General features: G+C 38.4%; 3 protein-coding genes and 10 non-coding genes across 15 annotated transcripts; 11 read left to right on the top strand and 2 right to left on the bottom strand.

The window, feature by feature from the left end:
- Window positions 1-3,059: 3,059 nt before the first annotated feature.
- Window positions 3,060-3,131, top strand: trnaq-cug. The gene has a single exon. It is a non-coding gene; the product is annotated as a tRNA-Gln (tRNA).
- Window positions 3,132-5,009: 1,878 nt separating this feature from the next.
- trnaq-cug lies at window positions 5,010-5,081 on the top strand. The gene has a single exon. It is a non-coding gene; the product is annotated as a tRNA-Gln (tRNA).
- A 793-nt stretch (window positions 5,082-5,874) lies between these two features.
- On the top strand, window positions 5,875-5,946 carry trnaq-uug. The gene has a single exon. It is a non-coding gene; the product is annotated as a tRNA-Gln (tRNA).
- Window positions 5,947-6,457: 511 nt separating this feature from the next.
- trnaq-cug lies at window positions 6,458-6,529 on the top strand. The gene has a single exon. It is a non-coding gene; the product is annotated as a tRNA-Gln (tRNA).
- A 793-nt stretch (window positions 6,530-7,322) lies between these two features.
- Window positions 7,323-7,394, top strand: trnaq-uug. The gene has a single exon. It is a non-coding gene; the product is annotated as a tRNA-Gln (tRNA).
- A 511-nt stretch (window positions 7,395-7,905) lies between these two features.
- Window positions 7,906-7,977, top strand: trnaq-cug. The gene has a single exon. It is a non-coding gene; the product is annotated as a tRNA-Gln (tRNA).
- Window positions 7,978-8,767: 790 nt separating this feature from the next.
- On the top strand, window positions 8,768-8,839 carry trnaq-uug. The gene has a single exon. It is a non-coding gene; the product is annotated as a tRNA-Gln (tRNA).
- Window positions 8,840-9,349: 510 nt separating this feature from the next.
- trnaq-cug lies at window positions 9,350-9,421 on the top strand. The gene has a single exon. It is a non-coding gene; the product is annotated as a tRNA-Gln (tRNA).
- Window positions 9,422-10,211: 790 nt separating this feature from the next.
- trnaq-uug lies at window positions 10,212-10,283 on the top strand. Its single transcript has one exon. It is a non-coding gene; the product is annotated as a tRNA-Gln (tRNA).
- A 790-nt stretch (window positions 10,284-11,073) lies between these two features.
- Window positions 11,074-11,145, top strand: trnaq-uug. The gene has a single exon. It is a non-coding gene; the product is annotated as a tRNA-Gln (tRNA).
- Window positions 11,146-28,791: 17,646 nt separating this feature from the next.
- On the bottom strand, window positions 28,792-34,139 carry clrn2 (clarin 2). Its single transcript, XM_036583506.1, is given in 4 exon segments — window positions 28,792-29,166; window positions 29,779-29,958; window positions 33,839-33,965; window positions 33,967-34,139. Coding segments are annotated over 4 exon segments (702 nt in total). The 5' UTR covers window positions 34,093-34,139; the 3' UTR covers window positions 28,792-28,897.
- A 14,805-nt stretch (window positions 34,140-48,944) lies between these two features.
- Window positions 48,945-86,315, top strand: kitb (KIT proto-oncogene, receptor tyrosine kinase b). The gene is made up of 21 exons (XM_036583055.1): window positions 48,945-49,034; window positions 60,540-60,809; window positions 62,464-62,748; window positions 64,293-64,432; window positions 65,434-65,602; window positions 66,675-66,861; window positions 67,671-67,786; window positions 69,331-69,445; window positions 70,404-70,588; window positions 72,414-72,520; window positions 73,998-74,124; window positions 74,904-75,008; window positions 75,149-75,259; window positions 76,759-76,897; window positions 78,637-78,698; window positions 78,788-78,888; window positions 79,626-79,748; window positions 81,154-81,265; window positions 81,649-81,748; window positions 82,122-82,227; window positions 85,274-86,315. Exons 1-21 carry the CDS (start codon window positions 48,977-48,979, stop codon window positions 85,442-85,444), a joined length of 2,889 nt encoding a protein of 962 aa, XP_036438948.1. The 5' UTR covers window positions 48,945-48,976; the 3' UTR covers window positions 85,445-86,315.
- A 1,175-nt stretch (window positions 86,316-87,490) lies between these two features.
- clockb (clock circadian regulator b) lies at window positions 87,491-117,438 on the bottom strand. 3 transcript variants are annotated; one of them, XM_036583044.1, is made up of 22 exons: window positions 117,367-117,438; window positions 114,994-115,109; window positions 114,592-114,691; window positions 112,765-112,824; window positions 110,791-110,939; window positions 108,180-108,271; window positions 108,001-108,090; window positions 107,289-107,406; window positions 106,527-106,640; window positions 106,183-106,301; window positions 104,595-104,677; window positions 104,238-104,344; window positions 103,760-103,907; window positions 98,123-98,198; window positions 97,799-97,949; window positions 96,520-96,614; window positions 96,335-96,433; window positions 95,392-95,538; window positions 94,717-94,926; window positions 92,888-92,997; window positions 92,517-92,778; window positions 87,491-91,579 (listed from the first exon to the last, which is right to left on the bottom strand). In XM_036583044.1, exons 3-22 carry the CDS (start codon window positions 114,606-114,608, stop codon window positions 91,364-91,366), a joined length of 2,463 nt encoding a protein of 820 aa, XP_036438937.1. In that variant the 5' UTR covers window positions 114,609-114,691; window positions 114,994-115,109; window positions 117,367-117,438; the 3' UTR covers window positions 87,491-91,363. The 3 variants fall into 3 exon arrangements, with proteins under 3 accessions (XP_036438937.1, XP_036438936.1, XP_036438938.1); XM_036583043.1 differs by lacking the exon at window positions 117,367-117,438 and adding an exon at window positions 116,823-117,194; XM_036583045.1 differs by lacking the exon at window positions 117,367-117,438 and adding an exon at window positions 116,823-117,193 and having other exon boundaries at window positions 107,319-107,406.
- Window positions 117,439-117,645: the final 207 nt, after the last annotated feature.

Genomic DNA, 117,645 nt, shown 5'->3' with positions numbered 1-117,645 from the left:
TGTCACAACAGTGTGTTTAACTCATGTCAACATTGCTCAGCAGGGTTGTGACAGTGCCACATGGTCACTATCAGCGGAATCAAGAAAGGCCGTGAATTTGTATGTGGCTATGGCTCCTCCTCTCTCCTTCAGTGTGAAGGTCACTGTTGCGTCTGGAACCCATGAAGCCCATGAAGCTCTGTTGAAATCTCATCCACCAGAGATGCAGGTGCTGTTTCAAACCTGGCCCTCAGTGTGTTCTTCAAAATTAGGAAGGACCACCATAACCCTACTTTGAAAACACCTCCTGTTCTGGCCCAGCCTGATCTATCTCGGCCCTTCCAGGTACATACTGATGCCAGTAATGTAGGGCTAGGAGCAATTCTGACCCAGGAGACTGCAGAGGGGGAGACAGTGATTGCATATGCCTCCAGAGCGCTCCGTGGGGCAGAACAGAACTACTCTACATCGGAGAAGGAGTGCCTAGCAGTGGTTTGGGCCATAGAGAAATGGCGCCATTACCTGGAGGGAGACAAGTTCATGGTTTTCACGGACCATAGTGCTCTGGCCTGGGCATTCAATTGTCCAAAGACCAGCTCCAGGCTTACCCGCTGGACTCTGAGGCTGCAACAATTTAACTTTGATGTTTACTATCGTAAAGGCTGCATGAACGTCGTGCCAGATGCGCTCTCGCGGGCAGTGGAGCCTGACCAATCACCAGTGATGGCCCCTTATGTGTCTACACCCCCAACTGCCTACACCTCTGATTTGCCCACTTCTCTGGCTGAGGTCGCACATGCTCAAAAACAAGATCAAGAAGTCAGAGAGATGCGGGCCAAAGAGGCCGACATCAGCAAGCAGACAGAGCGCATTGGTTGGGAGATACTTCAAGATGTCCTTTACAGGACAATTCCCATTAAAGGAGCAGGCTGGAAGTATCAACTGGTAATGCCCAAGGAGATGACCACCGCTTTTCTCCACTATTTTCATGACAATCCACTAGGGGGTCACTTGGGCAGACTTAAGACTCTGTTGCGGATTTTAGAGGTGGCCTGGTGGCCCACAGCCCGAAAAGATGTGTGGCAACATGTGAGACTGTGTGCGATTTGCCAGCAGTACAAGCCGGACAACAAGAAACCTGCTGGGTTTTTACAGACAACTGAAGTGGAAGAAGCTGGATATATGCTGGGACTGGATTTTATGGGGCCCTTTCCTCGAAGCAAGAAGGGAAACAGTTATCTGCTAGTTGTGGTAGACTATTACACCAAGTGGATAGAGTTATTCCCTCTACGGGACAGTAAAACCCCACGTCTTTGTCAGTTGCTGCGGGATGAGATCTTCACCAGATGGGGTGTGCCAAAATACCTTGTCTCAGATCGGGGCCCCCAGTTCACCAGCCAGCTCCTCACTGATGTATGCAAGAAATGGGGAGTAATACAGAAGATGACCACCAGCTACCATCCTCAGGCCAACTTCACAGAGCGGGTTAACCGCACTCTAAAAACTATGATGGCCTCCTTTGTGGGTAATCGCCATGAAGACTGGGATAAGTGGTTGTCAGAGTTCCGGTTTGCGATCAACAGCACCCAGCATGAAACAACAGGGCGAACTCCGGCTGAATTGGCCCTGGGAAGGCAACTGAAAGGCCCATTAGAAAGGCTAATTCATCAAACACCAGCACCTCATCCTCAACAGCAATCATATACTCTACTTGAACAACAACACCAGATGGCACAGGAGGTAAGGCAGAAAGTGGGAGTGGCCAGACAAAGACAAGCCAGATATTATAATGCCCACAGGAGACCAGCGCAATTTCTTGTGGGAGATCTGGTCTGGGTTAGGGCACACCCACAGTCCAAAGCCTCTGATAGGTTTTCATCCAAATTAGCACCAAAGTGGACAGGTCCAGCTAAGGTGATGAAAATTCTAGGTCCTGTTAATTATAGGCTACAATGGCAGAATAACCCTGACAGAGTAGACACAGTGCATGTGGGAAATCTCAAGCCTTATTTTGGAGTTGAGTCCCTCGTACCTCCGGCTGGGGGGGGGGATCTGTGACAGTGCCACATGAGAAGTCTTAAAATGGTTTAAATTAAAATCCTTGCAAGGTTAAACCTTCTTTGTGTGTGGTTACCGTATTAAATGAATGGAGTTTTTTTTATTCTGTATTAGCCATGTATTATACAGGGGCCCTAACTGAAACTGAACTAAGAGTTGCGTAGGCCCTTTAAGAGCTCTGCTGGAAAAGGGGGGTGGAGTCACTGAGACAGGTGACTGGAACCAGGAAGAGGAAGGAGAGAAAAAAGTTTGGCCATGTGGAAGTGAGGGTGGTGATGTGTTTGGGGTGAGAGGAGCAGTACAACCCAAAGCCTACCACTCAACCTGGGAACTGTGAGCTCGGCCGAGGATCCATCTAAAAGGGCAAGACAAGCGCATGGAGGAACTAGAAGGTGGATTTCCTCTAACTGTCTTGGATGTAACTGGATGTCAGGCCTGCTCCACCGGTGAGGTCTATCCTGGATTTTTTCTTTTTTCGTTCACTGCAATGCATTGCTAAGGACTTGTGGGATTTTGGATTTTTTGTGACTTTGAGTTTTGGACTTTCAGAGTTGATGGACACTGGGCACTTATTGTGTGTATATAGGGGTTGTATATGTGTATGTGTTTGTTCCACTGATTTTTCCAATATAACTTCAACGGGTTTTTGTCTCTCCTGTTTGGGCTTATTTGCAATCTCCTCTACTCTTATACTTGGGGTGTATAGTCCTTGGACTTCAGTAACTGTTTTCTTGGTTGAGATTTACAAGGGGATTGTTACAGGGTCATCGTTGGACTTTTTGCAAAGTCCCACCCATTAAATCTGTGTCTGAAGTGTGAGACTTTGTAAAAAAGCAATTGTCCAAGTTTAGCATCAAAGATTTGTATGAATAACCAGTTCTTCAAATCGATAAAAAGAATTGAGCGTTGGATGATGGCGTAAGTATCAGAAAATGGCAAAAATCACAATCTGTCCAAAATCAAGTGCAAGCACGTTGAACAGTCTGGCGTCGGAAGAGCGACCCCTGTGGCCAGCTTGCCGGGGTTCCATGGTGTAACGGTTAGCACTCTGGACTCTGAATCCAGCGATCCGAGTTCAACTCTCGGTGGGACCTTCTTATCTTTGTTGGGGAGATGCATTCATGGGAAACTGTCTGGCCGTTTCTGACTCGCAGAGCCCCACGATAGAGTCAAAAATCGGTCGGCAGACCTTGTGGGCTTGCACTTGATTGTAGATAAAGTCTGCAAAAGTACATTTTGTGACCAAACGCAAATGCTTTTGCCGTTGACAAGCGTTTTGTAGCCTATAGTAGCTTACAGGGGTTGGTCACTGCAATGGAGTCAATAGTAACAGCGTAAACGTGGAGCTGAGCAGACAGCTATTAACCTAAATCCAAGAACATGACAAGCTAAGAAAAAAAAAGACTTTTCGTGCCAATCACTAAAGGCTTAATTCTCCTGATAGTTCTGACCTTTGCAGTCATGCACGTTCAACAACATGATGCAATGGAAGTCCCTGTCAATCATATGTGACTGATAATAGAATGTATTTATGCCTGGAAGATTGATGTCACAATAGTGTGTTTACCTCATGTCGACATTTCTCAGCAAGGTCATCGTTGGATTGATTTAAAAAAAAGCCTGCTTGTCAGTGTATTGAGTGCCATAACGCATTACTCGTTTGTGTTGCAAAGTTCAGCAAAGTTCATGGAACCCAGTCAGCTCACTTGGACAGGCACAAAGAAGCATCTTTTGGACGCGTTGCGTTTTGAGAGACTACGCCTTGACTGCTCAGCCTTGGTCAATGAATTCCAGTGTAGTTTGAAGTTCTGCCTTGTAATGTGGCTTTTTGTTTTTAAAAGAAGGCAGCCTGGATCAGCGCTACAGTTCACCCGTACTGCAGCTTGTGGCCCCATGGTGTAATCGTCATCACTCTGGACTTTGAATCCAGCGATCCGAGTTCAAGTCTCGGCGGGACCTGTTCTGTGTTGTTCATAAATGTCGACTTCATGCAGTGTTTTGGGATTTACGAGGCGCAGAGGTCCTCAGTGAAGTATGAAAATCATAGACCAAACCAGAGCTTCTAGCAGATACCCTAAGGCCAGCCTTCTAAGCCATTGTGGAGAAAAAAAGCAGCCTTTTGACTCGTTCTGCTTGAACGTGCGTGTCATGAACCTCACAGAGATGGTCTCATTAAAGAATCACTCAAAGCAATGGTGACTATATTGACAAAGCAAAAGACAAGTTGAATAGCAAAGTGGTTTATGCAAACAGTCTAAATTGGAATTAAATTCATATAATCCTGACTTTGAAACCAAGAAAACTTAATCCGACCAGACACAGAAATGATGCAATAATAGCCACAATCGCTGTCATGTGATTGAGAGTTCAATCACCTTATGACTCGTCGTAAGACGTCACAGAAGCTTGTGTTATGTTACGTAAGGGTTAGCACTCTAGATTCTGAATCCAGTGATCTGAGTTTGAATCTGCAGCTGAGCAGACAGCTTTTAAGCTAAATGGAAGAACATAAAAAGCTAAGAAAAATGAACTTTTGGGGTCAATGACTGAAGCCTTAATTGACTCTTAATTCAGCCTTAATGGATTCTGAATCCAGCGATCCGAGTTCAAATCTGGTTGGCATCTTCTCGTCTTTCTCGGAGAGAAAGTGTTCATGAAGGGAGCAATGATGTCACAACAGTGTGTTTAACTCATGTCGACATTGCTCAGCAGGGTCATCGTTGGACTTTTTGCAAAGTCCCACCCATTAAATCTGTGTCTGAAGTGTGAGACTTTGTAAAAAAGCAATTGTCCAAGTTTAGCATCAAAGATTTGTATGAATAACCAGTTCTTCAAATCGATAAAAAGATTTGAGCGTTGGATGATGGCATAAGTATCAGAAAATGGCAAAAATCACAATCTGTCCAAAATCAAGTGCAAGCACGTTGAACAGTCTGGCGTCGGAAGAGCGACCCCTGTGGCCAGCTTGCCGGGGTTCCATGGTGTAACGGTTAGCACTCTGGACTCTGAATCCAGCGATCCGAGTTCAAATCTCGGTGGGACCTTCTTATCTTTGTTGGAGAGATGCATTCATGGGAAACTGTCTGGCCGTTTCTGACTCGCAGAGCCCCACGATAGAGTCAAAAATCGGTCGGCAGACCTTGTGGGCTTGCACTTGATTGTAGATAAAGTCTGCAAAAGTACATTTTGTGACCAAACGCAAATGCTTTTGCCGTTGACAAGCGTTTTGTAGCCTATAGTAGCTTACAGGGGTTGGTCACTGCAATGGAGTCAATAGTAACAGCGTAAACGTGGAGCTGAGCAGACAGCTATTAACCTAAATCCAAGAACATGACAAGCTAAGAAAAAAAAAGACTTTTCGTGCCAATCACTAAAGGCTTAATTCTCCTGATAGTTCTGACCTTTGCAGTCATGCACGTTCAACAACATGATGCAATGGAAGTCCCTGTCAATCATATGTGACTGATAATAGAATGTATTTATGCCTGGAAGATTGATGTCACAATAGTGTGTTTACCTCATGTCGACATTTCTCAGCAAGGTCATCGTTGGATTGATTTAAAAAAAAGCCTGCTTGTCAGTGTATTGAGTGCCATAACGCATTACTCGTTTGTGTTGCAAAGTTCAGCAAAGTTCATGGAACCCAGTCAGCTCACTTGGACAGGCACAAAGAAGCATCTTTTGGACGCATTGCGTTTTGAGAGACTACGCCTTGACTGCTCAGCCTTGGTCAATGAATTCCAGTGTAGTTTGAAGTTCTGCCTTGTAATGTGGCTTTTTGTTTTTAAAAGAAGGCAGCCTGGATCAGCGCTACAGTTCACCCGTCCTGCAGCTTGTGGCCCCATGGTGTAATGGTCAGCACTCTGGACTTTGAATCCAGCGATCCGAGTTCAAGTATCGGTGGGACCTGTACTGTGTTGTTCATAAATGTCGACTTCATGCAGTGATTTGGGATTGGAAGAACATCAAAAGCTAAAGAAAATGCGCTTTTGGGGTCAATGACTGAAGCCTTAATTGACTCTTAATTCAGCCTTAATGGATTCTGAATCCAGCGATTCGAGTTCAAATCTCGTTGGTGTCTTTCTCGGAGAGAAAGCGTTCATGAAGGGAGCAATGATGTCACAACAGTGTGTTTAACTCATGTCGACATTGCTCACCAGGGTCATCGTTGGACTTTTTGCAAAGTCCCACCCATTAAATCTGTGTCTGAAGTGTGAGACTTTGTAAAAAAGCAATTGTCCAAGTTTAGCATCAAAGATTTTTGTGAATAACCAGTTCTTCAAATCGCTAAAAAGAATTGAGCGTTGGATGATGGCATAAGTATCAGAAAATGGCAAAAATTACAATCTGCCCAAAACCAAGTACAAGCACATTGTACAGTCTGGCGTCGGAAGAGCGACCCCTGTGGCCAGCTTTCCGGGGTTCCATGGTGTAATGGTTAGCACTCTGGACTCTGAATCCAGCGATCCGAGTTCAAATCTCGGTGGGACCTTCTTGTCTTTGTTGGAGAGATGCATTCATGGGAAACTGTCTGGCCGTTTCTGACTCGCAGAGCCCCACGATAGAGTCAAAAATCGGTCGGCAGAATTTGTGGGCTTGCACTTGATTGTAGATAAAGTCTGCAAAAGTACATTTTGTGACCAAACGCAAATACTTTTGCCGTTGACAAGCGTTTTGTAGCCTATAGTAGCTTACAGGGGTTAGTCACTGCAATGGAGTCAATAGTAACAGCGTAAACGTGGAGTTGAGCAGACAGCTATTAACCTAAATCCAAGAACATGACAAGCTAAGAAAAAAAAAGACTTTTCGTGCCAATCACTAAAGGCTTAATTCTCCTGATAGTTCTGACCTTTGCAGTCATGCACGTTCAACAACATGATGCAATGGAAGTCCCTGTCAATCATATGTGACTGATAATAGAATGTATTTATGCCTGGAAGATTGATGTCACAATAGTGTGTTTACCTCATGTCGACATTTCTCAGCAAGGTCATCGTTGGATTGATTTAAAAAAAAGCCTGCTTGTCAGTGTATTGAGTGCCATAACGCATTACTCGTTTGTGTTGCAAAGTTCAGCAAAGTTCATGGAACCCAGTCAGCTCACTTGGACAGGCACAAAGAAGCATCTTTTGGACGCATTGCGTTTTGAGAGACTACGCCTTGACTGCTCAGCCTTGGTCAATGAATTCCAGTGTAGTTTGAAGTTCTGCCTTGTAATGTGGCTTTTTGTTTTTAAAAGAAGGCAGCCTGGATCAGCGCTACAGTTCACCCGTCCTGCAGCTTGTGGCCCCATGGTGTAATGGTCAGCACTCTGGACTTTGAATCCAGCGATCCGAGTTCAAGTATCGGTGGGACCTGTACTGTGTTGTTCATAAATGTCGACTTCATGCAGTGATTTGGGATTGGAAGAACATCAAAAGCTAAAGAAAATGCGCTTTTGGGGTCAATGACTGAAGCCTTAATTGACTCTTAATTCAGCCTTAATGGATTCTGAATCCAGCGATTCGAGTTCAAATCTCGTTGGTGTCTTTCTCGGAGAGAAAGCGTTCATGAAGGGAGCAATGATGTCACAACAGTGTGTTTAACTCATGTCGACATTGCTCACCAGGGTCATCGTTGGACTTTTTGCAAAGTCCCACCCATTAAATCTGTGTCTGAAGTGTGAGACTTTGTAAAAAAGCAATTGTCCAAGTTTAGCATCAAAGATTTTTGTGAATAACCAGTTCTTCAAATCGCTAAAAAGAATTGAGCGTTGGATGATGGCATAAGTATCAGAAAATGGCAAAAATCACAATCTGCCCAAAACCAAGTACAAGCACATTGTACAGTCTGGCGTCGGAAGAGCGACCCCTGTGGCCAGCTTTCCGGGGTTCCATGGTGTAATGGTTAGCACTCTGGACTCTGAATCCAGCGATCCGAGTTCAAATCTCGGTGGGACCTTCTTGTCTTTGTTGGAGAGATGCATTCATGGGAAACTGTCTGGCCGTTTCTGACTCGCAGAGCCCCACGATAGAGTCAAAAATCGGTCGGCAGAATTTGTGGGCTTGCACTTGATTGTAGATAAAGTCTGCAAAAGTACATTTTGTGACCAAACGCAAATACTTTTGCCATTGACAAGCGTTTTGTAGCCTATAGTAGCTTACAGGGGTTGGTCACTGCAATGGAGTCAATAGTAACAGCGTAAACGTGGAGTTGAGCAGACAGCTATTAACCTGAATCCAAGAACATGACAAGCTAAGAAAAAAAAAGACTTTCCGTGCCAATCACTAAAGGCTTAATTCTCCTGATAGTTCTGACCTTTGCAGTCATGCACGTTCAACAACATGATGCAATGGAAGTCCCTGTCAATCATATGTGACTGATAATAGAATGTATTTATGCCTGGAAGATTGATGTCACAATAGTGTGTTTACCTCATGTCGACATTTCTCAGCAAGGTCATCGTTGGATTGATGAAAAAAGCCTGCTTGTCAGTGTATTGAGTGCCATAACGCATTACTCGTTTGTGTTGGAAAGTTCAGCAAAGTTCATGGAACCCAGTCAGCTCACTTGGACAGGCACAAAGAAGCATCTTTTGGACGCATTGCGTTTTGAGAGACTACGCCTTGACTGCTCAGCCTTGGTCAATGAATTCCAGTGTAGTTTGAAGTTCTGCCTTGTAATGTGGCTTTTTGTTTTTAAAAGAAGGCAGCCTGGATCAGCGCTACAGTTCACCCATACTGCAACTTGTGGCCCCATGGTGTAATGGTCAGCACTCTGGACTTTGAATCCAGCGATCCGAGTTCAAGTCTCGGTGGGACCTGTACTGTGTTGTTCATAAATGTCGACTTCATGCAGTGATTTGGGATTGGAAGAACATCAAAAGCTAAAGAAAATGCACTTTTGGGGTCAATGACTGAAGCCTTAATTGACTCTTAATTCAGCCTTAATGGATTCTGAATCCAGCGATCCGAGTTCAAATCTCGTTGTGTCTTTCTCGGAGAGAAAGCGTTCATGAAGGGAGCAATGATGTCACAAGAGTGTGTTTAACTCATGTCGACATTGCTCAGCAGGGTCATCGTTGGACTTTTTGCAAAGTCCCACCCATTAAATCTGTGTCTGAAGTGTGAGACTTTGTAAAAAAGCAATTGTCCAAGTTTAGCATCAAAGATTTTTGTGAATAACCAGTTCTTCAAATCGCTAAAAAGAATTGAGCGTTGGATGATGGCATAAGTATCAGAAAATGGCAAAAATTACAATCTGCCCAAAACCAAGTACAAGCACATTGAACAGTCTGGCGTCGGAAGAGCGACCCCTGTGGCCAGCTTTCTGGGGCTCCATGGTGTAATGGTTAGCACTCTGGACTCTGAATCCAGCGATCCGAGTTCAAATCTCGGTGGGACCTTCTTATCTTTGTTGGAGAGATGCATTCATGGGAAACTGTCTGGCCGTTTCTGACTCGCAGAGCCCCACGATAGAGTCAAAAATCGGTCGGCAGAATTTGTGGGCTTGCACTTGATTGTAGATAAAGTCTGCAAAAGTACATTTTGTGACCAAACGCAAATACTTTTGCCATTGACAAGCGTTTTGTAGCCTATAGTAGCTTACAGGGGTTGGTCACTGCAATGGAGTCAATAGTAACAGCGTAAACGTGGAGTTGAGCAGACAGCTATTAACCTGAATCCAAGAACATGACAAGCTAAGAAAAAAAAAGACTTTCCGTGCCAATCACTAAAGGCTTAATTCTCCTGATAGTTCTGACCTTTGCAGTCATGCACGTTCAACAACATGATGCAATGGAAGTCCCTGTCAATCATATGTGACTGATAATAGAATGTATTTATGCCTGGAAGATTGATGTCACAATAGTGTGTTTACCTCATGTCGACATTTCTCAGCAAGGTCATCGTTGGATTGATGAAAAAAGCCTGCTTGTCAGTGTATTGAGTGCCATAACGCATTACTCGTTTGTGTTGCAAAGTTCAGCAAAGTTCATGGAACCCAGTCAGCTCACTTGGACAGGCACAAAGAAGCATCTTTTGGACGCATTGCGTTTTGAGAGACTACGCCTTGACTGCTCAGCCTTGGTCAATGAATTCCAGTGTAGTTTGAAGTTCTGCCTTGTAATGTGGCTTTTTGTTTTTAAAAGAAGGCAGCCTGGATCAGCGCTACAGTTCACCCATACTGCAGCTTGTGGCCCCATGGTGTAATGGTCATCACTCTGGACTTTGAATCCAGTGATCCGAGTTCAAATCTCGGTGGGACCTTCTTATCTTTGTTGGAGAGATGCATTCATGGGAAACTGTCTGGCCGTTTCTGACTCGCAGAGCCCCACGATAGAGTCAAAAATCGGTCGGCAGAGTTTGTGGGCTTGCACTTGATTGTAGATAAAGTCTGCAAAAGTACATTTTGTGACCAAACGCAAATACTTTTGCCGTTGACAAGCGTTTTGTAGCCTATAGTAGCTTACAGGGGTTAGTCACTGCAATGGAGTCAATAGTAACAGCGTAAACGTGGAGTTGAGCAGACAGCTATTAACCTAAATCCAAGAACATGACAAGCTAAGAAAAAAAAAGACTTTTCGTGCCAATCACTAAAGGCTTAATTCTCCTGATAGTTCTGACCTTTGCAGTCATGCACGTTCAACAACATGATGCAATGGAAGTCCCTGTCAATCATATGCGACTGATAATAGAATGTATTTATGCCTGGAAGATTGATGTCACAATAGTGTGTTTACCTCATGTCGACATTTCTCAGCAAGGTCATCGTTGGATTGATGAAAAAAGCCTGCTTGTCAGTGTATTGAGTGCCATAACGCATTACTCGTTTGTGTTGCAAAGTTCAGCAAAGTTCATGGAACCCAGTCAGCTCACTTGGACAGGCACAAAGAAGCATCTTTTGGACGCATTGCGTTTTGAGAGACTACGCCTTGACTGCTCAGCCTTGGTCAATGAATTCCAGTGTAGTTTGAAGTTCTGCCTTGTAATGTGGCTTTTTGTTTTTAAAAGAAGGCAGCCTGGATCAGCGCTACAGTTCACCCATACTGCAGCTTGTGGCCCCATGGTGTAATGGTCATCACTCTGGACTTTGAATCCAGTGATCCGAGTTCAAATCTCGGTGGGACCTTCTTATCTTTGTTGGAGAGATGCATTCATGGGAAACTGTCTGGCCGTTTCTGACTCGCAGAGCCCCACGATAGAGTCAAAAATCGGTCGGCAGAATTTGTGGGCTTGCACTTGATTGTAGATAAAGTCTGCAAAAGTACATTTTGTGACCAAACGCAAATACTTTTGCCGTTGACAAGCGTTTTGTAGCCTATAGTAGCTTACAGGGGTTAGTCACTGCAATGGAGTCAATAGTAACAGCGTAAACGTGGAGTTGAGCAGACAGCTATTAACCTAAATCCAAGAACATGACAAGCTAAGAAAAAAAAAGACTTTTCGTGCCAATCACTAAAGGCTTAATTCTCCTGATAGTTCTGACATTTGTAGTCATGCACGTTCAACACCTTGAACTACAAATAATCTTACAAATAAATAATCTTGATATTGCTGCAGTTTCAGAAACTTGGTTTACTAAACACCATCCGCAAGGCCTTCACCAAATTGGTGGATATATGCAATACTCAAGAATGCCCATCGATAGACGTGGCAGAGGAGTCTCTGTTTATATCAAGGAGAGTATACCTTCTTGCCAGTTTACTGACATAAAAGTTCCAGTAGACTTTAAGAAACAACTGATTTCATTAGATCTGAGTATCCAAATATTGTCATTGTTTTACTAGGGGACTTTAATAGACTTGACATCAATTCACTGTGTAAAGGAAATGATCTATCCCAAGTGGTTAAGGAAAGCACAAGGGGAGATGCAATACTAGATCTCATAATTACTGACTTGGCCTCATATTACAAACCACCCCGGGTCCTACCGCTAGTGGGGTCGAGTGACCATAATTCAGTACTATGGACATCTAAAAAAATTGACAAGATGGACAAATGTATCAAGATCAAATAACACCAGATGAGACCTAGAAATATGGTTCAATTTGGAAGGTGGATTATGTGACCACACATTGAAAGAGATTTATGAGGCCCATGACACAGTGTCCAAAGCTAGTGCCTTCTATCGAAATAAAGTCTAGAGAGCCATCGGTAACGCAAAAAAGGGGTTTTACTCCACACAGGTTTCCTACGTTAAGAATGAAAACTCAAAACATTAATATAATGAGATTCGGTCTATGGCAGGGATGAAGAAAATAACCGTAAAGATTCACATTCCGGCATGTAAATCAGACAACAATAAAGCCATTGCTGACTTTATTAATCAGTCCTTCTCTCATATCAGCCAGTCGCAGCCTTCATTAGAAGTGTCAGCTTTACCTGCTTTTCTACCTTCTCCAAAAAGTTTTCCCTTGGTCTATCCATGGGAGGTGTGTGACAAATTGAAAGTAGTTAAAACTAAGAAAGCTCCTGGTCCTGATGGAATACCTCAGAGAGTGTTAAGGGACTTTTCATATGAACTCAGTGATCCTTTATGTGATATTGTGGGATTGTGTCTTCATTGTGTCTTGATGGATTGTGCCTTCACAGTGGAAAGAAGCAAACATTATTCTGATTCCTAAACCTTAACCCTCAACAGCAAATCAACTGCGACCAATATCACTAACTCCTCAGCTCAGTAAAATAAGAGTTTGTTGCAACCTGGGTTAAAAAAGATATAACCCCAAATCTTGAGCGCTACTCATGCATTAGTCAGTATCCTTCACACCTTATATAAAGCCTCTGATATTCCATCGACTACTAGGACTTTTATCAGTACTGACTTTTCAAAAGCTTTTAATAAAGTGGAGTTAGGAGTCAGGCCTGCTTTAATGCCTTGGCTCTGTAGCTTTATGTCTGCTCGTCGGCAAAGAGTTGCTACTCTGATTGGCAAGAGCTTACTGGGGGAGTGGCACGAGGTACATTACTGAGGCCTCTTATCTTCCTAGCCCTTGTAAAGTGCCATCAATTTTGAAAATCGCTGGAAGTTTGTGGACGATTCAAACCTTATCCAGATGTGTAGAGGTCACAATGTAAGACTTCCTTTCTTGAGAAGATTAAGAAAAACCTGATGGAAAAGACTGATTAAAACATTGGCTGACTAGAGAGCTTGGAGCCTTCCTAAAAATGTAATATAGGGGAGCAGACTATGGACTGTATGCATTGGACTCTCTGATGGGGTGAACTTCTGACCTCACAGAAGAGAGTTGTACCAGATGACAGTTTAAGTTATACCTGAGGTTAACTTTTGTACGTATATGGAGAGCTGTGCAAGAAGGCCCTGTAAGGAGGGAACAGCCTTGTAAGAGTCAGACCAGAGTGGGTTTTAAAAAAAAAGACATCATATGAGTTTGATTTGAAATGTTACCAAAAAGGTGTAACGTTTGGATATGATGGGGACAAAAATGATATGAAATTGTGTAAAAGGGGTGGGGAGAGTACCTCATCACCCCAGATGGGAATAAAAAGGGATGTTTTGAGATGACATTCACATTGTGATTGACCGGGAACCATCTTGCCATTTGATGCACAATAAAGCGAAGGCCTTTTCCTTCCTTCCACAAGAATTCATTTTCATTGATATTCTTTGATTCTTTTAATTCTTATTGAAGACTTTAGATTATAGATCATTATTAGGACAATAGTATAGACAATATTAGAGTTATATTAGACTTATAAATGTCCAGACCCTGGGCAAAAGAGATAGCTTTGGCTGTGACAAACAAGAGTGGCAATCTCTGACCTAACTTTGATATACACAGGTTATATTCACCCCATACTAGAGTACACCTGCCAAGCATGGCATGGAAACCTGACACAGTATCCGTCAAACCAGATTGAGACTTTTGAGAAACGTGCATGCCAAATTATCATCGGCAGGTCTTCAAGCTCTCGCATTACCAACCCTTAAAGAGAGAAGAGACACATTGTGTAGACGGTTTGCCTTTAATATCCACAATTCCTCTTTCAGAGAGTGGCTACCACCTTCAAGAGGCCAGATATCAGACTGGAAAACCAGAGACAGTTATAAACTACAGATTCCAAAAATGAGAACTAATAGGTTCCGAAAGTCACCAATTACCTTTTTAACAAGAATATTAAATGAAGATTTATAGAATGGTTTGCATCTCTATGAGGAATATATTGTTGTATTTATCTATTTTTTTCCTTTCTTTTATAAATGTATAAGTAGGCATTGTAAATACTCAGTTTTGCTTTCTGTAAAACTGCAAAATGAGTGTGAAATAAATAAATAAAAAGAGTGTTGTCTGCTATAGTAGCTTACAGATGTTGTTCACTGCAATAGAGACAATAGAGTGATTCCCCTTTAGCCCTCTACTCACTTATGGCTGCTCTACTGGTCTTACGGAGAGCATAGCTGGCTTTTTTATACTCATCTGTGTTTCCTGATTTAAAAGCAGCGGTACACGCATTCAGAGCTGCACGAACAGTTGAGCCATGGCTTCTGATTGGGTTAAACGTGGACTGTTTTTGTGGGCACAACATCCTCTATGGACTTTCTGATGAATCTGGTAACAGAGTCTGCATATTCGTCAATGTTGTTGTTTGACGCTCCAGGAACATCTCTCTGATGGTGGGCGGTACCCTTTTCAGCTTCTGCCTATAGGTGGGCAGGAGCAGAATGGAGAAGTGATCCAATTTGCCAAATAGAGCAACTTCCCTCTTTGGGGTTCCCAAACAATGAATCTGCGTTAAGGAATTCAAAGTCTGGTTTTTAGTGAGTCATCATCGATGTGATTTCCAAAAGTGTTTGTCCGTTGTAAACGAAGATGCTGGCAACATTTAGTGTAAAAGTAGTTACAAATAAACACACAATTAACAAAATCTAAAATGACTGAAGGGAGCTCGCAACATGGCAGCCATACTCTGCGCCTTCATGGCAATGTTAATGTTGTGTATAATGTTGTTGATGTGTCTTCACATGAACAATGCAATATGTTTCAGTTAATTAATTAATTTTTTCCTTTGCATTTTTGTTATGCAAACGAGTTGGGACCTGTATGCTTACAAACACTAGCTTGAGAGACAACAGTGTGTTTATGTCAACATTGCTCAGCAGGGTCATTGTTGGACTGACTCATTGCATGACATCACAGTAGCTAGGCCTTCACGCCAACATTATACAGCATGGAGAGCTTCGGACTGAAGATGGAAAAGCTATTTCTTGTGGCTCCATTGTATAGTGGTTAGAATTTTTGTCTCCAAAACCACCGATCCGAGTTCAAATCTCAGTGAGACCTTCTCAAATATCATGGAGGGTCGCAAACAAGTAGTCCAGATTTCTTGCCATGCCCCGACTCTGTAGGCTAGCATTTTCTTCTAAGTAAATACTGTGAAAATGCATTGTGTGTCTGCTCACTGAGTATGAATGAACCGAGCATAATTTCAACTGCTGTTTTGTAGTCCCACTTTTTGTTTAAAATCAGCATGAGTCAGGTGACATAGCGTTAAAATGATGACATAAAGACACCCGCCCTTTCAGTGGTTCAGCTTACACCAAACTGGTCATGTTTGGTGTAAGTGTAATGTTCAGCAATATCGACTTTGAAACCAGCGATCAGAGTTGGAACCTTCCCAGCTTAATTTGACAATCATGCACACGTGTCATACCAGCGTGACTGCACTCATAGATTATACTGCAATATATGAGACAAAGACACAGAGGTCCCCAATACACTACAAATACAATCAAGATAGCTCTTTCCATTTGCATGTCATCCATTGCGTTTGCCTTTTTCTGGTTCAGTTTGCATATTAACAGCTGTGTAGAGATACCTTCACTATTGTCTCATTATAGTGTCTGTCATCAAATATTGTCTGTATTTTCATAGCAAAAGTAATGTAAAATAGAAAAGTAGTAGCCAAATCATCTAAAACTGAACAGGATGAAATGATCCTTCCACTGTGAGAGAACAATTCAATACTATGTGTTTAAAAACATGTGCAAATCAAACAAAAACAACGGATTGGCTAGCCCAGAGGCCAGATTTTACTATCATTGAATGTCCAGGGCTTACTTGGATCATGAGAAGGAGAAAATGAACCCAATTTCCGAAACTGAACCTTGCAGTGTGGAAAAAATATCTGATTCTTAGCAGGCTTATTACAAAAACTCAGCAAGCAAAGAATGGAATCTGTAATAAAGGCAAAGCATGGACACACTAAATATTTGTATATTAGATTTAGTTGTTGAGGCTTCTGTGTAGTTTTTGCAAGTTCAGCCCATGCCCTATATGGTCTGAAATGAGAAGAGGTACATGTGAGAAAAGGCTGTATGGCTTAAACAGGGGAGAAAACTCTGAGGGTTGGAGTTGGTATTGAGTTTTGATCAGCTTCTGCTCTGAGCTAGGAGGACAGACCCCCCTTTGATGAACAGATATAGTGCGTGCAGACCATGTCTTCAACATATGGGTAAAGCATAAGGAGAAACTGTATGAACAAAGGAGGAGAGGGAACTCCTGGTCAAATCACACTTTTTTTTTATTTTGTAAGTGAAAATAAGTTAACACATCTACTACAGAAAACACACATTTTAATGAAAAAAATAATAAAATGTGGCCTGGTACAAAACTTATGGCACATTTTGTTTTTTTTCCCCCAATATGTTAAATTCACTATCTAAAATATGGTAAACAGAAATTGGGCACTATAATTTGGAGAAAGATTACATGAATAAACTCATTTTTTGTATAGAATCTTAACCTAATTTCACAGTAACAAAACATGCAGTCTGATTGGGAGTGTTTACATTTTTGCAATCAAATCAGAATCAGAATCAGAATCAAGCTTTATTGGCCAGGTATGCTTACACATACAAGGAATTTGGTTTTGGTTACAGAAGCTCACAGTGCACAGTATCAGACAGACATTTACATAGTAGTGAATAAAATAAAATAAATATAAAATAAAATAAAATAAAATAATGTATTTGCTATAGCCTATAGGACAACAAGTATTATGTTCACACACACACACTTTATCTAAACCACTTTTCCTTCTGGGTCACGGGGGGTGCTGGAGGTTATCCCAGCATTGACTGGGAGGAAGACAGGAAACCCCCTGGACAGGTTGCCAGTCCCTCGCAGGGCAGACACACATACAATCACACACACATTCACACATAGGGAAAACCAGAGCACCCAGAGGAAACCCATGCAGACACAGAGAGAAAATGCAAACTCGACACAGAAAGGACAAGCATTATGTAGATTTACAAAAATATTTAATCACATTTGGCTGAAAGAATAACAGTCATGACCTGAACTGGCATAATATTTTTAAATGTAAGCTTCCAGGCATGTGCACAGATAGACCCCAGTTGGGGTTTGATCACCTGCCCTTTGCCCTGTACAACTGCTCTATTGCTTGGCATGTGTAATAGTTGTTACTTTATATGGCCATTCTTCAAGATCCTTTTTTTAGCAGGGCTGTATGCTTCTGAAACACACTTTGCAAATGCTTACTTATGCTGTTACAAAACTGTTACACTCCAGAACCAAACATGAAAATAACTGCATATAAATTTGGTAAGTCACAATGTTATCTTGACCTCAGAGACCTCAAAATAAATTAATTCCATCAAAAAGATCAACTCTAGTGTTCTTACAACAGGAATGCTTTGTCAACCAGAGCACACTCACCTTAGAAACACTAACATCTGTTAGCATTAAGTTTGATCCACTATTTTACATAAATATATGAAGTAGTGCTCTGCAGTTTAAGCACACATTGTAACTGGTATTCTTTGGCTGATCATGTAAACAACACTGTGAAAGTGGAATACAGCAAAAGTTGATTTGAAAAGTTTCAAAGTTTGAATTGATATAAAATACTGATACTGTTAATCTAAACAAAATGTGCTTTCCATCGTTTCACTGAATATATGTATTTAAGTTGAATTAAGCCAATTAAATTGCCTGTTACCAGGTGACTTTTTTTTTAGGGTGAACTGACAAAACATTTTTGCAGTGAATGAAAACAGCTCAGAAACATCAACGTCAGAAAAGCATAACAGAACTGGCAGGTACATGTTTACTGTAAATGAACAAATGATATTACAGAAATTGAAAAATTCAGTACTTTAGCAAAGATACCTCACCTGATCTGCATCATAATGTCCTCCCTTACATATGTCCATTGTGAAAAAATTCATTCCTGAAGTGATTCCTTTTTGTGAATGGTCAACACCTGGGTAGGACGTCAGCTCAGATGAGAATCAGTTGTGACTGGCTTATTTACATACGCTCAATCACCAGTTTGCATGTTGTCTTCCCCTCTGGATAGATTCCACTTGGACTGTCCCTGGCTCCACCCACTCACACACCTAGTAAGTAAGTAAGTAAGTAAGTACACTTTATTTATAGCACATTTTAAACCAAAGTGCTTTACAATAAAACACAAAATAGATTCTTATCTTCTGAACACCACTACCATACATTCACACAACAGTGTACAGACCTCAGACTACGTTCACTGGCTGCTGAATGCTAATCAATTAAAATGTGTTTTAAGCTTGGTCACAGATTGAGCATGCCTAATGTCACTTGGGAGGCCATTCCAAAGTCTTGGTGCAGTGACAGGAGAAGCACCATCCCCTTTTTTGTTTAAGACGAGACTGTGGAACAGTTAAAAGTGATTGGACGCAGACCTTAAAGCTCTTGAGGACGCATGCATACAAAGCATGTCCGCAACATATGTAGGTGCCTGACCATTCAAAGCTTTAAAAACCATCAATGCCATTTAATATTGGACGCTGTAGTGCACTGGGAGCCAGTGTAAGGATGCAAAGGCAAGAATGACTTTTTCCAGATCTGAAGCAATAAGAAATTTATTTTAATCTGAAGATTGTCCTAAGCTGGAACAAACTGGATAAAAACAGGAAAACCTTGACCACTGCATTTATTTACTTACCAAATCTTATCACCTGCAGGTGATGTAGGACTCATTAACACCCTTTTGTCCACCTATGTTTGGTTTAGTTGTTTGCAAAGTGTCTGTGTTTACCCTAAATTCTGAGCTGTTTGTCCTTTGTTTGTGCCTGTGTTTTGACCCTCATTTTTGTCTTTCTGGTTTTTGACTATGAATATGACTCTGATGTTGTCTGACTTTTGTGATTGGACTGCTCCAAATAAAGCCATTTTGCACCTGCAGCTGACCTACATGCCTCTGTCATTGCGTTTGTCAGTATAACCATTATAATTTTTAATTTAATTGTTGTCCTACTGTAGTATTTGTGATTTAGCAAATTGATATGCAGTTTATTTTTATGTTAGGTGTTGGAGTTAAGTGTAACCATTTTGTAACAGCATTTGCCAGTACTTGCCTTTTGAGCTACAATTATACAGTTTTGTTAAAAGCTGAGACAGTTAAAAGAGAGCCAAACAGTTTTTGAAATTGTGCACACTGAACGCATTCTGCATTCAAGCATGCAAAAAGCCGTTCATTGTCTAGTCGAAACAAAGTGTTGACGTGTTAACTGTGTGAAGAGTTTTAAAAAAAGAGAACTCAGTATTGAAAATCCTAGTTAGCAATTGTAAGAAACTGTAGGCAAATCTATAATCAAAATCAGAAAACAAAGCAAAGGTCAAACTCAGAAAAACACTACAAGGACACAGCTAACACTGTAATCAGTCTTGAGAACAAGAATCTGGTGTGTATAAGTGTAAGGATGCAGAGCCAAGAGGAAAAGTCCATTTGGAGTTTGGTGAGGAGACACCATGACAGTGTACTTGGATCTCACATAAAACACAGAAGTTCATTTAATAGCTGTGCAAAGCATAAAGAAATCACACAACAAAGGTTCATAGAAAATACTCATAGTCATATCGACTTTCAGCATCCATATAAACCACTTATGCACAACTGTTAACTTGGCAATCAGTTATCATCACTTGTTGATTGTAAGCGTGGATAAAGGAGACTGCAGACAAGTATCAGATTCAGACATATGAAATAAGTAAGACTGTCCTTTAAAGTTGTACCATAATCCTGTGTTTCAAGGCAATGTACTGCAAACCCAGATCCACAACTACAAAAAAAATAAATAAAAAAATAAATACTTCACCTGAGATATTTAGAAACATTTTTTTCTGTTTTTTCGCTTTTTCCACACTGATGAAAATGGTGAGAATAACAAACAGTGAAGACAAACAGGAGTCTTCAGAGTTGTGTACTTGATGGCAGACAGATATGCAATAGATAAGTCCAATGTTGTATAAAGACTACATACAATTTCAGATTTACTGACTGATAGATTTAGGTTTGACCTCATTTCACCTTCTGTAATGGACAAGCTATGACTGATGACATGGTCTGTAATTGTTGCTCAAACTTTACTGGAAATTTGAATTTAGTATGGTAAGTATGACAAGGCCTTCTTTTTAAGACCCCCTGCTCCAGTAATTCTACTGACAAATACTCTGGGGATTGGCATCATCTTCTGGTTGCCTTTCATGATTATGAAAAAAAGCAAGCAGGAAAATAGTTTATTTCTGAATGTTTTGGGTGAAATCATTCTTGGTTGGGTGGGGTTGTGCAGCACATTGCACTAAAATGTTGCTCTGGTAAAACTACCCAGGAGAATAGAATAGATTCACTCTGTGATATTCTTCAATTTTGGCAGATTCTAAATCTGTTTAGAGCAAAGTATTAGCAGATAGTAAAGCACAGACATACAGACAGCACCAGTGAATATTCATAGTCTTCATAGTCTTGAAAGCTATATTTTGTGGTGTTGTTTTTTTTTTTTTTCGTGGTTGTTGTTGTTTGGTTGTTTTGAGTGATTGAAACAATTTATTCACCTCATTGTAAGTTTTAGTCAGGTCAGCATCAAGTTATCAGCCACCAGGCACAAATGTTTGGTGGACCCTTTTTTCTGGTGATCAGTGAATTTTTTACCATGTCACTGCAGGCTACACATGGCCTATGCAGCCCCATACTGGCAGTACACTAACATGGTGCTGGTCACCATGTTACATGTTATTTTTTTCCAATCAAGACTAAACTATGGCAAGATTATGCCTACATGAATAAGAACCGACAACCAACCCAACAACCAATGCAACACTTCCCTACAAACTATGAGCCCAGTTTACACAAGCACATTCATCCCAATCTTAAACCAATTTTTACATCCACAGTGGATGTGGAAAATGGTTGTTTTTTTTTTTCATTTAATGTTATGTCTTATAGAGTTTGCAGGTCACTGACGACAAGCACAATGCTACTTTTTTCTTTAACTTAGGAGGCTGATGTTTGAAATGGGCACCCTCTACATAGGGTATCAGGTCTCACTTTTACAGATCCCCGACATATTTTCAAATTTCTGGTGCTTCAAATTCAATGTACATTTACAGGAATTAACTTGCTGGGCCAAAGTAAAGGCAGACAGTGGAATGTCTTTAGTGGCTGGAGGAGGAATTAAAGCAGACGTTCGGGAAAGATGAAGAGCACGCCGGGATTACGATCGGCCATAACCAGAGACGTTATAAAGGGGGAGACAGGTGGTGTGGCGTTGCCAAGATGGCCGGCGAGTGAACACTTTCCTTGGGCTTGGGAATGTATGTCACGTTGTGCTGCATTATGGGATCGTTCTGCCATATTGACATCATTCCATCTTTGTGTACATGCTGCAAATACTCAGCTACACAACAGGAGCTTAAGGGGATTTCTGTTTTATTGTGGTTTGGTGTTTTGTGAGGGTTGGACTATTTCGCAAAGAAAATATGTTCATTCGGCCAGCAAGTTTTGTTCAGTATCATGCGTTAACTTTTTGAAAATATGACTGGATAGACAAATATATGAGAATATGACTGAATGGACAAAAGTGTTAAAGCAACTGAGAAAAACTATAATTGAAAGTGTTTATTTAGGTTTTTAGGTTATTTAGCACCCTGCATAGACCAGCACAAATTCAATGCTTATTTAGACTGGTTTATATTGGTTTATGTTGGCCTGGTACTGGTTAAGCTGGTCATCCAGCAGAGGGAAAGAAGGGACCCCATGACCCCACAATCATTTTTGGACTTTAATTTTTGCATATAGTATTTGTGACTTAGGAAAATTGATATCCATGGTTTAAAAAATGCAGGAGTGTGTATTTGATAACTTATTTTTACTTTTGATTTGGCCAGGGGCACACAAACTTTTGCATTTGGCTGTACAAATGTACAATGTGCCATACAAACCTTGTAAAATAATACACAGAATGAAATCACCCAAGACATACTGTTAATACAAAAACGTTTTGGAGCTTGGAGGTAAGATATAAATAATATGCGATTTTTTTGCAGAATTTCATATTAATGTTTCTGTAACAATTAAGGATGTTATTGGTTGTATTTTTGTTCCTAGCCAAATATTTCATTTATATTATATATAATTATTATTATATTAATTACAGTTATGTTCTTAGCCCTCAAACAACCCTCAACACCAATCTAATGCTTGTACCAAGACGACATTGAAAATCTGTTTTGTTTTTTCATTTAAACCTAGAAATAAACAAAAAGTTTTAGAATTTTGAAAAATGTACAACAAAGAGGACAATTAAAGTGAAGAAATATTCAACATTTTGCACTATTTCTATGTTACTATTTAAATTGAAGAAATTCTGTGAAATTGACCACATCAAGGCTTTTGTATTAAAAAGCTCAGGTTTTTTTTTTTAAAAAATGTATTCCTTCCATAGAAACACGTGTTGACGACTCACAGGAGTTTTTTTGAACAAGCTTATGGACACGCTGTCATTAAAGCCAAAGGGGGACGAAGATTCATGTAAACATCCAAATATTCTACTTTTCACTCAAATTGTTATGCAGATAATATCGTTTGTAATGAAAAACCTTGTATTAAATAAAAGATAGTAATTCAAAATAGAAGCGTTTTTTTAAAAGTGGTCTCACACTGAACATATATAATTAGGCGTATTATGATATGCCTAATCTTGCTATCTTGGTATCTTGTCATAGTGGTCATAAGATCTTGGTTCATATTACACCACACTGCCTTCCAAAGTTGTCCCACATGTATTTTAGCAGTCCCGTCGCTAAAATAAGTTTGTCAAATATAATTTTCTAACAATATGTAATGTTCTTCATTGGTCAACCAACAATATTTAACACACTCTGATTGATTTCTCTTTGATAGTTCCTGATATATAAAAACATTAAAAATATTATTCATTCAAGAATCAATGCACAGATAGGATTTATGTACTTTATGGACATAAAGTTTATTCAGCATTAATTGCTAGCAGTCTATACTTCAGTTGCTCACATGTCTTGTAATAAAAGGCTGAACAGAAGAGTGGAATGTACTGAGATTATAAATGTGCTCAACAGCAACAAACAGAGAAGAAACTGAGTTGTCTTCTCAGTGTGTTCTTTACCGTAACTTATAATTATGCATGACAAACAATTATATTTATTCAATCTCTGGTACTGTCTGGTATTCTGACAATCAATCAATCAATCAATCATAAAATAACATCAAACATAACTGTTAACTGCTATAACTGGTGAACGGGACGTTTTTTATGTCTTATTTGTTTTTTTTTCCCAATGTGTGGAATTCAGCAAATAAACAGTACTTGTTCATTAAAATATGTGTTCTCTGTAGAGGGTGTGTTAACAACAGAACATGACATTTGACCAGGGGCCTTTTACATATGACCATAAATAAATAAATAAATAAATGGATCCAGTTTTTTGTGCTGTGTTCGCATTTACTTGTAAAAATAAAGCAGTAAAACCATCTAATGCAAGTGCTCTTCACCAGACAGTTAACAGTGTCACAGTTTTCAAATGGGAAACTGACAAATGACTAATCGAAATGCACGAAATACACTCAGGCTCTTCCTTTTGTGTTTTGCCCATGTCTCTGCATGTGAACGTCCCGGATTTAAAGTCAACAAATAAAAACATGTTTTCTTTCAGTACGAGGAGAAGGGGTAGGTGTTAAGACTTTACATGTGTAGTTCTAGGATGAATCCATGGACATCCAGTTTGCTACAAAGGCCTAAATTTTTGCTTCTTGTGAGTTTGTCCAATTGGGATCCCTTGTGAAAGTATACTTTTCAAAAGTATATTGAGTATTAAAAGCATATACATTTACTGTTTGCGCTTTAAACATACTTTAATACATACTACACTGTAAAATGATTTGATGTTTCAACGTAAAAAAGGAAGTAACCTGATTGCCTTGAATTTTTGAGTTCACTGAACTTACTGATAGTAAGTTATGGTCAGTTAAATTTAATATTTAAAACTTCAAATTGCATTTAAATTATATTTCAATATTACAAAATACACAAATACATTAACAAAAATGTGTTTAAGCATACTTTATATAACATAGTTAGGTATATGCTTAAATATATTTTTAAGAACAACAGGCACAACCTAAAAATTACTTAAATTACTTAAGTAACATTGAAATGCATGTTCTATGCCTACAAGTGTTATTTTGGTCTGTGTAAAGAACTGGAGAACGGACTGCCGGCTGTGCAGCGAGTGAGCAGAGCTCATTACTCTGACGTCGCAACGAGCTGCTTGTTAAGGAACTATAATTTGGCAGAAGAAATTGCTAACATTAAAACATATTAAACACCACGTTCACGGCACAATGTATTTATTTCTTACTTGATTTATTTAACTGTTGTATAAAAGCAATAACACGAGAGAGAGTGTGTTATCGCGAATAACATCACATTCTATTGCTTAAGTATGTTAAGGAATACATTTATTCATCAAGACATTAAAGTACATCCCCATTTCCAAAAAAGTTGGGACGCTGTGCAAAATGTAAATAAAAACAAAATGCAATGACGTGCAAATCATTAAAATCTTATAGTACAAAGACAACATATCAGAAAGTTTATTGTTTTTTGAAAAATATTGGCTCATTCTGAATTTGATGCCCAAAAAAATCTCTGTATGCAAAGGACAAGACTGAAATCCAATAATGGCTGGTCATGATCTTCAGGTCCTCAGACAGCACTGCATTAAAAACAGACATGATTCTGTAGTGGAAATCACTGTATGGGGTCAGAAACACTTCTGAAAACCACTGTCTGTGAAAACAGTTCATCACTGCATCCACAAATGCAAGTTAAAACTCTAAAACGCAAAGAAGAAACCATATATAAACAGGATCCAGAAATGCTTTCACCTTCTCTGGGCCTGAGCTCATTTAAAATGGACTGCGGGGAAGTGGAGAAGTGTCCTGTGGTCTGACAAATCAATATTTGAAATTATTTCTTGTTATTTTTAATGCTGAACGACATATACATGTCTTGGCAACATATGCTGCCATACAGACAACGTCTTTTTCAGGGAAGGCCTTGCTTATTTCAGCAAGACAATGTCAAACCACATTCTGCATGTATTAAAACAGCATGGCTCCGTATTAAAAGAGTCTGAGTGCTAAACTGACCTTCCTGCAGTCCAGACCTGTCACCACAGAAAAGGTCTAGCGCATTATGAAATACAACAAAGGAGACCCCGAAATATTGAGCAGCTGAAATTCTATGTTAAGCAAGAACTGGAAAACATTTCACTTTCAAAATTACAGCAATTTGTCTCCTCCGTTCCCAAACACTTACAGAGTGTTGTTAAAAGAAGAGGTGATGAAACACAGTGGTAAACATGCCTGTGTTGTTGGCATCAAATTCAATTTTTCTGTTGTTTTTCTACTATTTCCAATGAAATATATGGTTTAAATGATTTGCACATCATTGCAGTTTGTTTTTTATTTACATTTTGCACAGCATCCCAACATTTTTTGGAAATGGGGTCCTATATTTCAGGTGTATTTACATAAAATATATGAACTATGAATCTCTGCATATTTCAAGTATACTATTGATATATGTAAGCATGCTCCTTTTTCACAATGGACAACTCTAGTCTATGGACAACTACATCAATTTAGCATTTATCTATAAAAATTTTAAAATGAATGATGCACTGTATCTGGGCCTGAGAGGGAAATTAGTCTCACTTGCCAGAGCAAAGAGTCAATTGTATCATTTAAAACAATCTAACCACTGATCACAGAGCTTGAAGAAGTGAGACATCAGGACAGAGTTTTTTTGTGTTATATCCCTTGTCTTTCAATGTATCTGTCCATTTACTATCTTACATTTAAATGCCTAACCCTGCATTCACACTGGCAGCAACTTTTCACCGCACTCTATCACCTGTGGGCGTTTCTCAATTCGAGCTGACCTTTAGTTGTCATGGTTTCACTGACGTCAGGCAAATGCCATCACAGGACACCATACTTGACTGGCTAGTGGCTACATAGTAAACAGGGATGGGGGAGTAGCTGATAGCTGTAGCTGCTACGGTTTTATGAAATGTAGCTAACAGCTGTAGCGCCTAAAATTTTTGTGTAGCTATAGCGATAATTTTCGCTACAGGCTTCAGGCAATTCACGCAAAATCTGAACTACAGAATGCGGTCGTTAACTGGGCAGGAGGCAACTGTGCAATCCTGACCGAGCCGCGGACAGTTCGAGCAAACGGTCACGCGCTGGTCACCCCTTGCTAGTAGGCTTAGCTCAGGGGTCGGCAACCGAAATGTTACAAAGAGCCATTTTGTCCTTTCAACAAAAATGAAGCCACCTGGGAGCAGCAACATTTATGTCCGTTTTACCATCTTGGCTGTAAATATGTCTCAGTATGTGCCACTATAGGCTAAAAATGTATCATAAACAAAAACGCAAACTTGCTTTGCTCTGCTTTAACATTTAGCTCAGCTGTAGCCGCTTTTCTCGCATCTCGCTTTTCCTCGAGGTTCTTGTAAAATGTCTCTCAGAGTTCGACTGTTTACGAGGCTGAAGTCGCTTCTCATTCTCCTGCGTTCGAATTGTCCCGTTCCACCTTAAATGGTGCCCGAGGCGCAAGATTGTACTGCTGCATCATTTAAGGTGGAGCGGGACAATTAGAACGAGAAGCAGGAGAATGAGAAGAAGACTATAGCTTCGCGAGTTGTTGCAGATTAAACGTATCAGGAAACCACCTGAGTGATTATAAATACAAATAAGTCCATTCATCTCCAAATTATCGATGTCTGTCTTAAATCTTTCTCTTTGCGTTTTCGTTATCTGCAGCAGTGGAGAGATTATTCAGGCATGATTCTCACGCCAAACAGAGCCAGGGATACTGATGAGAATTTTGAGGCTAAAGTGTTGCTGAAGTTTACAAAGGACTCTGAATGTTATGTCTGAATTCTTTTAATTGGAGCAGTTATATTTCAACAGTTGACAGTGCTTTGCACAAAATTGTTTGGTTTGTATTCAGTTATTTTTGTTGATTTTTGTTAGGAAAACGTGGAATGATTGATTTTGCCTTTACTTAGTCTAATTTTTTGTTGGATATGTTGGATATATTGGTTGTGTAAGTTTGATTGTCACTTAAACTTATTTTTTGGTGATCTTTTTCTATATTAGCTTTTCAATTGTATGTTTCTTTCTGGCACATGATTAAACGCAGTGTCTTGTTTACACTTTCAGTTGGGCTTGTTTGGTGTGTCAGGTGGAGATTCACAAACATTCTCACAATCGCGCTTTGAAAGTAGCTAAAAAGTAGTGCACTACTTTTAAAAAAGTAGCTAAAAAGTAGCCACTACTTTTTCTGCAAAAGTAGCTAAATTGTAGCTAGCTACAAATTTTGGGAAAGTAGCTACAAAGTAGCTAAGTACTAATTTTTCAGTAGCTATCCCAACCCTGATAGTAAATACAAAATCAATTTGGCCACAAATCAGATACCTTCCCTCCCACTTAATACCATAAATCAGATATGTTCCCACTGAAAAGAAAAATCCTGGAGGGAAACAGCTTGTTTATAAATGTAATCCCTGCATAGTGCATCACTGTATGTGTAGTCAGTGTCAGAGGTGGGTAATAACTAGATACATTTACTCAAGAGCATGTACTTGAGAAAAATATTGATGGCTTTGTACTCCCTTGAGTATTTTTAAATCATAAAACTTTTACTTCTACTCACATATATTAGTGAGTAAAGAACGTTTTAGTCAGTTACATTTTAGCTGTTCATATTTAGTTATTGATTTCTTTCTTGTGTTTAATTTCATAATGTTTTGTTGGTCATAACATCTCTACTGCTTTAAGATTGGTCATATCTCAGATTTTGGACAGAGGGTAACACAAACTTCAGGTCTTTGAGATCACTGCCACTGGTCTACTGGTCTAAGCTGGTTTATGCTGGTCCAGAGCTGGTCCAGTGCTGCTTTAGCCGGTCACACAGCATTGTCCTGCTAGCTGACCAGCATCCAAAACACAACTTTTCCGCGTTTTGATGGTGATCAGCATAGCAGCTTCCATTGCTGCTGACCAGCATCCCAGCATCCAAAACACACCATATGATGTTTTTGGTGATGACCAGCTATGATGCTATTTTTTTCTAGCAGGGTACAGTGACAGCACCGTCACTGTTCCTCTCTAGTAGGAACAGATATCTAGAAACCAAAAAAGCATGGTGGTGGAGATAAAGCATGTACCACCCTGCTCCATTCCCACTGGTAATCACCACATTGCTTCAGTCCTAATCTGCGTAAACTTTGCTCAAACTTTGTCGTGCCAATGACACTGTCCATTTTGAGTCACCAACATTCACACTGCCTCCTGTTGCCAGAAAATGAGTGACGTCGGGCCATGCTGTGTTGTGGACATTGCAAACTCGGGTTCCTATCACCCTCATGGCTTTATCTTGAAGAGTGCACCATTTTGAGGCAACAAATGGGGAAAACGTAAGACTGCACATGACTGATTCTTCTTAAGTCAGTCTGCCAGTTTTCTTAATACAGAAGATCGTCTCCTGTGATGGTAGGTTCCTCTGGTTTTTTGGTCTGTATTTTGGGCAGATGAATTCTGCTTGAAGCCACCACCAAAATGTTGGCTCCATGTGTTACTGCGCTGGCAACACACAGCCAGAATGAGAATCCTAGGTTCTCTTCTAGAACCACAAGGTGGAACAGGTTCTCGCGAAAGTTTGCAACACGTTCCGTCAAACGATGGCACCGAACTGCTGCGATGAAACAGGCAAACCCAAGTGAACTGAAGAGAGCTGAGAGAGAGAGAGACTTATCAATACTTGTCCAAACTGTGAACAATAACAAAACCAGCTTTGTCAGTTTTTTGCCCCTTGCCTCTAGAAAAAAAACACACTGCCCCAGACATGTCAGCTGTACATTTGTGAGTGACTGGTGTAAAAATTATGTTGTGGAAATATTCAACCCAATTTGCCACATTCTGCCTGATTTTTGGTATACATATATTTGCAATATCTAATATTTTGTTCAATCTCAATGAGGCAAAGTTTTCTCCTCAGAAAACGTATTTTTTCAGATTGGCCATTGTTTTATCATTATCAACACTACATATTACAAAACTTAAAGGGTAGGTGTAGGTGTAGGTTCACTGCTAGTTTTGGACAGTACATAAAATGGCTATATTTGTGTTGTAGACACTGTAAGCCCTGGTTCCTATCACCAGCACTGTCGGCATGTTTCTCCACAATGAAACATTTCACATCAAAGTACTCTGAATGACTTTGATTACCAATCTCAACCAATTAGTTGTGCAGAAATGTTGAAAAATTCTTTGAAAAATAATCACTTTGTGTACTGCATTGTGTACTATACTGTGCACTGTATTGTTCTATGTCACACTGACCTACCTGCTATAAAGTTCCAGAGGTAGAGACCTAGAGGTCCTTTGATGGACTGGTAGGGCACCTTTCTGGCATTGTAAATGCAGAATGCCAGACTCAACAGTGCAAAGCCAATAGCGATGAAATGGAAAAAGATTATGATCATATGAAGACCACCATTGACCTTCCTTATCAGTCTTGGGAAAACTGGTGAGAGAGGAGAATGTACAACAGATATTAGTTCAATATTTTTCTTGGTAGCTTTGTATGAAAAATGTATATTGAAAAGAATCAGCAGCTGAACTGGAGTAAAACTGCACTACTTGAGAAAGACCTATTACTAAAATGGAAATTCACTGATTTGTCAATTTTTCCCCCATAATTTAATAGTTAAGATGTAAGCAAAGTCATTCAAAGTGGTTTTATGTGAAATGTTATATTATAAAGCAGATTTTCTTTACAGTAGCGGTGATCAGCAGTCATGATGTCTACATTACAAATGTAGCCATTTTATTTACTATCCAAAATGGCCAGTGAACCTACATGTGTTTTCTCAGTGTTTATACGCAATGTTGATAATGGTAAAAGAGTGGTACATCTAAAAAAATAAGTCTTCTATTCTGTCTTTCAACTCCTGCTGTATGTGCCTGTTTACACTACAATCTTATAGTAAAATATCGTAAAACAATGTTTCAGGCATCAGGCAGTAAAATTCATAACTATTTCATGTGATAAGGAGCTTATAGAGGCATTAAAGTAGGGCTGCCAAAAGTGTGGCCCATGGGCTGAAGATGGACATTTGATTGGGACTGCTAGAAAGTTAACCCCACCCCTTCTCCTGGTTTTACTTCCTCGTAGGAATTTGCTTTATGTTTGCCATAAGAGACCACTAGTTGTACAACAATTTTAGATCCTATTAGAAAACCATTAAAGGCATCTACAGTCAGTCACAATTCATCTAACCCAGACAGCAGGGTGACACTGATCCGTTATTGATTTCCCATCAGAATCATCATCAAAGTGTCAATGAAAGTCAGCAGCTCCAAACACTGGCCACAATGAAGCTGAATATGCATTAATTTATAGCTGACCATGAGATGAATGTCATCATCTCATGGCATTGGCAGTAACGGCGTTAAACGACATTTATTTATAATAGACTGCAAGATCATATGACGGACATGTCCATGTGAACTCGTGAGTTCCGCACCCCAACTCCTCTTCACAGCTCACTGCTGGCTCTATAAGAGGAAAGACATTTTAGTTAAAATATTTTTTATGTTAAATTTATATATATTTTTTAATTTTATGTTTTTTAATTCACTTAATAATCCTATCATCGGATATCAGCAGTTGTCTGATTATATAAGTGTTCATGCAAAACAGCATATTCCGATTTCCGATTTCTTAGATCAGATTAAGGCCTAGAAATCTGAGTAAGAAATCCAATAAAGAGAGCTGGATTTGAGCTCAGTAATAAGGTTTTCAGTGCATGTATACACTCTGATTTCTTTCATTTTTCTCAGTCTGCGCATGTGCAAAAACAGACAGCTGTGCAAAAACAGCGAGCAGTGTTTAACACAGCATTTCTGATTATTGCCTGACCCATGCAGACCTGGAGTTTTACCATTATCTGATTACCCATGTAAACACATTGAGTGAATTAATCAGATTTTCTGCATTTTTCAGATTATCAAATGCATAAAACGGAATGTTTTTAAGTGTTTCCTGATTTAATTGTTATGTTATGGTGGTAAAATCCGCGGATATAGAGAGCTAAAGAAAATGAACTAATTAACTGTCATTTATTGAACTGAGAAATGTGACTGTCAACTTTTGAAATAATGCAGAGAGAAAACATACATTTTCTTGCTTCCTGTACAGCAACTGGTTAAAAACACAACTTAATTTCATTCTATTATTTGTTTAGAGAACTGAAGGAAAAATGAGATCTCCTGAAGTAGACAGTCACCTGGTGTTTGTAGATTACAATTTGAGCATGTGACTTTGAGTAATCTGAGTGATTTTGCACTATTGTAAAGTAATTTTAAAGCCTGTTCTTGTCATCTCAGTGTTCAATTAATCTGAATAAAGAAACTAATGGAGAGTTGTGTTGTCTGTTTTAGGTCTGTTGACTTTCTATGGTCCTTGCTGTAGATAAAACAGGATGACATTGATCATTTAAAGGTTGTAGGTTGTGTCAGTGATGTTTTAATATCAATTCAGTAATTAATCACACCTAAAAAGATAGTTCTTAGAGGTTGTATTTAGAGCCATGAGTTCTTTATATAACTATGTCATGCTTAAATGGTTCTTCGCAAGGTAAAAGAGTTCTTCAGATTGATTGAGAATGTGTTATAGTTCTATATAGAACCTTTTTTTTAAAAAAAAAAAAACATTTTAAGAATCCTGTACCCTGTGATATCAACCTATCAGCAACACACAGAATACAATTATTGTGCACCACCAGGAACCAACAGACACTTTTAAAGGTTCTATGCTTTTTTTCAGCAGAGCCAACATTCTCCATCACTCTGAAGAACATTCCACTATGCAAAGAAACATTTAAGCATGAAATGATTCTATATAGAACTCATGGTTCAAAATAGAAGCATTGTCTTTACTAAAGAACTACTGAAGAACTATCTTTTTAAGTGTGTAATGAAGAATCAACGTTAGATTAGAACATTAATTTAATGTTTATTTAACATTGATTCGATAATCCTTTACACTGTAATGATAATTTTAAAACTCCCAAGAGACAACACAAACATTTAATAGATTCAATGTTTTTTCAACAGGAAACTGAAGTAAAGGGGAATTCCACCAATTTTTCAAAATTTCGGAATAATTCAGTTTTCAGGTTTGACATGAAAAGGTTCAACTAGGGAAACTTACAGACTCTGATTTCATTTCAGTGGTGATGATAGGAACCAGGGGTCACAATGTCTACAACACATATAGCCATTTTAACCACCAGGCAACCTTCATGTCCCTTCTGAGCTTTTATATGTAATGTTGATGATGGTAAAATAGTGATAAATCTGAAAAAAGAAGTTTTCTTTGGGGACTGTTCTGACACACAACACGCTGCATCATGAATCCTCTGTCATGAATGAAACACAAACCTATCACAAGACAGTGTCTCAGACATCAGGCAGCTTATATCTAACCATTTTACATAATAACTTTCTGTGAGGGAGTGTTTAGAGGTGGACGTCTGGGTCCTATCATGACCACTGTGAACAATTCTGTAAGTTTCTCTAGAATGGAGCATTTTACATCAAACCACTCTGAATCACTTTGTTTACTTCTCAACCATTTCATTATGTAGAATTTTTGAAAAATCGGTGAGGGTCCCCTTTAAGGAAAAAAGGCCTTTTCAATAGGAACTCCACTGCTTTTATTTTTATTTATTTATGTATAATTAAACGGTTAATTTGTAAACAGAGTCATTCAGAGTGGTTTGGGGTGAAATGCTACATTCTAGAGAAACTTACAGAGTCAGAATTGTTCACAGTTTTGATGTTGGCAACCAGACATCCACCTCTAAAAGCTCCTTCACAGAAAGTTATTACATGAAAAGGCTATGACGAATATGCAGCCTGATGTCTGAGACATTGTCTTATGGTAGTTGTGTGATAATGTTTTGGCCTAAACATATTTTAAACAGTTTATTTTAATCTATTCATGGTGGAAGGATACATGCAGGGCATTATAAGGGCAAATTAGTCCCCATAGAAAAATATTATTCTGTTTCAGATTTTCCACTGTTTTCTCATCAGCAATATTACATAGAAATAAACAGAAGACTCGTGTAGGTTCACTGGTGGATTTGGATAATAAGCAAAATGGCTATATTTCTGTTGTGGACACGGTGACTCCTGGTTCCTATCACCACCACTGTAAAGAAATCAGCCAGCAAGTTTCTCTACAAGGAACCACTTCGCATTAAACCCCTCTAAATAACGTTCTTTACATTCAAGGAGTTAATTATCAGTTAAGAATTAATTTTCGGAAGTTGTGAAAATTTGGTGGAATTCGCCTTTAAGTAGAAAGTAGCGTGAACGCTTTAGGTAAAGCTCACTGTATATTTTATAACGGCGGCTCCCGAGACCGCATTTCCGGGTCTTCCCGCCCTGAAAGAGCCCGTAGTAAACATCTCCGGTGAACTGCGAGAGCTCCGGGCTGGACGCGTTGACGAGGTCTACTCCCGGTCTGACACAGGATCGTCCCGGTTATCCAGCGCTCGGTGGAGAGCGCCACGACCAGCAGCGCCACCGAGCCGAGGCTGAGGACGGAGCCCACAGAGAAAACGATCCGCTTCCACACAGTCGGCATGTCACCATTCCCATTCCGCCCGGACAGGCTCCCACCGCTAACGGCTAAAAAAACTGACTATATCTCACTGGAATGGCTCTAGTGATCCACAGGTACTGTCGGAGAGCCTATCTCCGCGGTTAAACGCACCGTAAGGAAGATAAACACGACAGTGAAGGAGAGCTCTGAGGTAAAGACCAAGAAACCCAAGCTAAGGCGGTCAAACAGATCTCCGTTACCGCGAAAAGTAACCTAATACCGGGCTTCGGCTCCACGCCAGAGCTTTAAATGATCTCTCTCTCTCTCTCTCTCTCTCTCTCTCTCTCCCTCTCTCCCTTTCTCTCTCTCTCTCTCTCTCTCTCCCTTTCTCTCTCTCTGTCTCTGTCTCTCTCTCTCTCTCTCTCTCTCTCTCTCTCTCTCTCTCATACAGAAAGCCATTAAAGCCCACAACATTTGATGTATAGGACACACACACACATCATCCAAACCGCTCATCCTTCTGGGTCGCAGCGGGACGCCGGAGCCCACCCCAGCTGCCACCGGGCGGAAGGCATGTATAAGACACATATTTTTAAAAACCTTTTCAACCGTTCCTTTTGTTTCATAATCCTTTTATCTTAATCCAGTATTATTTTTTCATTTGTTTTTATTAGATACTTATTAACCTCTGTAATATTGTAATTCGTAATTCTTAGTATCAATTTAAAAATGTATTAAATGTTTAGTAACTAAACTAACATTCTATTTTCTATATTTTTTATATTATTTGACATTTTTTTTCAGTTAACGTGTTTTCTTTGTAACCTTTACCTGGTTATATGTTTGGGTTCTTTTCCCTCTGATTTCCTGGGCCTTTGTGTGTCAGTATGTAAAGTACTTTAACAACACTTCTTGTATACACTTCAGTAACTTCCTGTAGGAAAGGTGCTATATAAATAAGGATTTGATCGATTAACTGATTGACACACATCCATGTGCAAAAGTTTAGACGCCCTGTCAAATGACGTTTGATTGATTTTCTAAGTGAAAGAAACACGTCCTCTACAGAGAACACACCTCTACACAATTACTGTTTATTTGCTGAGTTAAACATACTGGGAAAAACTAGAACTTAGCCTGTGCAAAGGTTTCAGTTCATTTTTAATCTTATGTTTTATTGTTCTCTCAACATGCTAAACTCATCAAATGAACAAGGATGTAGAGAAATGTTTTCTCTGTAGAGGACAGCTTAACGTGTAACTTATTTTCACTTGGAAATTCAACCAACTTTTGCATATGAATGTATGTAAATGCATCACAATTGCAAACGTTTTAATAATTGACATTTTATTTGTGCACAAACTAAGGTTCACAGGTACAATTGCCTGTAGACATACATGTTCATAGCACATATCAATAGACATGTTAGAATAAAGGAAAAAAAAGAAAATAAAAGGGGGAAAAAGGGCAAGTTGTAACCTGGGGCAACAAAAAATTAACAGAGGGAGTCTGAGAAGCTGACCACAAAAGCAAAATACATTTCTTGACCAAAGACTAATATAAATATACAAACTAATATAAAAAACAAATGCTTTGTTTTATAATCAGGTACAGATTCGATGTCAAGCGTTTAAAAGAAACAAGTTCAAGTCCAAGGATACAAGAGGGAGGATTTTCTCAAGTTCATGGTGTATCCCCTTCCAGTAAAAATTGTATCGTCACATAACCAAGCAATTGCAAACCTCTTAATCAACAACACCAATACATGAGGGTAGGTTTTCTTATTAGCTATCCTATAAGCTGGAAGCAGTAACTATTCATCAAGTCAGCTGAAAAGCCCGAAGCGCGTCCTCCAACACTTTTAAATGTCAATATTCAATCCTCATTGACTCCGTCAGGTCACTGCTTAATGAAATGAACAGAGTGGGTAAAGGTCAAGCAGGACAGATGTACTATGCATTAAGACAAGAACTACAAAACAATTCACTGTAATGTGTTGGAGATTGGCCCGCCTGCAAAACGGCCATGTGCTTCCGCAGTCTCTCTCTGCGTTGGCTTGTGCTTGATTACAGAGTGCTTGCCTTGGCTTTCAAACAAGAACCGTGCCATGGAGCTAAAATAACAAAGAGAAACTATCAGTATGTTTTCGTTGGACCTCATAATTCAGAAGATCCAACAAGGTTCAGAGGAAAACCATACACAGGACAAAATGTGTATGAACCACACTACTGAATTTGTATCACTTTGTATCAACTTTGTATCAATTTGTATCAACGCAATTAAATATTCAGACCATAGATATTTACAAGGATTATGTTACAATCTATTTAAATCCAGGGCATTAATTGAGATAGTAAAAATCATCATTTATAGTGTACTTGTAGGTACTGTCTAATTCCCTAATCATAATGATAATAATAAAATAATACCTAACATTTTTTTGCATTTTCAATGTTGTTTTTAAAAACATCATTTTGATTTCTTTTAAAAGGAGTGAGTTTTCGAAAATTTGATGTATCAAAATTTAATTTCAAATAATTTTATTCAAAAAATGCTGTCCCATGTTTTTATGTCACCACTGAAACAGAGTTGTAGTCTGTAGGCGGGTATTTTAGCCACGCCCCTGCATTTTAGATCAGGAAGTGTAGATCATGTATTCCTGTCCCTCATGACCACATGGTGCGCAGTTAGATTTAATTTTTTTAAGTAAATGTGTCCCAGATCTGAAAATCAGTGTGGAACTTTAAGAGTGGTCAGTACTGAAACACATAATTTTTGCAATTAAATAAACTGGCTTGTGTTTTAATGAAAAATATGATTTTATGTGAGTACAACTATTCAAAGCTGTGTTTGCTCATCATGTACTGGCCAGCGTTTTTGAGTCATGTTCAAAATTAGCTAAAATTGTCACTAACGAACATTAGGTAAAAGTTTTGGTACTGTTATGATTTTATTGTTAGTGACAAAATTAAATGTTCAGTCATTTATCATAATTAATGACAGGGTCATTCAAATCTAAAGTATTTTAGTTTAAAAGCCAAATGTGTTTTTTTAACCCTGACATTGAAGCAGTTCTATAGAATGATCCATAGCAAGAGATCAAAACTGGATCAGGCTTAATAGAGCTGATACTGATCAATTCATAAATGCCGGGATGAACTCTGATACAGATGTGGACAATATTTTGTCTTTGAGGAGTGGTAAACTTCGAATTAAAATATTATTTTCCACTGTCAGGTTTTCTGAGCACAACACTTGGTCTCTTGGGCCCCGCCCCCCAGCCTACTCCCAGGGGTTAGGCCACAAAAACATTCCTCTTTTCTCCATCTTGTGTGACTTATTTCTAAAAATATATGAGAACATCTTTTTCACTTTAAATTTTTTTATACACTGTAGTGATGGTGAACTTTCAATTAGTATATTTAATCTTGTAGAACACCGTAAGACATTCAGTGCACTTATTTTATAAAATGACTCTAATATCGATAGTGTCTTCAGTTCACTTCAATTCCAATTTTGTCGCGCAGCTTCATGATTTTTCTGCACTAACACACCTGATTCAGATCAAGAAAGACTTGATTAGCTAATGATAGCACTCACACTCAGAGAAAAAGAAAACTGTGCAGTGAAGGTGGGATTCCAGGACTGGAGCTGCAAATGGCCTGCATACCAATTCTGGTGAAGTAACAATTTTGAACACAAGAGGGAGACATCTTATCACATACAAGGGAATGGAATGAAGAAGGCTGTTTGCCGTAAGTATCCCATTTGCATCGTGAAAGTAAGTTGGGGAAATCATAATCTGAATTATGTTGGCCTGCAGTCCTTGAAAGTTTAACATATTGTATCATCACTGTCAGAACTAAACTTAATATCTGCAAACCTTTACAGGAGAAGGGAAAACATTCTTAACTTGTAATGGAAGTTAATGTAACAATTTTTTCCCAAGTAATTTTGGACCATTTCTGTTGTCATGAATTCAGAAGATAACTGGACTTTTTTAAATTATGCAGAATGCCAAAAATGGAGATGCTGGAGATGCAGATTTTTGCACAACAGCAATGATACATCTTTTCACTTGTCCATGCTCAATAACACCAGTGCTTTCATGTCATTCAGTATTTCTTCTCTTACGTACTATACTGCGCTAAAGTCTTAGAAAACTGTATGTAAAGCTATTATTCAGGGCAGTCAGTGTTTGTTTATTTAGAATAAATGAGCAAACAATACATTATAATTTGATGTCTGTCAGTTTGTTAACCTTAAGAGAGCTCATTATTATATACAGTCATATTACATGGTCACTACAAACTGAAACAGGATGACTGGGTCATTGAAAACTCAGGGTATGCACACAGAGCTAGGCCAAAAAGAGTCTCTGAAGCAGGTAGCCTAACAGCTAAGCCTTACATAAGTATCATCTGTTTATACTACAAAGCATTTGCATATGCAATTCTTATTAATCATTTTTGTGTTCTAATAATGACATGTAAAAGCATTAGATATCATGAGGATATGGTAAAAATGGTACTTTGTTTACCTTGCAACTTTTATGTGGTGCTAGTAGACATGGCATATGATTAGGAATAGGTATTGTTATCAGTTATACAGGGGGAAAAAAAAGAGGGCTCAGCTTAAAAACCCGCACCAGCAACAAACAAAACCCCTGTCAGCTAAAAAGACAACTCTGTCTGTCCACCATTGATATATCTATAGAAAACAAAGTTGACGTGCCAAAAACTCCATATGGGTTGAGAAACAAAGTATACAAGAAATCGGCATTTAAGTACAAGATTGGAGATTTTATGTGAATTGCGTAAATTGTATGAAAGTGAGGGGTCCGTTTATAATGAGAATTTTTCTCCATAACAGACTGTGTCCATCAACAGACGTCTTGTTTATAAATGGAAGGATTGAAAAGACCGCGACCATAGCTGGACTAAGCGGTTAACGACGATGATGATGATGAATTTGAAAAGATTTTATATAAAAAGGAAAGTGAGGGAAAAAACAATGGTTTTAGTAAATGGTTAGGGTAGCCTTCCAAATTTAACAGCTGACAATCAAATTTCCTGATAATCAAATTTCTAATTATAGAACAAAACTGGCAAAACTGATTGATTTAAAAGGCAGCTGTGGGTTGGTTCAATAGTTTCAATGTCTGTGGTCCTGGGAGACTGTCGGTGAGGAAGATGCCATGTTCATACAAACTGATAAACAGGCAAAAACAACACAAATAACACTACCCTCTGGTTATTTCACTAGCATACCCATGTTTGTTGTTGAGATAAATTTTTCACCCAACACCACTCACATGGTTTCCAGGTTATGAACTTATAAAAAATAAGATATAATTAAAATGAGATCAGGTATTGTTTTTGGTGTTTTGTGGAAAACTAGCCATTATCTTAGGTCTAAAACCAGTGTGATGATGGTGTTTTGCTAAAACAAGTGATCAGGACAGATTTCCGAGACAGTGTGCACCAGACCCAGCACGTTGTATACACTCATCTCATCGATCACCAAACAGTTTTGTGGCATTGCTACAATGTGTACATAAATCTAGGAACAGCAACTACTAGATATGACAAAAGTACAAAGTACAAAGAAAAGATTTCCAATGTTTTTACTGACCAACTTAATTTTTGCAAACATACACAGATTTAGAATTTGATGCCTGCAACACACTCAAAAAAGTTGGGAGGCATGTTTATTACTGTGTTACATAACCTTTCCTTTTAATTACAGTTTTTAATTGTTTGGGAACTGAGGATACCAGTTTTTGCAGTTTTGCGAGTAAAATTTTTGCCCATTCTTGCTTGATACAAGACTTCAGCTGTTAACAGTCCGTGGTTGTCGTTATCTGATTCTTCTCTTCATGATGTGTTATACATTCTTAATACATGACAGATCATGACTGCAGGCAGGCCATTCAAGCTCACACTTACTCTATACCTACAAAGTTACGCTGTTGTAGCAAGTGCAGAATGAGGCCTGGCATTGTCTTGCTGAACTAAACATGGACTTTCCAGGAAAAGACGTCATCTTGATGGCAGCATGTCTCTCTAAAACCCCAATGTACACCTCAACATCAATGATACCTTCAGACATACCCATGCCTTGGGTGCTGACGCAGCCCCATACCATGACAGATGTTGGCTTTTGCAACTTTCGCTGATAAAGGTCTCAATGGTCCCTTTTGTCTTTGATACAGAGAACTCAACATCCTTTTATCCCCCAGAACAAGCTGAAACACTGACTCATCTGACCACAGCACACATTTCCACTGTCTTCCATGGTCAGAGGAAAACATAAAGATGTGCAGAGCATGGCCTAAGCACAAAAATACCATACATGCCACATAAATGTTATGGATTAGCGATTCAAATTTTAAATGAAATCAAGTCTTATAATGTTGTTTGCTTTACTAATTAGAATAACATTATCAAACAACATCAGTGCACTAAAAAACAGCTTACCGTCACAATATACACACAATACAATACATAATTTGCTCTCTGTGGTTTTAGAGTCTCGCGATATTGATTGTGAAGTGGAATCTTATTGACAGAATGGTAGCAGTGCCCACTAAGCTAACTGTGAATGTCGAATGGTTAGACTTTGTGGTTTGGCAGTGGTTTATGGGTTTAATGCATGCTGGAATGTATTGTAATGCTTTTAATGCAGTTATGAGTTGAGTTACAAGACTTTCTTTTTTGTGATCCAATCATAATGTAAAGAGGCCAAATCTATCATCAGGTGTGGAAAATACTTTGTTAATACTTTTTGTTAATATTCCAAAATATAAATTTGGAAGATTTGTACTGAAGTACTATTGAAAGTAAATACTAGTACTGGTAATATGACTGGTTAGGGTGGGATGGTCAGTCAGGCTGTTTGAACTAAAGTCAACATTTTCTTAGGTAAACTGAGTTTCATTTCACCAATATGGACCATTCTATCAAATTAGTTCAACCTGTAGTCTCACAGTAAAGAAAAAGACAAGTATTTAGACTTGCTTATATATTTACAAAGATGCTGTTATGAACTATTAAAACTCAAAACATTAATAGAGGCAGTAATAAGCTAAATATATACAAAATTATTATTTATAGGGTACTTTCTATTGGTAGGTGGCTATTCCAAACTCTGACCTCTGGATTTAAACTTGAAAATAATACTTACATTTTGTTTTTATTTTGTTGTTGTTATTGTTGTGTTTTGGTTGTTATGGTGGTCATTGATTTTTTTAAAATTGAAGTTGAAAAACTTGGATTTATCATTTTTAAATAAATACCTTTATTCAAAAAATGATGTCCTACATTTTCATGTCATTACCAAAACAAGTGTTTTAGTCTATAGGCAAAGCCTTATTTTAGCCACACCCCTGAATTTTAGAGCAGGAAGTGAGACTGCATCCCTGTCCCTCATGGCCACATGGTGAGCAGTTAGATCAGTCATTGAGCGCACTTTAATTTTTTTGTTTATTTTACCCTTCCATAGGGCATTTGCTATCTGTCTAACTACATATCTATTTATTTATCTTTCTATTATCTTCTTCTTCACTGCACTACACATTTGTTGTTGTTTTAGAGAATATTTATAGTTATTCCAAATATTCATTAAGACATTAAGGCAAGCAGACACACACTATGTAAACCTGTAAACCTGGAAAAGCTGGAAAAACCAAAGCTCTGACACGGTTTATTTTACACGTTTCCCTTCCTAGCATTTCCACTTTGACATCACTTTGTGCATGATGAGGTTTAGTTTTCTAAAACTATTACTTCCTAGTATCACAACTGAAGAACTTTCCTGAGGCAAATCTTAAAAATACAGTTATAAGGTATACAGCTAGGATTCCGTAACTTTCCTCTTGTCCAGTGCAGGTCAAACAAGTTCACAACATCTGTGGAAAGAACAAGTCAAGATGGACCACAAAACCAAAGCTCTCTCAATCAGAAGATATATAAACACTTAAAAACCACTATAGAGCACACCCTGCTACACCCTGATTATCTTATTATGTGATGTAGGGACTAATGGTCATTAGGTTTGGGTAGACTGGGGTCTTTCGCACAGTCAGCAATAACCCAATGGGCAAACTTCATTAGGTTACCATCATCCTCCATTAGACTGACTTTCACCAATGGTCTCTCTACTTGAGTATGGCTTCAGGGTTTTGACTCTGAGTTGAAAGGAAGGGCAATGTTGAGACAGACAGAGCTACAACGCCATCTGATTGGATGAAAGTAACTCTGTGTGATGTTTACAGTCTTCATGATTTTTGTTATGAATTTGGAAATTATGATTGGTTGAAATGTCCATCTGTGCACTCATCAGTGAATCAATCTTCCCCTTTTAATATTAATCTGAAATGGATTTCAGAATAATTGCCCAGAAAAAAGACTTTCAATTATGAAACAGATAATGAACTAATTAAGCACCAAAATGTAAAAACATAATGAGTTATTCCAACAAAATAAATAAATTACTGTTTATTAATTTAAGCTTGGTAGCATTGTGTGATAGTGGGAGACTTACCTAGGGTGGGAATTGGCCATGATAAATTTCTCCTCACCACATCTTGCCACATCTTTGAGGTTTTAGCTGTTCACATATGGGTGGCCCACTGTAGACCACAGATTGTCAATAACGTTTAAGACTTTAAGGAAAGATAGTTTTTCTTCACAGTTAGCTGTTTCCTTTAAAGCTATTTTAAAGTTCTTTGTCATGTTAAAAGATCCATTCAGCCAAGAAGAAGCCAACTGGCAGCAAAGTAGCCACAGAGGATCAAATTGCCATCCTATATTAGAGTTGGTACAGTAATTTTTCCTCATTAGAAAATGTATCTGTAGCCGTTTTTCAGTTGACACCTGTTGATACCACATTTGGCCTTGTTTTTGGCTCACTGAATATAAAAATTAACCAAGGCATTTTCCTCTGAAGTGAAACAGTGTGTGCACTGTACTTTTGCTACCCACATATTGTCCCTACTTTCTACTTAAAGTTGATGGAAAGGTTTAGATGGCACAGCTAACTCTGACAACTGATATTATTTTGTGTACATACAGCTCATGTATCCTTGTAACAGTGAAGGTTCTTGAGGGGAACTATGGCATTCGACTTTGCTATTGCTTTTGTTATTCTGCTGCTCATTGATTCATCCATAAGTCTCCCCATATTAATGTTTTAGTGTTGTCTGCTTTACTAAAAACAATAAAATAAAACTCTGGCATTAGTAGATTCTATAACGATATGCTGTTGCTTCAAGGAAACATCCACATTTTTAGACAACAGTCCACAACTCCTCTGGTTTGTGAGTAAGGGTGTAGTTTGGGGTATAATGGGGTTTGAGGATGCACTTTGAGGTTGGGGATTGTCCCCATCCCTACACATTAAATGTCTAATAATGTCTTTAATATAGAATTAAATGTTTCTGCTCCTTCAATCTCAACATGTTTTTATTGTGTGTAAAGACCAATGTATGCATGAATTGCTTGTGATGTTACATTTTAAAGTTGCTGCTCTGACAGAAGATGCTAACATTTTTTGGAATCCATTATGTTAGTTCTTTGATCTTCCTTATTCTGAACTATGAGTATATAAGTATATCAGTTGTTAGATATATTTGTAGGAATCTCAAGGAGAGCCTTTAATTTTGGCACCTAATTAGACAAAATGACAAATATGTCCCTAATGTTCATGTTTTTTTTATTATGATTTATATTTAGAAGACTTGAACACTCACACACATAAACACAAACACACAGACACACATACACACGATGGTGCCACACGCATGCAGAAATGCACACACTGAACAGACAAGTGTGACAGATGAAAGTGACAGATAACCAACAGGCCTGTTTGTTGCTGTTATGATAGCATAGATAGCAGCACTTATTTGGCTATCATAACAACCTAGAGTAAAGAACAATGGGCTATCTCATAGCTCTATACGTTGGAACATCTTACTGGTTCATAAACTGTAAACATTTTATAGCCTGTGTAGGTGTGCACATGTCTGTTATCAGTACAAGCACAATTACTAGGTTTAATAGCTTTCCAAACTTATGGCTAGTGTAGAGTGGAGCACAATCTAGCATATTTTGTTTCTCACTAAATAGTTGTAAAAGTATTTGAGCTTAATCATTTCAGTTTACACAAACAATTTGTATATCTCTACAAAACAGAATGTAAACTTTGTTTCAAGCACTTTTCACATTTCAGCCGAAAGTGGCCTGAGTGCAGTGTCACAACTAACCCCATAGACAGAGTTAATTGTAATAGATTGACTGGTAGGTCAATGCAAACACAATTATCCAATACAATACCACAACATAACCAGATTAAATTAACCACATTTCTTGTGATGTTGCATTTTAAATTGCTGCTCTGACAGAAGGTGCTTGCATTTTTGGAATCTGTTATTCGATTTGTGAAGATCAAAAATCGCTTGCCACGTGTCTGATGTTAGTTCTTCCCCATTCTGAACCGCAATGGGCATTATAAATACTCCAGTTGTTTGATGCATTTTTAAGAATCTCAAGGGGTGGCATTCATTTTGGCACTTACTGATGCTGTTATGTTACAACAGCATCGCCTGCAACTACAGGTAATGCCACGAAAATGGACAAAATGATATATTTCATGTCATTATATTTAGCAGATATTAACAAACATGCACACAATACAATTGCAACACCAAGAAAGACATGAGATATCAAAGTGATATTTATTTGGCAGATTGCTTGTGTTACATAGCACACATGATTGTGCAGAATACACAACAGTTTTTATTTGGTGTATCCACAACAGGCCAAAAGAATTGCTGCTACACAGTCGAGAATGGAGAGGAAGAGACATTGGAATGGCATGCTATGCAGGCTCTATACGTGCCTAAGTTCATGTGTGAAAGCCACTGGTGGTCATTGTCATGTTAAAATATGGCACCAGGTGACCCCTGTAGATAAGGTACCACCATATGCCCCAACACCACTGTCATGTATCAATTGCTGGTCAAAAAATCAGTAATGAGTACGAGGGGCAAATGCGAACGGAACCCAATGGTACCTCAAACCACAGTGCCTAGCGTGGACCTATATGGCTCTGCAAAATGCATGCCTCCATGAGCCTTTTGCCCAGTGCCTCCATATATGGATTCATCCATCATGTTGCAGTAAACTGAAGTGGGACACAGCCAGAAATACAATAAGATGCGACTCATTGATCACATTCTTGGCAAATGGCCAATCCAGTTTCTACCATTCCTGCAATTCTCCCTTCTTCAGAGTCTGAAAGCTGGATGTATGGCTGTTGTCTTCTTCACTGGTGCATGCTTGGTTCCTAAAAGAACTCTGACTACAAGCAAACACTTAATGACATGCTTTGAATCTGCTCTTTGCAGTGGCCTTCTGTACCAAGTCTAGGGAGCATAACTCACACATAATTTGCATGTGGGCTGCTCTTGCAATCGTTTTCACATGCCATCATGACCTACCTTTTCGCAAGTTTTGGATACACATGTTGTGTATTTCCCAGTGTAGCAAGTTAAATGACCAGCAGTGTATATTCATTAAAATAAACATTGCAAATTTGTTTTTGACTACAAAGTGGAAGAGCTAATTGCAGAACAATACAATTTAAATAGATTTTATTTGCAAGATGTCTGTGGCACGCTTTTTTGATATATTTGTGGGAATATGAAAAGGTGACCTAAAGCACCTTTTACCTTCATCTTTTTAATTGCATAAAAGTCCATGTTACATTTACAGTAACACTTTACTTGAAAACTACCTACATAGGCACTACCAACACTGTACATGTAACTGGCCATCCACGTGATGCAAAAGAATTCAGGACTCATCAGACCAGGCAACCTTCTTACGTTGGTGCTAGGACCAGTTCTAACACTTGTGTGCCCATTATAGGCACTGTCAATAGTGGACAGGCATTAGCGTGACTCGTCTGTGGCTAAGCAGCCCCATACACAGCAGCGTGAGACGCACTGTGTGTTGTGACACATTCTTTCCATACCATCAACAAACATTTCTGTGATTTGCACCACAGTAGGCCTCCTGTCTGTTCGACCAGATGGGATAGACTTTCGCCACCTTTGCGCATTGATGAACTGGCACTCCATGAGTACCTGCTTCTACTAGGTTTAGAAATGGTATGTTTTATGTAAAAATAGAAACATCCAAATATTATAATGTTCAAATATTCAAAGATTCAAGTAAACTTTTTACTCTGTTTCTAAATCCTGATATTTATTAACCCATGCTAATAATTCCAGAGTCTATCTATCATGTGCTCTCTCTCTCTCTTTTACACACACAGGTTCAGTAGAGAGATGAATGTGAGACAATATGGGTGTTTTAAAAGGAGAGTGTGTTCCCTGGGGAGGGCAATGATCATATGCCTATAAAGAGTGCAGTGACTCACTCTACTGTGCTGTGAGAGTCAAGCAGTGAGTCAGCATCTTCCATCTTCACCTTTCTTTTACACACACACTCACAAAGATGTAAGCATATACTCTGCGGGTGATGAGTAAGCACTGATCACCGCTAAAAACCTGCCTTCAGCATAAATAATTGATGAAACGCAAGATAACCTATGCTCACATACATAAAACCACATAGGAGCTTATAATTTCATGCTAACGGAACTATAGTGAAAATCCTGAAGCATTAGAATACACCATGCCATGTTGTTGAATATACCTAATATCTTACTCCAGTTACAAAAATGATAGTTCTGGTTCTAAATGTGCCTGACCATATAGCAAAATACTGTTAATGCTGTTTTGTGTAACCATTGCTACTCGTGTAAACATGTTTATTCACATCCTACAGTAATCTCTAGAGTGAGATTTTCCAGTTTAAATAGTAGGAAACCCATTCGATGATATATTATTAAGGTGAGAAGAACTTTTGAAAAACTACAACTGCCTTAGGGTGGATTTTTGGGGGTGGGGTGTTTGAAGTTTTTTTTTTTCCTGTTAGCTGATGAAAGCAGATAGAAGAATCTAACATTACCGTTCGGAAGCTAAATCTTATTACAACAGTATACCTGGCAAATGTTTTGGTTGTATTTATTATCTTAAAGATCAGCAGCTGGGCAAGCAGCCAGGATTGGTTGACACCACAACAATGGTTGTATGGCGTATTTCTGTAATGCATGCTGGGTATTGTAGTGAGAAAACATTGATGACAAAAGCACAAAAACAAATGTAAAATTGTGAATTCTGTCAAACCGTTGAAGCTGAGGAAAATATGGGTGCACTACAGCTGGACTACGGTGCTAGAAAAACCAGCATGGTTTAGGTGGTCACCAACAGAACCCGGTTATGTTGTTTTTTGGGTGCTGGTATACTGGTGAACTAGCATGACCATGCTGGGTGACCAACTAAACCTGCACCTGACCAGCATAAACCGGTTTAGCCCAGAATGCCCCTTTAAGGGGCTTTGCGTTGTGCATAAAAACATCCCTTAACTGTGGTTAAATCATTGTAACTTACAGCCTCTTGTTGCTTATAGCTTTATTGAACACTGTTTATTCTGAATCAGACTGCCAACCTAATTTAAATGACAGCATTAGGAAATACATCTACATCCACATTCTCACACAGTCCTCCTCAGATGATATTGATGCAGCAAACAATCACGTCACCACTGATGAGCTGAGACCTTTTGATCGTGTGTGTGTGTGTGAGAGAGAGAGAACGGATGATTTGTTAAATGACCTCTGTCAGTGTCTTTACACAGACGTCCACTCAACTGCAAAAAGGCTCCATGATTCCGTCCAAAATCGGCCACTTAACCTAATGAATATCGAGAATTGCGACGGCTCAGCTTTGACTGAAATTGACCGTCCATTTCCGGTAAGAGGGAATGGTGAACTGGCTCCAGTCCACACACTGTCCAAAACAAACACTCGAAACGGCGAGCTGGCCCTTTAAGAAATCCTAGACACACACACAGCAGCATATTTGTATTCCTATATTTGTGAGGACTCCTGTATTACTGAAGCTAATACTGAGATAATACTCTGTTACGATGTTATGTTTCTAATTGTTCTATTTTGAGTTTCTTATTATTTTATTTGCCTTTTTCTTTTTTCAGGTTACAGTTCTTCAGCACTGGCCAACATTTGTTTTTAAAGGGCAGTTCCATCATTTTTTCCAAATTTCATAATTATACATAATGGTTAAGATTTTTACAAAGTAGCAAATGCGTTCAGAATGGTTTGATGTGAAATGCATCATTCTAGTGAAACTTGCCAGACTCAGAATTGTTCACAGTGGTGGTGATGGGAACCAGACGTCTGAAAGCCTCAGAAAGTTATTGCATAAAATAGTTATTAATACCATGCCTGACGACCGAGAGACTGTTTTACGATAGTTTACAATACAATTTTGGCCTAAAACGTATTAAAATCCATTAATGGCGGAGGGATACATGTAGAGCATTGTGAGTAGTAGTCCCCTTTCTCCCATATTCACCACTACTTTGCTCATTTTACCAACTACCACCACTGTAAATAAATCTTGATGTAAACGCACTCTGACTCACTTTAACCTCAGCGATTAAATTATTCAGACCTTTTGAAATTAAACTTTGAATTTCCCCTTCAAGTTGGCTTGACTAACAGTATCTGCATTTATGTAGCTTTTTCAGTCGTGCTTCCTAAAGGGAACGTCACTCATTTTCATGTTTTGATATTCGGTTCTCACAACGAACTGAAAACACGACCACACACACACACACACACACACACCACACACACACACATATACACACACACACACACACACACACACATAGGCACACGCCTGCGCCCGCACACGCACACACACGAGGACGCGGAGCGCGCGGACTGAGGCGCACACAGTCACCCTGTTGCCGTGCGCGGCGCGGGAAAGATGGGGCGCGCGTGGATGCTGTTCACGGCGGTTACGTTGTTGTTCACTTCACAAACAGGTAAGACTCGGCCCTGTTTTAAAAGCCTTCACCTCTTTCTCTGGTTCTGTTTTCGCTTTTCCGTAAGTGCGGGCTGTGAGACGCGCTGGTGAAGATGTGCATGTGTTTCATTGTGAGAGCGGGATTAGCGGGATGAACAGCCCGGTTATGTTTCTGCAGACAGATGGAACCGCGACGGTTATCATTTCTTTTCTTCCCCAAGCTGTTCACACCACGATGTGCCAAATCCTGAAAGGGGAATTCCACCGATTTTTAAAAAAGTCGTAAATCGTTGAGACGCTAACAAAGTGGTTCAGAGTGGTTTGTTGTGAAATGATTCATATGTAGAGAAACTTATTTTGATTTCTACACAGTATTGGCGATAGGAACCATTTTATACTTAGCCATTTTATGTGATGTCCAAAATGTCCAGTCTATGTTGATAATGGTAAAATAGCAGTAAATCTGTGTTCTTTGGGGACTATTTTGTCTTGCATGTTATCTCAAAACTATCTCAAGCATCATACATGCAATGTATTTGTCAAAATTTCATGGAACAACTTTCTATCAGGTAGTGTTCAGGGGCATTACATTATGTGGACGTCTGGTTCCTATCATCACCACTGCGAACAATTCTGACTCGGTAATGTTTCTCAGGAAAGGTGCACTTCACATCAAACTGCTCCGAATGACGTTCTTTACATCTTAACCATGTCACTGTGCAGAAATTTTGAAAAATCGGTGGAGTTCCTCTTTAAGCGTGTGGACACTGATGAGTTCCGTGCGTTTCGTTCCGTCGGTCAATAATTGATATGTTTGTAATTAGAGCCGTGACAGAGGCTAAGGAACACAGACGGCTTCCCTCACAGTAGCTCTGCCTCTCACAGATAGCATACTCTCCTGCCGTTAGCATGTGGTGTCCGACGCACCTCCACCTAACAGAAAATCGACAAACACTAAGTTCATTTGCATAACCGCAGTCTAGGATCACTGCGGGCGGACTGAATGACTGATTGATGATGCAGCTACAGGTGGTTGCTAGGGTTACGGGGGCTCGCCGTTGGCGCTTTAACTACAATCCTTATGAAAATAGCCTTATGTAAACGTGTTTATTTACTGGGGCAAGGATGGGAATGCCAGTTCTAGGACTTCTCCGAGGCTCCGAAGCTGTTTCGTCTGTCTTTGTACTCTTTCTGCGCGAGGTTTTGTTTTCGCGTCCACATGACAAATCATAGCGCTCAGTGACGTCACGGCCCAGGCTTTGCTGGCCCGGTCACAAGAAAGAGGTTTCGGCGGAAGGCCTGCAACGGTTACGCAAATGAGAGACCCAGTTCTGAAGGGGCTTCTAAAATTTTACGAGATCCACACGAGCCAGATTATGCTTGCTGGGAAATCTGTTGCAGGAGCCTTCCCAAAACTCAGTGTTTCAGTCAACGTCTGCACAGACGTTTGGCTGGTGCAGATGAACTGATTGGATATATGAAACCAACAGAAACCATGAAGTGTTTCTGTTGGTTGCTAATGGTTTTGTAATGTGTTCTGGCCTTTTAATGGGTTGATTTCACAATGTAAAGGATCCTAATGGTTTACCAGGTGCATTTGATCTTTTCCTAATTGGATCTAAAGGTGTTCTACAGGAAACTAGTGGTCTCGATTGGGCCTTTCCTATAGAAAAGCGATCAGGTTTTAATTCTAATTGGTTCTTATGGTCCTTTTTCAGCAGGGCTACCAAGCTTCCTGCAGCTTGAAAGAGGAATCCCATTTTCAACATTACTGCGCAATACAACCACTGACATGTAAACCAAGTCATTCGAAGTGGTTTAATGTTTGATGGGTTAATTTCAGAGGAACTTACAGACCTGTATTCCTCTACAGTGGTGGTGGACGGCACCAGAAGATCTGAAAAAAACAGCGTACCCACACGCTTCTCAGGTTTATTCCGCCGCTGCTGCGACAAAACGTTGTATCTCCATTTTCACCATTTTGCATAATTTTAAAACCATGTTCAGATGTATTGTGTACAGATTTTGTGACCAGCCCAACAGAAATGGTTCAGAATTACTTGAGAAAAAAGTCTGGCTGCATAAACTTCCATTAAAAGTTAAGAATGTTTGTTACTTCTCCTGTGAAGTTAGCAATTTGGAGATATGAGGTTTTGTTCCGACAAGGATAATATGTGATGTTCATAATGGTAACATAGTGTTAAAGCTGAGAAAATAAGCTTTCTTTGGGTTTATTTTAGCTTACAACACCCTGCGTATATCTCACCAATATGAATGCAGGGATGTGTGGCGTGGGGGAGCTGAGGGTGCTGCAGCACCCCCAGATTTCAGGATTGCAACTGCTAAAAACAATAATAATAGTACAGAAATTTGAACCTGGTGCAGCAAAGGCTCATGTTTTTATAAACTGTTGTATCTCCTGCTCAGTATGCCTTCCCGTGTTAAATCTCAGCGTGTGACTGTGGACGTGACACAGTCAGTTACCGTGCCACATATCGACAGTCTGATTGGTCGCTGCTCAGTTCATTTTCATAAAGATCAACCACGGCGAGAAAGCAGAGTGGGGAAGTGCCTCAGCAGTCTGATGGGTCAGACATATGTATATCGCTGCTGTCGGAACAAAACCTTGAATCTCCAAAATGGTAACTTTACAGGAAAAGGAAAAAACATACATTACTTTTAATGTAAGTCAATGGAACCAGACTTTTTTCCAAGTCTGTTTGTCCATTCACCATGAAATTTACACACCATGTAAAGGGCAACAATTGCAATTTATGTCAAAACTGAAAAACAACAAAAATAGGTTAGATACAAGGTTTTGTTCCAACAGCAGCGATATATTACCATCTCTTACCTCATTACAGTACCTCATTACATATGACATTCTTTTTGATGTAAATTATCAAAAATTCACATTAAATAATTTTGCATGGTATCATTCACATCACGTATATGCTGTTTAGAGTTTCAGCACCCCCAACTCTAAACGCCTTCCCCAAAAAATCTTAAATCTCTCGTAAAATAATGTTTCATTCATCACGCAACATATTCAAAACTATTTCATGCAATAACTTGGTAATTGAGTTTTTGAGGCATTAAAAACTTCAGACATCTGATTCCTATCATCACAACTGTGAGCTGTAAACAGTTCTGACTGTTTCTCTAGGCCGAAGCATTTTATAACCACCCACTCTGATTGACTATGTTCACTTCCTAACATTTCAGTTATGCAGAGATTTTGAAAAATCTGTGAAATTCCCCTTTACATACAGCACCCAAGCTGTGGATGATTATGCTGGTAAGGTGCAGCACTTAGAGGTTGCTGGGGGGTGGTAAAGAGTCCTGTTTTAGCCTACACTCTATCAGAACATAAACTCACACCCTAAAACACTAAAAATATGTCCACTATGATGCTCTTTGAGAGTGTCAAAGTGGATTGTTTCTAGTTAGCTGTTTTAACATGGACTGCTTTCTACCAGAAGTTCGGAACCACACAGTGAAAGAGCCTGGGGCTGATTATTTAAACAAGTGCTAATATTAGGCAAATTATCCCTCTTTGTTCTATTTCATGCGCCAAGGAATATTTTTGCCTCACCTTTATATAAACATTCCCTTTGCGCGGTCATTCTATTGTATTATTAATTAAAAAAAATTGCACTTAATTATAAGCTACACAAACAGAACATCACCTGCTAACTAACTACACATATGCATACTTTGAATACACCTTAGAAAGATTATAATGTTGATTTTCAGCATGTCTAAGAATGCTTGGGAACATGCAGTTGGACCAGAGAAACTCTATATGATATCTGCTTTCCAGAGGAGAATGAAAAATGGACAAGGTTGCTCAAAAAGAAAGGTGCCAATGTGCCAGTTTGGCAATATTGGGTGACACCTTGTTAACACTGTGAACAGTGTTACATTATGTCTATGCAGACTATAGTTATCATAAAGAATATTTTGTGGTATTGGACGCTAGCCCAGTTAATAATGTTATTATAATAATTATATTATGAGGCTCTTTAAAGCTCACATGTGATACTTTATAACTGAAGTTGGATCACAATGATATCGTTTATCACAATAATTCTGCATCTGCTCATCCTTGGTTTAAATTTACATTACTGTCCAAGCTTACAGTGAAGACAGAAGTGTGATACCAGGTGTTCCCACTTTGTGTCATCTGTTGCATATACAGTTGCATGCAAAAGTTTGTATGCCCCAGGTCAAATTACGTGTTGTTGATTTTGTAAGTGAAAATAAGTTAACACATCCTCAATAGAGAACAAACTTAAATATGAACTTTTTCAGCACATTTTGGTGTACGTTGCTTATTATTGGTAATAATGATTAAAAATCTAAAATAAATAAACAATTTATAAAATTAACAAAAGAAAAATTGTGCATTAAAATGTGAAGTGTGTTCACTGTACATGATGTGTACTTACCAACAAATTTGAGCAGGGTGCCTAAACTTTTGCATACGACTGTATATGTAGCCATAGCCTAGCTCCGGCAGATTAAATTTGACATTTAGAACAAATAAAATGTTCTCATTCATAAGGAAAGATTACTGGCCTATTTTACCATGTATTGTACCTTTGGTACAATACTTACATACATGTTTGGTTGCACATGCAACTCATCAACAAATTATGCCCTCTCTGTTGGTTAACGGAGGCAAAATTTGATCTGTTTGGAATGAACATCTTGGCAAATATTGCAACTGCAGTTGTAAGAGTACATGAGGAGGGTTAGTTACTTACTTGAGAAAGATTGGCAGAAACATTTTCCAAAAGAAATGCAAAAAGCTGCGAGAGGCCATCCATTACAGTGATTTATCAATGGTTACGGTGCAACTTGTCCATTTTGATAGGCTGTGACCTAGAACAAACATGCAAAAACATCACAGTTAAGATTTGGAGTGTGTGGGATTGTATCCTATCTTCTTGGGACAGGCCGCTGTTGATGTTTTCGCGATGTTAATGTTCTGAAACATCATATTAGAATGTCATCAATACATTGAACTGTGGGATATATACTAAGCCCAATATTGCGCTGATGCAGTATACAGGAAAGGGTGGATTTGGTGTATATTTGTGTGGTCTTGCACATTGCCCTTTTGCATGTTTTAGAAATGGGCCACACTTGGACACTTAGACTAAGAAGTAGATGAACACACACACAAGTTCACATAATTGTGAACTTTGGAGCAGAAACTTTGACTAGATCTCGATTTTATTTCACATTATCATAGATTCAGTGTGGAAACAGCGATGTCCTGACAGTGTGGTAGCCTACTGTGCAAAAAAGCTTTCATCCAAAAACCTGTAGCTTTAGCCTTGAACTACCCAGAGCAAGTCTGACTACTTGAGATATATAACACACATTCTGTGGGCCAAAATATGACTCAGCTGTTATGTAAATGCAAAGGTTTACTTGAGTAATTAACAAATTTCCTTGTAAAATTCCAACCCCCAAATTCAATTTTTGCTAGCTAGGTGAGCATGCCTTATCCTTGGTAGCTATTCAGTTTAGACCATATGCTTTGTAGCTATAATAGCGATCAAATGAGAACTTGAGAGTTCACCAAAAGTTTGAACCTAGTTACAGAGTCCAAAGTGTCAATCTACAGTGAAGAATGAGAGAGTCCAAAAATCTAAGCAGGGCTATACAATTAACTATACTGTGTACAACTAATTAAGCCTCCAAATGGTGAGTAATGATTCCTATGTATAATTGCATTTGCTGTTGGATAAGGTTGTTTCTGTTGCCAAGCTGAGACTGTTATCTTGAGTGCGATAATACAGCACTCTTGTGCTCTTCAGGAATTTTATATTAGGCTGATTTCTGTTACAAGAGCCTTTCCAAAACCCAATATTTCAGTTAACATCCAGGCAGATGTTTTGCTGCACCTGATAAAATGATTGACGTATTATAAGACAGTAACCTAGTCCTGAAGATCTGCCTTGCTGCGGATTGAAGTTCCTACCACAATCTGCCACTCTTGCTCCAGTCTGATTGGCTGGAGCAGATGTGTTAGTGTTAGGGAAGACAGCATGTTAGATGTAGGTTGGAAGTAAACTCTGCGAAAAAGTAGATCTGCAGGAGAAGGGTTGGTGAACTCTGCTGTAGAATGCCCCACAATTCCAACCTGGGTTTACTCATCACCCAGCCTTAGACAGTCACACTGGTGCTGGTTGGGTGACTTCAAATGCAAGTACATTTTTGGTTGTTGTGTTCTGCTGTGGTCCTAAAGCTGCTGGATCATAGCTCGTGAGATTTGGAGCACTTCTGAATGGAGATCCAATCATTTAGAGATATGTAGTCCTCTACATGACCCTATCATTTTAGTTTACATTCGAATAGATGTTTTGCGAGTGCATAATTGGCCTTAACCAGATCCAAGTATAGCATCTAAACTTGGGCAGTTATCTGAGTGCTATTGGGATAACTTCCTAAAAGCTAGACTGCAGCCAAGAAAGTTGGGACTGTCTTATGGAGGCTCTTCTTTTGTATTACATAATGCAAAATGGAATGATCTACCAAGACCACTTGGTCACATCATCAGAAAGGAGTTGCCACACAACATTTAATGGAGAAAATAAAGTTGAAGTGAATGATAATCAAGCAAAACATTGACTTGAATGATGTAAGATGTGGCAACAAAACACTGTCTGTAATTAAATGCTGTCATGCAAGCAAAAACTGTTAATGAAAGCAGGGGCACACCTTGCTTTCAGTTTACACCCACTTAAACAAATACAACCAAATAAATAGCATATTGTATATGTTACTACATACTAAACTGGTCTTTTAAACAATGTGTAGTAGTTGGATTCATCTGCTGGCCTTTCTCTTGAACATTTATCATGTCATCGTCCTCGAAAATAGTCAGAATGTAAATGCAGTTCTCAACTGTATTTGAAGGATCCTTCTGATTGCAAGAGCCTTGGATGATGTAGTGGTATAGACACGGAGCCCAGCTAAACTGGTATTATACAGAACTGATGACAGTGAAGATTTGGAGGAAAGATGTTGATTCATTCTGAAAATGCATTCTGAAAATTATAGCAGCATAAAAAGTCTGTATTTTAGTCTCACTGTAAACCTCTGGGCAACAACAAATAGCATATCCGATACTTCCACACACATGCTTAATATGGTTCCTTCATTTCCATAGCAAAATAGAAACGTCCAGCAGCAGTGAACAGAAAGATGCGCTAATGGATGCATAGCATAAGGTTGTTGTTTCTTCTGCTGCCAGGACAAATTTGATGGTGTGCAACAATATAGCACTTTTGTGTTTCTGGTGGATTTTACATGGGTTATATGAGAGATATTAGGCTGATACATTTCTTATACAAAAGCCTTTCCAATAGGATTTCACTTAATATCCAGGCAGACATTTTGCTGGAGCTGATGAAATGAGTGAATGTATCTTGAGACAGCAGAGGTGCCATGTAGGAAACAGCAGTACTTAATGGGAAAGGACCTTAGGAACCAGGCTTTTTAACCGTTACGTACAAGGTCTTTGTACCACAGCACTCACTTGGGATCAAACCTTCAATTGCTCGATTACTTAGCAGGAGCTCTCACCCCAGAGCTACCTCCATTAGACAGAGGAAAATGCTGAGTAATGCCTTTTCTGACTTTTCCTGAGGCTGGTTCAAGCCAAACATTAGGAGCCAGCATTTTTAAAGTCACAGTTTATCATGTAACATTTCAAAGACCTATAACCTTCCACCCTCACCCTATGTCTGAGTGAAAGTGCTCAGCTAACTCAGATGCCTAGATGCATAATAAGATAATAAGTATGGTAACAATATGGAAATTACATTATGATTCCATTTCAGGTTGTCTTCAGTGTCTTACTGTATCCATCTTACAGTGCCCAGAAATGGATGATCTTGCAGGTTCTGCTTGTTCTGTTTTGTTGCGGTCATGAAGATGTTAGGTTCATGGTGAGGATGGAGTAAGCTGGTGAATAGATATGTTAGTGCCAGTACTACTAAACTACTAAACATAGTCATAGATCTGTCTACATCTGGCATAGTAGTTGGAATTTGGCAACTAGGGCTCCTACCAAATTTCAATGCTTTAGACAAATGATATATAATTCAATACCAAATTTTAATATCTATGTAGACAGTCTAATCAGCATCAGTGAGCCACTGGGCATGCTTATTCCAAATTCCAGACTGCTGTTTGGCTGTCTAGAATTACATTCAGTATACATATTAACCCCTGAAAATCCCAGGCTTATTATACACTAAGGCTTATTATTCAGTAACAACAGGGACTTAAGAGCAAACTGGCTGAGCTATTCATAGGTTAGGAAGTGTGTGATGAAACTAGCTACTTAAGGGGTTAATAGCACCAGCGCTTCTTGATTAGTTTGTAAGCCGCTGCATTCAGTAAATATACTTCCAGCTCTTCACTCTCAAGCCCCACCCCCTTGTTTATTGGGGCAGACCCAGATAATTGAAACAGACAAATATTTGTTCATTAATGTGGAATTAATTTCTCTGTTTCTATTCAGAAACTTGTAAATAAAAGTATATAAATAATTAAAAATAGACTAAACTATAATACATTTCATCAGCAAAGGCCCTTAGATTGAACAGTTACTGTTAATTGGGGATGCACAATGGTATCAAAATCATATATAGCTATCTGCAGACAACATCAACATCAGACCGTTGTTCAATTTGATATTTGATATTCAAGATTCAATATTTCAAATTGACAGAAAAAACAGAAAAAAACTTCAGTCTGAAGGACAGAACTGAAGCGCTACACACAGTAAGTAATGTGCTTAAAATAAAGGGGAAGAACAACTTGGAACAGTTGGCAGTGTGTCTGTTTGTAAGTAGTTTGTGAGTTTGCTAGATAGTGAGATAGTTAAGCCAGCTGGAGTATTAGTAAGTTTCAGAAGAATGTGATCTTTAACTTACTGGAATTTTGGTTAGATTAGCTGTTAACTCTTGCTAGTTTTGCCTTTGTTCCTTTAAATGCTGCATTTACTGCATGTACCTTGGTTTTCTATAATGAATGAATTCTGCCTCCAGGCTTTGGTCATGACTAGAAGACAAGGTAATAGTGTAAATTCACGATCATACACATAATGCAAATTGTAGTAAAATAATAATGACTGATAATAATGATAATAATAAGAATGTTGTAGTATAATGATTGTAGTAAAACTGAAAGGTAAAACCACACATGTGAGGCTGAAAACTAAAGGTTGTAGTTGTTTACTGTAAGATTGGCACTGCAACATTAATACGTTGTTTTCATGCTTGTTTTTCCTCTGGCTGAAATTTTGCATCTTAACGCTCGAGTCATGAGTCACTGAAGTGCAAGTTAAATTGAAGTTGCAGGGCAGTTAAGTATGAGTTCATTTCAAGTCGTGAGTCAGTGCTGGTTAACTAAATTGGGTATCTGAGTCAAGTACGGTGTTAGTTAGCTGCGAGTCTGAGGAGAGTAGCAAGTCATTTAAGCGTGAGTCCCAGTCGAAAAGCGAGTCAGTTAAATGCGAGTCCAAGTTGCGAGTCAGTTAACTATGAATCTATGTCAAGTCACGAGTCAGTTAAGTATAGGTTTGAGTCAAGTCATGAGTCATTTAAGTGTGAGTTTGAACCAAGCAGGCTGTTAGATAAGGTAAGTCAGTTGAGCGCAAGTCAAGAAGTGAGTCAGTTAAATGCAAGTCACGAATTGCTTTGCAGTTTACAGAAGGGGTTATGGTTTTGATGGACAGACACTCTAGCAAAGCCGTTGTGAACTTAAACTGAAAAACCATTGATTAAACTGAAGCATATGTCTTCACTTGGACGACCAAAAAGCATTTCACATATTGTTTTTAAGGGTGATGTTAAGAATGAGTACTTGTTTAGAAATACCAATGAGTATCTGAAGCCTCTAAAATGCTGTTTGAGTCACACTGCTGTATGTAAATGTTCATAGAGTTTAAATTCAGTTATATGCCTATATCTGCGTGATTGCTCTGATAAGATTGTTGGTGCTCCTGCTGTCAAGATGCAACAACACAGCACGGCATTTTATATGAGTGATATTAGGCTGATTAAATTTCTGTTAAAAGAGACTTTCCTAAGCCCAGTATTTCAGTTAATTTTCAGCCGGATGTTCTGCTGGACCTGACTGATCGAATGTGTCCTGAGACAGCATAACTGTACCACTTAGGAAACTGTGGTACTTACTGGAAAGGACCTTTAGGAACCAGGCTTTTTAAGCATCCTGTGCAAGGTCTGTGACCCACAGTACACACTTGGGATCAAACATACAATTGTTTGACCACTAAGCAGCAACACTAACCACAGAGAGTGGAATAATGCTGAGTGGCCAATGCTCTGAAAGAAATAAATTGCCCTAGTACATACAAGGAAGTTATATTTGCAAGTGGGAAACTCTGGATTCTAGACAATATATGAGTTTATCAGATGTGATGTGCAGTACTGTGCAAACGTCTTAGGCACCTGAGAAGATTATAGTTCAAAAGCTATTTAACTGGATTGTAAATGTTTTGTTGTAACTGGATTGTACGTGTATTTGTTCAGAACACCAATATTAGAATAAAACCAAAAATTGTTAATATAATATGTTGTGATTTTGCAGGGTGTTCGTTTAACCATTTCCAAACGTCTCCTTTAGGACGTCCAGTATTGTAGTTGCCATCCAATACCTGATTTGGCTGATCAAAGAAGATATCTGGAACCAAACTAGTGTTCTTCTAATCTTCTCTGTCGTTGAAAAATGCTAAACGTGGTGGCAGATATGAGAAGTATTTGCCTGAGGTGCTTCTATGTGATCTGTGTGCTTTTTAAAATAGCAAAGATAAAGCAAGATACATATACTCTACACCTCATGCTTTCTTTTTCCATGTGGTGGGCGCATCTTTCAACAAGAACCTGAGCATTGTGAAGTTTGATTTACTTGCTAACCATTTATTTTGTACAGTACTGGTCAAAAGTCAGAGACCACCCATTGTTAATGTAATTGCCAGTAAGAATATACTTATTTAGTGATTTTGAGGTCTGGGCTCTAGGCTGGTCAGTCCATTGTTCTGAGGATACTAGCAGCTTCTTTGTTTGATTTGCGAATTGCCTTCTTCTTGTAGCTGTAACTTGTCTTCTCACAATGGAAGGATGAAACACCTGTGGATTTTTTCAGATCTGAAGCAAGACTGGAGCTTGATTTTCTCCCCTCTCTCAAAGAAGAAAGCGTAAAGTACTGTTTATGTGATGATGACAGTATTGGTGGTCTACCAGGTCTTGGACTGTTGTTAGCAGTCTCATTTTCTGTATATCTTTTAAGAATTTTTGAATCCCACTTTTGGAAACTCCTGTTTTTTCACTTGTTTCCTTTGACTTTTCCCTTCCTTATGCAAGTGGATTATCTTACATCTTATTGACCCAGAACAAAATTGTAACTTATGGCCGTTTTGAAAGTGAAGAAAGCAAACAAACCTAGCATAAACTGAATGATGCATTTTCTGTTCCAGGCTTGTCCAAACCAATCATCACTCCTGATAGTCCTCACCTGGTAATTCTGAAGGGTGGGCAACTAGAGCTGCGCTGTCAAGACGATGTGGAAACGGGTGCAGGTATAGTGCGATGGCAGCGGGAGAAGGTCAAGAGGATTGAGGGAGACAGAGAGGAAGATGGGGCCGTCATCATCAGCCTTGTCTCCACCCAGCCACAGCACATGGGCCGCTACACTTGTGAAAACACTCAAACAGGAGAGAAGAGTTCCATTTACGTTTATGTGAAAGGTGTGTGTATATTTGCATAACGTTCTCTTAAAGACATCGATATGTGTGGGAGAATGTGTACATTTGTTTCTTACTGTTCTCTTTCCCACACTCCTGGCTCCTGGAACAAGATTAAATTCTGAATAGGCCCCTAAAGCTAGAATGAAGGGATAACTGTTGACTAAAGGTTTAAACATCACCTCAGAGTAGACTTTTGTTTTTCTTGGCGGCTGTGTTTGATTTAGCTCTGTTACTGTTTAAAGTGATTCAAAAAGGAGATATGCAAATATTGTGGCTATGAATTGCTTTTCATATTTGACCTGTAACTGTCTATGTATTTCTAGTGTTTGGTACAATCTGTGACTGATTTGCTGCCTTTGCCACATATATGCTGAGATTTAAAGGGCCCGTACCATGGAAAACTTCAGTTTTCTGAACTCATCATTTGTGGAAAAGAAGAGTTTAATGTGGTATGTAAACAGTGTAAAGCTCAGTGGCTGACAAATGGCTGTTTGTCAGCCCAGTGGCTGACAAACAATCCAGACCATTATCCCCTCTTCCACCAAAATTTACTGTTGACAATATGCATTCCAGTAGGTAGCGTTCTCTTAGCATCCGCCAATCCCAGATTTGTGAGTGATGCAGGAGAGGATAGATGATTTTTAGGTGTTTGACCTGAACTCAGTAATTAGAAGGGGAGTCTTCATACTTTTTGTCATATATGTAAACCCAGCTATAAAAACAGATGTCATGAAAATTAACACACATATATTTTAGGATATATAAATTACATAAATTGCATCAGTTTATTACATAAAACCATGCAAACACTATATGTGGACCTTAGGGGGAAAAAAACTAAAAGACAAGAAAAATGGAGAATACCTGTTTTGGGACCATGGGCCAGATTCATACAACGCACCACCAGATTTACTGTAAGGTTAAAAGCAATTAACTCATTTTGTCGATAATAAACAAGGATTAATTTCCTGTTTTACCATTTACATGCCATCATGCACTACTGCCCTTTTCTCTCATTTGCATATGCCGTTAGTGATTCATAAGAAAACACAGCCCTGCCAAAAAATAACTCCCAAACTAGTCTGACGTTACATTTGCAGATAAGAAGCTGATGTGGTGCCAGTTGTCAGTTTTAAAACATGCTTGTTTTGTGATGCTTTTCATGGCTTTTACTACAGCTTCTTTCAGTTTTTGTTTGTTTTTGGGTGTTTCCCCTGTCAGTTTCTCTCTGAAGTTCTTCTTGATTAGATTGGATGCATTTCTCTGTAAATTGTTAGACAGAATGTTTCTGTAGACTTCCGAATTCATTCTGCTTTTACCATCATGAGTAACGTCATCAATAAAGATTAGTGAGCATGTTCCAGAAGCAGCCATGCAAGCCCAAGCCATAATATTACCTCCACCATGCTTGTAAGTTTTGGATCTTGAGCAAATTCTTTCTTTTTCTAAACATTGGCCTTTCCATCTCTTTGGTAGAGGTTAATCTTTGTCTAATCAGTCCATAAAACTCTTCCAGAACTTTTGTAGCTAATCTCTATATTTCTTTGCAAATTCCAATATGGACTTGTTTTAGGTTTCTCTTCTCAGCTCTCACAATGTTTCTGTCATCAACTGCTGTTGTTCGTTCTGCTGTCCCTCTTTCCCTCACCATCAGATCTGGAGAATGTGTTTGTTCGCTCCATGGTGAACGGTCTGCTGGTGAGAGAGGGGAAGGACTGCACTCTGCCGTGTCTGGTGACGGATCCGGTCGTGACTGATCTCTCACTAGTCACTTGCTCCGATGCCCCCCTGCCAGCTGACCTCTCCTACAGCACCAATCCTCAAAAAGGCATCACCATTCACAATGTGTCCAAGGCTTTCGAGGGATGTTATGTTTGCACTGGTGTCATGGGCGGTGTCACCATGATGTCGAACCAGTACGACGTGGACGTGCGCCTAGGTTTGTGAATAGAGGAGAGCAAGAAAGTTAGACTCTGAGACTGTGTTCTAAATGGTCCTCTAATCACTATCCCTGCAGTGGAAAATCAGTAGTAGGGATGGTCCTATTGATACTGGAATATTGATACTTCCAATCCTGATGTTTCCAGTGTAGGAATAGGGATCAAAATACCAACACAAAGTGTTTTTTTACCCAGTCAGTTTAATATCATCACTGTTGTAATAAAACCTTGTATCTCCCAAAGTACTGGAGTTACAGAAGAAGGAAAGTTCTTTACCTTAAATGTACGTTAATGTGAGAAGATTGTATTCCAAGTTATTTTGGGCCAATATTATTGCATTTGTCATTAAGTCATCACACAGTGTAAAGGACAACTGATATTTAAAAAAAATGGTACTAGGCTCTGATGTGACAGCACCAATATATTTACAAAATATCAGTGTACATGTTATCTTAAAAGTAATATTTTTTGTAATAGATTCATTTTTATTTGAAGAAATTTGCAAATTTAGCGGTGCGTTCTAAAGTCACAGGTATATGTTGGGTTCAGGCAAGCTAGTTCTTCAGCTCAGGCTATAGATGTCAAAACTTGGTCAAACGCCTACAATAATGCTAAATTCTGCTAGCTATTTTTCTGGTTTGTTAGCACCAAACTAGCAGTGATTTACATGAACATTTTTGAGCATTCTAGGTTAAACATGATCGTTTGAAGTTTGTAAAAGACATTCTGTGTTTTATTTGAAGCTTGCGAGAGGCATATTAACATATTTGCCCTTATAGCACTTTTATAGTGATTCCTTTAGATCCCTGACATAGAGCTACTGCTGTTGTCCATTTCTAACAGCTGACCGAAACATACTGGTCAGGCTACCACTTCAGTGATGCATCTAGGACTTCTAGGAGATCTAGAGCTATCTCTTTATTTCTTGAGACTGGCCCCATCCATTGGAAATAAATACATGATTGGTTGACTCCACTGTCAGTTCCTAAGTATGTTAGTGGTTAGTGGTTCCTGAAGGCCTAACGAATGGAAGAGTTAGCTTGACTTTATCTACTTAAATATCTCAGAGGGGAAAAATGATTGTATAATTTTCTGTTGGCCTTTTCACTCTTTGGTTTCCAATTAAAACCTAACAATGAATTAAGAGCATTACTAAATCACTTGCAGAGTTCAAATACAACAAGTATGATAGATACATTAAACAAAAAAGAACTAAAAATTATACTGGTACAGACCTCTAGTGTACATTGCCTATCGCAGTGCATTGTAGATATTTAAGAGTTTGTTTTCGGACACCATTACAAAATGGCAGGCTCCAGAAATAGTGCACTAAATAGTGAATAATAGTAGTTCTGGACACAGCCAGAGAGATGAAGACTGTCAGACATTCTTTCAGTCCTTTAATGCTTCAGGGACATCACATTAGTCACTTAATTCAGTGAGGTATATTGGAGTGTTGGAGTAGTATATTAAATTACATAAACTATCTCTGTCAATTATTAATTAGATTTGCTGTATTGGTTGTGGCTGTGTATGTGTGTAGTTCCAGACTCAGTACCAGTGATCACTCTGTCCATGCCAGAGAATGTGATACTGATCCAGGATCAGGAGCTTCAGGTCATCTGCAGCACCACTAACATTAACCATGACTTCCATGTGACCTGGAACTTACCTCTAGAAGGGGTGAGACACACACTCATGTGACACATAAAACAAATGGTCGGTTTTTGAGCACAGTACCACTGTTGTCTGGGTATTCTTGGTCAGTGGACTATTCTCAATGTAGCCATGATATTGAAGTGCTGTACTGAGAATGGTCCACCACAATTGATGGACTGGGTAGTATTGAAGGTGTTAAAATGCCCAATGACTACAGATACAAGGTAGATGTGCATAATAAAATGGCCACTCCAATTCCAAATTCAAAAGTATCCAGACACATGTTTGTCCAATGTTTCTTCCCAAAATCAAAAATAGTAATCAAGAGTTTGCTGCAATAACAGTCTCTACTCTTCTGGGAAGACTTTCCACTAGATGATGCAACATTGCTGTGAGGATTTGATTGCATTCAGCCACAAGAGCATTAGTGAGGTCAAGTATTGATGTTGGATGATGAATTCTGGATCACAAACACCACTCCAACTCATGCCAAAGCTTTGCATTAAGCGCTATCACTACAGAGAGTGCAGTGCCATTCCTCGCAGCTTCACACCCCTCTAGTCGACATTCAGCATTGCACATGTTGATTTTAGGCCTGTGTGCAAAAAATAACATAATCTATCAAAGATGAAAAACTCTTGATTTTTATTCTGTTTGTGTCACATTTTGAGCAGCAAAGAAATGCAGAGGAATATATTTCATGCTTCAGTCATTCAATGATAAATCAAATCAATAATAAGCTCTTAATGTTCTGAATTCTGTTCTGAATGTGTGCAAACGCTCACTCAGAAACTGACACAGCGCATACAGCAATACAAGGCAGTGTAAGGCTTCTTTTATACATTGAAAGAAAACTCAGTAGTACACACAAACCACTATGCCCAGTGTGGATATGCATGTGACCTGAATATTGTTGGGGCAGATTTTAATAAATTAAAGTCTGGATAGGGTATCTGGATACTTTTGGACATATACAATGGCTTACCTGACTTGTCATTGTAACCTCCTGATGTTTGATGATTCAGAAGGCGATGGAGTCACACAACTCTCACATCTTGCCTGGTTCCCGTGGCTACAAGCGCACAGCAATACTGTGGATTAGCAGCGTGAAGACAACTGACTCAGGAATCTATATCTGCAAGGCCCGAAATGAGAGAGGTGTCTCTACAGCTACTGTTAACCTGAATGTGTATGGTAAGGGACAGGACTTCATGCATATCATATAGTGCTTTCTCCTACCACTCATACTAGCAGCAAAAAAAGTGCAAAAGTCAAATTTGCATAGTTTTGCACAATAGCCAAGACCAGTCTCCACCAGAGTTACCATAGAGCAGGTGTGCACAACTCCAGTCCTAGAGGGTTCTTGTCCAGCACAGTTTGGTGATTACCCTTCTCAAAGACACCTGAAACTCATCTCACAATTGTGGCTGTGTTTGAGTAGGTGAACTACAAAACTGTGCTGGACAGCGGCCCTCCAGGACTGCAGTTATACTGCCATAAAGTTGTCATAGAGTTGACTAAACCCAGAATCAAGTAAAGGTATTGATACTGTAAAAAAAATAGTAGACGTACAAATTCATCAGGTTCGAAAAACTAGTACTGAGTAACCCATATAACTTCTTAATGCAGGAATTCTGGTCAAAGCTGGTTTGTGCTGGTTTATGCTTGTTTAGTGCTGATCTGGTGCTGGTTTAGCCAGTTACCCAACATGGTCATGCTAGTTGACCAGCATACCAGCATACAAAACACAACATATCACTGTTGTCGGAAGAAAACCTCCTATCTCCAAAATGGTAACTTTACAGGAAAAGGAAAAAAACCTACTTTACTATTAATGTAAATCAATGGAACCAGACTTTTTTCCAAGTCATTTTGGGCTGTTTTTTTGGTCCAGACATCATGAAATTTACATACAATGTAAAAGTCAACAGGCATAGCAGCATCCAAAACACAGCATATGCTGGTATTGCTGGTGATCAGCATATTAACTTCTTTGCTGTTGACCAGGACACCAGCTTTTAGGCCACAACATATGCTGGTTTTGCTGGTGATCAGGCATGGTGGTTTTTGTCATACTGTTACATAAAATAGTAATGCTTGCAAATGAAACTTTGCTACATACATTTGTCCATTTTTATGGATAATAGTATATCTCACACTGTCAACAACAATATAAAACTTTGGCCAAACCATTGCTGTGACTTTGTATGTATGTCCTTTCCAAGCCTTTTATTCAGCTGAATGTCGAAATGTGTGTGTGTTACAGAGCGCGGCTTCATTAATGTAACAGAAGAGGAGGATAGGGCTCTGGAGGTGAGAGAAGGCGAGAGTCTTACACTGCGAGTGGAAATGACCTCCTACCCCAAACCCAGTGCTGCCTACTGGACCTATAACAACCAGCTGCTCAAAAACACATCAGAGCATGTCATCACACTACACAACAATGAATACAGGTATTACAGACAGACAGACAGTCACTCTTTCTCTCTCTTAATATTTTCATTTTTTGATTATACCATGTACCTTATGTCTGTCTTACTGAAGTTATAAGGAGTGTTTCAACCTCGACAGCATTTTAAATGAGGCAACAATACAGGAATAAGAATGAAGGTCATTCACACATATTAAAGGCACTTTACAAAAACAGTAGGAACAGTAACAACACCATTTTATTTCATAACTACATTAGTTTTATTTCAAGGGATAAAGAGATAATGGAAAATGGCCATGTAAAAAATTAATTATGACAGTTTTGGGTGTCAAACAAATGTCATAAATGGAAAAATAGAGTACAAAAAAATGTAGAAATGGGGCCCTTTAAATAAAACAGTAAAACTGGTAAATGAAACAGTGTGTGGCACAATGTGTCATAAAATACATTGTGCCACACAAGAAACTAGAAAAGCATTAAAAATTGAATGAAAAAGAAATAAAATGCTACACAATTAGCAAAATGAAATATTTATATCAAAAATAATATTTGCAATATGTAAGGAACAGCTAATAAAAGGCTACATTTAAAATGTTTCCCGCTGCTTTTTAAAGCTAGTAATGATACATGACTAATGAATATTGGATAAAGGAAGTCAATGGAAAAAGAGTTCAAAATCATCGGTACATAATAACAAAAGGCAGCTTTACCAGTCTTATTGCACTTTGTGCTTAGAACAAAGTCCTGTTGCAGCACGGTGTTGTCGATTTCTGTATAGGACTTCACTGAATGTTTTCTGAATGTTCTTTAACATTGTCTGAATGTTTGTAGGTACATCAGTGAGCTGAAACTGGTTCGCGTTCATGGCTCAGAGGGTGGCTTCTACAGTTTCTCAGCCAATCACGATTATGCATCTGTCAATCAATCGTTTATCGTCCATGTCATTTGTAAGTTGTCTTTTTCTCTCCTTCCCTTCACTTTCTTCCTTCTCCGTCGTCTTTTTGGTGCTCGTAAAATCGGGAGGGCCTGAGGTAAAAAAACTTTTGCACAATTTTAGGTGCAAATGAGTTGCATTTATGCATGTTCTGTACAAAACAGCACAAAGTGCTTTTCTACCTCATATATGGACCATTCTACTGAATTAGTTCAAACTGCAGTCCCAGTAAGAAAAACAAAACAATTTAGTAATCAGACCTTAGATATTTACAAGGATTATGTTAGGATCTCTTTAATTGCTGTGCATTTGATGATGTTATAATGTTAAGGCATTAATTGAGACAGTAATAAGCTAAATATATACAAAATCATAATTGAAAGGGTAAAGATTTAAAATTTATCATGAATTTAATTTTAAAAGTACAAAAAACTTTATTCCAAAAATGCTGTTTCACATTTTCATGTCACAACTGAAACACAACAAGTTTAAGTCTATAGGCGGAGCCTTATTTTAGCCACACCCCTGCATCTAACTGCATCCCTGTCCCTCATGGCCACATGGTGAGCAGTTAGATCCCATTGTTTTGAAGGAAATGTGTCCCAAAGCTTGAAACATCAATAATTGTCACTATCGAAACATATATTTTCTGTAATTAAGTCATTTTTTGTGTTTTAATGAAAAATATCATGATTAGCAAGCACAACTGTTCAAAGCTGTATTTGCTAGTCATGTTCTGGCTAGCATTTTTAACTTCTGCTGAAAATAAGCTAACATTGTCCCTACTGAAACAGTCACTACAGAGAGATTTGGTTTTTCATTTGTGTTAAGATGTTTTGGTTGTGACAAAATCATCTATTTTAATAAAATGAGCATGATTAAGATATAGAAATACTCAAAAGAAAAGGATTTTAGTCTGTAGAATGTGTTGGTGGGAAAGAATTTTGTTCATTAATACTATTTTGCTGCATTTTTTTAAGGCCTGCAGTTAGTAGGCGGTCCTATATGCAGTTTGCATGATTAACTACAGCCTTAATAAACCGAACGCTAATTTCAGACGCATTTTAGGCACATATTGCAGCCGCATCTTTTCTGTGCATACTCATTGTTGAATGCACTCTTACAGTGTTTATTTGTGTCCAGCACTGGACTGAAAGCATTGACAAGCGTAAAATGCTGGTGTTAAGTTGATGCTGAGGGTGTTAACCCTTAAAAGTTGTTGAGTCATTATTGTTGTTTTGCTGTGCTACTTAGATTACATACTCGTGTTACATTCCCCATGTTTCAGTGTGAACAAGGGGTTCTTCCTGTAAAACAAGCAGAACAGTAACTTTTTTGTCACATGCAAACCATAATGAAATATCTCTTCTTCTGTTTATAAATGCAAATGTGGTATTTTTTGAAGTTTAGGATTTCACTTCCAAAAGAACTCCCCTGCTTGCTTGAGCTGTGAGTGGGAAATAACTAGCATAAAATTAAAAAATGCCTTTTCTATCACAGGCAGTAGCGTCAACTACTATAAATACTCTCTCTACCTTTTTTTTCTCCCTCCCTCAGGTAAGCCTATGATTGTTTCTCAGGAGGGTCCCATTGATGGACAGGTGAGGTGTGTCGCATCAGGATATCCTGTCCCAAAAATCTCCTGGTATTACTGCGAACCTCCACACACACGGTATGAAGATCAATGCAAATTGTGAACTCGCTTTTTATCATTTGAAGAGTGTTGCTACAGTTCTCAGAGCGATGCTGAGAAACTCGTTCATGCATTTGTTACAAGCAGAGCTGATTACTTTAAAGCTCTTTTTACAGGAGAAGACAAAATGCAGCAGAACAGATCCTAACAAAAGCAAAAAAGAGAGTTAATATCACCTCTGTTCTGAAAGAACTACACTAGCTGCATTTTATTTTTTTAGAGTAGATTTTAAATCTCTAAATGGCCTTGCAGAACCTGCGCTCCTCACAGAACGTCTCTCTGTTTACATTCCAGCATGTCATCTTAGATCTGCAGATACTGGCCTTCTGCAAATACCCTCCGTAAAATACTGAAAACATGGAGAGACTCTTTGTATTATTATGTTTCTAAACTGTGTAACTCAGACTAAGACTTTTAAGACACATTTCATTAAATTTATATCTCTTTTTTACTTGATCTATATCATTACTTTATATTTAAATCAATACCTTTATTTATTTATTTATTTATTTATTTATTTATGTTTTCTCATACTGCTGTTCCCCAACAGCAACTGAAATAGACAAAAAGCAAACTCAGTTTTAATTTCTTCTGCCACTTGTTTAGCACTTTGACCTAGCACTGTATGAAAAGTGCTATTGTTATAGTATTATTAATATTATTGCTGATTTTTATTAGTAGTGGTAGTAGTGGTATGAAATAATCATCAGAAACATTACAAACCTGCAGTTATTCCAAAACTCACAATTTTGCTTCAACCTGATTTTACATATAAATCTTTTTAATAAAAGCGTTTATTTCAAGATCTGAAGCAAATGTGATGCTTCAACTGCATCAGTTTACCGTTCACATCTGAGTTGTTGAGTTGTTGACAAAATGACGATCAGGGTGAGATAATGATGAGAGTTAATGGTGAAGTCCTGATCTCCTCTCTCAGATGCTCCCAGCTGCTGAACGCCACACAAGAACACGATGATGCTGCCATAGTAACAGTGTCGGGGTCAGAGTTCGGCCGGACTGAGGTGGAGAGCCGCCTCAACATCAGCAAAGGAAAAAACCACACCCTGGAGTGTGTAGCAACAACACAGGGGGAACAGGCGTACACACTGTTCTCCATCAGTGGTGAGAGAGACACACACACATGCTAACACACAGTAACACAAACACACACTCTATTACACACTCTAACACACATACACTAATACACACACTAACACACACAGAATAATACACACACTATCACACATACACTAATACACACACTAATGCACACACTAACACACACTAATATACATACACTAATACATACACACTAACACATACACAAAAATACACACACAGTAATAAACACTATCATACACACACCTATACACACATTAACATATGTACACTAATACACACACACTAACATACACACAATAATATGCACACTAACACACATACACTAATACACACACTAACACACATACACTAATACACACACTAACACACATACACTAATACACACTAACACACACACTAATAAACACACTAACACACACTAATACACACACTAACATACATACACTAATACACACACTAACATACAATAATACACACTAAAACACACACAATAATACACACACTAACACATACACTAATACACACACTAACACACACACTAATACACACACAAACACACACATACTAATACACACACTAATGAACACACTAACACACATACACCAATACACACTCTAACAAACACTAACACACACACACACACACACACATTAATACACAGTAACACACATACACTAATACACACACTAACACACACACTAATACACACACTAATACACACCCATTAATACACACACTAACACACATACACTAATACACACATAGGCACACAGAAATACACACACTAATACATGCACACTACTTAATTATCTGTTTACAAAAATAAACTATTTAAGAAGGAACAGGAGAAAAAAAAACAAGGCTGCCATCCAGACAGCTACTTACAATTGTTGTTTAGTGTTGTTTACAGACTCTATATGATTGATGACCTAAATGATCTAAATGTGTCCTTTTTATGATAAATGCAGTCATTATCTGGAATGCACTCAGAAAAGCATATTATGATGTAATTTCTCACAATAATGATGACACATTGGCATATTGCCCACCCCTAAGTCACATTGTGAAACAAGCAGTTCTGTGTCTTGCTATCAGCTGTATAAGCAGCTGCTTAGAGCCCCCGAGCCATAGAGAAAAGTGTGTCAAATGCCCAGCAAGTATGTCATTCTTGTTAATTTTTTTAACATTTGTGTCAGTCATGACATAAAAATGTCTTATGAAGACATCGCTGATGACTTTGCTTCCTAAAAAAGATGTGCACACTTAAGCAGATGTTGTTACTGATTTTGTTTGTATTTATTTTGCATTTATTTTATTATTATATATTTCAATAATATAGACATGTTAGGTGTTTAAAGGTTCTGTTTCCTTTGTGTATATTTAATTATTTTTTATGACACCTTATCATTCATTCTAAGTTTATTCTAACTTCTGTCCTAATCAAAACAGCATTAATTGTTGTTTAGTCTTGCATCCAAAATAGGATAATTGGGTTGGGTAAGTAAGATGTTGCTTAGGGCCCCCAAATGTTCAGAAACGGTTACAGAAACAAATAAACATGAACTTATTTGCTTCCAGACAGGCACTCAAATCACTTTAATCCTTCTACCCACAGACACACACACGCATATCTATCATCCACAAACGGATTTAGAGGGATTATTTTGTGCAGCGTGAGCACAGCAGGACTTGATACTGATGCTAAGCCATTCTAAACAGGTTTAAAACACAGATGTCCACAAACATGGACCTTCTCTATAACGATTAGTATCATAACATATACATTTTACTGTCTTTAGTTATGTGTTTGTGTGTGTTCATGCAGAGCGGACAGTTCCTCATAAACTTTTCACCCCTCTACTGACTGGAGTCGTATCAGCTTCTGTATTGCTCACTCTGTTTCTGATTGTGCTCCTCTACAAGTACATGCAGGTAAATGTTATATAATAACACAAAGTTTATATAAACTGTATGTGTATAGTCTTATATATAGTCACAGTATTAGGCATAACAAAATTGTATTTACACTCACTGTCAATGTTATCAGGTTGACTTACTGATAAAATGGACAGTTGCACATAATTACTATATATAAAAATCAATATAATATTTTTTTTTCCAGTAATTTTGGATCATTTCTATTGGTTCATTCAAAATGAAATTTTAACATAATGCAAAGAGTAACTGGAGTCAAATTGGGCAAAAAATCTGAACGTTTCAGCTTTACTATAAAAAATCAAGGGAAAGGAAAATACTACAAAGACAACATATCAAATGTTGAAACTTTTTTTTTAGCATTACACAACTTTACCAGCCTTTTGTTGCCCCCATCCCAATTTTTTTTAAATGTGTTGTTGGCATCAAATTCAAAATGGGAAAATATTTTTCAAAAAAAGGCTTTAAATGATTTGCACATAATTGCATTTTGTTTTTATTTACATTTCACACACCCAACTTTTTTGGAAATGGGGCTGTATCTCAATTAATAGCTTGGGTAAATAGATCATAACATAATCCTTGTAGACATACAGGTCTACAGTTTAAAAATAATAAGCCTGCAAGATTTAAGTCACTCAACCAATTTGTTGTTTCTAAAAAGCAAGCATCAGCAGATTAGGACAAAAAAACATCTCAGGGAGTTTTGTCTTGGCTTGCTCATTGGGGGTGTGGACCCAGATTTTTCTAAGGCTTAGTGACAATGACTCTCTCTTTTGCACAGCACACTCTCTTTCTTTCTCTCTCTCTCTCTCTCTCACGCATGAGTTTGAGGAATAGGTGACTGTGCCCCTGTGTCACATTATATTTTTAGGGTCAGGGCTGTTAAAAAATATTTAGGGCTATAGCCTGGAAGCCCAGGCCAAGCAGTGCCCCTAATGGTTATCCTAAGGCCTTCAGTTCAGATACTGAAGGGCTAACCAATCAGAGAGCTAGCTCTACCTAGATACAATGGGAAAAAACAGCCATGACTGGATAACTTTGCATCAGGTATTTCCAACCAAAACTTAACAATGACATAAAAGTATCGCTACAATTCCTGCAGAGTTTACTTACAGCAATTAAATTATAGATTTCTAAGAATGGGAACATGTGTTTTTTAGTTTTTAGAAATCATTAATTCTCTGAAGGCCTAGAAGGCCATGAGGGTTCCCTCTCTTCAAATTTTCCAACACTCTAATATGAAATAATGTTTTGCACTGGAACTGCAAAAAGTGACACTTATCAAAGGGGAAACATGACCTTGTAGAATTTCAACATTTTTATGAATGTCTGATGTTTATTATCAGTCAGAACCTGTAAAAGCAGTAATTAACGTCAAAGTAAAATTCTTGACGTGTTTTAGTAGGTGTGGTACTCTGCCATGAGTTGCCTCATTTGTTTTTCTTCCTATCTGCCTCCAATTTAACTTTAGAAACCTAAATACGAGATCCACTGGAAGGTGATTGACAGCATCCATGGCAACAGCTACACATATATCGACCCCACCCAGCTGCCTTATGATCCCAAGTGGGAATTCCCAAGAGAGAGACTGCGCTTTGGTAAACAGTTGCTTATTTTACACATATTCTTCAGCATGCAGTGTACATACTAATAGTACTATTAGTTATTAATACTAATAACTAATAAATAGAAATTGTGCATAGAAAAGTGTTTGCTGCAGAGTTAAACTTCAACTTAACTGTTTTTAAATTAAATCCAAGAAAAGTGTATAGGCTCTTTAAAGGCTTATATCACATAAAAGTGACTTTCATTTTTTAACAAATGGTTTAAGTAGGTAAGTAAACACTGTCAAAGTTTCAAAATGTACCTTTTACTCCCCATATATGGAAACTAAGCAGCAAAAACAGTCTACTTTGAATTTACTGCTTTTGTGATGCCACAAAAACCAACACATTTACATATATCCACCTTTTCAGACCATAGCAGCCCCTTCCATTCACAGTGAGGTTATTAGAAGTGTTTCAACCTGGGCTGCTTTATGAATGAGACACAATGGCAGCCAAACACAAGGGGTATATATCGCTGCTCTCAGAACAAAACCTTGTATCTCAAAAATGGTAACTTTACAGGAAAAGGAAAAAACATGCTTTAAGTTTAATGTAAGTCCGTGTAACCAGACTTTTCCAAGTAATTTTGGGCCGTTGCTTTTGGTCCACTCATCGTGAAATTTACACACAACCACAACAGGCATTTTCAAGTTATGTAAAACACTGAAAAACTACAAAAATGGAGATACAAGGTTTTGTTCTGACAGCAGTGATAAATACTTTTTTAAACTTTGTTTAATCTGGCTAAAACTGTGTGCATGTGTATGCAGGTAAAATCCTCGGCTCTGGAGCTTTTGGTAAAGTGGTGGCAGCTACTGCATATGGCCTTTGCTCACCTGACACAGTCACCACTGTTGCGGTTAAGATGCTCAAGCGTAAGTATCTGTGTGTTCGTGTGAGTCAGTGAATGTGGACAAAGAGCCCATTTTGAGTCTGGAGCTAATTTGATTAAATGCCTCCAATGTCTCTTTACTGATTTTCCCTTGTGGTTTTGTGTGTGTGTGTGTGTGTACAGCGAGTGCTCACTCTACTGAAAAGGAGGCTCTGATGTCAGAGCTGAAGGTTCTCAGTTACCTCGGCAACCACATGAATATTGTCAACTTGCTTGGTGCCTGTACGGTAGGAGGTAAGAGGTCAACAGGTTCAGAGTTGAAACTCAGTTCATATGACGTCAGATCTATAAATCAGCTGATTCAGAGGACACAGAGGGGAGCGGTTAAGTGTATTTAAGTGTTTTTAACTGTGTTTTGCACATCAGAAGCCAGTGTTTTATTCTTATCATCAAGTTAATTCAAAACTTTCTAAATTTGAAGAATGTACTTGAAAGATGCCATTGAAACCAACTTGCAGAAGAACACTTTTGTAAAGTCCGTAGTTCTGTACACTCATAAGCACATTGCTACTAATTTTTGTGCGTAACTCAAAAATGCTAGGCAGTACATGACTCGCAAAACACAGTTTTTAACAGTCGTTTACACATAAAATCATAACATTTTTCATTAAAACACAAAAATTGCAACAATTCTTAACGTTCTACACTGATTTTTGACATTTTCAGCCACCTTTACTTCATGTGGCCATGAGGGACAGGGTTGCAGTCTTACTTCCTGCTCTAAAATGCAGGGGTGTGGCTAAAATAAGGCTCTGTCTAGGGACTAAAACTCCTCCCCCCCCCATTTCATTACTGGTTTAACAAGCTCTCGTCTACTTGGATTCGTCATTTCTCCTTGGGGGAATTCCCAGCACCATCTTAAGGGCTATTCCATTACTTTATTAGCTCAAGTGAAGAGTGTTAGAAGAATCCTCGGAGTGGCGAGGGATCGAGCAAACACCAGTGTCGACTTTGGCACTGCAGAACTTGCCCAGAAATCATTGCAACCTGGCGCATTTACCTTTTCAAATCTGAAAATAATGGCAGACAAAGCTATTTATAAGCTATAGCAATAAACTGGTTTAAAATGCTCAACATTTCAAAACCAGAATATTCACTTTACTGGGTTTACTCCATCTGTTGTACATGACTGCTGACACAGCTTCATCACTTCCCTCTGTTAGCTGGCTTGTTAACATGCTAAAGGCTACAAGGCTAACGAGAGCAAAAAGTGAGGCATTACACAATGCTTCCAAGTTTATAGCCAGACAGCAATTACTTACAAACGTTATGTACGTTATGCTCAAACGTCTTAAAATACATTTTGCATTGCAAAGTTTGCGTGGCTAGCTGATTTGCTAACTAAGGCTAACCTGTTGAGGGTGGGTGCGTTCCATTTGAATAATCTGCTCCGAACTGTCTCCTTCTGCTGTGAGTGCCGACTTGTGTAACTTAAGAGTGATGCACATCCGAGTGGGTGTGTGAAACTTCAAAAAGAAGAATTAAAATGGAGCCTTAAAATTAAACTTGTGAAAAATCCAATATATTTCAACTTTGCTTTGGATTTCAGTAGATCATAACATAATCCTTATATCCTGATATCTAAGGTGTGGATACTAGAACCAAGTGTATTTGTTCTCCACTGACTCACTCATGTTACTTTTTGAAAATTTTTTTTCCAAAAACAGACATAATGTAGCTTTAGTGTTTACATTTACATTTGAGCATTTGCATAAAAGGTCTCTCCACAACAGGTCCTACTCTGGTGATCACAGAATATTGCTGCTATGGTGATCTACTGAACTTCCTGAGGAGAAAGAGAGATGCTTTTTTCAGCTCTAAAACAGGTGACGGATACTACAAAAACCTTCTCAGTCAAACACAGCCTTCAAGGTAAGAGGGTGTGTGTGCCTTTATGTCTGTGTGTGCCTTTATGTCAGATTTGTATGGCTGTTTGGTTGTCCTTTGTTCCATACCTGTCTTATTTATGTACATCCTTTAAAAAAGAGGGTTCAAGGGTTCTTTAGGGAAGGCAGTGGTGGAGATGGAGAACATGTTGTACATGGTTCTGTAGCCCCTTTCTTCAGGCCCACTAATGGCCATTCCATTCAACTAATGGCCATTCCATTCAACTTGAATATTTGAAATTAATATAGTCACATAAAATTGATTTCTCAACGTCTGTTATCAGATGAACTAGGACACTGTTGTCTCTCTGTGTGGGAAATGATCTGACTATCAGTTGAGTTGCTAGTGAGCAATAAAGGGCGAAAAGGGAGGAGTGAGGAACCTCTGCTGTGAAACAATTCCCACCCCTCCACAAAGACGCCTGTGCCGAGATGAGACAGACAGCACAACTTCAGTTTTCTTCAAATCATTAATTAGGACTCAACTGTCAGAATAAAAACATTTGGGGTGTTTTCAGACTTGGCAGGTTTGGTTTGATTAAAGCGAACCCTGGTGCAGTTGTAAGTATGGTTTGTTAGAGTAAGTGAGTGGAGAGGTTATGACCTTTTGCTCTTATAACTTATGTTTACATCTTTTGGTTCAATGTTAGATATGTCAGAGAGAATGTTAAGAAATCCAGAACTGAAATGCCTCAATGTATCACTTTCTGCTTTGGTCCAGACTAAGAGGACTCAATTGCTAACTAAGTATGAACGCAGTATAAACTAAGTATAAACACAACACAATAAAAACACTTACAGAAATGTTGACTTGCTTGCTCACCTGCAAACACAGAAAACACGTTTACTTCTGATTTTGTAAATCATACACATTACCACTGAAATATGTTCCATCAACATTATTAAAGAAAAAATATGTAGTGCAAAAACAAAGGGACCTCTTAAACAAGTTGAATGGACATTTATAATTTCTGTGAAAGGGGCTTACAGAACCTTTCAAAAACAGCTCTATGTAGCACCAAAAATGTTACAAGTAATACAAACCATGTACTATCTAGAACCCTCTTTGTTAAGAGTGTACAGTCATATGCAAAAGTTTGGGGTTTCCTGTCACCACATTTTATTGCAGAATGGCACAAAAATGTAACGAAAAATGTGGCCTATGCAAACGCTATGGCACATTACATATGTATATATATATAGTATATATATATATATATATATATATATATATATATATATAAAGACCTCATATCTCCAAAATGATAACTACAGGAAAGAGAAAAACCTGCTTTATTTTTAATGTAAGTCAATGGAACCAGACATTTTTCCAAGTCATTTTGGGCCATTTCTGTTGGTTCAATTATCATGAAATTTACACACAATGTTAGGGACAACAGGCATTTTCAAATTATGTCAAAAACTGAAACGACAAAAATGAAGATACAAGGTTTTTTCCCGACAGCAATGAGATATATATATTATTTTCCAATAAATAGAAAATGTGCACTAATATTTGCAGAATATTTACTGTAAATTTTTGAATTTCCGTGACTATATTTTCGTGTATAAAATCAACAAAACATGTCATTTAAGTGAGAGTGTTCAAACCTTTGCAAATTACTGTATGTTACATCATTTGTAATGAAAAGTCCATTCCATAGTTGTATGCGTGCGTGAGCATGTGCACACATCCATATACGTATCTGTCTATGTGTACGTTAGGGAAGGCACAGAAAATGGCTACGTGCCTATGAGATCCTATCAGAAGAGATCAAATCAGACAGGTAAGACCTGTTCCATCATCATCACTACTAATCTGTAATCCCAGATCAGAAATTAGATGTGATTATCTCTCTCCCTCTCTCTTTCTTAGAATGGAGTGATGATAAGGACGACTTATCTCTTGATACAGAGGATTTGCTCAGCTTCTCCTATCAAGTGGCTAAAGGCATGGACTTCCTCACTTCCAAAAATGTAAGAGTCTTTGTCCATGTGTAAAGCCACAGTCATGCAGGAAAGCAGCAGTTTGCATTGCCTTTGCAAAAAGCTGAAGCAAAAGATCCAAAATCCAAGTTTGTGCAGTTAGCAAGCTAGCACACAACAAAAAAAACACAAAGGTAAAGGTAGATAAACTACCTAATTCTGCCTCCAAACTGACTGAATACCATGACACTTCTGTTTTAGGTATTCATTTTTTAGCCAGTCGGGAACAAAAAGAGTGTAATGTAACCATAAAAAATTTGTGATGAACTTGAGTGTGAAATTTCAAACACTTTGTGACATGTGTGGAAAGAACATGTTAAATGTGGCAAAACCAAACATTCCTGTTGCAGGGGGAAAATAGTTCAATTAGCTAATGATAACGTTTCGCTAGCTAGTTTGCACTAGGCCACATGAAGTTGGAGGTGAGTTTTAGAAGGAATGTGCCCTGTTTGCAATTTAACAAGTTGTCCCCAGAAAAGTACTTGCTGTTGGTTGATGTAATGTCAGAGTTCAGCAACTGTTGATCTGTTGATCAAGGTGAATTTCACTCATGTAATTCATGAACAGAAAGTTTGACTGGGCCTTAAAACTGATGACATAAAAGACAATACTTTAAGAGCATAAATATTTATCATTGTTTTATACAGCGTTCATGTTGCATTTGTGGTGTGATTAAAAAAAAAGTCCCAAATATTAATCTATCTGTGCGCTTCTTTATGCATGGCTAGTGTATCCATAGAGATCTGGCTGCAAGAAATGTTTTGCTGACTCAGGGTCGGGTTGCCAAGATTTGTGATTTTGGTCTGGCTCGTGACATCACCAAAGACTCCAACTACGTGTTAAGAGGAAACGTAAGTAGCTGCTTGTCTCATGCTTGTTGTTCCAAACTCATTGTGGACTTTATTCTATTTTAAATATGGATTACTGCAAAATATATACTGCATTATTTATTGTTTTATTGTCCTGTCTAATATTTACTGTCGTGTTTTTATTGTTCTGTCAATTTATTGTCTGGTGTATCTGCACTGATCACACTGTCCTAAATGTATTTGGTAATGTATGTGTTATAATACATAAAAAGTAACATATTCAGAATACATTTAGAATACATTTACAATATGTATAAAATAATTGTTAAAGCAGATGGGAAAACTTTTTTTTTTCGTAACTTATACTGTTCCTTGCTGTTATTGTTTCGCACTGTTCTTCATACAATTATTCTATGTGTTTCATAAGAAATTCATCATCATTTAAAAAAATCATTACTTTTTTCAGTCAGTCACTGTTGCACAGCACAGATGCTAAACTTATCACTTATAATTATGTCCACTACTGAGAAGATTGTTTGGTCATTCCTTTAAAAGAGCTCAGTAACACTGAGATTCATAACTGATCATCACATTGATTTATCAGTCTACTCAGGCTTTAGCAGAGCTCAGTAACACTGAGATTCATAACTGATCATCACATTGATTTATCAGTCTACTCAGGCTTTAGCAGAGCTCAGTAACACTGAGATTAATAACTGGATCATCGCATTGATTTATCTGTCTACTCAGGCTTTAGCAGAGCTCAGTAACACTGAGATTAATAACTGAACATCACATTGATTTATCTGTCTACTCAGGCTTTAGCAGAGCTCAGTAACACTGAGATTAATAACTGGATCATCGCATTGATTTATCAGTCTACTCAGGCCCTAGTCAGATCCCTTGGGCTTCAGCCCAGGTAAGCCTGTGCATTAAATTGGCCCTGTCTACAAGGTCTCTGAGGGTGCTCTGTGGTCTCTGGCACCAAGAGGTTAGCAGCAGAGCCTTTAAGTCCTGTAAATTGCGAGGTGGAGCCACCATGGAAGGACTTGTATGGAAGTAACTGTACGCCTACAAGGTTGTGGTGAAACTGATCCATCATCCAAATAATATCTAGTCAGTGGTGGTTCTATGGTGGTCCCTTTTCATTAAATGGATGGGGACTAGAGGTGGCTGATAAATTGTACAGCCACAGATGGGCTACAGTCAGTAACTGTAAAGTTACAAAGTGCACCTACATGGTAGATGTTTCTGATAAAATGGGCAACAAATGTAGGTACAATGTACAATGTACCTAATAAACAGGCAATGTAGTGTATATACAGACTTTCCACCTTAAGCATAAGAAAGTGTTTAGCTAATTTACTGCATATTTTATGGTCTTTGTTTTCTGCTTATAACATCTTTAATGTTTCTGTTAACTGATATTATTATGTTTGTGGTCCAGGCACGTCTCCCGGTGAAATGGATGTCGCCAGAGAGTCTGTTTTCATGTGTGTACACATTTGAAAGTGATGTCTGGTCTTATGGCATCTTACTGTGGGAGATCTTCTCTCTGGGTAAGTACAGCCTGACCACAGGCCTGCTAAAAACAGATTAAGAGAGAATAAAAATTATAAACAGAATAGCCCTTACTCATTAAAGCACACACAAATTTCACTGACAGTTTTGTTATTAATCAGCTTCATCTTCGGCATATCTGTATGCTCAAACTCGTGTCTGGTAGGAGTGCATATAAATTTGAACATAATATTTTAACAACCTGAAAAAGATGCTTGATTTGTGGTTAACTTACCAAAACTGTTTAAATATTTTATTTCAGAAAAATCACAGTAAACAATTACATTGTTCTACCATCTTCTACCAACGTTGAGGAATAAGAGCCTATATCTTATGACAAGATATCAGATCTAAACATATTATGATTCCACTCTCCCCTCAGGTAACAGCCCATATCCTGGAGTTCCAGTTGGCTCTATGTTTTACAAGATGATACAGGATGGATACAGGATGAGTGAGCCAGAATTTGCTCCAAGTGAAATGTGAGAGACGGAGGCGCATGTGTTCAACAGTAATGGATAGATGCAGGCCCCCTAGTGAAGATGAAAATCCAGTTTGCTTCCAGATATGTAAATCATGCACATTTTTATTGGAATATATTCCATCAACCTTACTGGAGAAAAAATATATAGTTCAACAGAAGGACCTCCCTCAAAAACAGCCAAAAATGGCATTTCATGGCTACTGTAAAAATAGTTCAATCATATGGCTGATGCCTGTTTTTCAGTTTTTTCTAGGGCATACAATTTGTATAAATATTCTGTGTGTTCTGCAATTGTTGGTATTATGATGAACCAGAAGAGAATGTACATGGCAGAAATGTATAACAATATTTATGTGTATGTGTTTTACTAGCTATGAGGTAATGAGATGGTGTTGGAGCGCTGATCCTCTGAAGAGACCAACCTTCAAAAAACTAGTGGAGAGGACAGAAATGCTGCTCTCAGAAACCACAAAACATGTAAGTGTTGTTTATTGACATGTATAATAAACCAGCTCAATTCATTCACTGTTGAACCGAACAAACTAAGCAGACGATGTACATGCATTGTAAGCACAAACGGTCACGCTAGATGGAAAAAGAGTGACATTGCCATTTACGACAGTCTGCATATAGACCTCACACATGAAAATGGACCTTTTTTTACCCTGTTAGTTCGTGTCACTGGTTAAGCACAATTCTTAATACTATATAATTTAAAAGACAAAATTAAAGTGTTCCTGTAATCTTTAATGTAATGTCTTTTGCTCACCCTTAAAACATCTTTTATTTTGATTGCATCACTGTGTACTAGATACAATATTAAACAATATTGTGTTGCTTCACCCCTCCACCCAAACACCTCCACCTGTCATCGTGCGAAAATGCTCAGCAAGCTCAGAGACCCTCCCTAATACTGTTTCACACAGAAAATACATCGCAGTACAGAAGCAAAACGCCTTCCTTCTGCCACACTTCCAATGTACATTTGATTTTAAGCATGTAAGTAACCGAGACCCCAAAAAAATTATCTGGAGAAACACTATTCATGCGGTCACTGGGAGTTGTTGGTACTAAGTCATAACAAACATGTAAACATATATGAATGGTTCTATTGAATAAGTTCAACACAGTAAAAAAACTATTTAAAAAAATAATGAATTATTCAGAACTTAGATATTTACAAAGATGTTAGATAAGATAAGACGTTAAGTGAGATAGTAATAAGCTAAATATAAACAAAATCATCATTTATAGGTTTCCTATCTGGAGATTGCTGTCCCAACCCCTAACCCCTACATTTCAACTTGTGAAAATAGTACTTTTTAATGTTGTTTTTTAAAAGTGTTTTTTATTTATCATTTTTGTGTAAAAAAAAAAAAATCAAAAAATGATTTTCCGAGTTTTCATGTCACTACCGAAACACAGAGTTTTAATACTTAGGCGGAGCCTTATTTTAGCCACACCCCTGCTTTTTAGAGCAGGAAGTGAGACTGCATCCCTGTCCCTCATGACCGCATGGTGAGCAGTTAGATCCCACTGTTTTGAAGTAAATGTGTCCCAAAGTCTGAAAATCAGTGTGTACTAGTTTGCTAGTCATGTACTGGCTAGCGTTTTTGAGTTATGCTCAAAATTAGCTAAAATTGTCAGTACCGTAACAGTCACTAGTGTTTTGTTTCGCTGTGATTGACAACATGTAATGTTCAATCATTTATTTTAATAAAATAAATCTAATTAAGGTACAGGGTCACTCAAAGCAAAAGAAGTTTAGTCCAAATAAGTTAAAAGTCCACAGGGGGTTTTGAACTCTTTGAACTAACAGAATGATCAGTAGAATGATTCATATAAGATTTTGAGTACATGTAGAATACATACGTTTGTGACAACCTATAATGAATGGTTATACCAAGGTTTATGCAAAAAACAAGAAAAATTTAAGGAAGATTTGTGTTTATTTCAAAAGATTAAAAAGAAAAAATCGAACTTATTAGTAAATTCCAGAATATTTATTGTAATTCATATTTTTGTGAAAAAATGGAAACTAAAAAAAATCACAAACCCATAATTAGATGTAAAAATAAGACACTGTCCTCTTAACTGCTTCAAATACAATAAAGAGTGACAACAACCCCTGCAAAGGCCTCTGTGCTAAAGAATACATTAAAGCCCAACATATTTGAGCAAAGGGCACAATCTGATTAATTGTGACTTCAGAATTTTACCTGGGGGTGAGAAACACAGAGAAACTCACCTCAGATTAAATCTCTTGCGCTGATACAGAAAGTAAGAAGATGTGATCTTTATCCTCAGAGCTTAACATTTCCCCCCTGGGGTACCAGATAATAACACTGGGACAACCAACCCTGTGTTCCCCCAGTCGTGTAATAGCATCTTGTGACACTAGCTAAAAAATGTCCTATTTTAGGATCACAGTACCAAGTGTTGTGCAGATTTTCCTTGGGTAGAGTTCTTTATTACAGCGTGAAGTTTGTAAAAATAAAGTTACGTTGATTAATGAAGTCATGTTCTTTTATTATTTTAGAAAATATTTCTGGACCCCTAAGATAGTTACAGTACATATTATTCATTATGCACATAGAAGTCATTAAAAAAGAAAACTGACCATCACTACATGCTAACTTGCATCCCACAGCGGGGCTGCAGTAATCTCTAGAGTGAGATTTTCTGTCTGTAGAATAGAAAATAAACCTTCTGATGATGTATCTTTAAGATGGAAGGAACTTTTGAAAAACTAAACCCGCTTTGAGGCGAACTTTTACGTGTATAATGTTTTTTAAGTATTTTTTAATTAGCCAGTGAATTTAGAAGTAAGGCAGATAACTAAAATGACTGCTAGAAAGAAACTGAAGTCTTCAAAACATCAATACAGTGGAGAGAATGGTTACTAAAATAGGAGAAATGATGCATCAGAATTGGCTGGTTAACTGAGCTCAACTGGAACACAGTGTCCACAGTAAAGTTTGGTGGAGGAGGGATAATAGTCTGGGACTGCTTTTCAGGGTTTGGGCCTTTTAATTCCAGTGAAGAGTGATGTTAATACAACAGCATATAACAACATTTTAGACAATTATATGCTTCAAAAATCAACAATTCGGGAAAGGCCCTTTCCTCTTCCAGCATGAATGTGTCCCTGTACACAGAGAGGTCCATAAAGGCATGTTGGCCTGCACAGAGCCCTGACCTCAACCCCACTGAACACCTTTGGTGGTGAATTGGAACGTCAATTATGAGCCAAGCGTTCTGACCTCATGAGGTGCTCTTTTGACTGAATGGGCACAAATTCCCACATACACACTCCAAAATGTTGTGGAAAGTGTTCCCAGAAGAGTGGAAGCTGTTATAGCTTCAATAATGCTCATTCTTCTAAGTTTGATGGTCAGGTGTCCACATATATTTGGCCACATATGGTGTAGGTGTTTCTAATAAAGTGTCCCCTAAGTGCATGTACACAATATGGTATAAATCTAAGATACTTAACAAAAAGCCTGTTGCTTGGATCCAACAGGTTTACTTGAACCTCAGCAGCGGAACCAACAACAGCATTGATGCAGCAGATCCTCCAGGCCTGCAGAGAGCACAGTCCCAACGGCTGAGTTCAGTGAGCAGCACCACGGCACCAACTGAGCCTCTGCTGCCGTCCACCAATGATGTCTTTCTGGAACACGGGACGTGCTGAGAATCACTCGGTCTTGCTCAGCCTTTCAGATCAAAGACCTCATGCTTCCTTTAGTGCCCAGCTCATTGTTCTTTTTTTCTCCATTTTGTTTCAGGTCAGACTTTCATTCCATTTTACACAAACAACCATTTGCCTTTTTTTTCCACTGTGGTTTACATACATTACCTTTTTTCTTCTTTTCATCTATTAGCCTTGTCTTCCGTGTCAGTCTTAGCTGTGCATGGCCATCTCGTCTGTGCAGTGTAACTGCTGATATGTTTACCTAAATGCAGCTGAGCACTATTTTACTGTATTGATCCATGCAGTATTCTAAGCGCATGAAGAGCTGAGTTGACAGTATCTTAAGAGTCAGCCCATTAACTGATACTTAGTGTACTAGCATCAGATAGACGGCCATTAGCCGAACATCATTACAACATGGACATACTAAGGTTCATTGAGATTAATAACCAACTGTGGTGATGACATAGTCATGTAATTAGAAAATCTATCGAAGGTTAGGAGTAGGTTGTTCGGATGTTTTTATATTATTGCTTCTCCTGATAGTAATCGAATCAGAAATGTTCAGAAATTTCATGGGCATCCTGTTTCTCTTCCACAGATTCTTAAACATCTCTGCAGCTTTGTCATTGTGATATAAAAAGTGTTTTTGTGTGAAATAGTTCACTGGAGAGAAACTTGCAGTGGTGGTGATAGGAACCAGGGGTCGTGATGTCTACAACATCAATAAAAATCATTTTATTTACTACCAGTGAACCTACACTTGTCTTTTGTGGTTTTATATGCAGGGTTGATGGTATAATAGTGGTAAATCTGAAAAAATACATTTTATTTGGGGACTATTTTGCTGTCAAACGTAATAATGAACTAACACATAAAAATGGTCCAAAATTACCAGGAATAAAATCTTGTTACATTGACCTACATTGAAATTTAAGAACGTTTTCCCTCCTTCTCCTGTAAAGTTACTGTTTTTGGAGGTTTTGCAAGGTTTAGCTCTAACAGCAACGATATGCACAACCACTTCATGTAAAGTAGTTTTTAGAGGCATTAAACGTTTCAGATGTCTGGTTCCTATCACCACCATTGAACAATTCTGACTCACTAGGTTTCTCGAGTGGTGCACATCAAACCATCTTACATCTTAATTATGCAGAAATTTTGAAAGTCAGTGGAAGTCCTGTATTATGTAAGCATTTCCAGTAAAAACGCTACTATTGCTGAAGAAAAGTGTAAGCTAACAGACGCAATGCCTATTTGAGGTATCCAGGTTTTAGTTATTATTAGGAACATTATTTTGCGAAACTGTTTCTTGTTGATTGATCCTTGTTGGCTTCTGCATCGCATGTTAGCATTAATGGTAATGCTTCTTCCAGTCGACGTAGCAAAAAAATTAAAATTTTAAAAACAATACTTTCAAAGAAAGCTAAAATGAACAGAAATGTCATGAAATGTTTCGCATAGAAGAATTTGATTGGTATGTATTTGAAGATTGACTATTTTTAAGTGTCATAGCATGTGATGTTTAGAACGAGGGTGTCACAATTCTGTAAATATATTTTCAAAATACTAGAGTTTTGATACAGGTTGAAAAAAAAATGTGTGTACATGTGTAATGAGAATAAATTGTTCAGGAAACGTCACAAGTGCATTTCTTACATAACAACATAGAAGAAGACAACAAAAATGAAGTCATATATTGTCTCTTTTATTTCAAGATTGAATATTACCAAGAATGGGCGAGGATCAGTTATTGACAAAGTGACAGGACTACACTTACAAAACCATAAGAACACTGATGGAGACATGATCTGTAAACTGATGCTTTTTTACGTTACTTGGAAATTCATAGCAAATAATTCGATTTAACTGATTTTACCCTTTCGGATTACAGGGGCTGATATCATAACTGGAAAAATATCCACCATGTAATGCAAACAAGGGGGCTGAATTGCAAGAGCTGTTTTGGGGACACATTCAACATATTCAACTTTGATCAGTTCATTGTGTGAAAATGCTCAACAGGAGTGCTTCACAGCTCTCTGGCTACACAAGAGTGGTAGAAAATGCAAAATGCGAAAAAACAAACCCATAATGGCGGATTTGGTGTCTGTTTACGTGGTTACAAAAAAGTTCACGGGCCCAGTCCATAGACACTGGATAGATGCAGCGCCATATACATGACCATGTACATCTGAATGTCTTAAAAGGTGCCCACAAAACATCTTTGGTGGCTAGACAAAGAAAAATGACAGAAATATAGTACCTGAGGCCCCGATCTAATCACCAGCTAATTTTTGCTGTTTGGTTAAGACTTGCATGATACTGTCAAAAAATAAAACTGACCATTGTGAACACTTCACAAGCCTATATATCTCTCAGCAGGTTTTGGATGCACGGCAGTATGTAAACAAATACTACAAAACGTAACGTAAATGGGATCTGTTAGGGGGGAGAAGATGCTTAAGCCGCAAGTTTTTATTTGGAAGTCCATAAATCTACACGTTCTGCTCATCACAATCTGTCTATAATGACTAAAAATGCATACATTTTCACATGACAGTGTTAACGGTCTATATACAGCTTTGCACTAAAGTCCTTTTACCATACGAAAATAAAGTTGCTTTGGATTTTCTTATAGAAAACGCTTTCAATAATATGGATTTCTGAGGTATACAGCTACCAAGCCAGCGGGGAGCATTCTAGAATGTTCAGAATGTTACTGCAACGCAAGAACTGATTGGTTATCGCCTGGTTTGACGTCCAGCCCCTACAGCACTGAGGGAAGAATTAGGAACGTTTGATAACGCAGCACTCACTCTTACAAATAACAAAACCAAGCATACTTACAATGTTAATTTGGTGACCAACTTGAAGTCATATGCAGAAGTTTGAATATCCCTGGTTCTAAATTAAATCTTCTACAGAGAACACACTTAAATATGACATTTTTCTGCTGATTTTAGTGCACAATTTCTATGTATTTGCTGAGCTTAACATATTGGAAAAAATAAACATAAAACTAGAGGTGGGTTATTACGACAGTATTTTAGTGTTATCGTGTGCATTTCTGAGCAAATCATGGATACCACCAGCCGACTGCAGGTTTCATTACAAAGAGAGCATAATAAGACCTGTTTAACTGGATTTAGTGAAGTTAATATAATTAACAATAATAATAATAATAACAATATAATAACAATAATTGTCAAAATATAAATGTAATCATCATATACTATTTCTTCCATAACACATACCTCTACATAAAACATAACAAAAGTGCCCCAACTTTTGCATTGGACTTTTTTCCCTAAACTTTTAAAATTCAGCAAATAAACATTGACTGTGCATTCAAATGTGCAGAAGTGTTCTCTGAAAAAAATCAACAAAACAAGCAACCAGCAGTGCCCAAACTTTTGCATGCTTGCATGAGTAATCGTATATATAACTTCAGAAGCCAAAAGCTGTGTTCCAAAAGCAAGGCTGCAGTCCAGACGGTCTACATTTCTAGATCGTTACTTCATCAAAGAAGCAGATTTTAAATACAGCTGAGAAACAAAGCCAACATTCTGGCTACCAGATTGTCCTTCACTGTCTTCTGTCACCTGTAATCCTTTAGGCAGGTGTCTCACCTGAAGTTCAAGAGCATCACCAGCAGATGAAACCACATCTGCCGGATTCCTGTTCCAGAGTAACTTGTTCATTTAATTACAAAAGCTTGTAATGTACATGTTAAAAAGTCCATTAAATTAGTTTAGTTTGGTTTATGTGTCAGCTAGTATTCGGTGTTATGGCCAAAAATTTATCACCGTACAAGTAAAAGTTTTGTTGTACAGTGTATTTATAGTGTATTTATTTATTTACATGTTAAGAAAACACATTTTTGTAGGTTAACAGTGGCTTATTCAGCAATGTCCCTATACTTTTAATAAGAACTATATTTAACAAATGTAGTAAATTCAAATGTAACTAACAGAAACTGAGTTTTGTATAGATAAGCTAGTGGTGCTTACACCTCTCTAGGCATCTGAATATCTCAAGTTATTTGTCACATATTTGTAAATGTGTGTCCCCTTCATCTAAGACCGCCAGACATGGATGGAATTTGGTATATATTACAAGTTATTAGTGCTATCGACAGCAGAAGGAACCGGGCCTTGAGAGTGCTGCATCGTAAGTGCGGGAGGAAACAGCAAGTGGCTGGTGTCCATGCTAGTCTAAAAGCAAGAGGTGATTTGTTACACGTTTCTAGCTGATGTCTGCTCCCTCAAGAAGACTTGGATTATATTTATATATTCTTTTTTTTAAACATGACCGAAATAATAGAATAAAGGCTATAACAAAACTAATACCTTTGGAAGAACTTTAACTGGTACATTGCCCAATACTAGTGTCTGCTTTATAAAATGCATAATGACAAATTATCAACAATCAGCCTGTGTTTGTAAGGACTAACTACATTTGGCACATTGGATAACTAATTACAATGGTGAAAGTGCTACGCCACATTTACTACATGTTGCTAAAAAAAGAGGCCAGTTTTGAACGACCATTCACATCAACAGTATTCCCATTATCAAAACTGATGTGACAAAGTGGCCTGTGGACTGTTCTGTTTTGCGTTGTCATACAAACAAGGATCATTCATAGGACAGTCCTACTGAGGACCCACATTTCTCAGCTGCAGCCTAGCTTTTGGAACGCTGCTACTTTCTCATTCTTTCACACATACAGACACACTTTATATTGGTTATGGCTTGTTGCATAATTTCCACAATCTACACAGCATGGTATATAGGAGACGTTTTGAGTTTCTTATGTTTGAACAGGGTCTCTAGGGCTTCTACAGTTACACTGTTGTTTATATCTACTTATTCTTATCTTAGAAATAAAAATAGCTGCATATTGTCTAAGCATTTGACATGTGCACACATACACGCATACATACATCCCTGTTCCTCACACATACACAGAGACGCACACTCACTCGCTCAGTCCATCATAAAACACAAATATCACAATCACAAGGGCCATTTTAGTGTGTGTGAACACAATAAGTGCTATAGAACGTAAAGGGGAAGACATATTTTTAAAAACAATATCCTATACATAGCATGGAGAAACATCCTTGAATTCGCCATGGAGGCAACAAAATATATATCAAATAAATTTTGATTGTTGGCACTTAGAAGATTGAGAACTACACTGGCCTACAGAGTAGAGGTAACACCATCCTCTTCGGGTATGTTTCGAAATGAGGATTACGATATAATAAAATTCGCAAGCCATTCTGGTAAGAACCTAATGGAGATCCGTTTGGAAGCCAAGATCAACTGAGTATCTTAGGATGTTGGGAAAGATACAAAAACGCCAGATTAAAACTCGGAACATTTCCTGCCTAAAATAGAACTAAATTAAAAGAACTACAAGTAAGAGCTTATACTTCTCATGCAGAGTATAAAATAACCTTTGTATTTTGCTCCTTTATGGTTGGATTTATTTACACGGTATGGTACACGGATCTGTACAGATAGTAAAGATTTGGAGTTCTCAGAGAAGATTCTGAGAGCGTTCCTTTTATGCAAGGTCAAACGAGGACTATGCTCCTGAACATTGATGCTTAAATAAATTACTGGGATAAAAAAAGATGGAAAAACTTGGTTGTAAGGGTGCTGTTCTCCACCTGTTATTGCGGTGAAATGTTTGGAATCCTGAACCGTTGCTATGGCAAACACCTGGCGGTGTCTTGTTCCACGTTGGCACTGAAGCGAGGAGTTCCTTCTCCGAGAGGCTTCTGTTACCTGATCGCAGCTGTCACCAAGGAAGAACTTTGCTGCCAGAGCCGGAAGAGCTAGCCAATGACCTCCATATTAATACTGTTGACAAAAACAGCACCATAGGGCTCTGTGTTCGTCCGTGTCACTGAGACTGACCGCTAGTGTTGTCAGTCCGGTGAGATGTGGGGGCTTTCTGCCGCTTTTGAGTCTGAGGCTTCAGTTGTTGCTGTTGCAGTCTTTGTTGTTGCTGTTGCTGACGCTGTTGTTGCTGCGTCGTGCCAAACGCACTCTGTTGCTGAATAGGAAAAGCCTGTAGAATCAGTTGTGTAGGCTGGTTGCCATGGAGAATGCGAGTGCCCTAGAGAAGAAACAAGAAGAATAAGCATATACTGTAGTATAAAAAAAACTTCATACTCCTGGTATTATTTTTTTGTTTCATTATTATTATTTTAACTTATTTTCTAAATGAAAATAAGTTAACACATCCTCCAAAAGGAACATACTTTAATACATTTTTCTGCAAATTTTAAGTTCACAATTTCTATCTATTTCCTTAACATATGTGCTATAACTTTTGCACCAGCCACATTTTATGTTTATTTTTTTCCACCAAGCTGTTCAATTCTCTACACGTTGAAATAAGATCTGTTTGCTGCGAGTTGAGGCTCTAACTGATCTAATTATATAATTTTCATGATGGCTTAACTTGTTATTACTTGTTTGTTGATCCATCCCAAGAGCAGAATGGAATGTTATTATTACTGTGTTGTCATTTAATAATAAAAATGGTTGTATGTTGTTTGGTGTATGTTCAGTTGATTCTGTATAGGTTTTAGCGAAGTGACAGAGAATAACCTCGCCATCATTTGCTTCCAAAACATACTATGCAGAGTTGGACAAAAACTGTAATATCATAATAATTCATAATATTTTTAGGCTATGTATTATTTAATATTATGTTTTACAAAGCATATACAATACATCAATATATCATTTATAATGAATGACAATTAACATACAATTTTCTACAAATGAATTTCACGTCACTTCTTTCTATATTCTGAAAAAAGTCTTAATCTGGTCTTAGTCTCAACTCTGACTTGAGTACTACTAAGTCTTTAATGGTCTTAACAACAACACTACATTCAACAATTTAAAAAAACACATATGAAAGTATGAAATATACATGTGAAATTTAAGTTTAGCTCAATGTAGTAATGGCAACGTCACAATATTAGCTGATACTAAGTGTGCAAATTGTGTTTGCATGTAATTTTGTCCAAGTAACACGGCACCTGGAGAAACTGCTGCTGTTGCTGTGGCTGTGTTGCCCCCTGCTGCTGCCCTGACTGAACTGCAGACGCTTGTGTTTGAGAGTCGGACTGTGCGGCTGCCTGTGTCTGCAGGGCTATGGCCTGTGTCTGGCCCTGCTGCTGGGCAAACGGGCTGTATGCCGTCACTACCTGGCCCATAAACATTGTTGTGGGGACCATTACGGCACCGCAGGCCATTGGAGCCGTCACTAACTTTGTGACCAACTGCTGCCCTGTGGGAAACCTGCGGAGGTGCGACAATTGTGAATGAACGAAGAATTATGTAAGGAACACAGCATGAGTTCAAGTGAACTTCATATAAGGGATACACGTATATTTGTATGAATGTGTACCTGTTAATTGCAGTTCCTTGACTGACATTCTGTGCCAGAGTGCTGGGTATCTGCACCACATTGGCATTGCCAGGCTGACTGATCATCATCGTGTTATACACCGGACCCCTCTAGTGCAGAAAGAAAGACAGTTTAGAAGTTTAAAAAGAAAAGCAAATGCAAAAAAAACATGGCCTTAAAAATGCTAATTCACCCCAACACCATTACCATAATAATGTGATATCAAGGGCAACAAGGGGAGACCAACGTTATGATGTCATCTTTAATGGATTCTCTGAACAGCAATTGTGCAAATGCCAAAGGCAGTGGACAGAAAAGCATTAAATCACTTCGAGTGCTTCAGGGTTGTGGGATGGGATGTGGGCCTTTATTGACTTTTATAAAAACTGTCTGAAGTACAGTCGCTCTCTTATTTGCTGTCTCATCATGCTATGAATACATACTGACAACAACTATTCAATCCAGTCTTTTAGTCTGTGACATCGGATTCATATTGTAGAGTGGATTTAGGGGTAGGGTTATCTCACTTGTGTTGGACTATAAAAAGCCTCTAACTTAACTCACTTAAAAGACCCATCATTTTACTTCTGAATACAAGTAAGTTTAAATTACAAAATGCACCATTTACTCTTCTGTCTATATGGATCATTCTACCAAACTGGTTCAAAGTCTGAGTTCAAAACACATCTGACTTTTAACCGACAACTCTGGTTTTATTAGAGCTTTTGATACTTTTGACCACAAGATTTTAATCCAGTGACCTGAATGTTGGGTCAGCCTTTTGGGCACAGTTTTAAAAGGTTTAAATCATATTTAGATAATAGACAATTCATGGTTTCAATTGGAAATCATTTGTCAAAAAGATCTGGCATTTCTTGTGGTGTCCCTCAAGGTTCAGTTTTAAGGCCTTTGCTTTTCTCTTTGTACATGCTACCTCTAGGTGATGTAAATTGGAAAACATAATATACATTTTCATAGATATGCTGATCAAACCCAGTTATACATTGCTTTATGAGAAAACTTCGTTCTTTAGCTTCATATACTAAACATGAAGTACAAAACCTGGGTGTGATCTTAGACTCTGAGCTCTGTTTTATCCCGCATGTAGACAGTCAAGCTCAGTGCTCACTTTTAAGAAGCATCTAAAAATGTCTCTCTTTACCTTAGCATTTAATTAAAACTCTATGTCTTGTTTATCTTTTAATTTGATCTGTCTTTCTTGTATAAGTGTTTAACTTTATCACCCGTCTATAAAGCCCTTCGAGCTGCCACCGACATGAATAGTGCTACATAAATAAACATTATTGTTATAATATTATTATAAACTAAAATCCTTTTGCTTTGAGTGACCCTATACTTTACTTATGTATACCACGTCTGTAGGCTATAGCTTAAGGCAACATTAAAGAGAAGCAACATATAATGTTTAGTTGTAGCCTAACTTAGCACTGTGTTGTGTGGATATATATCCTAGCTGTGGGAGCATTATAAACTACATTTAGGATGGTTTTATCTCTGCTGTATCCCTTTATCAACAGCTCTGGTTCTATCGGTTATAATTAAGTGGAACCAAAGAGTCGAGAGACAAAGTCGACTCCAGAAAACCTGGCCCACTAAGCCAGAATGTTACTAAATATATAAAGAATACTAGCTACTATCCTTGATAACTAGTGGAACAACTCAAAGTGCTGCATGTGACTTTGATCACTGTTAATTGCTTCACTAGAGAAATTATGTTTCACACAACTCATATATTACAAATTGTTGCATGGAAGTTTTGCCATGTAAAGCTAGCCTCAGAGAGAAATCAGCATGGGTGTGTTTCTAACCTGTGTAAGGGTAGAGCCTTGTGTGTTCTGCTGCTGAGAAGGTGGTGCCTGCTGCTGTAGAAGGTGCTGAGTTCCATTGTGGGCAGTGCTTGTGACATTCTGGCCTTGAATAGCTACAACACCAGCTTGAGATCCTGAACCTAACACCGAAGCTCCTCCCACCTGAGGCAGCTGAACATTGACCCCACCCCCTGACTGCTGCAGGAACATCTTAAAGAAACGAAAAATTGCGTTATTGTCAGTACAGCAATCCAGTCTGATCTTCACATCAAGGGGAATGCATGAAGTCATCTGATCCTGAGATGCCTGGACTGAGCTCATATGAATCCTACAGCAGTTGATATAATGGGTGATCCCACTGCATTATCATATTCTTCAGTTACAATAAAACCATTAATTACAGTGAACAATAAACCTATCAAATACACCTGAAAGCACTTAAGGTGAAACAGTATTCATCTTTTTAGGGATAGAATATGGTGTATTAGCAGTGGGTGATCTGGTTCATCTCAAAAACACATTGTTGTTAAACTACAAAAATAAGTTTACTTAAGCATCCAAAATGGTTTTAATTGAAAAAAATATATATACATAAATACTGTATACTGTGATGCCTATTGAAATCGTCAAAGACTCCCTACTTTTATGCATATTTGGGTTTAAGTGGTCCAATACCTGAAGTCCTTGGCCCTGAACCCTCTGTAGCTGCTCATGTATTTGCCTCAGTTCTTCCTGCTGCTTCTTAATATTGGCTTCGATCATCCGCGTCCTCTGCTCCAGCTGCTCCTTCAAGTGCTGCATGGCACTCAACTGTGCAGAATACTGCAGCACACACAAAGACTTAAACAAGAGGTATCCACATAGGTGTCAACATCTGGAGACAGTGACCCTTATGTTCCCAGCCTCCAAACTCACAAATTCGTATGGTATGTTCCTATCATCAAAATCGTTAACAGCTATTTATCTAGTTTTGATTTGCTCTACTGTGATACATTATTTTAGTAATCATACCAGCGTTGCCCACCCAGAAGTTGTTCGTTGATATGACCCAACGCTGTACTTTTGTCCTGTGTTTGTGTGTACACACACACACACACACACACACACACACACACACTATAGGTCTAAAGGTTCTTAGACTCCTGCTCATGCAGCATTTCTTCTGAAATTAAGGGAATAAATAGTGAATTTGTCCCCCCTTTGCTGCAGTAACAGCCTTTCCTCTTTTGAGAAGGCTTTATAGTAATGTTGGAACACTGTGAGAATCTGATTGCATTCATTAGAGCATTAGAGCATTAGTGAGGTCAGGTACTGATGTTGGATGATTAGTTCAGGATTGCAAACTCCACTCCAACTCATCCCAAAGGTACTGGATGGAGCTTCATCACTAAAGCGAACAGTTTCACTTACATGAAGTATAGTATGTATAGTGTAATAAATGATTTCATTAGTTTCTGCTTTTTCTTAAATCTTGATCTCGTTTTGATGTTTACTTGATATGTCCAGTTCTCGGTCTTGACTCAGACTTGCATCTAATGGTGACTACAACTCTACAAAATTAACTGAAAGGCAGAAAGCCGAAGATAAGGACATATCATCTAAGCTGGTATCTTCCTACCTGTGCAGGGGGTTGAAGCTGTTGTTGTTGTTGTTGCTGCTGTTGCTTGTTGACTTGAGCAGGCGATGAATTTTGGGTGCTATTCTGAGAACTTACGGTCTGTTTAAACATAAATAAACCTCATTAACCAACAGACTAAATCATAGTTTTGCACAATATGAATAAAAACCCGGCCAACCTCTTACCTGGCCACTGACTGAAGAGCGCCGCTGTGATGTCATGTCAACGGTGGCAGGCCGAGGAGGAGTGTTCACATCCATCTGCAGCTTGGAGGGAGTGGCTGAGACACAGAGGGGACACTGGTGAGTCATCAAAGTGGTTAAAAATGACTCCCTGTTCTGCACAGTAGTGAGGCATCATTAGAGTGTGTGGTGACTAAACTGTTGTCATGTTAGGCAATTATAAATACAACAAGAACATTTGAATTGCCATTATTGTTGTTTGAATTAATCAATTCAATGACTCAAAGTCAATATTTTCATAAAACTGTATCTAGACAACCTGCAATTTGGTTTATTTCATTCTGACAGCAAATTCTTGAGTCAGTTTCAAATTGACATTGTGTATCAGGACCTAGGCAAGCTAGTTTAATTAGTGATGGGCAGTACCCGTTTGTTTCATACCTTCAAACCATCTCCAAATATGACCATGGTATTATGGGGCAGGGGACCTTGTAAGTGACTTAAAAGCACTGTAGGTGACGTAAAAGTTTTTTTGTTGCTTTTGTGCCATATTGTTCTGCATTACTTCAAAATCAGAAGTAACAGTTCAGTTTGGTCACCACATAAGTAAATGCAGTGCACAATTTTTATGCCATCATTCCATAAATATCAAACCAACTATCAAACAATTGCTAACTAAATAGGAGAGAGGAGCCGGTTGGCATTAACTTAGCTGATAACATGTTCGCTTCATGCAAAAGTACAAACACAATTAATATGACAGTGATTCAAATGTGAAGAAGTGAAGTCAAGCAACTGGCGCTGAAGGGAAAGAATGGCAAAATCTGGTTCCGCAGTGTCAGGATTAATAGCCTGATCAACAAATTTAACTTTGGGTCTGTAGCCTGCCGACTAAGCTAAACAGTGCCACACACCACAGTACAGGCTTGTTTCTGCCTAACTGGTGCTCCGCTGAAACAAGTGTAGAAGATAAAAATTACAGTGACACTTGTTTAGAGTATATCTGAAAGGACAAAGCTGTGTGACTATTGTTGAGAATGTTCTATGGTGCGTGTGCAGCTTTTAGCTGTTGCTGAGCCACCATAATGTTTTGTGAGGTTTTTCCTGGCTCTGATTTTTCCCCTCTTTCTATTATCACTATCTATCAGAGAGCTCCCACACCACCAATCAGTGACCCCTCAAAAACATTAATGGGGGAACCTGTTAATTTGGTCATTCAGACTGCAAAATCTGTGATCATAATTTTGAAATGGTAATATTTTATGCCCCAAAAGAAGCTTACAGGTACATGTGCTGTCGGACATGGCTGTGTGTGAAGACTTGCGGGAGCTGCGCGAGGAGGTGGATGGTGTTCGGCTGTGATCAAAGCGCTCTAGTGCTTCCTTCAGGCTGGAGGTATTCAACTGTGACTCAGAACCTGAATCCTGAGATTGCTAAACAGAGATACAGAGAGAGAATAAAAATAAACTCCTTATAAAAAGTCTTCATTGCAAACCTGTACATCTGTAATGCTGAGATAGAGTGAAAGTGAATAGTTCACACAAAAACAGTTTTCCACATATTGTGCCCAGTAGTTTGAAATCAGAGATTCTCAATAACGTCTCACCTTGTCTGCTGTAAGCTCAGGAGGAGACTCTTCAATTCCCATCTCTCTCCTCTGCTCTGCCCGCACCTCAGCGTAACTACCATGAAAAAAGAAAGAAAAGAAAAACGAAAAATAAGAAATGATAAGAGAATATAGAATAACGCATCCATCCATCCATCCATCCATCCATCCATCCATCCATCCATCCCTCCCTCCCTCCCTCCAATTAAACCCCTGGTACAGCTGACTGGAGTACACAACAGCAGTGCACAGTATATTGTATGACACCTCAAACCCTGTTGAAAATATAAGCATGCTAAAAAGCGTATTCAAGTACATCAACAGGGCTCCAGACAAAAAATTAGCTCCTAAAAGGAAAAAAATCAGGGACCAAGTGCCAAATAATAATATGCAGGATAATAAAGCTTTTCAACACACCTCAGATCACCTCAAATTTTTCAAATTTTCTGCATAATTAAAATTGTTAACATGGCAACAAATTCATGCAGAGTGGTTTGGTATGAAACGCTTTGTTCTAGAGAGACTAACAGAGTCAGAATTGTTCACAGTGATGATGACAGGAATCAGACATCTGAGCAGTTAAATGTCTTTAAAAGCTTCCTCACAGAAAAGGTATTATGTGCAATGGTTATGAATACACTGCCTGATGTTAATCCATTCATGGTGGAGGGATACATGAAGGGTATTCTAAGGTAAAACAGTCACCAAAGAATTTTCAGATTTACCACTATTTTCCCATCATCAACATTACATAAAAAAAGAAGACATGCGTAGGTTCACTGGTGGTTTTGGACAGTAAAGAAAATGGCTATATTTGCATTGTATACATCAGGAGTCTGGTTTCTGTCACCATCACTGTAAAGACACCAGTCTGTAAGTTTTCTGCAAATGAGCCATTTCCCATTAAAACAATGACTGTTTATATCTCAAACACTGAATTGTACAGAAATTTAAAAAAAAACGGTGGAATTCCCACTTTAACTTCTTTGCCTTCCATTGTGCCTGATTCTCAACGCATCCAGTCTGCTATTTTTCATTAACAAGATTTGGGAGATGAATTTGGTTAAGGGTAGCTCTTTACATGCCATCATGTAGGCTGTGCTGAATTTAATTTTAAGCTTTTCGAAATTCTTTCTCGGCTGTTTTTTCGCTTGCACAAGACACTGCATGAACTAAAGGAGTTTTCCTAGGAGCACTCTGCAATGATGAAATGCGTTTTTATGCGTTCGACTCTGGCCATGTTTTTTTACCGTCTCTTTTTTAAATGATTCATTCCTGTTAAGAAATCCATTTTTTCCAGCCACACCTTGGCTTTCTTTCAAACAGAATTCGCAGTACAGTCCAAATTCCTGAAGCCAAGAAGTTCTGAACTCTTTCTGTGGTTGTACTTCAGCATGAAGTGCTTGAAGTGGACGGTTGTTCAGGTACATCTTCATGTGTGTTTCACTAGTTCACTGGTCCTGAGTCAGACTGGGGTTGAGCAGATGACCTCTTACAGTCTGACAGAAACGTAGATTGTGTGAAAAATCTGATACTTTTCGCTTCGCCATTTTCTACACGCCAACGTTAATGGCAAAAAGCTCAGCTCTGCTCCGCTCATACGCTTTGTTTGTCACGTTTTGCCACTCAGGTTGAAATGCCACAAGCAGGCAGACGTGACAGGTGGACACGTAGGGGTGGGAATCTCTAGGCACCTCACGATTCAATTACGATTCAGAGGGCGCAATGCGATTATAAAACGATTATCGATGCATCTTGATGCATCTTTTTTTTCTATACAGGATTTCTTTTTTCTCACTGCGTGAGGACTTGGTACTTTTAAAGCAAAGTATTTGTAATGATCCATAATGAATTTACTTCCAGTATCTTTTATTAATAAAACAAATGGAAGTGATGTGGCAAGTGAACTAGAAGGTTCTCATTCACTGTTCTTGTTTGGAGCACATGAGACGCAGGCTGCCACTCATCAGTGATAAAATGCACAGTTATGGTGAAATAAGATCCTGTGGCAAAGGATGTCCACACAGCACATGTTACAGCTGTCCTACCCGTTTTCTTCAGTGATTTTATAACTTTCGGTTTTGGTCTCGTTGTAAAGAGTGGGGGTTGCTGTGTCAGTAAAATATCTTTGAGACGGGACGTGTGCAACACAGCGCAAAAGCCTTGGTTCACAACAACTGAGAACTGGCGTGCAGACTGCAGGTAACATAGCAACGAAGTCTCGCCTGGCTAGTAGCTAACAAAAAGGCAAAGAAAGAGATTTAAGATGAACATTTGGAGACGAATGGACTTATTCGCATTTATAAGCAGCGCAGTTGGTTTCCTGGTACGTTAAAACAATCGACCGGTCAAAGACATTTTACAAGTAACTATTCAACATTTAAATAAACATGTCCTGGCGGAGATGGGAGGAAAGTGGCTATAGCTAAATCTTAAAGCAGAGCTTAAAAGTAAGTCTGCATTTTCATTTATATTTTTAGCCTATACTAGGACATTAGCGCATACTGAGACATATTGGACATTAAATGTTGTGGCTCCCAAGGTGGTTTGATTTTTGTTGAAAGGACAAAATGGCTCTTCTTAACATTTGGGTTGTCGACTCCTGACCTAACCTAGCTTTTAATGCAAAGGATGCCGGTCGGATTTCACGCTCATCCAGTTGTGTTATTGTTATGTGCCGCCACAGACTGTACGGGCACTGTACTTCCGCACTTCCAAGTTCTGCCTTTTTTCGTTCCGTCAACATTACGTTATCAATTAAACAATTAGAAAATCGACTTTTGACATTCATGAATCGATTCAGAATCGTTCACATCCGCATCGCGATGCATCTAAGAAACAATTTCCCCCCCCACGCCTACAGACACATCCATATGATGCTAAAGAATCAGTTACGTTTTAAGATTAAAAATGATGAAAGAAAATAATAAACACAGAATAACAGTAATAAATAGTTGCCCATAAAAAAATAATTCAAAGTTGCTACCTGCTACCAGTTAATTAATTTTATTACTGGCAAATTAATACATTTGGTTGCAATTGCGGCCATTTTAGTTGCAGTCTAGAGCCCTGATCAATAGTATACTTAGTAGTATACAAAGAGGAATAAAACGAAAATATACTAAAATATTCTTATCTGTATTTTTGCAAATATTTATGTATTATATAAATTATATGAGGCAACATTTAAAACTACACTAATATGCATATGCAGGAAAATTTTAGCAATGATTTTTAAAGTATGCTTTAGTACATTTTAGTTGCAATATGACTCAAACTAACTAGCAATTAAATATGAATATCGGCACACTCGAGAGCATACGTTGATTATGTTTCAAGAGTAGTACAATTTGTGATTTAACAATGACCTAAGTTAACTTCACTCCAATTTAGAACAGAAAAGCACTTTTAAGCATAGAGGATGTATTTCAACATTACTTAAATATAATTTAAGTACACAGGTTGTGTTCAGTTATCCCTAATATTATATTTAAGTATATACCTAATATTTTATAAAAAAACAAAAAATAATACAATATTTGTTGAAAATATTTGAGTATTTAGTGATGTTAAAGTATTATTTAGTACAGGTTTATAATATATTCTACAAATGATATACTTAAATCTACTTGTTATAGAGTGCAGCTTTAGTTGTTAAAAAAAAGCGCTCAAAAGCACAACTGAATGCATTTAATATATATACACTTAACAGTGTAATTACGATTTAAACACACTTAAGGTGTCACAAGTTGTTCCAAAACAATACATTCAGCATTAAATAAAATATGTTTAAAGGGCAAACATTAAAAGTACGTTTCATACTAATTGCATTTTGGAAAAGTACATTTAAATGCATTTTTCTTTCACAAGGGTAATTACAAAATGCAACATTTAGTTTTCCTTATACTAACAAGTAAATTAAACCAAAATTAAGTAGGTCTACTAAACTGGAAGAGTGTTCTGAGAAATGTTCCGAAATTCCAGTTTCGCAAAACATATAAGATCAGTCAAAATCATGCACTACAACTGTACTGCGCACAAGTCAGAGACCAACCTTTCATTTATTAGATTTATGCCGAAACAGCCACTAAATATTATTATTAATAAAAAGTAGTTTTTCAGTGTCAGAAAAAAAAATCAGTCAACATGATTAACAGAAACGACACAAAAGCCCCCAACCCTAAGTACTTCCAATTTCAAATCTGACTATTTAATTTGTCCACTATTTTTGGCACACCCAACTGTCACTGGAACCACTTAACACGCCATGGGCCTGCTGCCAGCCCCAAATTTTTATTACACACTTCTATAATCTAAGAATAGTTCCATTATTTTGCACTGAAGTTACTCTTGTTACTGAATAAGCCTTCGTATGAAATGAACCTGGACGGTTAAGGGGTTAACTCTTCCATCCTTCCAATCTTAAAACCAACAAATAACAGCTGTGTCCTTCCAACAAAATGGGCCACTGACATTCAAAGACACACAAACATTTACACAAATAACTATCAAAACACACCTCTACTGCCTTACGAATTTCTGTCCAAAATTGATCTATGATGGCTAAAGGAGATATTTCTGATGAGATTAGATATAAGCTTATTCACTTGCATAAGGAAGGAGAAATAAAGGAAAAATAAAAACAGGAGTGTCCATAACTGGAGTTTCAAAGTATGTAAAACATTTAAAGTTGGTGATTTGTTTTCGACTGAAGGCACAATAAATGCTGACAAGTGCAAACAAATTTTAATACATCATGCAGTACCCTCTGGAAGAGAAATTCGTTCTACAGCACGATAACAACCCTAAGCACACTGGTAAGATTATCAAAACGTGTACTCTGGTGCAAAAAAATGGGCCAAGACAGCCCTTTTACAGAAAGAAGAGACAAAAGTCAATACTGTTCCACTCAGCACTGATGGCTTCAAACAGCTGAAAACACTGCCACCTTAGTTTGTGTTTAATGTGAGACCAAATATTCTCTATAGGGACTAAATCTGGATCTGATCATCACAAACCCATCAGTAGAAAACATCATATTTTTGGCTTTGCACAAGAGTATACTTTTCAAACAAAGAAGCTGCTGGTGTTCTCAGAACTATGGGCCCAGAGTCCAGACCTCAATATCATTGCATGTGCTTGGGATTACTTAGATCATGAAAAGCACAAAATGCAAACAACTTCTAAGACTGAACTTTGGAGATGGTAACAAGAAGCACTGAAAAAATAAAGTTCTTCTTGGTTTAGTATTTTAAGAAATGCCAGTATCAGTATTCACATGGTCACAAAAAACTATAATTCCTTCAAGGAATCCCAGAAAAGTCTAGGGTTCTTAAATGAACATCTTTTAGGTGTAAAAGTTCTTTTAGGATCCTCCAAAAGGTGCTTGAGTGCTTACTCAAAAGAAAAGAGTTCCTATAGGAATCTAGTGCTGAATCATCATGCTTGATGGAAACCAGTGAGGTAGTTACAGTTTCCTGTAAAGAGCTTGTGGTCTATCAAGGGTTCCTACAGTAACCACATTATATGGGAAGGTTTTTTCGAGGCATCTAAAATGTTTTTTTTTTCTTTGAGCACCCTATTGGACATTTACAGAGAAGGGTGGTTCTATGGTCCTAGAGCGTGTGTAAATTTTACCTGACCACGGTGTGCGTGCAGACAATGAACTCAGGCCGCGAGTTCCACTGATGGTAGGTGATGTAGTAGTGAGTCTGGAGCCAGATCCACTGCTGCCCTTTAGTGAGGAACCGATAATAACAAGACTTCCCCTTCCCAAACTGCATCACTGCAGAAACACAGACAGAGAAAATTACATTGACCTTTGTATACACTGAATTAAATGATAATGAAACAACTGTAAATGTATATTTATTCTACATACAAATATATTTACATTTTTCTGATGAAAGCTAGTTAGTTTTACATAATCATATCAAACGAAACAAGCACCCACTCCTTCAACCCCACCACATAAGGACCAACATCTGCATTGTCAGCTTGCTTGCTTGTTTTTTTAGTCTGCTTTTAAGAGCCATTTCTGCACTGACACAGCTGTGTACACATGCATGAGACTGAATATGTATAAGTGGGGGTGCTTGTGTGCGTAATTACTCACAATGCTCATGGCACTTAGCCAGCGACTCGAGATCGTCTACATGATAGTAGTCGTATCCAGATGTCCCCAGCACCTCAAAGGGCAGATAACCAATGATAGGTGGAGCTCTGGAACATAGTAAGGAGGCAAAGGACGAAAATTTCAGTATTTCACCAAAATTTAAAGCAGTGGTTTCACACTGAGGACAGTTGTTAACCTTTGAGAAAAGAGGCATACTTAAGCTAAATCAATATGTTTCATAACATACCGAAATATATTTAAATAAAGCATATGTGTCATCAACTTCAGTGTAGTATTTAGAAGTATATTTTAAAGCAATAACTTTAAAAATGAGGGTGGAGAACATTACACTATTACCTGTGATCTAACAGGAGAAATTTCCACTCTAGACTGTGTCGAGAGGTAAACTCTTCATTGGGCTCCTCCACTGTACACATCTCCTACAGACAATCAGTAATCAATAAAGGTAAACAAAAATCGTGGTTAATACAAGCAATCAATAGAAGACAGTAATCAATACAAGCTAACCAAACATCTGCTGAGCACAAAAAGTAATCAATATTCAATACATGCCAGCACATACCCATCGAGCATTAATAATCAATATTTAGTGAAGACTAAATTCTGTGACCTCATCGCCTATGACCATTCTAATTAGCAGACTTGAACCAATACAAAGCAATACCACACTCCTTCCAAACAAAGAAAGCTAGAAAACCAGCAAGAAATATTAATATTTGGATCTGGCACATCAACGTAGCAGCGATATGAAAATCAGAAATGATTCACTTTCAGAGACCCTAGTACAATACAAGTTTGTATTTCTAAAAGAGTACTATATTCGTTATCAAAAGTCACCCTTAAAAACATTAATATTTACATTTCATAATTAACCATCATTTGTTTTACCATGCTCGTTATTGTAGTTCATGATACATCTAGCAGACGGCAATGATGTATTAATAATCAAGCTGAAACCCAGCTGCTTGCATGCCGTACACTGCTACGGAAGCTAACTAGCAATTAAGTGGATGTTGCAATGAAGTGCTATATAGAACCCTGGAAGTGGTTGTTGCCTTCATGAGTTACATTGATGCAAAAGTTATAACAAAGAAGAATCATCTTTTTATTTACCACCAACACCGTTTTACTTTGCTTCATTAAGTTGCATGTATGTATTTTATTGATGTATGATGAACACTGGTGTTCGGCTGCATGAGCGATGCTACACCACAGCTACTGGGGACTGCTTGGGCTGTCCGCCTAAGCAATGCTACATCACAGCACGAAGCAGGGTGAAATCCCTGTAACAGTCTTGAGTGACTTAAGGCTTTAACAAAAGGGAGAAACCTTGGCAAAATAATACATCATTTATGTGTGCAATCAAAAGTGTATACTGAGTACTTTACAGTGACTTAAAATGTGCCTCAGTCTCATTTATGAACCAAAACTATCCATTCTATAATTACAGATTCAGAGATTATGAAGAGAGAATAAAAGACAGGCTTGTGTCAAAACAGCATCAGAAACTTTGTCTGTTTAGACACCTTTGGTCTGTATTGCATTTATACTTTGAATGAACAGCATGAGAGTTCGTTCTGAAGTGAACTGAGATTGACCTGCTCGGGGGGTCCCGGTCCGCTTATTTGGCCAAATGAGAACCAAAGTTCTCATTTGCTCTGAGGCAAGGTATGGTGAAAGCCAGAAATCACTTTATGATGTATTGGATTAAACCAGCTATAAATTATTTATTTTTAAAATTATCTGTTCTTTTTAAAGGCCTTTGCTGATGAAATGTGCTTGTTCAGGCTACAATTTTTGTAGCGTGAAAAAGAGACGAAGCTTCCGAATACTAAATATAGAACCACATACTAATTTAATGAATGAGTACTCAAGTGTTGGAATTACTTAGGTTAGCTCTGCATAGAACAAAAGATTAACTTGCTTTGATAAACTGTGGCTTTGCTAGCCGCACAGTGGCCACGAAACACACTTGGTCATCAAAGGCTGGGCGTAAAGACCTCTGGAGTACTCCTTCTAGGCCATTTCGAGTTGGATGAGGCACTAAGAGAGCAAAGGAGGAAGGGGGAGAGAGAGAGAAAGCATGTGAGAGAGAGAACGCGGGAGAGAGAAAGGGGGGGGGAGAGAGAGAGAGACAGAGAGAGAGAGAGAGAGAGAGAGAGAGAGAGAAATGGATTATACTGCAACTGTTGGCTGCTCATTGTCTTATTCATTCATTCTGTTTAATTTCATTATTAACATCAAAGCTTAAGCCTTAGCCACACTCACTATTGCTGAGTGCCTTGAAGTTGCCGATAACTTTGACATATTCGTACACGGGCAGGTCTTTGGGATCCATAGAACCTCTGAGCACATGACAGCAAAACTCCAACTGGTTCTTAGCTGGAAAAAAAGAGAAAATGGTGTCAGTATCGTTCATGTATCAGATTGTGGCACTGGGTAGTAGTAGGCAGTGTACCACTTCATCCGGTCAAAATTCTTTCTGAAGTGTACTATATGGCCAAAGCTATGTGGACATCCCTACTAATCCCTGAATTCAGGTGTTTCAGCCACAACCATTACTAACAGCTGCATAAAATTAAGCACATGACCACGTAATCTCCATAAACAAATGATAACAATAGATAGGGTCATATTGTAGCGCTTAAAGACTTTAAATTGTCACAGGATGTCGTCTTTGCCACAAGTCAGTTTGTGAAATTTTTGCCCTGCTAGATCTGCCCCGGCCAACTGTGCTATTACTCTAAAACATAAGTATCTAGAAGCAACAACGGCTCAGTCACGAAGTGGCAGACCACGCAAACTCAGAATGTTGAATGTTTTATCAGCAGTGATGCTCAGCCTGCCTGGTCAGTTTCCCATGGCTGCATCTTGAGGGGAAAACTCTTTAAACGCTTCGGGAACTGGATATCCATCAGACATCTCGCATCTACGGAGAAGGTTTTAAACAATGGACAATTTTCCACTGGGGAAATAAATTTCTTGGTAGAAAACAGCTCTTGTCTGAACCAAGATTTTCACAGCACTCACACTTAAAGTATTCTGTGCTGAGGTTTTCACCTTCTGGGTGTGAAGACAGAGCTTTGTATACGTCCGCATGCTCCCCGACAGGAAGGAAGTTCAACAGGTTCTGATCCACCAGATCTGACTAAAACACAAAGGCAGACACAAAACATTACTAACACTACCACACACATCTGCATGTTACTAACAATTTTGTACTAACCTTTTACAAATGTACAATTTAAAGCATCTTCTTAAAATAAACATTCTGCATTCATGTAAAATAAAACTAAATTAGTCCACTAGTTGCCTTGGTTCTCTTTCCTTTTTTATTTTTCACTGAAAATAAAAAGCATAAATAAAATGGAACTTCTCTTTCTTTTGTTTTTTGGGTGTGTCCCAAATTTCTGTTTCAGTTAGGCCTGTAATAGTCATGAAATTTCAACTGATGATTGATTGCCCTATAAATAACTGTGATTAGCAATTCGACTGTCTTGTTCATTATGTTCAACTACGAGAATGAGGCTGAAGTGGCTAAACAGGCTCACTTCCTGGTGTTATCGTAAGACCCATGCCGTACATTTATTAACACGTTTTCTGTTTTCTTCATTTCTATTTATTTACCTCAAACCCAGCTAATTCACAATCTGTTGCACCATAAGCATACAACTGTGAAAGCTAGCAACTGTGGAAACCATGTAATACAAATCAGGTTACATACAGTGACACACATACTCACAGGTAGGTGCCCTAGTAAGGACGTGACACTTTCAGAGACATAGATGATGTTCCCATCTGTCAGGATAGCAAGGAAAAACCCATCCAATGCCTGGAAAACCCAAAGAGTTTGTGTTAACTAAACGTTTTAGCAGGTAATTCACACAGACTCCCAGAAATATAAATGGCTGAGAATCTCACCTCCAGCATGAGCTGTGTGAACTCCTCGTTGCTAAGAAACAGGGGTTTCCAGTCCTGTCTGATCTCACTAGACTCTGACTGTGCTGCAATTTCTGCACAAAGCAACATTGTCATTTACACACAACCAGCTTTAAACAGCATATATCAGAGAATTTTCATTTCATTCATTGAGATCTTGAAGTTGTATGCAAACATGGTTTTAAGCCCAATTCGGGCAGGATTTAATGTACATGGGTTCCTGGGGTCCTCTGTGATTTTATTTTCTTCCAAATCAGCCATATCTGTGTTTTTCTCCCTCTTCCCTTACAGCAATACAGCAACAAAATCAGAGGAGTTTTGAAAATGGACATGTAAAAATGAATTACAACTGACAAAATGTCACAAAATTACATGCAAATGTTTTAAACAGACATCAGGGTAAAAAACTAAATAAAAAGTTTCCTATGTCCAGCAAAAGAACCAACAAGGTTAATATTATGGCAAGTACAACAAATGCTTTGCAAACCCTATTTTGGCAATAAAAAGTGACCATCATGATTTACTAAGCGCCATGGTCCTTTAGCAGCCATAATAAGATCAAAGGAGCAGTCTCTGCAATCTTGTCCTCATTCTTCCACAGAAGAAGATTACTGAACTGCTCTGATGTATGGACACAACTACCAGTTGGTATAGCACAAGGGATAACATTTCAGTCCTCCACCTGGGGGCAGCCTCAGATGTGAGCTAAAACTACAGCTCACTGTTGCAACAGCGGATGCTGATAATTCCTCGTTATCTTATATGAGGTATATTCTCTTCATTGTATGATGTGCCAACATTATTTTTCAGAGGGAAAATATTTGCATTTCTGGATGTGGCTAACATCAGCTAGAGTAATTAGCCTTCACTTTTTAAAAAGATAGATCTCCAAGGGTTCTTTAGTAAAGACAATGGCTCTATATGAGACCATGAACACTCAAAGAACTATTTGCATGCTTAAAGGGTTCTTTGCATGGTGAAATGGTTCTTTAGATTGATGGAGGAAGTGTTGTATGGTTCTACATAGCACCAAAATGTGTTCACAATGTCAAGCTTGTAATAACAGCAGAACTCCTTTTAGTGCTACATACAAACCCTTTTTTAAAAAGTTCGGTTCCATATACAACATCGGTGTACAAGAGTGTAGTTAGCGATGAAGCCACACTACATCAAAGCCCTTTATAATATCTCTGGCTACATCTGCCTTTCAAAACAAGTTTTTAACATCACACCCTCAGCAACACACTCACATTTTGGCACTTGTGTTTCAGAGTGGCACAGTATAACATACTTACTCACAAATACAAACAAAACTGTAACATATTAAGCAGCATTCATTGAATTGTTGGTTTGTATATTTTCTTCGTCATGAAATGGAACTTGTACCTAAATAATGACTTCAGTTTTCAAATACTGGCATCTTAAATGGTTAACTGAGACATCCCAACTCGGAATAAGACGTCTACCCAATGCCATAAATTTAAACGTAATGCCTGTGAAAAGCTTGTCTTATTTTTGTCACCAACATGGCTACATGGACACCCCCGCCCCCTGCCATTTCTGGCACCAGTGTGTCAAATTATGGTTTTATGTTTGATGAACTTTTATGATGTATAATTACAAAACAGTTACACTGCCTTAAAAATAAAATAACTATTTTGACAAACTAAGCCAAAATACAGGGTGATACAAAAAAAGATTAATCTGATTTCAAAGCGCCATAGGAACCAATCACATACTAATTCAAAGAGGGGTCATAGAGTTTCTGTCACCGGAAGATGGCTCCCTTCAGTCTGCAAGGAGATGGCGACCCCTGAGCAGAAAGTGTTTTACGTTCTCCACTTCAATAAGAGTGAATCCATCATAACTGTGCAACGTGATTTTCGCCAGCAGTGAATCTCCAACAGCTCAGAGCATTCGTCGTTGGTTCCACAACACTGGATCATCTCCGAAATTGCATTGAAAGAGCCATGAGTACAGTGACACCCGACATGCTCAATCGAGTATGGGATGAATTTGATTATGCTGTTGATGTTGTCGTATAGCTGGAGGAGGTCATATTGAGCACTTGTAAAATTACATAATAAACATAAACATACTGCTCTTTATTAATCACACTTCAGAGCTCAGACATGATTAGTTTTTGCCTTTCAAATGATAAGGGAAGCAAGTCAGTGTTCCTGCTCTCAGATTTTGGCTCAATGTTTTGCCTCAAAACACAATAAAGGTCTGAGATCTTTGCTTAATATCTCTGTTTTGCCTCAAAACACAATTATGGTCAGATTTAAGGAAATCTTTTTTATAACATTCAGTTTAATGCAATCAAAGTGTGCACTGCAAACAGTGATTTTTATCTAGTCGTTTCATCACATGGTTCATCACTTTCATCTCACTAAAAAACCTTTGGCTAACTTGACATTTTACGGTTTCAAATTTGTAAATTATGTGTTGTTTACTTATGTAAAAATGTGGTACTTCACTAATACTGCAGCACGATACCACAACAAAACAGCCTCTGCTGAAAAGACGAAGAAGCAAATAAAAGGGAAAAGAATTTCATTCTGGACTTTGTGTATGTGCGTGCATATATCACCTTTGTGCTTCCGCAGGTAGTCAATGCTCTTCTGTAAGATAGTGGACTTGTCCATCTTGCGTGTGTTGCCCGGCAACATGGTGCCCAATTCCTTGATGAGGACATTGAACTGGTCTCTCCGCCTCTTCTCTGATTTATTCCTAGACACTCTGAATCAGCACCAAAATAACACTTGTCACTTCATTGCTACCAAATCCAGATATTCATTAACATAATAAAACCTTTTTTAAAAATGTTGTGAAATTTTCAAATCTCAGGATGGACTTTGGGACTAGGTTTGGGTGGTATAACAGTCCTATTCACACAAGTGGGAAATTCTGCCATTTTCACCAAACTTTAGTAATTGTATTTCACTCAAGGTTACGGCATTCTTGTGGCCATTTTTGAGGTGGTAGGGTCTTGCGAGTAGTTTAAGTCTTAAAACGCATTTACAATCAAACTGATTTTAAGCAAAAAACAGTTTTGCTTCAAGTTTGCTCAGACAGCTGCCCAGTCTCTCTGCATGCTCTCTGCATCCCGTTGACTTGAACAGGCATACATAACCTTTGTTTACCTTATATCCACAGAATATGTTCCATTTCAGCTTTCACTCTAAAGGTTGTAACACACCAAAGATGTTGCAAATACATGAAAATGTGAAATTTGGCACCTCACAGAATTAGCAAACAGTGACACCAGGCAGGCAACTTTACATTTTAGAAAACTGAAAGTAGCACGAACAGTGGCATCTTCCAGAGTTCTTCTACATATAACTCAGAAGTCTGTAGCCCAATTTGAGCTGTTTTCTTAGAGATTTGCTGTCCTCATGCCAAGTTAACCAGTTAGCCAGAATCAAACATATTCTATGGGGAGCAGAGCTGTTATCATGCTAGCTAAACTAATGCTAACCAAATCCTTTCTTTCAGCTAGCAGCACAGTTAGGCATTCAGCATCTGAAAGACAGAAGGTTTGACTTTTTATTGAATGATGCCTTGAAAATGCAGTGCAGTGTGTTCACTTATTTGGTGAGCATCACCATGTCTTTTTGATTTTTTTCGATCTTGAAATAACACATGACGAGACAGCAAATAAGCATAGATAGAGATACAGTAGAGAAATCCAGACGTCTGCTAGCTGGTGTTTGAATACTGTGATATGCTCTGACATGGATGTGGTAGGAGTGACGGCAGTAAGGAGGTGTGATCCATCACTGACGTACTGAGCCAGCTAACGTTTGCTGTTCGTACTAAGTTGACGTTGTTGAGAAACTAAACAGTTAACACTGTTGTTGGCCACTTGTTTAGCATTTGTAACGGGATAGCCTAGCACTCGTCACCAGACAGCTAAAAATAATCTTTTCTTTCTTAAATTATGACTATTACCAAAACTGCGGGCATGCTTTTCCAGCTGATAAAAACAGCTCACCAGAAATTTCTCCCACTCTCTCATTTACATTTACGGCATTTGGCAGGCGTTCTTATCCAGAGCGACTTACAATTTGATCATTTTACACAGGTAGGTGAAGGTAGTGTTAGGAGTCTTGCCCAAGGACTCTTATTGGTATAGTGTAGGGTGATTACCTAGACAGGGATTGAACCCCAGTCTACAGTGTAGAAGGCAGAGGCGTTGCCCACTACACTATACCAACCACACTATACCAACCACTCTCCCATGACAGATTTGTGAAATGTTCCACTGTTTGGCGAGTGTTTGTCATGTTCTGACCATAAAGGATAGTTTAAAACAGCAATTAACCACTCAGGAGCAAAAATCTGCCTTCAAACTTGAAAGAAATAATGATTTGACATTATTGCGATATGGATCAATATCGAACGATATGAATTTTGTTTATCGTGATAACATTTTTGGCCATATTGCCCAGCTCTAACATACACTTCAGAAATACATGGAGATGATTTGAAGGTATTAAAAAAGGGGATATTGCACAGCCTAAAGTTATTTTCAAGTAGCAACAAGAAGAAGCAGCTGTCTTACCGTTTGGCCTTATCCCTCTCATCCTCCTCCATCAACCCATCAAAAATACTGCCATCATCCCTGTAGCACAAAAAAAAATGTAAATACAGTGTGCATTCAATTCTATGCAATTTACTACATTTTAATTTCTTGCATCATTAACCTTGCAACCTTATAAATAACTATGGGATGAGAGAGAAAAAGAGACAGAGAGAGAGAGAGAGAGAGAGACAGATAGAAAAGAGGAGTGCAACCATACTGTTATAAATAGGCTATGACTGAAGATGTGCTACTCCAGGATTCCTTCAAAGCGCAAAGTGCAAGCTTATTTTAGACGCATACTGAAACACACAAGCAAAAAATAAGCTTGTAGATGTGGGTGTGCACTTGCGCATTACAAGAATTCAAGCAATGCAGGTTGAGAAAACATCTAGACATGCTCTTTTGAGCGCGGGTATACACAGTGAAGCAAAAATCATTGAGAACTCTATTGTACTGCATTACGTTTTAATCAGTCATGCTAAACTACTGCCTAGACTGACTGAGCTCCTGTCTAGCTAAATTATGTGTAGACACCGATACAATACTGACTCTGAATACTTCATTAAAGGGTAATTCTATCTAGTCCAGTCACAATCAAGAATTTTTAGCTGACAAATGTCACATAAGTAACTGCCATTTACTATTTAATTGTCTTTTTTTGTTTATTGTATGCAACTACTAAATTGCAGGCCTAATATGGCCAAATTATTTTCAAAAATCTTGCTTCTTAGCTTGTTTACTTGTGCTGAGATGAAACAATACCCTAGACTGTTGTACGCTTGCAAGACCCTAACATAAATGTTACACAATTATATAGAATCATGTGTAGAGTCAAGCAAAGCTACAATTTTATCTTGAGAGTGAAAGCATAGGGGAAAAAAAACAACACTTGTTCTGCTAGCATACATCACTATCAATTACTCATGCTATCCCCTAAACTGAGAGCACCAGCCTAGAAGATGTAACTTTTCTTGTTTTTATAATATGATTTTGAAATGACTTTTTGCATAACATGACTGTGGAAAAAGACTGCAGTCATCTTAGATAATCTCAAAATATTGCAATAAGCCAATTATGCCTAATTCCATGAATTTCTCATAATGTTTCTAAAATTCAGTCACAAAGATGTAAATAAAGTCCTGAATGGTTTGGTGTGAAATGCTCTGCTCTAGAGGAACTTGGTAAGAATTGTCCCTCACGTAAAGTTCTAAGAAGAAACGATTACAAATGCACTGTCTAATGCCTGAGACATTGTTTTACGACAGTTTTGAGATAAAATTTTTAAATAGAACGCCATTTTTTTTCCCCCCATCTCAAACCATGCCAAATGCCCTTCTTTCCATCTCAACTACTAAATTAGGCAGAAACTGTAAAATTTCTGTGGAATTCCCCTTTAACAACAGCACCTTATACTCAATATGGAAGCTTGGGCTTTATTATTTTTAAAGGCTGACTGTTGGTAAAGGGTGATCTTTTGTTCTGATCTAGGATCAGCTCTACCTATCCAAGCCACAACATGAATCAATAAACAAAAAAAATTATCCTAGAACAGCAAAAACCATTCAAACCTAACTCTATCCCTTCACTTGAGCAAATTTGATTCACCGGTAGATTAGATATTATGCAAAAAAAAAGACAACGCCCTGTTCAATTTGTCTACTGCAGTATTTGAACTGTATGCTTATGTGTTTAAAATATTGAGTGATTAAGTCAGCAGACATCCTTGCTAGTCTTAGTGCTATACCACAAACATAACAATATAAGTCTATTGCGATGCATGCCTAGGATTATGTGTTACGATCATACCTGTCTATCGAGCTCATGGTGATGATGTTTCATGGGTCAGTCTGAGGAAAAAAACACTTGAAGCACTGGGAAGACATTTGAAGCAAAGGTGGTGGAGATCCTGCAGTATCACAAAAACATCAAAATTCCACATTTGTACAAATAAAGACCTACATCACTATTTAAAGCCTTCTATAGTGCTTTATATCACCTTTACAATAACCTAGAATATTTTTATCTTCATATAATGTTCCTGCTGTACCGTCATATAGCAACATACAATACTACTTGTTTATTATCCCATAGTAACATAGTAATTCACTATACAAATGTTATAGAAATGCTGTAGAAATTACAGTGTGTGTGTGTGTGTGTGTGTGTGTGTGTGTGTGTGTGTGTGTATTGGTGGGATACAATCCTCACCTTGATGCTGTTTCCGGATATTTGTAACATCAACTCTGCTGAGGACAGCGCCTAAAGGTTGAATATTGACCACCCAGGGCAATGTGCCACACAGCCTCTCTCTCAAGCACAGGAGACTATAAGGAAATCAAAAAAGAACGGGTTAAATGGAAAAAATCTTTATTTTTCAAAATCAAATTCCAGCATAATTCAACGGTTGAGATGTAAACAAAGGCATCAAAGGAGTGATTTGATGTGAAATGGTTAATTTTACATAAACACACAGACTCAGACGATAGAAACCAGGGGCTGTGATATCTACAGTACAAATATAGCCATTTTATTTACTATCCAAACATGACCAGTGAACAGAGTTTTTTTTTAAGTAATAGTAAAATATAATGGCAAATAAGCTTTCTTTGAGGGCTGCTTCACCTTAGAATGGATTGTAAAAAGTGTGTTTTGGCCAACATCTAATCTCGAAACTATTGTAAAGCAATGTTATCAGGCATCTGGCAACATACTTGTTACCATTTCTGTGAGGCAGCTTGTAAAGGTATTAAACGCTTCAGATGTCTACTTTCTCCCACTACCACTGAGAACGATTCTGACTTGTTAAGTTTTTCTAGAATGGTATTTTTCACATCAAACCTCTCTGAATGGCTTTATTTACATCTTAATGATTTAACTGTGCAGACATTTTTGAAAATATACTGAATAAATGGTAAATGAACAGTCACAATGTTGTGCGCCATCTCGGCTCATCCACATTAGCCCCATATCTGAACATTTCTGACGCAGAGGCTGCGTCCAAAACTAAACCGTATATATTAAGGATAATGCAGGGTTGGAAACACAAATATTGGGAATGTGTATTTAGAATACAGAATTTTACTATTTTACTCCTACATTGCACTAGTTTTGTGAACCTAAAGCTTTGGTGAACACATTTCAAGCACCAAAACAATTGCATGAGCAAAGCTATGTTTTAAACCGGACTTCACCTTTTCAGCATTGGGGCCAAATTATCTCTTTATACAGTGCTCCAGAGCCAAAGAGCTGAAATTGTTCTGAACATTTTGATATATAACGTGGGTGTCATGCAAAAATCAAGAAAATTACCAGGAGGAAAACTGCCAACCAGTAACAGTGAGGATTAAGTAAAAATGACAGCAGCAGTGTTTTTCTTTCTTTTATTATGTATTCTAAATGTGTTACTTTTTATGTATTGCAATGGAACACTATACTGAATACATTTAGGACAGTATATTCAGTATTCAGCTATCAGTGCTTTATCAAAGTAGTCTGTCCAGCCCTGACAGCATGTCAGAACAGCACTACAGCAATGTAAGTGCATTCATTTGTTAGGTAGATACAGTAAATACAGCAGCTATATGGTTTGGGACGCAGCCTGAGCTGTAAGTACACTCTCCATTCAAACTACGAGCAGCTCCAGCTCTGAGCGGACTGTCTTCTCACGTTCTCGCTCCTGACAGACACACAGCGCCTTAAGGTGCACGGCTGGTCGCGTTTGCGGGAAACGAAAGCGGCGGGACTTAAGTTACAAAATAAAGCCTCCATTAATACATATAAAAACAAAATGTCCTGCCACGAAAACGATTTAATGCTCGAGTTTAACGTGGGAGCCTCTGCTCATTTTCTCTCAATACAGCCGCGCTCCAGCATCCCGGGCTGGCTAGCAAGCAGGCAAGCCCCGCGCGCACTAACGGTAATTTTTAAAAATCTGCACGCGGCTAAACTAGCCCGGTTTCGTTCAACAAACAAGAAATGTCGTTCAAAACTATTACACCTCAGCAAACACGCACACACACATGCTCCGCCGTACTCACACAGGCTCACACGGTCGCGGCTCTCTCTCTCTCTCTCTCTCTCTGCACACGCTGAATGTGGGTCACCGGGCCTACTCGCTACGGAAGCTCCCCGCTGAAACCGGACTGTTGTCTCTTTCTTGTTCAGGCTCCTGTTCAAACGTCTCCGTTTTGACCTCGTCCTCCTTCGCCGCGGCTCACCGGCGCGCCACAGCCCAGTTTCTGCTCACGAAAAGAGTGCAGAAATGCAGAGTTGGAGGAAAACAATAAAACATGGGGCCTAACCTACTTCGTACGCTGTTACTTGGCGTTAGGAGTTGCAGCTGTCATGCGCATTACGGCTCTTGGGGGGGCGCACTATTCTGCGAGTGACCTGCTGCGCCGTAGCGTGGAGGAAAACAGCCCCGCTGGGTGAGCACTTATTGAAGGAGCAAGTAATATCCCACATGGCTACGTTTGTTTAGTTCGGTTCAAAGAAACGTCTTAAACGTATGAATCACTGTACATTTGTGATGTTACCCCAGATACCGAGGCTTCGGAGTATTTGTCAAAAAAAACAACTCACTTTAATTTGAAGCCCGATATCGATGCTTGTTTGTGATCAACGACGTCCGAAGCTTCGGTCGGCACACAACCACGTGACTGCTTTGGAAACTGATTTAACACAAACGAACCGGCGCTGGTGTTTTTAAGATAGTTTTAAAGGGGAATTCCACCAATTTTTCAAAATTTCCGACTCATTCAGAGTCATCCAAAGTGGTTTTTCAGGAAATAGTTAATTGTAGAGAAAGACTCTGATTTCTTTATAGAGGTGTTAATAGGAACCAGGGGTCACAATGTCTAC

Source organism: Colossoma macropomum, unplaced genomic scaffold, assembly GCF_904425465.1.
Source record: "Colossoma macropomum unplaced genomic scaffold, Colossoma_macropomum, whole genome shotgun sequence".
Classification (NCBI taxonomy): Eukaryota; Metazoa; Chordata; class Actinopteri; order Characiformes; family Serrasalmidae; genus Colossoma; species Colossoma macropomum.
This window is presented reverse-complemented; position numbering and strand designations above follow the sequence as displayed.

Excerpts from the sequence above, each read along its gene's own strand:
- kitb (XM_036583055.1), top strand. The coding sequence starts at position 48,977 with ATGGGGCGCGCGTGGATGCTGTTCACGGCGGTTACGTTGTTGTTCACT. Across the intron at positions 70,589-72,413 it reads CACACTGTTCTCCATCAGTG|AGCGGACAGTTCCTCATAAA; the intron begins GTGAGAGAGACA and ends GTGTTCATGCAG. Across the intron at positions 75,260-76,758 it reads TGGTGCCTGTACGGTAGGAG|GTCCTACTCTGGTGATCACA; the intron begins GTAAGAGGTCAA and ends TCTCCACAACAG.
- clockb (XM_036583044.1), bottom strand. Across the intron at positions 108,272-110,790 it reads CTACCTGCGGAAGCACAAAG|AAATTGCAGCACAGTCAGAG; the intron begins GTGATATATGCA and ends TGCTTTGTGCAG. Across the intron at positions 97,950-98,122 it reads CTGAGCTTACAGCAGACAAG|CAATCTCAGGATTCAGGTTC; the intron begins GTGAGACGTTAT and ends ATCTCTGTTTAG.